The 144179-nt window shown below is 37.2% G+C and overlaps 2 protein-coding genes across 4 annotated transcripts; one reads left to right on the forward strand and one right to left on the reverse strand.

Moving 5' to 3' along the window:
• Nucleotides 1–31917: 31917 nt before the first annotated feature.
• On the forward strand, nt 31918–70330 carry LOC145979817 (divergent protein kinase domain 2A). Of its 3 annotated transcripts, none has more exons than XM_083112839.1 (6): nt 31918–32118; nt 44184–44277; nt 52815–53412; nt 56905–57205; nt 59697–59824; nt 69059–70330. In XM_083112839.1, the coding sequence occupies exons 2-6, from the start codon at nt 44258–44260 to the stop codon at nt 69296–69298; spliced, it is 1287 nt and encodes a 428-aa protein (XP_082968965.1). In that variant the 5' UTR covers nt 31918–32118; nt 44184–44257; the 3' UTR covers nt 69299–70330. The 3 variants fall into 3 exon arrangements, with proteins under 3 accessions (XP_082968965.1, XP_082968964.1, XP_082968966.1); XM_083112840.1 differs by lacking the exon at nt 31918–32118 and adding an exon at nt 34586–34697; XM_083112838.1 differs by lacking the exon at nt 44184–44277.
• A 14605-nt stretch (nt 70331–84935) lies between these two features.
• LOC145979719 (C-type lectin mosGCTL-7) lies at nt 84936–120260 on the reverse strand. The gene is made up of 5 exons (XM_083112692.1): nt 120165–120260; nt 91341–91442; nt 89216–89410; nt 86720–86925; nt 84936–85307 (listed from the first exon to the last, which is right to left on the reverse strand). Exons 2-5 carry the CDS (start codon nt 91432–91434, stop codon nt 85149–85151), a joined length of 654 nt encoding a protein of 217 aa, XP_082968818.1. The 5' UTR covers nt 91435–91442; nt 120165–120260; the 3' UTR covers nt 84936–85148.
• Between the last annotated feature and the right edge of the window lie 23919 nt (nt 120261–144179).

A 144179-nucleotide genomic window follows, 5' to 3' on the forward strand; every position in this document is an offset into this window, starting at 1 on the left:
GTGCACCCCGTATAAGTACCGGGTGTCCCAGAAGTCTTTCCCTGATTACAAACTTTATTCATATCCGCTATATGCAATGTAGAGATGTGAAAGTGGTGCCAAAATATTGGTAAACTAACCAAGTTTATTTGTTGCAGGTTTCAGTAATGTGGCTGTAGTGTAGCAGTCAGTGCCAAGGATTCCGGAATTAATGCTCTTGACATCGGGTGGCATCTTTCCCTACAATGTTTCTTGCACTTGACAGGATTTGGGAATGAAGATAAATTCCATTTTTTTTAATACCAACTTATTGATGGCAGATATTCTAGACGAAATAATTCTGTACATTTGAAAGTTCCTCTGCACTGTTATTGGTGACCGGGTCTCGTGATACCAGAGGACATGCTGAGCTTTCTCCTGATTTGTGAACATTTCCGGTTTTCTGGGCACTGACACTGCTACACTACAGCCACGTTTCTCAAACCTGCAACAAAAAAAACTTGGTTAGTTTTCCAAACATTTTGGCACCACTTTCACATCTCTACCTTGCATATAGCGGATATGAATAAAGTTTGTAATCAGGGAAAGACTTCTGGGACACCCGTACCTATAACACTGCCACTTCCAGCTACACACACATGTTTACAGGTATAAATGAAAACAACATTGCTACGTAATCTTGATTAAATAACAACAGTGGCATATTTCAGCAGAACATATACTTTCAACTTCTACTCGACTTTTCCGAATGAGGATATTCTTCAATCACAATTTTCAGTGCAATCTTCCATTACTTCTTTAGTGCCAAATATATCCAGATTTTCCTTATGCAGTTGAAACAGTGCTACAGAGATAATACGCTTTGGGTCACCGTACTTCATTAGTAGTTCTTGAAGCGATGCAAAGGATTGAAGCTAATTGAAGCCTCGGAAGAAGTTTTTCTTTTAATTTTTCGACATAAAATCTTATCTGCTCTGTCACGTAACCATTTTCAAATTGATAGTACGTGTAATATATCCCACTAGAGTAAGCTATTTTGCAGTACATAAATAAAAATTAACAAATAGCTCCTTTTAGACCCTGCAGTCAGGGTCTTTTACAATCTCTTTTTCGTTATTACATGCAGGAGTGGATAATGAATTTTCCATCTGGAGGAGTGTAAGTTCATATTTCGGGGGTGTAAGAGTAAGTTTTGAATCAAGGTTACTCATAAATTTAGCGCTGGTGAAACCTTATAGGGGATGTTGAGGAACTTCTTGAGGGCGTGATGTTTGATAAATTTTAATTTTGTGGGTGGAGGGGATACCAATAAATTCTTGTGAAGCATGGAGATGTAAATGAGAGGTACACGTTGATCCTTTTTCTATGGTTGAAAGTTTTGCACAGAAGTGGAATGCATTTGTTCTGTGATCATGCAAGCATGGTGCGAAATCCTGTGAGGGATTTCCCCTCACCAATAATTTTGTCCTAAGATATTTCCAAGAATTTCGTGGGGGAGAATTTTTCTTACAACAACAAAAGATAAGCAATTAGTCTTCATTTCAAATACTTTACTAAGAATAATATTGATAACGCACACAAAGTAGTGTGTTTGGAAGAATGACACAATGTTTGCTACATTCCAACTGCAAATTATTTATCAGTATCTGCAAAAATAAAATGCGGATAAGGATTACGTGAAATGGGTGAAAGGACAATCACAAACACAAATAGACAACCCAAGATGAGTCCCACGGAGGATTATCCTGGCTACAAGTCTAGGTGCCAGAGCCTCGTTAGTCAGCAAATGCAGTCCAGGGTGTAGTGGAGAACAGGGCCAATTGTAACACAGAGCAAATGCAGCATTCGTTACTGTGCTCCTGTCGTGAGGCATCTGCAGAAAGAAAAACTCAGTCGTGAGTGTCTCATGTGGCGGCGTTGCCTATGTCATGATTACTGCAGCTGTTACTCGCATTTTCTCCCAATTTAAACATGTAAGTAAAAACGTAAAGCACTCCTTTATTGTTTAATAGTACTTTCTCGATGTCGTCTGATCAAGGTTTGTCTATACCATTGCAATACGCCTTATTTTATGTATTTGTTAATATAGATATGAATTTCTGGTGTCGTGGTCGTGGTTAGTAGCTGCAAGCCCGCAAACAATATGGCGTCAAGCCGGCCCCCGTGACTGAGTGGTTAGCATATCGCGCTACGAAAGCCAGGGGTCCCGGGTTCGAATCCCGGCCTGAGCAGGATGTTTGTAAATTGATTGATTGATTGATTGATTTATTATTTTAAGTCTACTTTATGCACAGTAAGGCTAATCAGGACTGGACCTACAGTTTAAAGTGGGATCCGAACCACTTGTGCCTCCACCGGGTATCGAACCCGGGACCCCTTGATTACAAGGCGACGACGCTGCCACTGCGCCATTCATGAATTTCATCATATCATCGCTCATCCCCATCTTCGCAAATTAGCCAAAGTGGCGCAAAAGGAGAAGCAAAATAAAGCAAATCAATCAATATGGCGTCAGGTGGGGCAAAGGTAACATTTAATTGTGACAGTTGTAACACTGTTACAATTGCCCCTTGTCCTGTCCATTTCCCATTTAAAATATTCGCTTGTTTTGTAATATGAAACATAGCTAGTACAAAATTTTGAAATATTACATTCTATTTGATTGAGAATGGTAAGAGGTAGAAAAATAAAGGACGAGGTCCTTCACAAAATAACATAAAATAACAATGAAAAAGCTGTAAAGTTAGTTCTGGAACACAATGTTTCAATCACACACTATTTGCCATGTGACATTGACCCGTTTTAGTAAGAAGAAAAAGGGACAAAAATGGAGTTTACACCTTTGAGTTTACGTGGACTCTTGTAGCCAGAGTATCATGTATGTGTATTGCATAAGGCAATAATGAGAAAAGGAGAGACTGAGAGAAAGATACCGTGATAGAAAGTTAAAGAGCAAGAGCATAATGAAAATGGGGGGAGAAAGTGAGAGAAAGATGACGAAACAGAAAAAGATAGGGAGGTAGAAGGAACAAACTCATATATACATACATACATACATACATATATATATAAACACACACACACACACGTACATACATATATGTATGTATATGTGTGTGTGTGTAAAAATAGAAATATGCTGTTTATAATGATGCAGATTCCTCATGAATTTCTTATCATTGTCGGAAATAATTTTAAATGTATTTGTCATAAGACGTAGGTAAGGTAACCCATTAACATTAGACCATTGCAACTATCATTTCTGGATCCGCTACTACTGCTACTGTTACGTTGGCAACGCACATTCCAGGAAAAAGTAAAGTGCTGTTTTGAAGGGAAAATGTCGGTTTGAACAATGTCATCTCCTATTCAGATGAGTGCAAAGTCAAAATTCTTAATAGTGCACAGCTGTTAGAAGAGGAAGTTAGTAAAAAGGGGAATAATAATGGGGATGAGTGATGATATGATGAAGGGACACCCACAAAGAAAACCTATGTCCAGGCCGGGATTCGAACTCGGGACCCCTAGCGTCGTAACGTGCTGTGCTAATCACGCTACCATGGTGCACACAGGTGACGTCGGCAACCGGTTGGAGACACAAGAAAAACTTTCAATATTAATTTTCAATATTTTAGCTTGTATAAAAATACATGTTAATTTTTAAACACGTTTGATTAATTTCAAACGAGGGAAACTTTTTCATCATTCACGAGTGTTATTGGAACTGTTAGCATTATCCTGTTATAGCTATTAGGGAACGGGTTTTTTAGTACATAATAAGTATAAACTGTAATACCTGGATGGAAGCTGCACGCAATACTCTTTCAAACGATAATGACTTATGGCCAGGCATGGATTCACGGGGAGGGCGATAGGGGCTTTTAGATATATTATTATGCCCAATATTTTTGAAGATTCAAATGATTACCAGGTTTAACATATCTGGTCGTTCAGTTTACTGTAGCAGGAATTATGATAACGACAATAAAAAACATCTATTCCAGCCTTGGAATCCTATTTTTGCAAAACAATAAGTCTAGTCTCTAGAACTTGGTTCCTATTTATAGTATGATATCTCGCTTATATAATACAGAGCAAGTGTAGGTTAGAATTGATTCTGGGTGAGGTGAGATACCCGACTGAAATTCGCACCTCCCAACTGTAACTTCTGGATCTGGATCCGCCACTGCTTGTGACTTGAAACTTTTTGGAACATTGAACAAGCAAGCGTCCTTTCTCTGGGATGTGTTTTCTTTCAGGAAGTAAAAATAGAAGTATCTCCAGATCTTTATGAGGACATGTTTGTTACAAAGGGAAGAACAACATACCCAATGTGGTGAAGTTTCCAAGGACACGAGGGACGGCATGTCCTCAAATTTGGAGACCATATTACGGTACCTGCACCCTCGCGAGCAGTGGTTTATGACGGGCAACCAGTAGAAAGCGGCAGGGTCACAAACAACAGAAGTGTCGCTTATTGCTCCTTACCGGCGAACTTGAGCTAACTGGTAGTGGTAGCATGAGAGTGACAAATACTTGCCAAAAATGAACACCGTTTTCCGAATCAAGAAATTCAACTGTGTTGCGGATAAAATTTTAATTTCGCATGTTTTTATAGCAATAATGTTGATTTTTGGCTGTTGCCATATCTTGCTGTACCCGTTTGAAATCACTTCTACATGGCGGAGTGGTTAGTAGAGCGCGCTACAACGCCAGGGGTCAAGTTAAAATCCAGGCCGTCAGGACATGTGTGTTCTTTATGAGTGTCGTTTCATAATTTCACCATCCTCATCTTCGCGATTAGCCAAAGGTGGCAGAAAAGCGAAGTAATCAATCAATCGTTTTATGTAGTAGTAGGGTTGCTAACATATGTATGTTGTTGGTTTTTTTTCCTCGTTCTATTTGAATGGGATCACGCTTTCACAATAAATGAATGAATGAATGAACAATTCGATAGAATTGTACTTTGGGAGCGCGAGGCCCTGTGTTGTGACACGCGTCGCACATCTAGTGGCGGCGCTGAGTGTTGGACAGAAGTTGAACTACGCCATCATTCGAGCATCGCTGCTTTATAAATAGAAATGTGCAGACTGCCAAGGAAATTATAACGGGTAATATGCATTATTTGGTTGTGGTGGTGGTGGCGACCTATTAAGTCTTAAATTGTCAGGCGAATTCCGGTGCGAGAGATTGAGTATTTTTTCGATGGAAAGAGGGGAATATCAATGTTAAATCTTACGTTATATCGGGAATTTTGGTAGGGCGACTGAACATCAAATTTGGAGCACTAACTAAAATTTAACCAACTCTCTAAGACTCTAACCTTCTTAAATTCGAAGGTTTATGGCTCCAACAACCAAAGCTTTCCATCTGTCCCTATCCTGGGCAAGATCAGTACAATCTTTTCCATCCCATACATATTTCCTTTACGTTCTTCTCAACGTTATGCCTCCATCTTCGTCTTGGTCTTCCTACAGGTCTCTTACCATCAGGTTTTCCCAACAAGAATTCTGTAAACTCTTCTTTCCTCTCCAATTCGTACCTGATCACGAATGTTTTATTGATTTAATTATTATAATAATGTGGACATGCATACAAATTATGCAGTTCTAAATTACCTTCTCCACTCAGCTGTCTCCCCTCCACTATGGAAAAATTGCTTTCAAAGAGGCCACACAACGAAGAAAAATGGATGATATTTGAACTCTCATGTAAAAATATGACTAACGATTTGATATAATTTACCTTAGAAGTAATAATTGACTGTAGGCAGTGCTCGAATTGAAAAAGACGAGGGAGGGGGTTGAGTCATGGAGTTTTGTCGTTCCCACATTTTATTTTCCAACCTCTGCAGGTTTAAATTAATTTCGAACGAGGGAATGACTTTTTCTCCATTCCGCCATTGTTGTTATTAATTTTATAAATTGAAGTAATAATTATCGTTTAATTTCAAGTCAATTCACAGTAATAAAACAGCCTACATTGTAACTTTTGTACTACATTTTACATTAAAAATCGATGATTGTAAAAGAAATCTATGTAATATTACCCTGGTCTGTAGGTGAAACATTTTTTTCTTCTAAAAGTTATATGAAAGTATTGACGCCATTAAATTACTATTTTTGATGGTTTACCATATGCATAAATAGCAAATATCTTACTGTGAAATTTATCTGATTAAACAAAAATTTCGATAGAAGTAATAGTTCACAGAAACCCTCGAGATATGGAAATAAGCAGGCCATAAAGTTTGAGATAAAGAATTCTTAACCCCTCCAACCTCCGAAAAAAATTCTTCCTGTACCTTTGGCTTCCGAAGAACTACATATTAGGCAACAATCTCAAAATGTAAAAATAGGAAGCTCTGAAAATTTACCCTCCTTCCACGTTTACTTCTAATCAAACACGGGGGAGTAGGGGAGGGGGGGAGGGCTCACGTTAGCCTCCACATAAATCTGGGCCTGGCAATGAGTGAGTTGAAGTGAAAACGTTAGGACTGTCTTCACAAATGCATCTTCATGATGGGCATCGCGAGTCATCTCATCTACAATCTATCCAGGGAATCTTCTGGAGCAAGGCCGCGCATAAGGGTAAAAAGCTAGTGCGAGGAGCGAAGCAGTACGCGCTGCTGCAGAGGCTGGTAACTGCAGTTGCTTCTCTGCCCTCCACGAAATCCCGTTCCCTGGCATGTTTTCACTGGTTGAGTCCTTTCACGTCATGACTTGTGCAGAGTTGCTTTCCTTCGCTCCTGAGATTCCCTGGACAGAGCATAATGCATAGGTTATGCGGCGGCATACGTTAGAACAATTATCACCAAATAACCTATGCCACCAAATTACGTTACTTTATCCTGTTATTGTATTATCGATTCCTGTAAAATGTAATAATTGTACTAAGTACACTACATAGTAGAGCCTTGTATATAAATTACTCCATAAGTCCATAAAATTAGAAAAATAAATAATATTTGTGCCTTCATGGCGTGTTGCTATGCACAGGGGAGCACTTTTACTTTTACTTTTTTTATTTATTTATTTGCATTTTCCTTGTGCGAGCTGTACGCTGTACGCACTACATAAATTTTACTTTACACACACTTTCTCTTCCCTTACAGTCATGTATTAATATTGTACCCTCTTTACGTTTATGTAAAAATACTCTTAGTAGTTGATCACATATAAGAAAATTAGACATAATAAGTATAGTTTAGCAATCCAAATCTTGTACATGCAAATAAAGTTGTATGTCTGGTTTCATTATGCAGAGTCCATTTCTAACTTCTTGTCGGGTTACACTTTTATTTCAGGAAGTGAATTTTTCGCTTGAAATAAAACACATGTAATTTTTTCTACAGATTACCATTACCAGAAGCAGAACGCGTGAATTTGTACAGGAGACACCAAATTCTATTCCATTTTTAGAAATCTGAGTACGGCACTATACTATATATAAGATGTATGAAACAATATTTGAATCAGTCACACAAGCAATCAATGTGCTAAAAATAAATTTTAACTCTGTTGCAAAATAATAATAATAATGATAATAATGATAAAAAATATCTGTGCACCCTATGTCTCCAACATTGCAGCATGTATATTTGTACCTACAAGTGAAAGTGAAGGAAATCCTGGCAGGGATTCTTCAGGTGCGTAACTAGTTTCCTTTAGATTAGTACAAAAGGTATACAGAATTCTTCTCACCATTCGTTCTTCCCTCTTTTATTCTCACGAGAGTTGAGGCTGCCTTCTACCACAACTGTCACGTCCTATTTCCGATGATATATCGAGCTAGGCGTGTAAAATGGCCACATGTGCCCACGCACCCACTAATTTTAAAACAATCAATCAATATCGAGCCAGACATTTACTAGATTCTCAAAATATACAGAGAATGAATAAACATAATGTCCATTATTTCCCACTTCAAAAAATATAGTTTTTGATTCTTCGGCAAACATCAAACGTACAATAATCGGTGCTGCTGATAGTTATCATATCCTAAGATGAAACCATAAATACACAACTGAAATAAAATAAAAAAATCAAGTAGCGAAATTCATGGAATTAATACTTGTTGCTTCTCTTAACTATCTTATTTAAAGTTTATGATATGGTAGTAGTCTGTGTAATTCATGGAATATTAGAGAGAAAACCAAAGCTTTGAAAAAATAAATTATAAAAATAATTTCTAACAATTTATCTCAATAGATAAGTTTCAAAATATGTTATTTTGCAGCACAATCTATGTTATTTTTCGCTGTTTAGTGTGAAAATAAGGGTTATTATTATTTTTAAGTGACCTTATTTTAGTGTTATTTCTATTATTATAAAACACTATGCTTTGAGTCTGGAACACTGAATCGCGAAAATGAGGAAGCAAAGGCTCTGAGGGCCAAAATTGAAAACATATGGTACGTTGTGGCTATACTACCCGTTCCAAAACCTTTTGGAATCATTTTCCCTCCTTCAGATAACAGGCTCAAAGATTCCTACAAAGACGCAGGACACAACTGATCATGTTTCCTGGGAGCTCTGTACCCGAAGCTTTCTAGAGAAATGGCTTTGAATTCACTTTAGAGGTCGTTTCCAAGTCATTAGCAAATCTGTTCCATTGAAACAGACAGTACGTGACAAGGAAGACATGTAAGAGATTTATTATTCTTGTCAACATCTATGTTATTCTTTTCCATTATTATTTCCAGCATCAGGCGTTGGAATGGTTCATTAGAGGGACCGGGACTTTTCTGCTGATCCCCCACTTCCTACAGGAAGTAGCCAACGTCCAGCATTTCCATCTCCGCAATGCACAATTGAAATCTGATGAGACAATCATTCCTTACTCACTGTTATTTTGTTTAATACGTATTAATTTTCTGTACGTAATTCCGTACTTATTACTGTAAAGCTGTGTCGGTCTCAGAGGAAAGTTGAAAATGACGACGATATCCAAAATGCGTCTCCGGCAAAAATAAAATAAATAAAATATAATTAAATTAAAAACAAACTAGGTAACAATGGCGACGAGACTCTATGCACCGTCCACGGTTTAACAAACAAACAAAAAACGTATCAATAGATACTGATTTTCAAAGGTGTTTTATCACTGAGTTAAATTTTGCGTTTCTGAGTTAAAAAACAAACAACCAACAAATGATAACGTAGATTTTTGCAGAATGTATTATTTCGTTCACTGACATGTGGTTTAAGGTTAAAATTTAATGTATGGGGAACTTGGCGAGGGAAAGGGTCATTTTCCTTCCCTGAAATTTTCAGGCCTAGTAAAATTTACAAGTTCAGGGCATTTTCTGATGAACAAAGAATGAAAGAGTAATTTTAAATACCAAATAGTAGTGGACGCTATTTCCACAGATAAACGTATATAGGTTTATGTCTCTAGGTTTATAAGTTTATCTGTGCTATTTCTATGGGGTAAACAACTTGTCGATTCTGCCCCTCCCCCTTTCCAAAGTTAATCCCAAAGTTCGATTTTGCCTCTCCCAACCAAGTTTCGCCATGCATTTCTGCCTAAGGCTAAAGCCGTACGGCCTCCCCTTTAGACAGAAATCTGTGACTTTGATGAATAATTCACATTCCTTCCATACTCGTATCTGCAACAATAGTTAACAGCTTCCAAGTTTGGTGAACGAAGGGGAGTTTCATTGCTTCGGCAGGAGTGTAATGTACAGTATGCACTAGAATTCAATACTGTACATTTTTCTTGTATGATATAGACATATAGATAACTGTATCATCAAAAGTGGTCTGGAGTGTGTAGTAAGGGATGATGTCAGTTGATTTTGCATTGCTTCTATTCATGTAAATATTAATTATTTTGTTGTAAATGCACTGAAAATAGTATCTGCTTGCCAATAATAAAATTAAGGAAGTTGAAAGTCTAAATTAATTCCATTTCACAGGTTTTAAGCTTCAGGATATTTGCAACGATTTTCGTAGCCTTTCTTAGTAAACTAATCCTGCATCAAAGAACAGCGAAGATGCCTGTTGTGAACATTTTTTGAATCGACAACATTCGCAAGGATATTACGCACGAAATCGAAACCAGATCACATCTTCCGAAAATAAGAATTCGTTTTGAGTAAGCAGTTGCCCACCCGCGTCCACACCTGACGCCGATATAACATGAACAGCGGTTTGTGGAGGCTGAGGTTGATCCTTTATGAAATGATAATAAGTTACACATTCGCTATATTTCTGAATGTTTGCACCTGTGTTCAACAGAGCCCATCGCTCTATCTCAAGCACAATAGAGCCTATCTTAAGACATGAAGGTGTGTTCTGTATGCAGGGATAATTCATTGGCTGAATCTAATGAATGTATGCCAGTGATCAGTGGCGTAGCGCAGTTCCCTGAAGCCCCCCTTTAAGTATAATATTGGGGCCCCTTAGTGAAAAAAAAAAAATAGACGTACAATAACAATAGTTAGGTACCCCTTCCCCCGCCGTTTAAATCAAATTAACTTTTACCGCAAATACCCTGCCTTCCCAATTTTTGTCATCGACATAGGCTATATATCAGTGTTTCTCGGAACTAAATCAAGATGGTCTAAATCTCTGATCAATAACTTTATAACGAATTTAGAAATATTTTATCTTGCAGTGGCACAGACAGGATCAATTTTCGGGAGACTTCACACAGCCAAATATTTTACTCGTGATCATTTGTATTTTTGGCTCGAAACATTTTTAAAAAGAAACAATTAGGTTACATATAATACACATGTATAAATACTGTTTGTGGAACGTGATTAATAGATAGTAAGCCCAGAAGCCCTCCTCTTTTGGACTTTGAGGTGGATGCGCCTTCAGCCCCCATACAAATAGTTATATACTCAAGAAAACTTATGATTTCAGTTTTGGGGGTTGAACCGGACCTCTAGATTGTCGATGGTGACCTAGCGCCACAAGGTCAATTGCAGTCTGCTACGAGAAAATAGCAACGGACTCCAGTCTTGAGAGATAGATAATAAAGCGGCGATGGGACTTTATTCACTGAAAATTTGTCACTCAATGAAATGCCGATTGGAAAGACTGGGCCACTCACAAAAAACAAGTTGTTGCCGCACGGGCAAGGTGTTTAATTTTGATGTTAATGGACATATATTATTATTCATAGTTTTAACGATGCCATTTCTTTCCGATAGACCACTCATATTTCTTTGAGACGTTTTCATGAAACAAGAACCATTTTGTTATTAGATCATCAGTGCTCGATGAGCGTGTGTAAGGGGGGAAGGAGTGTAAAAGACGCAAAAAATAATAATCATAAAGCATCCCCCAGCTAGGGTAATTTGCATAAGCATCCTCCTCCACCTTCTGCATTGTCTTCACGTTGATCCATGTGATGATCCTTCCTTCTATCTTCTAACTCGAACAAGAAAATTCGCAGCTAGGAATTTTCACCTTTGCGAAATAAGGGCAACTGGACCTCAGAGCAAAAGGGATAATTGCCCCCGGGCTCCACCTCCTGATTTTTTAGGCCCCTTTGAAGTAAAACATAAGGGGTGTGGACAATGTGGGATATTTATCTCTGATCTTATTGCAATTTCATATTGAGGCTACGTTTACGATAAACTTTGTAACTGTAAAGGTACGAGACGAGAGAATTTTCCTACCGATTGCCATATGTGAGTAAGTTCATTCTGTACTTCGGTAGAGACCAAGTTGTCAAGTTGCCCGGGTCCCTCAGGCTGAGACAATACCGCAGACGTCGTCATATCATATATTACTGGGAACCAGATTTCTGTTTCTTAAAACAATTTTTTATTTAAAATAAACGACACAACCTGCTGAATTTTTGGGATTATATAAAATTTCAGATGCACAGAGAGAGAACATAGCGGGCCCCTACAATTTAGCGCTACCGACATTGCGGGGGCAGCCGCTACGCCACAGTCAGTGATGAACAAGTTCAATCTGACATGTCGATAGTTCATTTGACATTGATTTTGGAAGATACTAATACGCTTATTTATGTATTTCTAATTTATTCCATTTGCGTTGACGTTCTTCACCATTTAGTTAACAGCGACGATGAGGATGAATGTTGATTAGACGGAACTGCTGAAGGGTCACTCACAATTCACAAAGAACAAATTACGCGAACCCGGAAACATCAGGAGATAGGTTCTGATTACCAGCGAACCAGTTATTGTGCTTGTCATAGCCCGGGTCGCCGATAGGGGTGTGCGACGCGTGCCACCGCGAAAAACATAATTGTTGTGAAAAGAAAAATTGCGTCATAACAAAGTTGTATTTCTGCTAACGGACAACTATGTCCCCTTTTGTCAAGCCACCAGTGAAAATTCACCGACCCATTTGTGACTCCAACTTTCCATGATTTCGTGCCTAATGTTCGACCCAGGACAGGCATCATAAAATGGTTATTTGTCTGCAAACTGAGGCCCAACAAAATTCAGGGTGTGCCGTTCTGCGAAAAGACGAAAACAAGAGTCGGCATCAAAGCCTTGAAGGTCCGCTGATCTCTTTACTACAACCTCTCCTGTTTACAACCGCAGCGGCAAGATGAAACCGTCTACCGAGTGTGTAATAAATACTCCATTAGTGCAAAGCACGTAACGCTTTTGTTTTCGAGAATAATGGGTAGGGGTGTGGATTTGTAGTCAGCGAAAACCTCTGAATCAAATAGGCAAATAGGCACCCAAAGGATAAAAATGCATTTCTCTTTCTGGCCTGATCGTGGCGACGATGATGAATGATGATTAAATGAAATTAGGATAACGTTATTTTATATTAAGGAAATAAATTTAAGCGTACCTATTACTGTGAAGAGGGCTCCCGCAAAGTCTACTGGTTAGCGCTCTAGATTTTGGTGCGAGTGGTCCCGGGTTCGATTCCCAGTACGAACACTCAAAATTTCGGTGTCAACCCAGCATCGTGAGAACAATTAAGGAGCTACTTGAAAAGAAACAGTAGCGGGCTCCAGTCTCGAAAGCCAGAAAATAGCGGCGATGGGATTCGATGCGCTCACCACGGGTCACCCAAAGAAAAGCTGAGTGGCAGGCTGTGCCCCTAAGACGGCTCTTGCGCCACGGACTTGTTTGTAGCAGCATTACTGTGAAGAATTTCTACATTAAAGATAAGTTCAGTTCGTTTGCTTCACTCATATCATCCCATTCTTTAATTCCTACTATTCAAATATCTAATTCTCAAGAAATGCACTCGCTCGAATCCTGACGTGGGCTTGGATGTTCCTTTGTGAGTGTCCCGTCTTCAATTCTATATATGCGTCATTCGTGCTCATCGTTACGATTTAACTGCGGCAGAAAAGTGGCGTAAAATAGAAAAGTAGCAATAAATATAGTTTGATTTGCTTTATTTTACTTCGCCTTTTGTGCCACTTTTGGCTAATCTGCGAAGATGGGGATGAGTGATGACATGATGAAATTGATGAATAAACACTCACAAACATCCATGTCCAGGCCAGGATTCGAACCCGGGACCCCTAGCGTCATAGCGCGATGTGCTAACCACTCCGCCACAGGGGCCGGCAATCAATATTTTGCCTGTGTGTTCGCGATATAGTCCAAGTCGTATGTATCAGTGGCGGCGGTAGCTCGTCTGTGAACCAGATGCCAAACTACTTGTACCCGAGGGGGGGGGGGGTGGGGGGGTATGCTTCATGTCATCTTTATTCAGGTGACAGATCGCCTCTGCTTTTAGATCAAGGTGAGTGGACCTCAGTTTTAAACAGTTCCGAATTTGACTCAATCATTCAAAACGACCCTGTTCGCATCATAAATCATGATTACCCAATTATTGGTGATAATTTACACTTTTCACCTGGACATTATAAGCGTGTTATGCAAAATGGGGAAACGGTCGACAGAAGGGTTGGTGTACTCGAAGAGGAAAGATAAAATTTTCTCTCCTTTTTGTTGTAAGCTGTTTGGGGAGAAAGGTGGGGGCATGCTGGCAAATGAAGGATGCGATGATTGAAGGAATTTAAGCTATCGACTACAAAACCATGAAATATCAGATAGTCAAATTCAATGCCTTAAAAAATGGACCGAATGTGAATTTAGAATGCAGAAAAATATAACTATTGATGAGCAACAGGGACTGTTGATTTCACAGGAAAAGCAGGACTAGTGTGAGATCTTCAAACGAATACTGTAGTATGTCCTTAAGTATTTGGCAGAACATAATCTTGCATTACGGGGCCTGGGGCATAAAATATTTGCGGGAAGTATAATTAATTTTTTTTTTTTTTCAATTTTTGTTCCTTAGTCTGAAGTACAGGCGTTGTCCTACAAATTCATAATGTAAACACTATTACATGTCCATTTCGTTTTCATTCTGATGTATGTCCTTATAAGCAAGGGGTCCCGGGTTTGATACCAGGTAGAGGCAAATGGCATAGTGATTAGGATCCCACCACTTTAAACTGTAGGTCCAGTCTCGATTAGCCTATCTGGGCAGAAAGTGAACTTAAAACAACAAATCGATCACTCAATCAATCTCATGTACCCCTAGTACATATTTAATTGCAAAACCGGGAAAGCTCAATATCATATTGTTACTTTAACTAAAAAAGTAGCAATATTTATTCCTATCCAATCACATAATTGTTTTCTTTACTCTTCATTGAATCCATAAAATAATACTTTCATATATTTAATTCTATAAGTAAACAAACAATATATGTTATGTATGTTTGATACAAACATTTGGAACACTATAATTATGTAGTAGCTAGTTTGTCAAAATAACATACGAATGCAGGCGATATCAGATTAGTTACTTAATTGGAAACACCAGCATCCTATAAACTCGTAAAAAACTCACATAAACTATTATTTTTAACTAGCGCGGTGTCCCCTGGAGGCCGGGGCTTCGGGTGAGCGCCCGAGTTGCCACACTCTGGGGCTGGCTCTTGCTGTCATGTTCCCCTTTCCGTACTTAGTGCGTTTTATGGCAGAAAAAATACATATCAACAACAAGAGTAAATTTACAATACATGGCTGCGAACACACAGGATAACATAATTTTTTTTCTAGGGCATGTATCGCTAAAACAAGGTCTCAATCAGCAGTCATTAAGAAAAGCTGGTTGCCAAATTTTAAATGTTATTACTGCTAAAAGGCGATACTGCGAACGGTAATAACCAGGTTGGCGCTAGAGAAGAATTTTACGAGAAACGGTTGTTATCGATATTTTAACATTACATAACACAAAGGCCTCGCGGATATAGTTCGCACAGGGCCTCGCGTTCCCTAATGGCGGCATAGCAGGTAATTGCCCCCCCCCCCCTAATCATGGACGTCCGCAGATTTTTTTTCCCATGGAGACAAGCAGGGTAATTTTCCATGGGGGCATATTACCCCGATAATAGTGTTGCCCCCTCAAAAGACACTACTTGAATTTGAAGCTATCGCATTAATGTATGTAAATTACTGTGACTGAAATCAAATTATAACTTGTGAAATATATACTTTTTAGGTTCACATTCGATTTCTAAGGGGGAGGTGTGGCCATCCTTGCCCCCCCCCCCCCCCCGCTTCCAGACATCCATGTTTCTACATTATTATACTTTCACCTAGAAATTTGCAATTTCCCACACCCGTACAAAATCCGCAGAAATGGCTCCCCTGCGAAGAATGTGTAGCTTGCATAATGAAAGGTTAGAGAGGGGCGTACACTTGGACATATTTGCTAAATTTTCTGAGTATAAACGCTATTTAATGGACAACACTCTTACTTAATTTTATCTTTTCCGTTTTCTTTCTTTACCTGCTTTATGTGTGTATACATACACACATACATATATGAATGTAATTGTGTAAGATTTGATTCATTTTTTATCCACGGTAATGTATAAGAATGATATATGTAACCTCTATATGTATTTCTTTTATATCTGAAAATGTGTATAAATATTATTTTAAGTGTATAAATCCTCAAATGTACTGTGCACTGTAAAAGGGCAGATGCCTGTTGTGCGCAGGATAATAATAAATAAATAAATAGTGTAGAGGAATCTTATTGCCTTTATTAAACGATATTATGCTCTTAAAGAAAATGAAGTATTTCCAAGCCGATTAAAGTTTAAAGCAACAACGGGGGGAATGGGTGCAATGGCGCAACTTCAAGGGGGCAATGGGCATTGCCCCTCCCCAACCTTGGATGGAAATCAATTCTAGAGGGGCAAGGGGGGGGGGCAAACATTGAGGTAAAAGTACGCAAGACTAGTAGAATCTAAGAGTAGAAGAACAAAAGAATACTCAAGATGGAATTAGTTTTCACGTTCTTCTTGCATTATTTCTTCCAGACGGCCAAGAGTACCTGCAGGGGGCAATTGTCCCTCTCGATATCAAATGTTATACAAATAAAAATAGATTTCGTAAAATTTTCTTGCTCGCAAGCAATATCTTCTTTTCTTGCAGTTTTGTCAAGTTCAGATTCGTAGCTAGGGGGCGGCGGGAGTTGGCCTTGGGCGACGAACGATCGAAATGAAAAAAATTGAAAAAAGAATGCCATGGCGCCCCATGATATTTGTTGTGCCATGTTAAATCAATATTGTTTTCAGTTTGCAAAAATTTGGATCTAAATTTCTTTTTGCTCGCTTTGCTAGCAATTTTATTGTTTTCTATAATGCATTGTAAATTACCAAAGAGGGAAGTTTACCTCAGACTCTTGCTACTAAACAGTTTTGTGTTAAATGCACGAAAACAATTGTTTGGAGGAAAATGAGCGCGGCACATTTCAGGGGCAATTTATTTATTCGTTACGGTGCGCCTAAGTTGCTGCATATATCTCGATGCAATGCAACTAATAACAGTGAGATAAAGTGAGGTCTTTTTTCCGACTGAACTTTTATCAGGCTTTTGGCCCCCCTAATCAGAGGGTATGCGCACGCCTATGGTGTGTGTGTATTTTAAAATAGAAGACAATTACAAAACGGTTTTAATAAATTGGTGTTATTTTATTTCGATTTTCTGCCACTTCGAGCTAAGCGCGATGATGCTGAATGTGCTCCACAGGGGGGCGTTGCCCCCAAACTTAGACGGAAGTCAATTAAAGGGGAGGTCAAACACTGACTTCCAAGGGCACCTGCAGAGGAGCAATCGCCCCTTTGATCTCAAATCTTATGCAAGTAAAAATAAATCTCGTAAAATTTTCTTGTTTGCTTCGTTCGCAATACCTGCTTTTCTTGATCTGATAAAGTTCAGACTGTAGTTAGGATGGCGACAGGAGTCGGCTCTTGACGGTGAACGATCTAAATGATAAAATTGTAAAAAAGAGAATGCCATGGTGTCCAGTGAAATTATTTGCGCTCTATTAAATCAGTATTGTTTCCTGTTTACTAAAAATTGGATCTAAAAATTTTTTGCTCGTTTCGCTCGCAGTGTCGTTTTCTGAAATGCATTTTAAGTTACCAGAGGGAGTAGCAAGATTTATCTTCATTGATTTTCTCTTAAATGCATGAATGATTATTTTGAGGAAAAGGAGCGTGCGCATCTCAGAGACAATTTGTATAATTTTTGGATGGATGAAATGATTATGTAATGTATTTTAAATAATATATGTGTGTATTAAAGAAACTTTGAATACGTACACGTAGTGTTAGCGAATATTTTTCTAATTTTTCGTCGCTTTATGTTGCATATGTGGCACATGAAAGTTATGCATGTTACTAGGCCCGTACCCAGGGAAGGGACCCCCTCGAGTCATGAAAGTTTAAAATGCGAACCAATAAAATGCTTCGAAAATAACATGGACGATTTTTTCAAACTTGTAAAAATTTCAATTTTGTCCTTGCATAAACGAGTGTGTTTGTTGTGTAGAGAGGCAGTCTCCAGAAGTCTGCAATCATTGATGCAAGGCTACCAGCAGTGGCTGCGATTGGATTGGCAGTGCCCCCTCCACACACACACACAGTGGCGCAACCATAGAGGACAGGGGGGCATTGCCCCCAACCTCAGACGGAAATGAGTTCTAGGGGGGCAAACATTGACGTCCAAGTGTACCTGCAGGGGGCATATCTCGTCCATGAAAGTTAGATGTTAATGTAAAAAAAAGAATAATATTTGGAATGCATTTATCAAGCATTTTGTGTCTTTAAAAATAGTTTGTGTACTTGTTTTCCGTTATTTATGTGAAATTGAACGTGTTGAAAAAATAATTGAAATAGTTTGTTCGAACACAAAATTGACATTTAATGCTATGGCACCAACTTCTACCCCCTTTTTGCATAATTTACGAGGGCAATAACGTCTTTGATACTACTACTACTACTAATAATAATAATGTTGGACCTGGGTTCGAATCCCGGCTTGGGCATGGATGTTTGTGAGTGTCCATCAATTTCATCATATCATCACTCCTTCCCATCTTCGCAAATTAGCCAAAGTGGTACAAAAGCAAAGTAAAATATAGCAAATCAATAATTACATTATTAAAATTATTAATATTGGTACGTTTATCCTGATACTTGCCCCCCCAGACAAAAAATCGTGGCCTCTGCCCACACACATACATACATACACACACCTATTTCCACTTTGCTCCTGCACTGTGGCCTCTTAATGCTATGCCTTGTCTACCCAGACCCGGTGGAGGCATATAATGGTTCGGATCCCACTTTAAACTGTAGGTCCAGTCCCAATTAGTCTATCTGTGCATAAAAGTGGACCTAGAACAAAAGCTCAAACTTGTTTAATAAGATAACGTAAATTGTCCTTGCTCCCCAGTTATGGCACCCAATCGCAGCTACTGGCTACCAGGTGATTATTTTTTTTTTTAACCTCACTACGATTCTTTGTAGCGAGGTTAAGCAATTGTAATGATAACTGCTAATGCGTATGATTTAATGATCTTGGCTATTCAATGGTTCTGGTTTAAGAAAATAAAGGAAATTTGAAAACATTCTTTATTTGTGGAACTCTCAATTATCTGAATAATTCTGATCAGTAGGTATCGGCGATTAGGAGTAGAGTAGAGTAGAGTAACTGCCTCCAGGTGCCTAGAAGGGACTTTTTTTGTCACATTGCCTTGATGGGAATATACAGGGTGATTCAAAAGTCCCAGGACACCCTTTTTCTTCTGAAACGGATGCGGTAATGGCAAATCTAACTTCACCTGGGTATATCAGGATAAGGGACCCATGTGAGGATGCTTCCAGGACATGGCCGCCATCTCTAAGTTGGCCATATTGGATCGAGGTCAATTTTTTTTCAAATGGCAAGGGGAGCATGTTGGGAATTAAAATACATTAGAATTTTCCAAGGAATGCAATGCTGTACTTAGTTTTGTGATAACTGTAAAGGTACAAGAGTTATTGACACTGAAAGCTAGCAACCACATGCTGCGGTACCCATCGGTATGTTCTAGAGGATGTGCTCAATGTGGTTTTCATTGTGCCAAACACAATCTTTCAGGCGTGAGATTCACTCTGCATGGACCCACATGAGCATCTGTGGAGGTATTTGATAACAGGCCCGCATGATAAGGTAGGGAAGGTGGTGTGCATGCATCACGGATTTTCTTGGCATACTCAAGCTGTTTCAAAGTAACCCCATACAAAAAAAGTCTAGGGGTGTGTGTTCGTCACAATGGAAACCACATTGAGCACATCCTCTTCAACATACCGGTGGGCATCGCAGCACTCGGTTGCAATTTTACAGTGTCAATAACTTCTGTACCGTTACAGCTATCACAAAACTAATTACAGCATTGCATTCCTTGGAAAATTCTAATGTGTTTTGATAATCCACATAATAATTTTGATAATGCCATTTGAAAAATTTGACTTCGATCCAATATGGCGGTCGTCCCAATAGTACCCTCACACATGGGCCTCTTACCCCAATGTACGCAGGTGAAGTTGAATTTGCCATTACTGCATCCGTTTGAGAGAAAAATGGGTGTCCTGGGACTTAAGATGTGTACATTATACTCCCAGTGTTATGTCTGCAACTCCCGGAAAAAAAATATCTACATCCACCTGTGCAAAATGGTACCTAAAGTTCAAATCACAAACCCTGACACCTTCTGTAAACAAAACCACCTGTATGCAGAAAGCATTGCAAACTCATAGAAGTAAAATAATCCACACGAAAATCCATCTGTGTTACAGGATTCATTACGTAAAGTAAAACAACAGCCAATTTGTAGTATGGGATACGCTGCCGCAAATGACGTCTCACTTTAAACCCAATGCTCTTTCTTTTTTTACTTATTGCTTCACCTTTATGGTTAACTCTTTGCACCAGTAATCATTTCCCATAAATTTGGCATTTCTTGCATGCGAATTGAATATATTTTACTTGCATTTTTTTAGACAAAATGATATAACATGGTAATGTATATTTTTAAGGATGATAGATAGGAGTGTTTTAGAAATTTGTTTGTAGATTTTATGTAAATTGTATCTTATGTAAATAAAATATATAATGGGCACAAACAGCCATATGCATTGCTGTAAGTCCAATAAATATATTGATGATGATGATCAAAACAAGACAAAAAGTTTGCAAATTTATTGCGGTTGGAAACTTTGACAAGCATCCTAATAACGATTTTTGTTCCACCAAATATAGTGCACTTCGTAAAATAACTTGGTGACATGGTAAGGCAAGGTAAGTGTGAACATTTTGTAGTAATATGCATTGTAACTTTCAATGAGCTTAGAGATTTGTGTACATAATGATATTTTATAACATTGGTTATTTTCTGAAAATAATGATGTGAACTGCAAGAAAGTAGTGCAACTTAGTAATATTGCCTGCCTTATCCTTAGAAAATAACATGCCGAGTTCTATGCATGCGGGAAAGTCTCCGTGTTCTCCGAGCTTGTTTTCAAAACACCAGCAAGGACAGCCTTTGAAAAGGGGTGAGAAACAGATTCTACTCAATATTTATGTAACGTTCTGTCAGTTGTATCCTGAGAAACCAGTAAATGAAGTGGTTAAGTTGGTATCCCAGTGCAGTGGTGTGTCAGTGTCTGCAGTTTTAAGGGTTATGAAAGAGAGAATGACCGGGAGAGTAACAATGTATGCGGCTGCATATTCGTCTGATGTTTTGAGAGCGGGTTCTCACATTCAGAGGCTCTTATATGAAATGAATAGGTGAAGCAAACTATGAGAGTAACAGCAGATGATTGCGGTCATGAATCAGCTGACATGGAGTGATACATCGAATCGGTGAGACCGTTTGTTTACAGAAGGTCTCAGGGTTGGTGATTTACACTTTAGTACCCTACCACTTTTCCCACTTGTTTCAATATTGTAGACTGAAAACATAATTTTATAAATAAATACTTTGTAGTTTCTTAATATTTAATATTCTCTTCTTTACCAGAAACACATATACAGTAGAGCGTCGATTATCCGAAGTAATTGGGGGACATGGGTGTTCGGAAAACTGGTTTGTTCGGATAATCGAACTGTACATGTTTGCACCGTGAGAAGCTCTTCTTGGGGGCGCGCAATCCTTCAAACTGTGCGGAGCGGCACGCCTCAACTCTAAGCTGGCGCAGCTTTTGCTGTGAACAGCTTTGATACTGCCGCTACTTCTACAGCCAGTGCCAAACTGACAGAAGTGTGCTGATTGTTGAAACACAGCGACTGGCGGCTTGGCCTGTCAGCAGCGCCTTATGAAGGCCCCATTAGAAGCAATGTTCCGCCAGCGGTGGCTCAGTGCGGCGACTACTGTGGGAAACTTGGTTTGGGAGTGAGGGGGATGATGGACGGTAGGGTGGGAGAGTAACAGGTGCGAGCGAGTACACAGTTCGGTTAAGCGGTCGTTCGGTTGACCGACGTTCGGATAATCGACGCTCTACTGTAATTAAATCTGACTGGTTACACATTAAATAACCCAGAAAAAAATTGAAAATGCTACCACCGATTCAGATTTTCATGAAACTTTGTGCTTTTTAATACTACCAAGGCATAAACACATGCAAACTTTTTCTTCTCTACACCTCATAGTTACTGAGTAACAGGAGGCTAAAGTTTCAGAATTTTGCACAGATCGATCATTGTCGAGGCCATGGCAGTGCCCTGCAGTGCTTAACAGAAAAAGTTAATCTGAGAGAGAAATCGATATATCACTTCGTTTTTTATTCTAAATTTCATAGATATATGTATCTACCATAAAACTTGTCACCAAGATTCCCTTGCACGGAGAGTCAGAAAAAGTTTTGTATTGTAAATAAAGCTGATTTTTTTGTATCAACATCTGGCGTTATTAAAATTGCATTATCACTAACAGGCACTGCAGTAATCATACCAATTGTTTTTTTTTTTTTCAAATTGAAGCTTCAAGTATGTTCTAAAAGGCTATAAAATAAAATTAGTGGCTTTTTAACTGCTTATATTAATAAATCTTCATTAAAACAAATTTTATGTACATTCATATTGGTTATTCCATGCCAAATTATCACACAAAAAATAATAATTAAGAATTACTGTATTAATGTACCCTGGATTTCATTTGGCAGACTAGAGGCTCTGACATCTGAACTCGCAGCCAGTATAACTATATGTGGAGCTCGTGTTGTCGTCCCCATCTTTTTGCGCAATATATAGAAAAATAAGTACACCAGGGTTCCCATGTGAACTTGAAATGTATTTTTCCGGAGTTTTCCAGAATCTTCAATTGTTTTCCAGAGTAGTCAATACACAGTGTAGTATTATTTTCTATTTTTACAATAGCCTCCATTTCCCCTTATAGCCATATCATCACCACCTTGTTCTTCTTATTATTATTAGAGACGAGTTTGACTAGCTGATTCATTGACTTAAAATTTTTGGGTGCATGGCACAATGGCACCATTGTTGTATGCAGGGGCAGTATAAGGCCTTCATGGCACAGTGCTATATACACAGGACAGGGTGCTATATACCTTTACCTATTATGAAACCCTATACTATTATTATTCAATCAGTCACTGTGATAGGAAAAAATTCTTGACCACAAGCATAATTTCTTGACTTTTTATTGACTTTCATGAATGGTAAGTTAATGTCTGGGCTCTTTTCTCTTCTTTATTAGTTCTAGGTCCTTTATAGAAAACTTAAAACTATAAAATAAGTTAATACTTAGAAGTTGTTGACAGTTTTTAGGTTTAGGACCTTTACATAAAATTAAAAACATAAAGTAAGTTGATAATTAGTAGTTGTTGATAGTTTCCTGATTACATGACTTTTGTTACCTACTGAGGAAAAAAGTTCACGATGAATAGTTGATAATCTTCTCTTCTGCAGCAACAGCCTCCTCTTCCTATATCTTGTGTAGTTATTGGAGACTCACAGGTGAAGTAGCCATGTGTCCCATGTGTTGGTTTCCTGGATACAAGTTACAAGATCTGGAAGAAGTATTTGTGGAGATAACTCCATTATTTTATGTTGTTGTCTCAACATGGGGACCAACAACATACCCTGCTATTCCTTGAGGAGAATTCTGGATATGTACAGGCAGTTGGTGGCAGCTGTTCTGATGTTTCCATTGTCGTCTCAGGGATTTAACCCCACCACAGCAATTTGTTTACTGCAGAAGGTGACTGGCACATAACTGTTCTCAATGAAACAGCACACATTTTCAATAAAGGTCTTTCACCGTTTGCCCAGGAGCTCTCTTGTCAATGGAAAACATTTCTGAGTTGCAGAAAAATTTCCCAGGATGGACTCAATCCTTCTTTTTCTAGATACAAGCTTCTGACAGATGCAGTTATGCATTCTGTTCAGAAGATAGATTCATCAGATAGGTTTCGTGCGTCAGACCTACAACAGTGTATCCTCAGCAAAGTATGCTGAACACCCCTGCTCATCACATCATCACTACAGATAGGTCTAGGTATACACACAGCCATCAATCATATAATAGAGAAAACAGAACACACATGCATCATCTGTTAGTTTGTAGACCAGATATTTGTATTGTGAGGATGACACTGCAGCGGTATGCTAAAGTGGGTTACCTTGCTATACCGCTGCTTTGACTCACGTAGCTGCCACGAATGGTGACATGTCTGGCAAGAATAGTATTAAGTACAGCTTCTGTCATTCTTCAAGAAGGATGCATAAAAATAACCAAAAAATACCAAGGAACATGTCAACGGATTGCCAGTCTTGATATATACACCAAAATTTTCAACAAAAATAAATCTTCCAGTTTAGAAAAAAATGCAAAAAAGAATTGCAACTCTCATCATAAGAAAATAAACCCAAACTCAGAAGCAACTTCCATAATTTGCCAGTCCTTCAAGTTGCCCCTCCCTGTTCACTTAACAGGGAACCACTAAAACAGACTATGAAGCACACCAAAAGAGTAAGTTATTGAATAAACATTTGAAACAAATAGCAACGAAGTAAGTAGAAATCGAAACTACAATGTCATAACTTTATGTAATTGTTACTGTTTACGGCATACTCATTTAATTTTTTTCAATTTTGAACTGTAATTTGATTTTAGAGCACATTACGGTTTTGAACATTTTGCCTCAAGGTCTCGTCTGAATTTTAAGTAAAAAAAAAGTGGCATCCTTCTTTCACCAATTATATTTACTGTTAACGCCAATAACCATTGTTTCGCGAGTGATTAAAAATGTCAAAATGTGATCCACCATGTGACTGCATGAATACAGGAATACTATGGAAGTTCATTGGGAAGAAATTTTACAGCAGTTAAGAAAAGTATTTCACAGAATCACTTTACCTTCTGTAATGTCACTTCAGCTTTTCACAGGTACAGCTGACAATAAAATCACTCCTTTCAGGCTCAACTTTCATTATTGGTTTCAGAAGTTCAGATTTGTTTTCTTTGCCCAAGTATGTGCGAAGGAAGTGTTCCTTAACGATTTTATTAATTGCGTGAATGGCTCTTGTAAATGGAAGACAGACAGGGGAATGAACAGAAAGAGGAAAGAGAAGGAGCTTCCTCCATCACACACACACACAATTCTCAAATTTTAGTGAATCTTACAATGTGGAGACAAAAATAATTATTTTTTCAAACTATCACACTTGGTGTTGCATAATGCCTTTGACGGCTCCATATGAATTTCACAGAATATCAGAGAAAATGTTTTCCTGGTACCCTGTCCAAAGTTACAGAAGGTGAAGAATATACACATGTAACAAGATCTAAATCTTCATTAGGAATTATTTTATATGTGTATTAGGGACCATACCAATCAATAGCCAAGAGAAATTAACAACTCCAATATTGAATGACGGTAACGGTTCTGAATGTTTTATGATTTCTCCTAGCACAAAGACTAATTATTATAGAATTCTGGAAATCATTGTCACATGAAATTTGAACCTTCCTTAAAGTAATGAGCACTGTTTGGACTCGAAAAAAAGTTATGTATGTTGAAAAAAAAAAAAACTTGAAAATTACCTTACGCACTTCTCATGGACAAAATAGTCTCAGTCGACAAGCGACAGTAAATATCGTAGAAGCATGGGAATGAATGTAGAAGTAAATCAGAACCTTAGTATAATGCATTTAGGGACTTTATGTTAATGCTAAGGGAACCAAACCTACCTGCCTAACCTAAACACGAAAGCATATATTGAACAAAATCTTAAGTAATTGCTAAAACTCCGCAGTATGTGTTAACAGATATACATCGAAATCGAACCATGTAAAAATTGCATTTGTAGCATGATGAAATCGCAATAAAACCAAATGAACTTGGGCCGCTCTAAGTCCCAAATTAGTAAATACGGAAACACAGTGTTCGAGTGCCAATTTAGAAACAGATCTGCTTTTAAAGAAAATAATATGCAGAGCTACAGAGCAATCCATTCAAGTGTAGACAACAAGGTGCTCGCAGCCGTATGTCGGCACTGTAGACTGTCTGTGAATCAAGTGCGCAAGTTTCTGTAACTAGTTTAAAGAGTAATTTATTTACTTATAATTTATGTAAGAAGGTGTTGAAACTGGGAGCCTTCCTTGCCCACACATTTTTGATGGCTTTTGATGAAGTTACCCAAAACTCGCTGCACTTTGCATTGATTAATGTTGGTAATTTCTTGTGAATGTCACGTTTCAGTTCTTTCAACATGCGCGGATATGACTTGTATACAGCATTTTTTTAATCTACTCCAGAGATAAAATACTCCTCCATGGCCGTGTGGCATAAAGGGCTGTGCTTTGGACTCCGACTGCGGGATGACATGGGTTCGAGTCCTCCTGGGTTCTCAACCTGTGTATAGGACCGGTGGCAAGTCACCTTTGTGAGGAAATTGGGGAGCTACAAGTGAGTAGCGTAACCCGGTCTCGGAAATCTACTATAACTGCTGAGGGTTCGACGTGCTGATCCCACATCATCCCATTACCAGTTGAAGATCTCCACACCTCCAGGTAGGATTGTGGGAGGGAGACTGGCAGTCAGGAGATAGGCCAAGGCCCTTTGAGGGCTGTTGAGTCATGGGGTGTAGAGATAAAACTCACAATATGTAACAAGTATCCAAAAACTTCACAGTCACCAGACTAATAAATAGGCACACAATAAAAAACTTCTGTAAAAACAAGTTTCTAACTCCCCTCACCAGCTTATTTAGTGGATGTCTTTATCAAGAATGTGTGCGCATCAAAGGTGACTAGACACGTACAACAGTTGTGTCGTACTGAAGACAAGAATTAATTCAGTATTTGAAAAATGTAAATGATTGTATTATGATATGGAATAAATGTATACATTTAATATATGTAGGAAAGATAAGCTTGTTTCACCAGAAAAGCAAATAATCTCACGAGATAATGCAATGGAGTGGAGAGACATTTTGGTACAATCACAAGTTTGCAATAGATACAGTGTGTGACATTTCACACATAAGATATAAGCTTCTAGACATGTAACTAAATTAAAACATACATAATAGAATTACTTTGTGGTGTTTGCTAACAAATGAAAACAACTTGTATATGACATAGCCTGAATGGATTAAGGAAAATGTATTATTTATTTATTTTTATTTATTTGAAAAGTGTTTTAAAACTGCCGAGAACAGCTTTTCAGCCTTAATACAGCAGAATTACATGTTACAAGGTATCCAAAACCACAGTATTGGACAAGAGAGCATTCCAAAATATTTAGCAAACATAACCTAAAACTACAAGAATTTTAAAAATGCATTAAAAAATATACAATATGTGTATGATCTTTACAAATGTAGTAAAATTTGGCTTCAATTATTTGTGAAGCATTTAGGCTATAGAATATACTTATTTTTGTTTGCAAAATGTACAAATTATAAACACTTGCAAACATTTAAACTTTAATGTAATTAAATACAACAATAATTTCCAGAATGATTTACTTTGGTTTGGTTTGAGTTGGTGTTTTAAGTCCACTTTATGCACAGTAAGGCTAATCGGGACTGGACCTACAGTTTAAAGTGGGATTCGAACCACTTGTGCCTCCACCGGGTATCGAACCCGGGACCCCTGGATTACAAGGCAATGACGCTACCACTGCGCCGCCCAGAATGATTTACTTTACATGAAGAAGCACATCTTTTCGTGAAATGTTCCAATATGGAAAACCAATAGATTGATTTGCTTTATTTTACTTCGCTTTTGTGCCACTTTTGGCTAATTTGCGAAGATGGGGATGGGTGGTGATATGATGAAACTGATGAATGGACACTCACAAACATTCATGCCCAGGCCGGTATTCGAACCCGGGACCCCTGGCATCGTAGCATGATGTGCTAACCACTCCGCCATGGAAAACCTATTTGGCCAATAGAAGTATCAATAGTTTCCAATTATGTAATATGGGAAAAATAAATTTGCTTCTATTTACATTCTTGAGACATTTATCACGGAACAATTACTTGCACCAAAAGTAGTAACAATCCTCATAAATTCTGTCAATATGCACTACATGAACCAATTTGCTTATTTTGTTTTATATTTTTCAAAATGCATAGAAACCGTCACTACTGACAAAATTCATGAATACATGGACAACATAAGATACCTATTTATTCTTTTACAGGAAAGGCACACGCTCATTTACATATCTGGTATAAGAAGAAACTAGGTTAGGTAGGAGAAAGAACTCACCCTGCAAAATGTTTATGCACAAAAAGCATTTAATTCTGTGTAGAAATGGGTGACTTACAATTATGAAACCGATTATTCTTAAAAAATCTTACTATCCAAATCACACTCATGGAGATCTGAGGGAAGCTAATTAAGCAGATGAAATAATTTTCTCTCATAACAGAATGTGAGTGGGTTAGGTAGGTTGTGTAAGATTGGTTTAGAATGTCTGAAGCTTTTATTGTAATTTATGTGTATAATATTTGTTAAAAGCATCACATATGTGCTTCTAGGTGCTAAAATTTACAAGCACGAAGTTCCCCAATGTATTTTTGGTGCAAAATTACTGTCAGATGTGACAATTAGAAAACATTTTTTTTTAGGTTTATTTATCTATTCCAAGTACATTATCACAACAAACACTTGGTCATAAGTGCAGAACATAAAAAAAAGAATTAAATTGAAGTTTGGCATTAAAATTACCCTGCACGCTGTTACTACTGTATGAAGACATTTTTTTATTATTTGGTTTATTTTACTTCACTTTCCTTCCATTTCTGGCTAATTGAAAGATGGGGATGAGTGATGATAGTGAGGCATTTCATGAAGTGCCCTTACTCCATGTAAATAACAACATGAACTAATCTGGAATAATTATTGTTTTTAATTGCATTATTGTTTGTGAATATGTATTTCACAAACAAAAAAATATTAGCTTCTGAAGTCAAACGTTGCTACATATCACATTTTCATGCATTCAGGCTAGATCATCAACTCCAGTATTTTTTAAAATTCGTTAGCAGACAGCAAAACGTACTTTATACTTCTATGTGAAATCAGTTCGTTATGAAATATTTTAATCCGATCACATTGCTAGAGCCTTATATTATACAAGTGTGAAATGTCACACAAGAACACTGTAATGCCCCTGTAAAATAAAATTGATGACAGGACACTCATAAACAACACACATGCCCAGGCCAAGATTCGAATCCAGAACCCAACACCGAATATTGTCAGTTTTCTAGTCAAGAGGGTTGAAGTGTCAATTATGACAACATTATAATAACCTAACCACTTAAATTACATTTTATGGGCACTTAAATACAAGGATGTAGCTACTTTTACTTGAAAATTAAGCACAAAAAAAGGGAACCAAACTGAAGTTTGAGATCGAAAAACAATAAACAATCCCAAGCTTGCAATGTAATTGCCAGCTTTGATTTAGAACTTAATAAAGTAAAAGAATTTCACCAGCAAACATTCTGGCCCAAGTTCCTTTTGTTTTGTTGCAATTTCATCATGCAATTTTTACATGGTTCGATTTTGATGTATGTCTGTTAACACATACTGCGGAGTTTTAGTGATTACTTAGGATTTTGTTCAATATATGCTTTTGTTGTTAGGTTAGGCAGGTTAGGTTTGGTTCCCTTAGCATTAACATAAAGTCCCTAAATGCATTATACTAAGGTTCCGATTTACTTCTACATTCATTCCCATGCTTCTACGTTATTTACTGTCGCTTGTCGACGGAGAATATCTTGTCCATGAGAAATGCGTAGTGTTTCACCCATACGATAATAGTACCCTACTTTACTATACCGGAGACACCTATCAATGATTTATTTCACAATTTTTTACGGTAAAAATTTACTATCCTTTGAACACCTCTAATTTTTTTGTTCCGTCAATTTTTGACATTCGTACTTACGTATCTGCTTCGCGGAACATTCCTGAAGGTGTATCAACGTTGTTTTGATCAAATTAATTGCAATTTCTCACATTACCAGTACGTCTTTCTGATAGGCCTTTTCGCTTGCCTGAGACGAACTAACCTAACCACGTGCCAATGGTTCGCAATTATTTCCAATTTCTGGATCCTGATACTAACACGACACCAAATTTTAACTATGTTTCCTAACCTAACAGAACTAACCTATCCACGTGCCAATGGTTCGTGGGGCTAGCTATTCTCCGTCGGAGAATTAATTTTCAACAAACAACATGAATTTCAGCTATGAAACATTCCCACATCACACAAAACACCTTCCCGATGTTCGACAATGCTACAGGAACTTATTACGGTAAGTAGTTTCTTCTGTAAAAATAAATAAATGTATCCAAAGGATAGTAAACAAGTACCCCAAAAACCATTGACGTTAGCCCAAAAATTCACGATAGCCCCAAGAAAAATCACGGGGACGAGGTATGCCTACTATGTTAGGTTAGGTTCCATTAGCACTCCTTTTGTTCAATTTAGCATACACGGACAACATCGGTTTTTCTCGATGAAAGAAAATAGCTACATGGAATTCTTTTAATTTTAACCTTCCACGTCCTGCACTCCACTTCTTTCTTCAAGATTCCATGTTGAATTACAAATTCTACAGCATCTTCCACACCCGGCAACAACTTCATGACGCATCCTAAAAAAAAAAAAAAAAATAGACACGTCATCTTGTAAAAGCAGCAATAGCGCGTATTGTGCTCTCGTGCAGAAAGCAAATGGCGGCAGCAGCAATAGCGTGTCGGAAATAGATTCTCGTAGAAAACCACATGCATTCGCATTAAAATTGTTCAAAACTACATTCCCGAACATCAACAACGCTACAGAAAATATTTTGCGTAAGTACTTTCTCCTGTAAATTTGAAGAAATCCGTCTCCGGTATAGTAAAGTGTTACCCGTACGGTAATTTTCAAGTTGTTTTTTTTCAACATAAATAACTTTTTTCGAGTCCAAACAGTGATCATTACTTTAAGGAAGGTTCAAATTTCGTGTGACAATGATTTCCAAAATTCTACAATAATTAGTATTTGTGCTAGGAGAAATCATAAAACAATCGGAACCGTTACCACGTTTGTTACCTTCCTGTGACGCAGAACAGTCTGAAGACTTCCGAAAGGGAACATAGCACCAAACATGATATTCTACAACAGCAACTATTATTTTACATCATTAAGTTTGGAGTTGCTAGCATTTGTCGACGTGTTCTTTCACTACTTTAGTGTGGATACAACGTTTTTTACAAATCAATTTATCTTTGTTTTATAGCGATTTCATCATGCTATGTATGCAATTACGTCTGTAACACATACTGTGAAGTTTTAGCGATTACTTAGACAAAAACGTTTTAAGATTTTGTTCAAAATCTAGTAGTTCTGTTACGCGAGTCAAGTTTAGGTCCCTAGTAGGTTACGATCTGTTAGAATTACCTAAAGTAATATCGCTAAATGCTTTCTAAAAAAAAGTTCTAAATTACCTGTACATTCATTCCAACTAGTCTACGATACTCCGTGTTCTAAATACATAATAAACTTGCATTTTTGGGGGCAAAATTTTCACTTCAATTAATGTAAGAAAACACACGTGTTAACTGTAACTCATTTTGGGCACAGGTTAGTATCGTATCGTCAATTTGTGACAGTTCGGTCACTCGTCTTCATTTGTTCTTAAGATTTGTAACATCCTCTGTCATTGGTTAGCATTGGTTAGCAGACGAATTACGTGGCAGCAGCAAATTTGAGCCTCATTCCTGCTGCTGCCACGCGCGTGGCAGCAGACTCTGCCTTACATTTTTAACACGGTCTATAGTGTATTTAGAACTATGCCATTTAAATACACCATAATAAACGTGTTTTGTTGCTATAAACGGAGTTTTAATGCACTTTCTACTGTTCTTTTAGGTTATTTAAGTTAATTCAGACTTTCGATAAACCGGTCAACTTATTCCCTCCATTAGTCTGGATTATCGAGGTTTTACTGTATTTATATATCATTGCATCAAACCAACCTTGTCTGTGCAACCAACCGTGAACGTAGCTTTTAGCTCCATTTTAAAGGTGATTTGGCTCTTTTTCCACGAAGTTAGTCTGGCAACACCGAAGGATGTAAAGGAGGACCCGCAAAAAGCATGATAAAAACTAAAAAGTGCAAATTAGAAAAATATGTCTTTATCAGCAGTATTTTTGAAATATACGTGCAACGTAGAGTGGATAACCTGTTAAGCAGGAAGACATCTTATAGAAAATCTTGTCATACCTTTTCGCAAACATGAATACTTGGAGGCAGTTATATTTACGCTACAAATATTTCTGGTTACTACTAACACATATTTTAGATATACAGTATATCTTTATCTAGCAAGTAAAGCTTATTCTAATATTTCTTGGGAAGCGTCTATTATTGCTATTTCTCTGTGTAGAAAATTCATTAGAAGAAACATTTTGGGTGGTGTTTTTGTAGCTGTAACCTGAACGGGGCCTGTACCATCGATATGCACACCCCCGGGAAATGATTTATTTTTGTAAAACACCAACAGTTTCTCGGTGTATTTCATATTATTGAAGTAATAATATTAAAATTACACAGTACTTTCGTAATATTTCATAATTTTAAACGGTTTTGTAAACTTAAGGTGTGAATGTTCGAGTGGTAGGAATGATCTGCATAATACATCTGTCCATCCTCTTATTTTCTCGAAATGAAATTTCACACTAAAGAATGGTACACCTGGAACTTATTGATGTCCAGAGAATAGACAGAAAGTGTTTTCGTGCTAGTTCATAGTGACGTGTTTTAGAATACTGAAAACGATTGTTTGAAGCTTGGAGAAAGTAATTAGCACAATTAAAAAACTTAACGAAGTATTATTTACTGGAGAAATTATAATTTGAAAAGTACCTTACGTGAGCAATGAGCAACTTTTGATTTATGGCCATCTCAGAGACAGTACCAGCAAATTTTCACATGATGTTGAAAGGCTGTTTTGTGCTCGAGACCTGATGTTGTGTGATCAGGTGTTGGAAGCATTTTATTAGTGCTAAGAGCTCTAAACATGACCTGCGTAACATGACAATGAAAGTATTAGGGACTTAATGCCCCTTGGCACCACACATCATATGAAGTAGTAGCAGCAACACTTATGGTGCATTTCGAAAGTCATAACGTTTGAATTTGAATTCAAAATGGTACTACTTTACTATACCGGAGACACCTTTCAATGATATATTTCACAATTTTTTACATTGCTAACGTACTATTCTGCAGTGCTGAACATTTCTTTAGGTGAAATAATGAATTTCTAACAAAAATAATGTCTATTTCTTACATTAACGAGTACTTACTGTTGTTCCTTATTTCCCACAAACCATCCACGGGTAGTCCCAAAAACCATTGACGTTAGCCCAAAAATTCACGATAGCCCCACGAACCATCACGGGGACGAGGTATGCCTTTGTTCAATTTAGCATATACGGACAACATCGGCTTGTAGCAGCAGCAATAGCGCGTATTGTGCTCTCGTGCAGAAAGCAAATGGCGGCAGCAATAATAGTGCGTCGGAAATAGATTTTCGTAGAAAACCACATGCATTCGCATTAAAATGGATCAAAACTACATTCCCGAACATCAACAATGCTACAGAAAATTATTTGCATAAGTACTTTCTCCTGTAAATTTTAAGAAATCCGTCTCGGGTATAGTAAAGTGTTACCTTTAAAATTTTGGGTGCGTCAGCACTAAGGCTATTTGGCACCCATCACATTATACGAGGTCCAGCCCCTTATCATTACAAATAACAACTCTAACGTTGCAAAACTAAAATCATAAAATATTCTGACTTTCGTTAAAAGCTGAGGCTGTAAATTAGCACTCAGCACAAATAAGGACAAAACACAGGACAACACAAACAAAATTATACTGGCCATGGGGCCAGTCGCCAGAGCCTCGTTAGTCTGCAGTCCAGGGTGTACTACGTGAGGTTGACTATTGGGTGCACTAGGTGGAAGGAGCACCCCTTACACCCCGAAAGTCATAACGTGAACGCATGAATCGAACGAAAGTAACTAGCCTCGTGAACCTGGTGAAAGTAGTTTGACTTTTGAACAACAATGGCTGTTTTTTTTAATATATACGAATTGCGGACCATGGAAGGGCTGCTATATAGGTGGCAATAGAATGTGCTAATACATGTCAGTTAATAAAAAACTACCAAAACAAATAAAACGGCAGCTGCATTGAAGTTTGCTTTTAAAATAAAACGCTCAAATCTACACCATGACGTATACCTCTACCACAATAATATATGAGTGGTTCATCTCTGTACACCCAGATTTCAACCAACTATTAATTAATTTTTTCTTAAAAAAAAAAATCTTAACAATTCTCATCATTAACTTGAATACTTGTGTGAATTTCAAATAAAGTGGTAGCTCTTTCTTTCCACGTGACCACATTTTCAGATCTTTTGCTTTGGCCCAACACCTGCATGCATAATTTCCTTTTTCTTTCAAATTACATTGCAATTTCCACACTTATACATCTCACATACTTCACTCATACTCTTCGTCCGAATAGTCCAGTGCTTTATGCAGTTTGCAGTTGCTTTTGGTCTGTCCTTTTTGGTTCAGAATATCCTTTCCCTCATTTCATCAACAGGCAGATGGTTTTAATGCAACTAACTTGCCTCAGAGCCCATGCTTTTGGTGAATCTTGTACTCGTACGAAAAGTGACTTTTGGAACGGCATCACGAAATGCATGAAAGTACTTAGGGAACAACCAGTTGCCATAACTCGTTTAATGCATTAACATCGTGCAACTTTCGGAACACGCTTAATATCCCAAGAAAACAGCAAATGAATAGCTTCTAACAAACAAATATGCACATGGTATATGGTAGGTAAAAAGTTGTTCTCTAGGAAGTGCTCTGCAAGTGATCACTAAGCCTCTGAATTATGTGTTTTCAGACATAAATATAAATCCAACTGTGTAAAAAAATTCACCATTATTAGTTCAGAATTAAGCAGTGAAACCTTCGCCAGTTATTGTTGTAGAACATACGAGGGACATTCCGAAAGTAAGTTTCGTCATTTTTTTCACAGGGAAGCTGTATTACAAAGTGAGAAAACACATTGCCATAACAAAAGACAATCTTTCCTGAATTCACGACGGAAGGAGCAAGAGCAGAGTGCCGAAGAATAGATATAAGTAGCAGATCGACGTGCCCAAGCTCATTCGAGTGCAAACCAGTATGGCAGAAAAATGTGTGCTGGAAACGTTGTCACAAATGGAAGTGCGTGCTGTCGTGCGCTATGAATGGGCATGTGAGACTATTGTTTCAGATAGTCATAGACGCTTACAGAAAGTCTATGGAGACGACGTCATGTCCCGCCGGTTGTTTGGACGCTGGTGTTCAATGTTCAATGAAGGAAGGCAGAGTGTGGAAGATGAGGACCAATCTGGGCGCCCCTCCACATCCACGACTACAACAAACGTCGACAGAGTATAGGAAATGGTGTTAGTCAACAGGCACGTAACTGTGACGTAACTGTGTCTGAAGTCGCATCCACATTGGGTGTTGGACATGCTGAAGCCCAACACATGATTCACAACTTGTTGGGCACCGATTTTTACCAGGAGGTTTCTTGAAATTGATTTCACAGTATGACAAATGTATCAATGTCGGTGGGTGGGGACTATGTGGAAAAATAGCCAAAAGATCGTATTTTTTTTGTGCCATTGTATTCTTCAGTTTGTAATAAAGCTTCCCTCTGAAAAAAAAATATGATGAAACTTACTTTCAGAACGTCCCTCGTATATTAAATTGATATTTCCTTGGCAGTGAGTCATAGAGACTTTCTTCTTAAGCAGCATTTGAAGGCTGGTGATGTAATGCAACACATGTAGCATAACAGCAACATAATTGCATACATTGTTCATGTGTGTTCTTTCTATAGGTGTAGTATTGCCCAAAAGTTTAGGGACACCAGTAAGTTTCAGACTTTCTGAATGTGCTCCTATACTTTGAAATATAAAAGTCATTTTAAGAATTATTCAACTATTATGTTTTTTTAAATTTCAGTGTTGTAGCTCGAATAACTCCTCCGATAAATGTTTGTCTTGTTTTCACAAAACAGTGTGTCTAGAATACTTTTTTAAATGTATATAAACTGAACTCCATGGTGCATTGAGTTCCATCTCTTCTGTTGTGTGGCTTTCGAGACCGGAGTCTGCTGCTATGTCTTTTAAGTAGCTTCCCAATTGTCCTCATGATACTATAGGTCTTTCAAGTTCTTACAGCGGGCACTCTAGAAGCTGGCAAGGGGAGTGGGGAAGCGACCAATCCAGCAAGGTAAGAAATGCAGCAGCCTGTAGAACGAGGTACACGCAGTACTTATTTCTGCCACGTCGTATCCCTCGGTGCCACCGCTCTTGTCTGGTGGATCTGCGGCGAATTCCCCGCTCCCCACTTTCCTTGCCAGATTCTAGAGTGCCCGTGGTAAGAACTAAAAAGATCTATAGGGGGTCAACTTTATCTCCATAAACATGGACTAACATGTCCCTGATTTCACTTCCACTCTTGCCAAGTTTAACAAGAAACTTAATGTTTGTTCGTTGCTCTAGTTCAAGCTCCAACATTCTCGCGACAACACGCAACAACACCAATGAATGCCACTCAGCAAGACACCACCATATGTCGACACGAACACAACTGTGAGACGCTGATGTATGAAGTTTATGAAATCTTACCAATGTGTATGTACAACTTAATTGTCAGACCACGCATATAAAATTTGCTTCAAAGTCTGTGGTGAATGGGGTTTCCTCCAAGAAATAATTATTTCTTCACGATTTTATTTTGTACGAGGGTCACTATTTATATTTTGAGCCTAACAATGAAAAAACAGGAATTTGCCATTGAAAACTGCTTTATTGTTTTTCGAAGTATTCTCCTTTATGGTCAATACACTTTTGCATTCGTTCGAACCATTTGTCAAAGCAGTTTTTCCAATCTTCTTGAGACACCTCCATAATATGGTTTTTGAACGCACCAACGGTGTCTTCCGCCGACGAAAATTGTTTTCCACGATTGTATTTATTGAGCATTTGTTTGCACCAATTGACGCAAGCGTCTTTTTGAGTTTTTGTCAAATTGTGTGGGATCCAACGAGAACATACCTTTCTCACAGCTAAATGATCATGTAATATTTTATATATGCTGGTGGAACTAATGCCTATGGTTGCCTCAATCTCACAGTATGTCACATGACGATCTTGCAGTTTTAGGTTTTGCACAGCATCAATGTTTTCTTGAACAACAACTGATTTTGGACGACCTTCGCGAATCTCGTCGGTGAGCGAATGGCGGCCACGATTAAATTCGTTATACCAGCGTTTCACAGTGGCAAAGGATGTGGCTTCATCACCAAATGTGAAAGTAAGTTGATCGATGCACTCTTGTCTTGATAATCCACATCGAAAATCGTAAAAATCATCGCACGAAAATGTTCACGAGTTAATTCCATTTTATTGTTGTCGCGCAATCTCCAAGGCAACATAAACAACACAAATGAAGCTATTGACAAAACATTTGAAGTACGTTATGGTCAATAATGCCAGCCGATTCCGTGCAAACGTCAAATCGTGCCTAACTTCAATCAGTGTTGCCAAGGCTCAAAATATAAATAGTGGCCCTCGTATACAGTGGTGATTAGTCAAGGGTTTAGACAAACAGATCCAGTTCCCATCCCAAAATAGGCCTTAACTTTACCATTTTAGTTTGAAAATTAGTTACTTGAAATAGGCCCAGGTTCTGATTGTGTAATTTCAACATCAGCATGATGTACATTCATTTCCTACACAAATGCAATTCTGTTTATGTCTATAATCACGTACTGAACCGGTTTGAATGATTTTTCCAATCTGGTTCTAATATTCTTATGCGAGTAGGTTGATAGGGTCAGGTTTGATGCTGTTAACATAATAATTATGTTCCAATGTGCATATAGTGTTACTATTTATGTGTTTGTAAATTGGTTAGGATTGTTGGGTACTGTTTTACACACTTTGTTTCATCTCCTAGACGTGTATAGTGTATTTTCATTGGATTATTTATGGGTGGCATCACTTGCACAAGCTACTTTTCACAACATAATTCCATAAATTAATACTTCCTGCATCTCTATAATGTTCAAATTAATTTCTCTGATACCCGGTTGAGGCATGTAGTGGTTCGGATTCCACTTTAAACTCGTCATCGCCTTGTAACCAAGGGGTCCCGGGTTCGATACCCGGTGGAGGCACATTGTGGTTCAGATCCCACTTTAAACTGTAGGTCCAGTCCCGATCAGCCTAACTGTGCATAAAGTGGACTTAAAACATCGAAAAAAACCATCCCTTCGAAAAAGCCAGCTTTTTTGCAACTCTACTTTAAGTTTTCACCGTATAGATCTGACAGCATCACCCACCTCAATAATCCACTGATGGTTGTATGAAATCGAAAATAAGGGATTACCAGATAACAATGTCCTCATCTTCACCTCAGCCAAAGCACTATATGAAACTAGCTGGGGAGGTAAGAGGGGCTGGGGTGATGCAGCCAATATAATAATATCATGTCACTTGTAAAATGTACACTCATGGCAAAAGTTGGACTGTGTGGGCCATGGCATCATAATGGGGCAGTGGGTGGGTGCCACAGTTCACAGCTAAAGGAGTGCACGGAAGACCCCGATTTGGGTCCAAAAGAGCTAAGTTGGCAACAGTGCTCCCCAGCTGCCTGAGAGAAAAGGACCTTGGGGGAATTGTCACTCCTCCCTTTAAGGCTCGACTAGACCTTTGGCATCTGTAAGGGTGATTTTTTTCAAATTTTCCTCTCCATTCGAAAGACAGCTGTGGTATTCCAAAATATGAAAATATTACATATACTTAGAATTTCATCTAGAGCATTGACGTGACTTTTCATGTAGTTTCCTTTCACTGTTTCCTAGATATCAATAACACAGGCGTGCATGGGTTCGAATGACTCACAGATGACTGTTGTGCCTGAATAATTTCAGTATGCTGATTCCAATAATGAAATCCATTTTTACCCATCATGTGTAGTTTTTTCAGAAAATAGCAATATATTAAGTGCCTTTATTTCAAAATAAAATGTGTAGTTCCATGATTTCCTCAATAGATGGCTCTGTTTAGATGATAAAATATTGGTTTTCTAGAATACTAATCCTCCAATTTTGAACTATAAATGCACAAAGAGTAGTAAGCATTTAATCCCCCTTCTATCTTCACAAGACACATTGGCATGAAGATTGTAAACTTCGATTACGTAAATTCCATCTCTCATAAAAATTTCCTTCACACAAAATGTCCAAAACTCAATGGTATAATGTAGTGGGTTGATCGAACTTAATAACGTGGAGAAAAGTCCTGATCTAGGGGAAAGTCCTGACGTGATGGGATGAATTTTATGTTATATCCATCATCATCATTCAAAACACTTCCAGAATCACCTCTTGGTTTGTAAACATACAAAATTTTGCTTGCTTAAATTTATTTTGTTGCGTTCTATAATAGGCGTAATGGATTGGCAAGTATGATAATTTTGATTGTGAAATTGTGAAAAATCCTGACGTAATGGGAAAAAAATGAATGTCATTTCCGTGATCAGCATTCAAAATACTACAGAATCAGCTATTGATTTGAAATCATCCGATTTTTTTTTTCAAAAATGCTGGGTGGTGTAATTTAATAGACTTACATAATAGAACTACATGAAAATTCACATCAATGCTCTAGATGGATGTAATTTTTCATATTTTGGAAAATCACAGCAGTTTTTCGAATGGAGAGGAAAATTTGAAAAAATCACCCTTACAGACGCCAAGGTACAGTCAAGCCTTAAGTAGATGAATTAAAAGTGCCAAAAAGGTCATGCAAAATATGAAAAATTGAAATACAAACATTCTTCATTTTCACCAAAGGTTACAGTTTTGAGTCCTGTACTGATTATGAACAAAACACTTTTTAAGCGTCCCTTTGTTTAATTTATGTAATTGTCATTCGTTTTCATTATAATGATTATCCTTCAGATTTAGAAAAGTGATCTTCCTTCTTCAGTATTGTTTTAAGTCCACTTTATGCACCGTAAGGCTAATCGGCACTGGACCTACAGTTGAAAGCAGTATACAAACCCCTATGTGCCTCCACCGGGTATCGAACCCTGGACCTCCAGATTACAAGGTGACAATGCAGCCACTGCACCACCGGGGAGGCCTGTAGAAATGTGATGTAATATTATGGAGCATGCAATACTATTAGTGTAAAAATATTGTACTCATTCTTCAATTAATATAAACTGAGAAACAGTAAGTGACTAATCTTGTGACTTGCATTGTTCAACTAGTCTTTGTTAATTTACTAACATTAGTGGACTAATACCAATTGTTACTAAACTTTCCTGTTTGACTGCTGCTGATAGAAGTTTTCTCGTAAAGATTACTGAACAAAATATTTGCTGTAGAGACATGCTTCAGTACTGCCAAGTATTGGCCATTTCCAGTGGTCAGAAGTAGCGAGCTACTTGTAGCGTCACTACTGTAGCTAGCTACAAAATTTGTAGCTGTAGCTGTAGCGACGCTACATTTTGAAAATTGTAGTTGTAGCGGTAGCGAAGCTACAAAATTCCTGTAGTTGTAGCGAAAATTTCGCTACAGCTACATTTTTCTCGGCATTTTGAGGTGAATTTTTGAATGTGGCAACAGCGTCAGAAAATGACAATAACCCTTAATTTTGCAGGAGGATAAAGACAGTCTATTACATGGAGATACAGATTATCTAGATTGTAGATTATAGATATCTGCGTAATTTAATTAGTATCTGAAGAATTCAGATATCCAGATAACTAACTGACATAAATTAATATATTCCTGCTAAGAGCTACGTTTTTTTAGCTGCATCGCTATTTTGCCTCTTTTGCTGCACCACTGGAAAAAAGTGCCTCGTTTGCGTCACCCCCCGAACAAATCCTGTGGATATTCATGGTGTAAGAGACACCAAAATGTCATTAATTGCTGTGTAAGACACAACTTACAGTGCAAAAATGAGCAATGGAATATCCACTGTACTGACAAGGGAATAGTGCCAGCAATAAATGGCTCAGTACGTTAACAGCATTGATCATCGTCAGTATATAGGATCTCACCAGCAAGAAATTATTGTTACAAGAATGATAGAGTTTCTGTAATTACAATTATTTTCGCGATAGTATTTGTTCACAAATTTTAAAATTACAATACGTTTAGAACACTCAGGTTTATACGACAGTTTCCTCAATAATTTTATCATATTGCAAAAAGTATGTACGAGTTATTGACTTTCCTGCAGAAACGACAATTTTCTTTAGTTAATATACATAGTTTTCAAATTTATGTATTTCTCCTACTTTTGCGTCACTTTTCTGTAACTTTTGCTAATCATGACATCATCATCCTTCGCCGTTTCCTGCCTCTGGCTGGGTCGGCATAGAAGTCAAGCCTCTCCATTTTTTCCTGGTCTTTCACAACTCCTCTCTTTCCAAGGTGTTCCAATCTTGTCTCCTAACACTCTCCAGTATCTGCTCTTTCCACCGACATCTTGGTCTCCCCCTTGGCCTTATTCCCACTCCTTGTGCATTGTAAGCTCTTACTGGTAGTCTTTCAGCATCCATCCTCCTCATGTGTCCGAACCATCTCACCTGTGCCTGATCTATTCTGTCCTGAAGCTTCACTACACCCACTGTCTGTCGGATCTCCTCATTTCTTATTCTATCCCTTCTAGTCTTCCTCAAAAGACTCCTTAGAAATTTAATCTCCACTACCTGCATCTTTTCTTTGTCTCTCTATGTCATTGTCCAAGTCTCTGCTCCATACGTAATTATTGGCACATAGTATGTTACATATTACATTCTTGCATTTCATAGGTACATCCCTATTCCATATTAATCTTCTAACGCTTTGATATAGTCCACCACCATTCATTTGTCCTCTTCTGTTTACCTCCTCATCTATTCTTCCACTTCTCTCAATCATGACAATGAGGATGAATATTTTATTTAATTATTCTCTAATCTATAGTCCCTTTCTGCCACTTTCGGCTAATTGTGAGAACGAGGAAGAATGATGAATGATGAGCAGTGTGGGGAATGGAGGAGCAGGTGGATCTCATCCTCCCAACTTGGCATCTTTCCTAGTTTTTGTTGTGAGTCCATTTTAAGCATAGATAATCTGATCGAGACTGGATCCTAACCACTATGTGCCTCTGCTGGGTATCGAACCTGGGGCCCTTTTGTAGTCAAAGGGCTCCAGGTTCTTTTAATTCAAAAGGCTGACTTCATATCAGTCCATAAAAAATGAAATATTTATTCTCAAGAAAAATATGTTGATGTGAACATAAATACGTAATCCTACCAAATTTTATTTGTGTATAGTTGTAATAATTAATTTGGGCAACACCCTAATTGCAATATTCATATATCAAATTTGAATTGGTATGCCACTTGCGTAGGTATGGTATTCTCAAAAACTATTTTAAAAATAAGTAACTGAAGTAACATTGCTATCAAAATTATCGAATGACTGGAATCATGATAAAAAAATAACAATCTATTTACCAATAGTAGGGGATTTTTTTAATACCCATATCATTGTTTTCATTTTTTTATGCAGAAGTAGCGCAAAAATTAGCGAAGTAGCGAGTAGCGAACAGGAGTAGCGTAGCGAGCTACTTTTTGGTAAATGTAGCTGTAGCTGTAGCGAAGCTACATTTTCGAAGAGTAGCTGTAGCTGTAGCGAAGCTACTTTTAAAATGTAGCGTTCCGATCACTGGCCATTTCAGTATTTCAGGTTATGATGATTCTGTTCCTAGAGACACTTAAATTAACTGATTTGGCTAAGTTGCTTAGTGAGATTTAGAATTCCTTTTACTGTTTCTCGCCCCCCCTCCCACTTCATTATCAGAAGCATGTGTGAGACACAAATGTGCCAAATTTGTTGTTTCTCTGTACTAAAATATTTTCCAGGGCTGAGCCGATACCTATGCCGATGTATAGTGGTATCGGTTTAAATTTATTTACTGATACCAGCCGATACTTTGCGGCATTTTGATTTTTCATGGGGTCCTCAATAACATGGGCGTAACTTGGGACCTAACTTTGAGAGGGCAGAATAAACTGGGCCTAATTTTGAGGGGGCAGAATTAAATTGGGCCTAATTTTGAGGGGGCAGAATTAAATTTGGCCTAATTTTGAGGGGGTAGAATTAAATTTGGCCTAATTTTGAGGGGGCAGAATTAAATTAGACCTAATTTTGAGGGGGCAGAATTAAATTAGGCCTAATTTTGAGGGGGCAGAATTAAAGCATGCCTATTTTTGAGGGGCCAGAATTAAATTAGGCCTAATTTTGAGGGGCAGAATTAAAGCAGGCCTAATTTTGAGGGGGCAGAATTAAAGTAGGCCTAATTTTGAGAGGGCAGAATTAAATTAGGCCTAATTTTGAGGGGGAAAGAATTAAATTAGGCCTAATTTTGAGGGAGCAGAATTAAAGCAGGCCTAATTTTGAGGGGGCAGAATTAAATTTGGCCTAATTTTGAGGGCAGAATTAAATTAGGCCTAATTTTGAGGGGGTAGAGTCAAACTAGGCCTAATTTTGGGGTAAGAGACTCAAAAAGTATTCCATCGGATAAAAACAACGTCCAGGATAATTTGCATAATAACTGTGACGTTCGCAAAATCACAAATAATATTCTTTATTACTTTGCTTTTTGGGTCTCCTAACTTGTAAATTTTAATAAACCCAAAATTTTGGGGAAGCAAGTGCTCCCCTTGCCCCTGCCAAGTTACACCTATGCTGAAAAATGCTTCGACACTTTCGTGGAGTCTAGGTATCCTGGAAATTATGCACAATTCGGACTTAGTTTTTATTTTGCTGTAAGAAAACTGGATTTTGTGATTACATAACATGTACTTTAATATCCTGATGTAATTTTCAAATATTTTGAAGCAAAATTCTTGGTACATTGATGCATACAATTGGAGTAAGATACCTACACTAATATTGATCAATTATTACAATTTCCAAGTATCGGTAACAGTATAAGTATCGGTTCAGAGTGGTATCGGCAGCCCTAATATTTTCTGCTCTTTATATGGTATCTTCAATTGGCCTTTATCTGTATTCTCAGCTGTATTGTGTTTAGCAGGATTGTCTGTTGTCTGGTATGCTGATTGTACAATGTTATAACAATAATATACGTGTGTATGCTTTGTTGCTTTCCTTAGTATTCTCATGTTAGTTCTATCATACTGAACTGTTGTACTATATATGTGGTTATTTCTGCATGTTTCAGATAGGTCCAATCCAGTATGCTGAAATTATGTTTGTGTGGATCTTTCGGGAAGTTGGAACAGAAAAGCTGGCGTGATGTCAAACTTTCTACCAAGGTTTATTTTTTTTTTACTTCCGCTATGCTTATGATGCTTATCCTTATGTCTTGCTCTTTGTGTATTTGTGCACTGCAGATTTTCATGTTTTGCCATAGATGTGCTGACGAAACAATTTTATGGGTATAATTGTTATTTGTGTGTTATGAGGGACAGTCAAAAAATAAGTTTCCTTTAGCCTTTTTTTTTCCAGAACCGGTAGGCTAATGAGTGAAGAACATCATGTGATACTACAAGCACCCTCGATCTTGCCATATGCCACGTCTGGTCTTAATTGTAAATAGGGTTTAAAAAAAATGTGGATGGTCTCCAGTCTTCGTGTTGAACAATTTGGAACAGTTCCCGAATTTTTCATCAGCGAATCCCAGGTTAAAATTTTTAAAAGGAAAATGATTTTTCTAAAAGGTTAACCCATAAGTACTATCACAAAACTACTATGGACGGGTCTATTAGACTGCTGTTTTGATTTTGAACTGTGAACTAGCGGCTATTTTCAATTTATTTATTGAGAAAATTCCAGATACAGCACAAGTGGCCATTTTACTCTGAACAATGAGATAGCAATAATAATAATAAAGAAAAAAATAAAAAAATAATTAAGAGTAACAAAACAACATAAAAGTGCATAGCAAATGAACAAAAAAATAAGTAAAAGATGGCACTATGTGATATTAATTACAAGCATTTCTTCTGATAGAAGACCAAAAGGTAAACTCGGAGGAAAATATATCAATACTTGAAGGGAGATCATTGTATTGTGCTGCAAGTCTGTAAAAGAGAGATCATTTTTGAATTTCTAGTCTAGGTTTTTTTGTATAAAATAATCTTGTGTTGCATGTTGTGCGCATAGGTACTTGAAAGTGGAATTCCTCAAGGAGTGTGTTGCAGCGGATTTTGCCATTCACAATTTTGTATAAATAACTGAAATCATTCTGCAAACGTCGCTGATAAGTTTGTAAGTTTAGAAAAGACAAGAGATGCTGAGATGAAAAATTGCATAATGAGGGGACCCTGTGACGGACTATAGCTAGAGAGATGAGTGGGACATGCCAATTTCATGGGGCTTGATATGGTTTTAGAAAACTATTGTAAAGTAGTAAGTCTTGAAGTTTTCCTGGCGACGAATGATGAAAAGATTCTCTCATCACTTATACCCTGAAGATGAGAGTGATGTTAGCTCTCGGAAGCTTGGAATCTTTTCCACAACTCACCTGGTCGATAGCCCGAGAGATTCTTTTTATATTGTAAAGCAGTTTTCAATTATTATTGTTTAGTTAAAGAAACGTAACACAATTTATACAAAGAGGAAGGAAATAAGTAAAAAATTGCAACAATGGCTTCTTTATTTTTTAAAAAATTACAAATTCTTAAAATTTCTGCATTTTAATGTCCGAAGAACAGGAGTTCAAAGTAATATGTAATATTTTGCTGAAAATGAGCAATGAGCCATTGGAAGGACAACTAACAAAAACTACTATTGTATGTCAGACTGCTCAGTGAAAATAGATTTCAATAAGATTTGATCAAAGACAAGACAAGACTTCGTGACCTTGACAGCATGTAACAAACACCTAGGGTGACGATACGTCCCATTTTGACCATCCATATTTCAAAAATCCTCAACATGTCCCGTTTTATAAAAAAGTTAGATCGAAAATTAAATCTAAATTTGAGACATTTCATGCCAAAAAAAATGATAAAATATTGGAACTAATGTCATAGAAACACTGTTTCAAGTTATTCACAGAAATTTGTTATTTTTTATATTTATTGTCGCTTTTCTGTCACGTTTTGCTAATTGCCCATAAGAATCCAAATGCTACAATTTCGTTGAGAAGATTTGAGCAGACAGCATTGTTTAAGTTTGTTCGCGTTGCGGTTTTTATTGTTTTGTGTGGTTTACGTTATTTCTAGAGCAATGAATAAATATGACCAAAAATCGTACATGTAATTTCAATGCGGGCCTGCACGAAGAATGAAAAGACTGGAAAGAAAATGAAAATAAGGTTTAATTGTCCGATAAATGGGTACATAATTTTTGCTAAGTTAGAAGTGGACCACGTAAAGTACGACATCCTTCTGAATGCGGTGGAAATTGTGCTACGCTTGCCTAGTACATCCACTCCGTTGAGCATGTTTGCTCAATCCTGAACAATAACTGAACAGATGAAAAATCTTGCTTCCATGTTTGAGAACAATAAGTCTATCGTGTTGGTATGACTTACCTTTACTGAGAGTTGAGAAGGAGGGGGGGGGGGGAGATTCTGAACAGTTCGGCGATTTTTCAGGAGGGGGAAAACAAAGTCCCGTTTTTGGATCAAAATACAAACAGGCTGTCACTCGTTGTTCCTTGTTGGCTGCCGACAATGTGAGGGGTACCCACTTGCTTAACTTGTATGACTTCCCTATCCCATGCAGGTGCAGTCTGAATGTTTCAGCGGAAACATGGAACCTTTCTGCAAGTTCATCACACGTTAGACCACTGTCCTCCTCGATGGCTGCTTTCAGGCCCTCGTCATCCAACACATGTGGTCGTCCACTGCGAGGTTCATCCAAAAGGCTCACATCTCCTGAATGGAATTTCTGGAACCAATGCCTGGCAGTGCATTCGTTCACGGCATTCTCCCCAAATGCCTGGCAAATGCAGTGACTTGATGCGGCAGCTGACAGGCCCACTTTAAAGTCATACAACAAACACACGCGAACAAGCTGCTTCGATACCTCCATTTCTCTTCGACACTGGATGAGCTATGACTGCTGTGTGTACGCAATGTGCCTGTATTACTGACAGTCGATGGTCAGACTAACTCCCGATCGCTTGGCAGGCACGTGCGTCATTTTGTTTTTGCTCTGTGAGCGCATGATTAATGGGACGTCAAAAACGGCAAGAACTTTTTTGGTTACCTTGTATTATGGTCACCCTACCAACACCCCAACTAACTAGCTGCTTGTAAGCACAAAAACTTTTTTCATGGTTTTCTAATAATATTTGTTTTTTCGGAGTACATGTTACGGTTGATGACAAACCCAGGAAATTTGTTTTTTTGAACGTTCCTTGTATGAATCATTGTTAATCTGTTACCATGAATATGGGAGCTGTGAGTTTGTAGAAAGCACTTGCACTGTAGTTGCATAGAATTCAACTGCATGCATGTTCTAAATTGTTTTGAATCTTGCTTTGAGATTTCTTCTAATGATTCACAACTGTGTGTGTGGAGTGACTCATATATGTATTGCAAGAAATATTTCTTGAAGTCTTTTTGACTGACACTTTCAGTATTGTACATTTCAGCAATACAGAATTATTCTGAATAACTATAAACATAGAACATAAATATTGCATTACAACACTGCTAATCTGAATTTTGCACTAAAATTTGCACATAATCCCAATATTAAACCTGAACACCAGTGGCGTAGCATGGGCATTTCGGGTGGGAACGCCAAGTCCGAAGGAAGGGTCGGGCCTTTTTTGCTTAATAATTTACTATGGAATTAGTTGCCACAGGTATTGTTTATTTGCCTGAAGTCAGCTGGGTTTTCAATAAAACATCACCCATGCATGTTTTAGCTAGAAAATGAGATGCCTCACTGAGGAACGAATTTTTTGAACTCTGGTGTTTTAAACCTTTGGTATGATGCAAGTCATTAGAAAACCTACCTGAATCACAAGCGCCTCTGAACAACAGTAGATGTCATTGTTGTGGATGATCCAACTACTGATTGATTTGGTTTATTTTACTTCGCTTTTCTACCACTTTTGGTTAATTGCGAATATGAATATGAGTGATGATATTTATGAAGTTGATAAAGGGACACTCATAAAGTGCCAATTAGTAATTCAGACCACTGTTTATTGCATCTTGAGAATGGTGATAAACATTTTAAAATAATTTTGTCCACAGACCATTCGATGTTAAGAGTTTTCAAATGAATGCTAAACATTTCCATTGACCCAATATTAACCTTTTGCCGCCCAAGCGTCTCGAACGAGATACCCAAATGTAACCCTCACTGTCCCAAGCATCTCGATCGAGACGCTGTATCATTTCCATGTGCATGTCGACACTGTCATGTACTTTTTGCTTGAGGGGAGGGTGGGGGAACAAAAGTTTTTCCCCCGAAATTTTGGAATTTTGAGAGTTAGCCCCCTCCCCCCGCCACATATACGCCTAATTTGCAAAAATTTCATATAGTCTGAATCTCTGGTTCATTCCGCGTACAACGGTATATCACTCATCTCTCTAGGGCAATTAGCCTCCGATCTACACTCATTTAATTGAAACTCTGCATTTTGCTCAAAATCGGCTCGGGACAGAGAAGCTTACATATGAAAAAGGCATTGGGCGGCAAAAGGTTAAGCAGTTAGATCCTAACGAAAAAATAATAATAATAAAAAATGAATAGTTTTGCAGGTTAAGTGGTAGAGCAGCCACAGGCTGAACTTCTACCACAAGGACTTCACCAACTTATTTGACAAAAACTGTGTTGATCTTTTAGTTTTTAATGCACATCGCTGTTCGTGCGATAAATTATACAATGCAGTGGTCATTAAGAAATGGTATGTTTGAGTTTGGTAAAGTTACGTCAGTCAATATTGCATATTGTAGCATCACATAGCACGAGTGGCATGAGCGCGAAGAACCAGGTAGAAATTCTACCGCTGTCGTCTGTTTCAGAAGGCAGGAAGGGTCACGTGAACCCTAGAACAATCACGTAGCTCTCTGCTCCGTACGCTGGCGTACGAGAGAGCATTCCTTGTGTGCTTAGAGATCCAAGCTTTCCCTCCAGATAGACAGCAAGAAATATAGAGTTCTTTACGCCGTACCTGCCGGGCATCCAGCCAGGAAAGGCATTGAAGAAAATGCTAGGATGGGTGTTGTTAGTGGAGCGTTGCAAGCGGATCACGAGAAATAGCTATTATAATGCCATGAAGGTCAAACATATATGAAATTAGTCAAGATTTACTTTTACAGCATTTACACATTTTTGAAATTTTAACCTGGGAACGCCGGGCATATGGGCGTACTATAATGCTACGCCACTGATGAACACCTCACAAAGTATTTGGACATGGAATAATGAAAAGCATGTGCAGAATCAATTAATTGTTGGTAGTGATTGGTGGTGTGATGTTATATCCATTGCATTGCAAATAATTTAGCTGTAATTTTTTTCTGTAACATTAGATCCCCAATTCTTCTTTTAATTTATTCAAGATTTTAGAATAGGTACGTTTACTTTCGTTATGTGTTTTCCATGCTCACTTTGTCAGTTATGATAACTAGACCTTGGATTTTTAGGTTCTAAAAAGTCTGCTTGTAGGTTCTTAAAATAGGTTCGAAAAATCCTAAAATAGGTCCTAAAAATCTTAAGTTAGGCTCTAAAAATCCTGAAGTAGGTTCAAAAAGACTTAAAATAGTTCAAAATTCCTAAAAAAAATACTGATTTGGTATAGTCACTGGCAATGAAAATGGGACACCTATATCCTGAAATACGCACTATATAATGTTTTGTGTGTTGCCTAACCCTATGGCGATGGCAGAACTTACCATTGGAAATTTGCTATTAAAATTTACTCTTCACCGTATAGTTAGGCAACAATCTTTTTTCATGTTATCCACAGTCAAACTCCGCAATTTTGTGTGTGAGGATCATCTTATATGCTGAAAATATTTTTTTCAACAAAAACATAGTCGGTGGTGCAAACTTCAATGCGGAAATGTTAATTTGAAAGGCGTGAATGCCACAATGCCTCAAAGTGAGCAAGACCACACAGATCAGACAACTTTGGATTGTACAGTTCATTGACTTAAAGCTTCCAGAATTGAAATAAAACTTTAATATGCAGAGGATAATTTATGCTCTACCATCATCCAAAACCAAGCTGGTACCGATATATATCGATATCAGAAAGTATTGGTTGAATTTCAATCACTGATACTGTTTCATACTTTCTGCACTCCAGATGTTTCACAGAATCCACACAAATGCCACATGAGACTTTACAGGCACATTCTACTCACCGGGAATTCCTTGAATTCCAGGAATTATGCGTGAATTATTGGATCTGGGAATTGTGTGTGAATTCTGAGTGAATTTTTATCCGTAGACGTGAAAACTTGCAACTTTTATTAATCAAAATACCATTGAATTAATACATATTTATAAATACCCTGAGGAAGGTTTTTCACAGTTTAGATTCTATTTTGATCTAGGAAGGAAAAGAAAGTTGTGTGGAAAATAGAACAGAATTCTCTCAATCCGTTTGTTTTGTTAGTGTCCTTTGCAGAACAGTCTATCTGACAGATGAAAGATTATTACAAGAAAACATATATTGAAGTTGATTAGTTAAAATTTGAGTTTGAAATTCTTATACAATTAACAGGTTTTCGTAGATTAGTATATCCCGTAACATTTGTGATTTGTGTTTATAGATGTATTTCTAGGCTGAGTATATGAAATGGCAAGTGTAAACTCCGCACCTTAAATTTAATATTTTAAATATATATACCGTTAAATTGTATTGAATTTACAATTTTTGGATTCATTGGAATCACACAGACCCTTTATATTAGTTTAGTTTATTTGCGTCCAAGGACTACCGGTGTGTACAGTGTAGTACATGGTAATATAGGACATGTCAATACTTACATTACATTACAATACAATACTACATTCATAGATTTTACAAATACAAAATATATAGCCAAAAATTGTAAAAAATTGGGTCTTACTCTGGTATTATATCAAAATCACAAAAAAATATAACGAGAAGATATACTAATTACCCACTTTCATTTGACATTTAATTTTACAAGAATAATATGTGATTATACTACATTATGTACATTTGTCTTATGTAAAAGTGGCTTCCATGTATTCAGCTATAGAATAAAAAACATGCTTCAGAAGCTTGATTTTATCTTGTGCTTGAATATCATCAATTTTGGTTCTTACCTCACATCTTGTGATAGTTTATTGTAGAGATGTATGGAAGAATTTAAGGGACCTTTCTTACATAAGTTAAGGCGGCAGTGTTTTATGTGAAGTTTGTCTTTATTTCTTGTTAATATATTTGCCTTTGTATGTGTGGTAAGAGGCGATATTACGTAAGGTTATGATAGAGAAAACACCTGCTTGTAGCCTTGAATTTTTGGAAAGTTCACCTTGAAAACTGGGAATTATACTTGAATTTTATCATGGTCTTACAGTAGCCACCCTGCTGTAAATTATGCAAAATATTTCATAATTTTTGCAACAATATTGTAGATACATGGATTTTATTTATTGTGTGTGAAATTATGAATATGTATTTTAAGGAAAACTGTTCATATTAAGAGATTATGAATATTGTTAACTACTTTCAGTTGTTACAATTTTCTAATGTTGGTATCCATGGGAATCTGTATTGATATTGGTTTCATAGTGCCATCAGCTTAGCCCTGCCAGAAACATAATTCTATTCCTTAATAAAATGTGCCATGTAGAATTATTTTCCTGTAGTTTACGGTTATTACAAGCATAAGAAAACAGTTTTTCATTGTGACGTTTCAGGAGAACACACGCTCTCTTCATCAGACATTTATTTTCATTTTGACTAAAGATACAGTTGTAACAATGGTTAGCAATTTTTTAAACAAAAATAATCCCTTATATAATGAATGTTGTCAATGTTACATTGTTGTAATATAGCAACTTAACTGTGAAAAGAAGCAGTCTGTTTTATTTTTATTTCAGATAAAAAAATTTTGATCACATTATTTTTTTATTTAAAATTATGAATCCCAAATATCATCAGGTAATTCAAAGTCTCTTGACGTTTTCTGTTACATTAAATTTTGAAGACGGTGGCTTACTCCATTTTTGAAAAAGAAAACTCCATACTGGATCTATGTTACCATTTTCATTATTTAATTTATTCCAGTGTTATTCTGCAATGAACGAAGCTACAACTCTATGTTTCCCGTCAATCTTTTTAAAACCCTTCTCCTTTTTAATCAAATGCTTCTCTTCGATGATGTGAGCTGACAAACCTGTTCTTGGGTTTAGATTTATAATGTCCAAATCGTGTTCATGCCATCTTATTGCCATTTTCCTTGCTGTTTGTCCTACATAATCCTTTGAACATGAACAACTTATATTATATATTCCTGTTGTTTCCACATCTGGTAGAGAGTTTCTCATTTTGAATTCATTAAATGTACATTCCAAACTTCTTGACAATTTTGAAATTTGTGTGCATTCCATTCCACAAGGGATTCTCACATAAAATTTCCAAAATTTTTAGAAGTTTTAATTTCAAAATTGTTTTTAGATCACCAAGAAGTTGTGAACGAAAAACTGTTTTCTTATGCTTGTAATAACCGTAAACTACAGGAAAACAATTCTACAATGCAAGCAATGCGTACATACAAGAAAAAGTGCCATGTAGAAGAATAGAGAATTAAACAGCCATGGGCAATTTACCTATGTTAGCCATACACACAAATCACAACTCAAACTACTAATACTTTGTTTTCTCACGTTTTGTCCAGGTGGCATCTTTTGATGAACAACTGGAGGAGAAAAAACAGGCTGTATTATTTGATTTCAATTCTCTTCCTTGGATTCCTATTATGGGCTATATACTCTCGAATGTTTACAATATCGAAGAAGAGGCTTGCGCAGCTCGACACGTGCCCAACATGTTTTGGAGTTACGATGTGCCCTGCACTCTTGGGGAACCAAATTGAGATCGACAGCTCGCTTGCAAACCTTTTTAAAGTGAAAAATGTTCTCTACGGCTCCTACAAAGGAAAGAAGGTTGTCTTGAAGAAGCTTGCACACGATTGGGAACTGGACGAATTGGACAATAGAGTGTGCTCGACTTTGCTGGGTAGAAAAGACTGCAAAGTGAACGAAGCTGGGTTTCAGGTTTCGAACATTTTTAACAAAATAGCAGAGTTGATGGAACATAATTCGTCTCTCCGCCAAGTCCAAAGTGGAAGCAGTATGGTGATGTGCCCGCTACATGTTGACGTGCCAAAGTTTTTCGAAAAAATTGTTCGGAAAAATAGGGGACCAGCAGAAGAGACACTTTACACCAACATTTGGACCACCGTGCAAGTTAACCCGGAACCTCTTTTCCTTCAGGTAAGTCACGTATCATCGTACCTTAAAAAGTATTAACATCTGACATTTCTGAAAACTTGTCAGGTTTATATCTGTGCTAGATCCAACATGAAAAAATTAAACAACTCGTCAGTAAAGTTCATGAAATATGGAACTTAGGTTATCTTATTTAAGGAAGATGTTACGCCCCCACATAATTTACAAAATTCAATTTTTGATATGTAAATTATTAAAAGAAATATGCTTGTGTCCTAGTATGACGTCGTAATTTGTTTGATGCAAATTTGTAGTCTGTTCCAATGGTTATTGATGAAGATTTCAGGTTTGGTTGCCAGTGATATGAATTATTGATTTTGATGGCTGATGTTAGTTAATTTAAAATCAATGATTTATTGTACTCAAGCAATATTTTCAAGATTAAGAATACACTTTTATCTCGGAAGAAAATTTTTATTTGTGGATGCAGTTATGTGAAATTAAGTTAAGCAGAAGTTTTATGGAATCCTGACTGTGTAACATTACGATATTGTTTATAAAAAAAACTGTAAGTGCTTCCCACGTCTGAGGTGGCAGCCTCATAGTAAGCTGAAACGTCTTGTGTTCTCCGAAAAGGAGTAATAGTAAGTATATTTAGTGATAAAGACGGGGAACGTGACAAAGAAACGCAAGAGGTTGCATATTACTCACTCGAAGGGGGAGAGGGGCCTCCCCGGTGGTGCAGTGGTAGCATCATCGCTTTGTAATCAAGGGGTCCCGGGTATGATACCCGGTGGAGGCCCAAGTGGTTCGGATCCAACTTTAAACTGTAGGTCCAGTCCCGATTACCCTTTCTGTCCACAAAGTTGACTTAAAACACCAAGTCGATCGAAGGGGAAGGGTGAAACAGTTGGTTGCTGTGGAGAAAGGCAATATGCTAGATGTTGGAGGGGAGAGGTACCTTGGTCGTTCGCATATGATCATGTGCTGTTTCCACCCTTGAAATTCTAAGAAAATTGCAGGCAAAGTGGTCAGTCCCTTAGACCAATGTTTTTCAACTGCCAGGCCTTAAGAGGTTCACACAAACATTTTGTAGTGGAAATGTTCTGATTAATTGGAATTTTTGGGTGTACAAAATGCAACATGTCAATTAAAATCAACCAAATTAATTTAAGGATGTTAACCTGTGGAAACTGCAAGATTTCAGTAGATCCAGTGGTTGCCAAATAAATTAAACCTACTTTTATATTTATCAATCAGTCTAGACATAAGCAAACTGTAAAACTAAGTTAATTATTACTATTTAATTTCAATATTTTTTCAAGGTGGCTAGAGATATAGGTTTAGAAGTTAGCAAAGAGAAAACTAAATATGTCCTTACAGTCCAAAACCAATAGGTAATAATCAAAATTTAATTATTGATAACAACTCGTTTGAACCATTTTTCAAATTCAAGTACTTAGGAGTAATACTAACAAATGAAAACGATATTAGAGGAAGTAAAAAGCAGGCTTAATTCAGGGAAATGCATGTTACTTTTCTCTTCGTATACTTTTATCTTGTCATATAATATCTAAGAAACTAAAACTTAAAATATACAAAACAGTAATTTTGCATGTAGTATTATATGGATGTAAAACTTTGTTCCTTACATTAAAAAAGGAACATAAGTTCAGAGTATTTGAAAATAAAATCCTTAGAAAAATATTGGGACCTAAAAGGGGATGAGGAGACCGGTGAGTGGAGAAGGTTATGTAATTTAGAACTACGTAATTTGTATTCATATCCCGATATTATTAGAATAATTAAATCAAGAAGAAATGGGCAGGAAATGTGGCATGAATGGGAGAGGAAAGAAGAGTTTACATGATTCTTGTTGGGAAACCTGATGGTAAGATACCTGTAGGAAGGCCAACACGAAAATGAAGGGATAACATTGAGATAGACGTAAGGGAAATTAGTAAGGATAAAAAAGATTGGATTAATCTTGTCCTGGATAGGTACAGATGGAAGACTTGTGTTACTTTTTAGAATGTTTGATATTTTTAAAGCCATTAAGTGGTGTCTGTGTCAAAAATCACAGAGTCTCATGGCCCCAGTCACCAAACTTTGAAATATGACGTGATAGTTCATTTTTCCTTTTCTCACCCAAATAAATAAGTAAATAAATAAACAAATTGAGCCATTAATTAATTTATGGGATTTCCTGTTTGGAATAAATTGCAATTAAAAGTATTTAAAAAAAACATCTCAATGAATGATAATTTATCATGCAGAAAACCCAGCAAGAATATCTTTCACACTTTTCATATTGCATAGTTAGGGTTGCATGACTTTTTAAAAAATCTAGTATCCACTATCATTAATAATAAGGCTGAGCTGATATCAATACTTTTGCATCAATATCATCAGATATCAGTGGTACTGGTATCAGAAAGTATCTTCAATTTTATTTACTGTAACCGGCTGATACCTTCTCCAAGTTGGTCTTTCACACGGTTGGCAAAAATGCCACGAGACAGTTTTGCAGAGTCTAATTTATGCAATATTTGAAGTATTCATTAATGTTTTGCCAATGTTATGTGAAAAACTGTATTTTGTGATTACATGCCAGGTATTTTAAGGCTTGGGTGGACCTTTGGAAGCCATAAGGGTGAATTTTTTTAATTTTTCCTCTTCATTCGAAAATCTGCTGTGATATTCCAAAATATGAAAAAAATGCATACGCTTAGAATTCCTTCTAGAGCATTGACGTGAATTTTCACGTAGTTTGCTTTTGCTGTTATCTAGATATTCTCAAAAGTTTCGCAATTACGTAAATCTATTAAATTATTCATAATATCTATATAACATGAAAATTCATGTCAATGCTCTAGAAAGAATTCTAGTGTATGTAATTTTTCATATTTTGGAATATCGAAGATGTTTTTCGAATGGAGAGGAAAATTTGAAAAGAATCGTCCTTATGGCTGGCTGCCAAACGTCCAGTCGACCCTCAACATTCTGATGCATTTCTTGAATATTTTGAAGCAAAAAAACTGGTAAATTTATGCTTATTATTGTGGTAAAATAATCACCCACTAACATTAATCATTATTTTGGACAACTTTCGTTACAATTTTTAAGCATCGATGGCATATTATTATTATTATTGGATACAAGATCCTTAAATATAACACTAGGCAAAATTCCTTAATCTTAGTAAATTGGAACAATGTTGCTGAACTAATAAAAACACTAAATACTTGATGATGCGTTATCATTAATTGTAGTAACTGGATGTTGTGGTGTATCGGACCATTCGTCTGCTGAGCATTATTCATTTATGAGAGGTATAGTAGAAAGTCTTTCCGAAGATGACAACTTGAAATGTAAATATTGTACTCACTTCTGCATCTTGCACATTTATCCCTACTATACTTTTTTGAGTTTTATGTAACTTAGTGCTGTATTAGGTTGTGTACTGTGCTCAGCACTTAAAAAAGACATTATTATTATTATTATTATTATTATTATTGTGTAATCCACTATTTTCAGTTGTTTCCAGCTGAAGAAGGTTGGCCAGTACCAAAATATTATGGAGCATGTGGGCGTGTGGTGGTTGTGCAGAATGCCGGTTCAACGATAGTTTCATTTTATAATGCACCGTGGAGAAAGAGAGCCAACATTGCCTACCAGATATTGTATGCAGTGAAGCAGTTTACGGATAAAGATATTTCCTATGGGATATACTTGACCGACCTTACACCGGACAATATTGCTGTTGATGACAACGGCAATGTCAAAATTATTGATTTGGAAAATGTGGTTATTGTGAATAAAAGCACAACTAATACAGGTTAGTTCTTAGTTAATGACCCTGTTAATGTTTTATTTTATAGAATTACTATTTGTGAGGAAAATGACAAATAGTACTTGTAGTTGTAAAAAATGTTTAAATTGCTTTTTTTTTCCCTTTGCTTGCTTGCATCTTGCAAATTTTTGTTCAAAACAAAACTATGCAAAACATCAGACAGCATATCTGCTGATCTCTGTGATCATTGCTGCAAAGTCAGAGATCTCCAGTTCAAACCTTGGATAAGTCTTTTATGAATCATTGCTTTTCATTATTTCTTTTCTGGTTTATGGTTGTCACAAGGATAGAAACACATCTGTGTGTTATGATGCTTCAGGAAAACACATGCTTCCTTCAGCAGACATTTATTCCTAGTTTAAATAAAGATACAGTTATAACCAGGGAACACATTTATATGTAGTAAAAATGTGCTAAATATGTAAGTACATATTTAGTTATTTTCACCAAAATATGGAGTTAAATATGGACTTAAAATTTACATTTTTAATAATATAAGACACTTCACGAGCTACATAAAATCAAATCTCGGAGTCGATGCTTGGACCCTTTTGCACTATTGTTAACAACAATTGTAAATAAACAGGAATTTCAAGTGTTTTACAATAGCAAAAGCGAACGGTTGGGAGGTGTAAAATTAAAATATTGTTCGGATGACAGAAATTGTAATTAACGCAATTGGAGGGTATAAAAAAGGTCTTAAACTTTCATTTGTTTAACGTCGATTCGGACTTCGTCAGCAATTCACAAGAAATTCTCCCAGCTCTTCGGTCTCACGGCAACATGTAGTTAATTCGCGAATATGGAGTATATGTTGAGAAAAATTCTGAAATATGGAAGTAATATGTAAAAATAACTAAAATATGTAAAATATGAGCCAAAACCTAATATATGTAAAAATATGGAAAATAAAAACTCAATTTTTCGAGTCTACATGCCATGATGCGCAAAGATAATACAAAATATAACCGATGGAAGCTTCACACATAAATATGGTTAACTTTTTTTTTTAACAAAAAGGAATCAGTACAATGGATTTTGTCATTGGTACATTGTTGTAACATAGCAACTTAACTGTGAAACAAGCAGTCTGTTTTTATTATTATTTCAGATGAAGATTTTCATCACATTCTTAAAATTATAGATCCCAAATATCATCAGGCAATTGAAAATCATCATCTCAGAAATTCTTGATAGTATCTTCCATTACATTAAAGGCGTACCCCACTTGTGGAAAAGAAAACTCCATTGTGGGTCTATGTTACCATTTTTTCATTATTAAATTTATTCCAGTGTTCTTCTGCAATGAATGAAGCTTTCCAGACATTGAAATCTATGTCTCCCGTCACTCTTTTAAAAACCGTTGTCTTTTTGGTCACATGCTTCATCTAAAATAATAATAAAAACAGATTGCTTCTTTCACAGTTAAGTTGCTATGGTACAACAATGTAACACTGACCAAATCCTTTGTATAACTGATTCATTTTTATTGAAAAAAAATTAACCATTGTTATGACTGTTACCTTTATTCAAACTATGAATAAATGTCTGATGAAGGGAGCGTGTGTTCTCCTGAAACGTCACAACAAAAGCTGTGTCTTTATGCTTATAACAACCATAGACAACGAAATAAATAATTGTACAATGCAAGCAATGTGTACATGCAAGAAAAATTATACATTGTTTTTGTCCCATCCAATTTATAATTCATCCTTGTAGCCACAATCCAAAACAGATAAGTAGCATAAAGTAACCAAAATAGAAATATAATTTTTGCTAGAACTTTTTCAGTGTTCTGAAGTTAGAATCACAGATTTAAAATATATTTTTTTTAAATTTCTTTTTACAGGACATACTACAGAGCATTCCCTGACATTCGCTATGAGACTCGGCGGCAAGCATCCTGGCATCGGCACTTGTCTTTCCCGGAGAATGGGTCATCGACAGTTGCTTATATTAAACCTCGTAAAAAAGTTTAGAGTAACAGGGTCTGTTCTGAATGAAAGTGGAAAGAAAAATGGTGAAATAAAGTATACAAAGACAATCTGCACACCATCCGTGAGTTACAAGAGAGTATTGTACGAAAAAATTGGGAGAATTACAGTAGACGAACTTGCACATGTAAAAGCCAATTTCCTTCAAAGATGCCAGGAATGTGTTGCAGCAGAGGGACATCATTTTCAACACCTTCTGTAGTCAAGGTTAGTACACAATATGAAAACTGTAATTTTAATAGCTGACTCTAGCGACTGTCGCGGACCCGTTCACTGGGAAAGACAAGCGCTGCCGAGTCTCGTAGCGAATGTCAGGGAATGCTCTGTAGAACAAGATGCCAAAATATTTACAAAATACTTTTTTTAAAAATTTATTTATTTATTTTTTTTGATTACATTAATGTGTGTGTGTGTTGTAAAATGGACCATAAGAACTTGCCAATATATTTCAATGAATAAAGTAATTTTTTATGTTTTTTCAGGTGATCTAGAATTTTGGAGGGAGCCGCATCAGAGCAATCATATCCCATGTGAGAATTGCTTTTCATTTTCAGTGGATGATATATGCAGTCATTATATCAGCGATCACAATTACTATTCTGTGTGTCAAGTACGTATTTTTTTTTCTTCCTTCAATATTTAAATCTAGTGTTTTACCATAATTTTCAACAAATGTTGCTTTATTGGAAAGTAACTTACAGTTGTTACACAATTTCATTAAATAATTGTACATGCTTAAAATTAGTGGGAGAATCAAATAATATAACAGTAATTGCAATTTTTATTAATATATAATTAATGGATCCACAGTGGTCTATTCGGTAGGACTTCTGACTGCCACAAGGGAGACCCAGGCTTGATTCGCAGGGTGGGTGATCAAAGGTTGGAATTTTTCTGGCCTTGTCCCCACATAAAGCAGCTCTTGGGCTCACCCAGCCTCAAATCAATGGGTACCTGTGGGTAAAGGCAGCCAGAACAAAATGGCCAAGATCGAGAATGTGTGGGGTACTACCCCCACATCCCCTAAATATGCCTTTATGACATGGTGCTATATGCACGTGGATCTTTACCTTTGCCTAATGATGATAATCACAGTATGACAACCCAGTGCATCACTGTGTCAAAATAGGAGAGACAAAATTACAAAATTGAATATAAAATTATACAATAGATCGCACAAAATTGTACATCATTTAAGTTCATATTGTAGCTTTCCACAAGTTCAGCTATTAAACCTCGGGCCTTTTTGTGAGATGCTAGAATTGAAATATTCCTCATGTTCCACTTCGGAATTTTACAAGATATATTATTCAAAACACATTCACTATATGTACAAAGCTGTTCCTTTTTAATTCTCTTCTTTCTTCTAATGTATACATATTTAACTGTGTTAGCCATTTGGAATAATGCTGTTTAGCAATTCTTTCCAAACTTCATTCATAGTAATCTGATAAAAAGTTTTTGAACTGATTCTACTTTTTGAAGTTAATTCTTGAGTCTAGTAATATTCCCAAATCTTTATAGTTAGAGCACATTTGCACTTTATATTGATTAATGTAATAGATACTGTAAAATGAACTTTCCTAGTACATCTTAAAGCTTTACACTTATTAAATTTATTTTCATTCTATTCAATTTGTCGTTCTATCAAGGCAGCCTGTAGTTGAACTACTATATTATTTGATGTTTATTTTCTGAGGAAACTGTTTCACCAATCTTAGCAGAAAAAGTTCTGTTTTTTAGAAAGTTTGTAAACCATTTGAAACATTTGGTTAAGTTTATAAAGTTGTTTCACACAATCAAAGGCTTTAGCCAAGACATTAAATACGTGGTCTGTTAGGAAAGTAATGAGACTGGTAACACTGTGCACGAACCGGCAACGCTGCTGCCCCCACCTTCACATGGCAGGTAGGTGAATATTTGCCATTGACTCAGTACAAGTTTCAACTTGCTACAGTTGCTACACGATTGTTGAGAGCGTCTGACGTGAAGTTGTGTTTGTGAGGTGCGTTACGAAAATGGACTGGCAAAAGTTTGAACAACGTTGTGCCATCAAATATTGTGTTAAGCTTGGCGAATCCGCCACTGTGACTTATGAAAAGTTACAAAGGGCTTATGGAGAACATGCACTATCTAGGGCACAAGTGTTCAGATGGCAGAAGTCCTTTGTAGAAGGCCGAGAACAAGTGGAAGACGAACCTCGTGCGGGAAGACCTTCAACCTCAAAAACGGATGACAATGTGGAAAGAGTGAGGTCTCTTGTGAGGTCAGATCGTCGATTGACGGTGAGAATGATCAGTAGTGAGTTAAATTTGAACGTGTGTACCGAATGAAGTCCTTGCAAGACCCAGGAAAGGGTGACCAGACATTGCACGCACTTGGATGCTGCACCACGACAATGCAGCATGTCACACGGCAGTCTCCATCAATGAATTTTTGGCCAAAAAAAAGATTTCCGTGGTTCCTCAGCCCCCTTATTCGCCGGATCTCAGTCCCTGTGACTTTTTTTTATTCCCCTTGCTCAAAAACCACTTGAAAGGACGCCATTTTGATACTTTGGATAATATCCAGAAGAGCGTAACCGACGAGCTGAAAGGTATTCCAGCAGAAGCCTTCCAGCACTGCTACGAACAGTGGAAACAACGCCTCCATCGCTGTGTAGCTGCCCAAGGGAACTATTTTGAAGAGGATAACCTTGATTTGTAAAAATAATAAAATTCATCGTTTACAGAAAATCAGTCTCATTACTTTCCTAACAGACCACGTATAATGTCAGTCTGAGATTGCTTCCACATGTTAGATTTAAGTGAGTCTATCAACACCAATAAATTAGTAATAGTAGACCTTTGTTACAAAAAAAAAAACAAGAAAAAACAACAACGTTGATTTCCATCTATATATTGTTTGAAAGAGAAAGACAAATAGTCAGCAATTATGTGTTCAAAAACCTTTGCCATACCATTTAATATACAGTGAGTCTCACGGTCAACTTGCCTGTGTAGCTGCAGCTAGTGTGCCGGGCAACGAGAGCTCATCTGCCGTCAAACTGGATGCAACATCCGTGTAACTGGAGACGCTAGCTATGGAATGAAATAAGCTCTTATAATTAAAATGAGCACTTACCTTGTTACAAGAGGTAATCACGCATTTACGGCATCTTTTTAGGAAATGTTCGCTAACATGTATCAGTTCCTCTTCCGAAATTGCTTCAATTTCTCTACTGATATTTTCTTTCAATTCTTCTAATGTATGGGGATTTTTGGCATACACCTTATTTTTCAACTTGCTCCAGAGGTAAATCACACAAAGTAAGATCAGGGGATCTTGGGGGCCATATTCCTGCACAAAAATCTCCTGAATGAAGCTAAAGGAATCGTGAGCTGTATTTGCGGTTGCATAGTCTTGTTGAAAATATCCAGACTGACATTCAATGTCGGTTAACTGGTCAAAGATTGGTGTTAGTATGTCGTACCTATACCTCTGTGCATTAATTCGTCCTTCAAAAAAGATAGGCCCTATGATTCGGTATGGATTTACTGCACACCACACTCCAATTTTCTCATCGTGTAGTGGAGATTTGTACACAAAATTGAGTTTATCTGTGCTGCAATATCTGTTATTCTGCAACGAAACATGAAAACATGATTCATCAGAAACAAAATATGAAATGTGGATCAATTACTGTATCAGCAACAATCTGCAACATCCAATTGCAGAAATTCACTTGACTCTCATGATCCCATGGTAGCAACTACTGGACTACAGTGACCTTGTATGGCTTCAGGCTTAAAAGCTTCGTAACTTGCCACGCAGACAACTTGTAAATGTCTGCTTCTTGTGCAAAGCGCTGGGGGTATTTTTGACGAGTATGTTTCAATCATGCTCCAACATCGTCCAATTTCTCCTCAGTAATCACACACTGTTTTACACTTCACTTCTTACCAAGAACAGACCCTGTTTCCATAAATTTGTTCACAAGTTTTCGAACACTGCCTCTGTGTGGAACAGGAACATCTAGGAATTCTGGTGCAAAACATCTTTTAACTTCTCTACAAGAATTTCATAATGATGTACATAAAAAATTGTTGTTTTAAATTGTTTGTATAGCGTGGCATTATTAGACTGCAGAATAGCACCACTAAAACAAAACAATCTAAAACACTTGATAACACCTTAACACGTCACAAACGTGCAAACTGAACACCAGCTATCTGGATAATGAAGCACTGACACGTCCAGTGGCAGGTCAGTGTACAGCTGTGGGTCTGAACGTCGGCAGATGTGCTCTCAGCACCCAGCATGCTGACTGCTGCTACGTGGCCGTAAGACTCACTGTAGTTATTGGTCTATAATTATTAATATCATTGACTTTTCCGTGTTTGTTTTTTGTACTGGTATAATAATCACATTCTTCCTGATACCTGGAAATATTCCAGAAGTAGAAACTTATTGTAAATTTTTGTTAACAATGGTATAAAAACATCTTTGTTGGCTTTCAAAATGAAGTTAGGTATATCTTCAGGACCTATAGAAGACTTACCTCTTGGTTTGTTAATTGTGTCACAGGCATCCTTTTCCAAGATAACTGGTGTATCTATCAAGTTGTTGCATGAATGAACATTAAAATGTTTTGTGTTTACATGACTTCTTGAGAAAGTTTTATGAAAAATCTCACTAAAAGCATAAGCCAAGTACGGGAAATCAATTCATCAATTCTCTGGTTCTCGTAGATCCTGTACAGTCGGGAAATTTTGAGTGCTTTTGTATATAAAAAAATATTCATTGGGAAATATATGATTATAATTTCATGTCCTGTTTCTCTCCTGTGTTTAAATATCGCATTTCTCTCTCTCTTAAGTCGTACATCATCTCTATGTTGTTTCAACCTGTCTTTCAACCTCTTTTTTGTTTCTCCTATGTACACACTCTGACATTCTTTACGTTTCACTTTGTAGATAATCCCTTCCTCTTCCTCATTTTCCTTTTTCTTGTTTGCATTCTTTGCTATTCTTAAGATGCTTCTCCCTCCCTTCCTGTAAGTTTTAATGCATGCTTTCCTAAGCACTTTGCATATCTTTTCTGTGATCTTCCCCATTCTCCTTATTCCAAACCTCCTCTCTTTTTCTTTCTCTTCCTCTTTCCCTTCCAATTCTCCCCTGCCACTTTTCTTCCTTCTTCTGTTTATGTCCAGTCTATCCTCCTTCTCATAGCCATTCTTTTCCAGCTGTTTCCATAGGCTATTTATTTTCCTTCTTTTTCACATTCTTTCGTGCATATTTTCTTGTTTCTGTCCTCCATATTCTTTATAAAATTTCTTCTTGTCATCTCACTTACATCACTTCTTTTGTGGCAGAATACCCTGCTGCACACTTCTTCTGATGCCAAGCGGTTTCAATTTCTTGTCCTCTCTTCCTTTTCATCAATACATCTAGGTAGCTTAACGTGTCTTCTTCTTCTATTTCGAGTTCCAATAATATCCCTCTTTCTTCATCTTGTATTTCTTTGGCAAAAATGTCGAGCTGCCTCTTCGTTCCCTTCCATATGCCAAAACAATCGTCCACATATCTGCAAAACAGAATTATTTTGTCACCTCCTTTTTCTATCACTTTCTTTTCCCATTCATTCATAACCAATTCAGCCAATGCTGGGCTTAGGCTAGAACCTATATTCAGTCCTTCACTCATTAACATTATTTTATCCCCCATTATACTGTAACCGTTATTCCAAATGGTTTCCAGCACCTTCACTACCCTTTCACTATCCCATTCTCCTATAATTTCTTGTCCCATTCTCTTTTTAATAATGTCCAAAACGTGTCCCCTCTTGATGCTCGGGAACATACTTTTCATGTCTAAGCTAAACATTGTCGTCTTCATCTCATTTAACTTAAGTCCTTTTATGAGGTCTACTACTTGTTGACTGTTCTTAACTGCTCTGCTTTCTTACCTGCACTGGGATTTGATAAAATTGAATATTTGTACAAATCTTTTATAAAATTCCAATACAGGTGTTGCGACTGTCTTCTACATTCACAAATAACTAATATTTACTTTATTTCTATTGCGTACAAGTTTATAAAATTAACAGGGAACTATTGAGATTAAGAACGCTGTATCAATTATATTATAATTTTTAGACTTATTAGTGTTCCTTCCTTTGTGTACTTCATATTTTCATTCTGTTGTCGTGAATACAAATTAGTGCAATGACAACGAAGAATGTTCCTATTGTGCCATTACCTACGGGTACTTCAGATTTTAATGCTCAATTATTGGTCGGGAATTGAAGGAATTGAATGACAGCATAAGGCAAAAGTTGTCTGAGCTTGAAAAATCTCAGAAAGAGCAGTTGTCAGAGCTGGAGAAATCTCAGTGAGAAGCAGTTGAGAGAGCAGTTGTCAGAGCTTGAAAAATCTCAGAAAGAGCAGTTGTCAGAGCATGAGAAATCTCAGAGAGAGCAATTGTCAGAGCATGAGAAATCTCGGAAAGAGCAGTTTGCAGAACTTGAAGACAGAATGGTGAAGTGGATGGAAAATATGAACAACACTGTTAAGGAGTTGGGCAACTCACTCCGGATGGAGATTGGGCAGGTTGCTGAAGCTTGCAAAACAGCAAATGATCACATAAAGGGACACGTTAAAGTGTTGGATGAAAATTTCCAACAGTTGAATATATCTGGTGAAGCGAATACCAACAGCATTCGTAAGTTAGAAGATAGTGTTGCTGGATTGGGTTTGCAGGTAAACGAGCAGTGGAATGTTATCAGCCAGATTAGGGAAAGTAATAATGAAGGTTTAATTCAACGTGTCGAGATCTGTGAAGCACGATTAAGTGATGTAACAGCTAAACTGCTGATGACTAATACTTCAACAATCCATAGAGCTGCAGGGAACAATGGCAACATTACTGAAATTTCACGTAATCCAGAGCATCCTGTATCTTTATCCTTGTCATCTTCCAGTGCTTCAGAAGATGAATCTTTTCCATTGCATATGTCAGGAAAACGCAAATTTACAGGAAATCCTAAATCTAATTTGTCAGCTCCTACTTCACCAGTTAATGTGCGAAATTCTTGATTAAAGAAGCCTCATAAAACTTCACATGTTAGTTATGTTGATCCAGCAAATAATGCTTCACAATCTAGCAATATAGACTCTGATATGTCTGAAGTAAACAAAACTAGATATAATTCGCAAGCAACTTCTGGCAAACGATTTAAACCTAATTACAACACCAAGCACCATAGGCACGCTACTATCATTGATTCTGATACAAATAAACCATCTACTTCTAAGGAACAACCACGGTTGAATGAGTTGAATATGTTGCCTAAATTTTCTGGAAATCCAGAGAAATCTAGCCCAAGGAAGTTTATTAAAACCTTAACTTCACATTTGGATTTGCTTCAGATTCCAAACGTTCAGAGATTGGAATGGATTCGGAATTGTTTTCAAGGACCAGCCGAGGGATGGTACAATACGCACATGGATTCCTTTATGACATACAAACATTTTGTACATGAGTTTCTGAACCAGTACACTTCATACTCATTGACACAGGATCAGTTGTCAGAATTGCAGTTGTCAGATGCAGAAGTCATAGACATTTTGATTAATCAGTTTGCATCGATTACGGCACTGACAATATTAGGTGCTGGCCTAACGAAGGTTGACAATGTTATTAATTTACTGAAGAGACTTGATTTGATAAAGACCAGGTCTGGTAAGAAGTGTGATTTGCCTAGTGATTTTGAAGTGAGAACATCCAGGTTTACTAAGGATTCAAATGCATCAGATTTCAGAGATAAGCAAAAGTACAAAGTTCAGACAGTTAAAACGCAATCAAGGAACAGCGAGCAAAATCCTAATCAAAGGAATGATGGACAGTTTTCTCGCAACAATAGAGATTCTAATTTTGGTTCTACATCCGGTGGTAACTCGTATAATAGAGGGCAAGATGTGAATGACAATTCTGATCGGCGTCAGGACTTTACATTCAGAAGAAGGAATCAAAATAATTATGGCAATCAACAGTTCTTTAGAAGAAACTTAAATGCAAATAACAGAAGTTATAACAGTACCCAATTTCGACGAGACAGTGCGACACCACAGAATGATAGACGTTCTAATACAAGGCAAGGATATCTACAAACGAGGTCAAATTCAGATCCTAATGTGGCTTGTTTTCCTAATTCACCGAACAATAGTACAGTTTTTGACAGTAATGTAAATTTATGTTCTAATTGTCGTCAGCCCTGTGAACAACCATTCGTTTCCCCTAACAGTAATGTCACTTTAAGTAATGGGCCGAATGAAAATGCAGTGTCATTTGATCCAAGGGAGAGACAATTAAAGCAAAGTATGTTGTCAGGAATGGAAGCATAATTAAAAACTGCTGTGAATAATCTCAATTAAATTTATAAGTTACTATGTAATGTTTTGTATATGGCATTATGCAAATTATGAATCGTTCCAGTTAAGTGTTAAGAAAATTTTGCCCTTGTACATGAAAGGTGATACATTACAGAATGTCTAAAGTTTGAAATGTTTTAACTGTTATGAGGGAAAGAAATGATAGTTATTGCCAGCGTTTGAAATTAGTTGAAGTTAATAATGTTATTGTAGAAATGAAAGGTGAATTAATTTCACTGTGATCTGTAGAATGATGTGTGAAGTCAGTCATTATAGTTGTGAAATGTGTTACTTTGAGGAGAATGTTTATTAGTAAACGTTGCATATTGTTGTATGTTTAAATATTATGCAGGGATCAGGCATGTTTTAACAAAATCAAGGTTAATGAAAATATATATAGGGATCAAATAATGATAATTGGAGGCAAGTTTTTTTATTGGATGTGTAATAATTCAATAATTAATGTACTGAAGAGTCGTGTTATGACTGTACATATTGTATTTTATTTATATTAAGTAGTTTAGCCAACAAGGAGATTGGGTTCTGCAAGGCTACTACTAAGTATTGTTTCACGTGTGTTTGAATTATGTATGCCTCATAATTTGACCCATAATTGTTATGTCTTGAGAAAACTCCTTGTGATCTGCACACTTTAGATAACATACAGGGTGATCATAAAATGTTTGATCCCTTGAGTAGTTTTCTATACAGAGTGGGGGACTATGTGACTGTCTTCTACATTCACAAATAACTAATATTTACTTTATTTCTATTGCGTACGAGTTTATAAAATTAACAGGGAACTATTGAGATTAAGAACGCTGTATCAATGTCGATATTTGTTTTAGGTTGTTGATTTCGATTCGTTTTTGTTATATATGTAAGAAGATTGACTTAAAATGTCTTGTGTTAAAAATCGAAAATGAGTTTATATCAAATGTTATAAAGTGAAATAATATTTTGGAAGTTGAGTTGTGTTGCTTAATTCTTGCAATGTAAGTATAATAACATTATGAAAACCAGTTGAGCGCTGAGGGCTTGCAATTTAATTTTAAAATTGTGTTAGTCTGCTCATCCTTCGCGTACAATATATATTCAGTGTGAAGTATCGTTGCAGTGTACCTAAGTAGGGGACAATTATATAAATGTTAAAAAAACTGAAAAAGGAAAGAAAGTTGAAGAAATAGTCGTGAAAATGACAAGAATTTTGGATTTGTTATTTTGGTAAACACTCTGTAAGCAGCAGATGTAGGAAGTATTTACAGCAAGGTGATTGAGAGATGGAATTGCTCGGCTTCGAAAGAAAAAAATCATATTATGAGTGATGCATATTGTGCATCAGTGGCCCGAACTGTGAAAATTTCCTGAATAATCAATAAAGAGAGAAAGTTTTATGATAAATTTGAACTTACATTTCTGTTGTTGCTGTTGCAGGAGCTGCTGTCCCTTGAGTCAACGTCCACTATCCTTCCTGGTGGATTGTTGCACAACATACCGGAGGACGTTGTGGTCCAGTATCCTGAACTCCCTGACCTACTAAAAGAGTGTGTGGAGCCCATCTCTTCCGGAGGGAGGTACGAAGCGGTGGACAGGATAATGACCATATTGTCAAAGGTCATGCATGATATCGTGGGCGAAGACAAGTATTTGAATATGAGGGACAGGGCAGCATAGTTGGCATGCTGCGACATTGTGTAGTGCCTTATAAGGTTTGTTACAAGGAGATGATGTAGTTGTAGATCTGGAACATGTATTGTTGTTATCGTAGTATTGAATAGTTGTTATATCTGCGTCAAATTGCTAGAGCCTAATAATGTAAGACTGAGTAAGTAAACAAAGACCAGTGGCCTTAGACTAAGACTGAAATATGCCAGAAGACTAAGTATTGTTTTAAAATACTACTTTACTTCTCATTATAAGGTATGAAGAGAAATATTGTGACTTCCTTTGTAATGGTTCTTTACATAGATCGGAAGACATGTTACATGTAGCCCTGGTTTTACATTTTCCCACATTATACATTCAGCGTTCATGGTTCCAATGGAGGAAAATGCTATCATTTTCCCACATTTTTTATCCTTTCAACTTGGTTCCCTGAAAAATGTAAAATTAAGGTCTCACTGTACATATAAACACACGAGTTATTAAAAAAGAAAGGCTTGTAGCAAGATTGGTAAAAATGGTAACTAACCATGTGTAGAAAGAAATGAGGAAGAAAGCCCTGAATTCTTGTCTACATGTGTGCACAGGCAGTGCCAGAGTAGCCGGAAGGACTGGTCCTCTACAAAGTTGGTCCTGAACCAATTTGGCCCAGTGAACTTACCACATACACACAAAAATGACTGTATTTTCTATGTATTTCATTCAAACACTGCCCATAAACTGAAAGTAACTATTTTTGATAAAGTGGGCTCATACAACATCCCTCAGTCTATCACAGGATTGACAATGAATTAGCATCAGGGAATTCCAGGAATTCTGCATGAATTATTGACTCCCAAGAATTACGCGCGAATTCTGTGTGAATTTTTCTCCGTAGACGTGAAAAATTGCAACCAAATCCCATTGAATTTATACATACTTATAAATGTCCTGAGTCAAGTTTTTCACAGTTTAGTTTTTATTTTTATCGAGGAAGGAAAAGAAAGCAGAATTCTCTCAATGCGTTTACTTTGTCAGTGCCCTTTGGAAAACAATCAATCTGACAGGTGGAAGATTGTTGCAAATTAAGATATCTCAAAGTTAAGTACCAGGTGGTTATAATTAAAGTGACAGTGTTCAGAGTGGTACAGCATGGGCTGTAATGAGAGTAGCAGTCTGAAACTTCGTAGATATGCTAATGAAGCAATGCGCTCGCGAATTATGCAAAAAAAAAAAAAAAGTTCCAATTCTCGCCACCAGGGTAAAAAATGGCACTGTAAGCAGTCAAAACTTGGTAAAGTTAGAGGATAAACACTATAAATTGCAAGAAAACAATACTCTTTGTAATAAAATATCGCTACAATTTCACTATTTGAATTACATGAACATTACTAAAGGAAATGTCCCCAACCACAACCAGGGAGCTCACACAATGGTTAGGCAATGTCACCGACTTTGACGTCAGAGTTACGGAAAATTCCACGTTTTGACTGCTGTAATTGTTCGTCCTGGTTCCAAGAATTCCACAAAAATCACATCCTTTTGTTCCCAAAACACGGTTGCCATGATTTTGTGAACTGATGGTGTTTGTTTGAATTTCTTCGCTTTAGAACCAGAGTGCTGCCATTGCATTGACTGCTGCTTCGACTCCCCAGTGGCGTACGATATCCACGTTTCATCCCCCATCACTATGTGCGAAAAGAGGTCATCCCCATCCTCCCCCCAGCAGGCCAAAAGATCACGTGCAGCTGTCCTTCTTTGCTCTTTGTGAGCGAGCGTCTGTCAGCATTTTTGGTACCCACTTCGCACACAGTTTGTGATACCCCAGGTTGTAAGTCACAATTCGATGCACTGTTTTCGCAGACATTTCTGGATACTCTTTGACAAGTTCAGATATTGTGACCCGGCGATTGGAACGCACTTTCTCGTTAACGCGTTCCACCAGATCGTCCGTCTGAACATTAGGCCTTCCGCCATGCTCACAGTCATAGGGGGAGGGGGGGGGGGGATATCACAGTATGTTATTTCACATTTCCGGTTTCCGTCAAAAACGAAATGTGCATGCCTCTATATATCTAAACATAGTTTATAAATTAGTGTCAAATTCTGCCATCTTGTTATTACTTTCATGAATATAAATATTAATTTTCATGCCCAGGTTTTGTAGTGTCTTTTTCATAACAAAGCCTTTTTTCAGTTGCGTGGTTGTATAAATTAATTAAGAAGGTTAATGAACCATTCAGGTTCTTACTGGAACATTTGTAATTTTATATTGGATCTGTAGAATATCAGTGTAAGTAAATTTTTTATCAATATTTATTAGTGTTCGTAAAATTTCATATTTGGGTCGGTTTATTATTAGCACCATTGGAAGATATATTTTATTCCATTTGCATCTGTAAAAGTTTCAATATTGTTACATCCTTAGTACACAACAAATATATAATTGGGCATTTATTATATGAAATCTGACAAAGTTAAAATATAAGTATCAGTGGAGGGAAAATTTGTTGCACAACAAATAGTGTTATAACTGGCTACAATGGATTTTATAGTGCATGGGACCAACAATGCTGCAAAAATTACAATGTTCCTCACAGGTAACAATATCTCCATGGAAATTTACATAGGAAGCTCTTACGTTATGTTACTTGCAGTTTTGTATTGCATAATATGTTAAGTTCTTTTATAAATGGATCACACATGTTACAGTGAGTGGTGTACCTGATAAGCTAGTTTGGTGAAGATGTTGAATCACCCCTTCATAATAGAAATATGGGATCAGCTATTTTTACACAGTATTGGAAATTACAGTGGAACCTTGGTTTTACATTCTTCAGTGGACCAAGCTGAAGAAGAAAAAAGAATTTAAAATGAGAAAATTTTATAACATTTTGCTATGCTGGAACCATCAAGATTGAGTGCATGCATAATGCAAGAACATGTAATTAGGGTTCCATTGTAGTTTCTATGTCTATTGTCAAGCAACTGACATAGAAATGTTATAGTATCTCTTTTTAATAATTAAAGGCAAGGTTATATTATAAAGATAAGAGAGAGGATGCATTAATGTCCAAAATATTATTAGAATAATTAAATTAAGAAAACATGAATAATTTTAAATGCCTTCACTGTAAAATTCAGGAACTTATAACGAGTGTCTCAGAAATATTTTCGTTGTTAAAATTAGTTTCATGTCTTTATTGTGGATATATTGATCTGTTGAAATACTTTCTCTGTACCGTGCCTTCAAGTGTGTGTAATATATATTAAGAAGATATTGTGTTTAACTGAGAACAAAGCTTACAGCAGAAGCCTTTTTACATGCGCAAAGATAAGTAAAATAATTATGCAATACATGAACAAAACCAATTATATGTAAATAATTGCACTCTGAATAACCAGCAATGATATAAACGTGATATAATTTTATAGATGCATTATAATTTTTAGTGTTTAATATTTATTTGAATGTATTACATTTGTAGATGATGTATGCCTTAAGTAGTTTTACTTGAAATCTTTCGCGAGTTTTACATTAAAATAGCACAGAATATTTTTGAGCCTTAAAAAAATTGTGGTTCATATAAGGTAGGAGCAAGATTTCTTGTTGACCTCCCAGATGGTGCAGTGGTAGCGTCGTTGCCTTGTAATCAAGGGGTCCCGGGTTTGATACCTGGTGGAGGCACATAATAGTTCGGATCCCACTTTAAACTGTAGGTCCAGTTCCGATTAGCCTTACTGTGCATAAAGTGGACTTAAAACACCAAATCAATCAACGAACCAAGATTTCTCGCTGCAAGTATCTCTGTAGTTGCAGGCTGGGTGGCCCAAAGAGCTGATTGAACTAGACAATATGGGCTCATGTATTTTATTGTTGGTGGTGTAAACAATTTTTTAAATGGTTTCGGAGAGAGATTATTGCTTCGCTGATATTTTACCTATTTTTAAAACATCTGGCTTTTCACCACACTCACACTGGTATTCTCATTTTCAAAATACACCTGTACCTTTACTGATTAAATTGTGAAAAGTTGTGGAAAATTAGAATGGTACAGGCTAATTTATACTCTATCAGTAAAGTTATCTTATGATTTTACCGATCTGATATGTGCATAAATAGTCCATAATTATGTTGTTTTGTTCTTTGTATGCATTTAAATATAATTCATGCACTTACGTTTTCTTTAAATGTCTACACCTGCCGCAAAATGACTTCGGACCTAATAACAAAAGCACAAAAAATTACATCTTTATCACAGGCAGGAGGCTAAGTCCTGAATCATTGACTTGTTGATAAAAGCAAGAGACTTGGTAGGATTAATTCTTCTATCATGAAAGATATTTTCAGTCAAGTAGAAAAACGATATCTGCACTCCAACGGCCGCCATCTTGAAAATAATCAGCCATATTTGATATGTCTCGGGAACGGTGTCTCCTATCAACATCCATTTTTCTCAGAAATGTTCCAAATAGTGTAAACTTTCATAATAAATCAATTTTTGAAAAATAAGAAATATAAGTTTTTCAGAAATATTACAAAACATTTTATGCAAATAACTGCGAGTTGAAAGTCTTAACAATGATTCTTTTTTCAAAAATTATGTTGACTTGTTTGTAAATTGTATTTATCTTAAAATGTTATTTAAGGTAAATTTATAAATCTAGAAAAAATAGGGGTTCAGTTCGTCTAAAGACTTCTAACAAATACTAAGTAATCTGACAAAATAGAAAATGCCATTGTTTGGTTCGAGAATTATTAATTAAGACTTTCTGAAAAACTTCTATTTCTTATTTTCCAAAAATTGATTTATTATAAAAGTTTACACTATTTGGAACATTTCTGAGAAAACCGGACGTTGATAGAAGACACCATTCCCGAGGATATATCAAATCAAAAAATATCAAATATGGCGTATTATTTTCTAGATGACTGCCATCGGAACACAGATATCGATTGACTACTCGACTGAAAATATATATTTAATGATAGAACGATTAATCCTACCAAGTGTCTTGCTTTTATCAACAAGTCAATGATTCGGGACTTAGCCTCCGGCCTGTGATAAAGATGTAAATTTTTGTGCTTTTGTTATGAGGTCCAAAGTCATTTTCCGGCAGGTGTAAATATGTAGTTTTTTCTCCAAGGAAAATTCATTAATTAAGGAAGAAGGGGTTGAATAAACCATTTAGGACCTTCAGAGAATATTGGCCATGCATATCAAATTGATTTTCTGTATTGGTTACCAACACTTTATCGGTGTGAGTTAAAATTGCATATTAAACCATCCTTGATGTGTGAATAGAGTCGATATTGCTTTTCCCTTATTATCAGATTTGTCAATTGTAATTAACCTTACGACAATATGAAGTTTTATAACATTAATATTACATTGTACTTTATGCTGTTTCAGCCTGTTTGTGTAATATTTTGCCATACGTTTCATAATCTTTTTCTATCAACATATTAGCAGTAGCAATATCGCAAAGAATCTGTTCGAAATTTTACCATTAATTGATATTGGTATAATTTCAGCATACTTTTCATGTATATGGATATTGACTTTCAAATTGTAATAGTCTTTTACTCAAAATTGAAACTCTTTGGTATAATAATAAACACTTTCAGATCTTGTTGTATGAGAACCACAGGAATGTAACTCCAAAAACAAAGTTTTCAATTTAGTTTAAATAAACTTTTTTGAAGATATCTTGTTTGTGGAATCAGATTGACATATCTTCAGTTCTAATACGTAGGAGTAAGGTAACTACGTATCTCCAATTTACTGACTTTACAAAATACATTACTTCATTTCTTCTGTAAATTTGATAAATTGGAGTTACGTCCATCTGGTTATCACATGACGATCTGTTGTTTAATTTTAATATTATGAAATAAAAGCAAATGTCTATTTTAGATACAAAACGTTCAAGGTAGGAAGGAATATTTTTACGTCCTTTCCGCCACTTTCGATAATTTCATTTTTCGATTTAGACATCAAATAATGTTGCTCTTTTTTTAATTCTTTTTTAAAATTTATTTTCTTATTTCAGAAATGCGTAAATTTTTCAGGAGCTACAACAGTAATACATAAACAAAATATTCCAAGCTTTAACCAATAGCTAGTGTGGTAGTATGGACCATTGTAAACAATGTTAACAATAAATTTGAAAGTGTTTGTATCTCCTCTGTTATGACATCATTTTCAGTTGCATGTGTGCAGCATTTTTCTACATAAGGAACTGTAAATATATTTGGAGGTTTCTTCATATTGTCATTTCTGGGAAAATTTATTAAGGCTATACTGTACCTGTTTGATGCCATTATTAATGTTCTGTTGTTAAAAATTTACAGTATTGTTAATGAACAAATATTTCTAGTAGTAAAAAGAAAATTAATGTTGACTGTAATTTTGATAGTAATATTTTATCATCAAACACCACCATTAAAAATTGTCCAATATTGTGAGATTATCAAAAGTTATAAACTTGTTGCAAACACGGTTGTTAATTGAATATATATGGAACACATTTTACAAGCAGTTTTTACTCTTATTTGTAAGTGCTTTTGTTAATATATATTAAGATACTCTATATTACAAAAACAGAATTAAGGTTTCTGTAGATTGTATGAGTGTTTAAGTGTAGAAGAATTTTAGATATTGTGTTATTCATTGTTAACATTTGATATAATACAATCCTATGAACAGTTTAGACCGTATATTTTTTATCCTTTAAATAAACAGCATGTACAATATATTGTGCATAGAATGTTTGCCTAGAAATTAAATGCACATGGTGTGAAAATATCAATCCCTACATCTGAATAATGCACATGGAAATAATATTCATTATGCATAATTATTTATATATTACAATAAATTGAATTCATGATTGTAGAATAAATACATGTACAGTAACATAATACGCGACTTATGTAAATTCGCAGTTACGTAATAACTGTACTAGCTGTCACAAGACTTTTTTATTTCAGTTTGTTTTTATATTCTTTTATATATTTTTTATACTTTTATAGTTTATATTCGAGTAAATACTGCTGCATGATGTTTCAAATCTAAAATAATACTGTGTAAATAATATACATATATACAGCATGTACATACATATAATAATAAATATTGCCGTTTCGTACGAAGTTACACTTAAGCAATTTACAAATTCGACTTAACGTAAAAATCAAGTTTCGTGAATGTTTACGGAATGCATTACTTAAGTAACTCGGGGGTCGGGGGAGGGGGTTTACTGTATACAAGTTACTAACTTTTTCCGTGAGACTTACTTTTAAAGTTAGTTATGTGAAATTTTGAAAATTTCGCACTTTCGCATTGCACAATTTAATGGTTAAATCCTATTAATTTCAAGATGCACTGTCTTCATTCACAAAAGGGTATACTTCAAACGCTGTACCCTTTTATGAATGAAGACAGTGGATCTTCGAAATTAATAGGATTTAACCATTAAATTGTGCAATGCGGAAGTGCGAAATTTTCAAAATTTCACGTAAGTAATTTTAAACCGCGTTTACTGCAACCATCATGAATTACTTTTAAAGGTTCTATTAATTTTGGTGGCCCCTGCCACCATCCACTGGGGATCTCGTTGCTTCACTGCTGGGCTGGTGTGCTGGTGTAGCCATTTCATCTTCTATGTTTGCTGCAGTGCGGTAGCCAAATGTACCTGACCACTGTCAATGTTTAGTTTATGCAGAGAGTGCATAATTGCATGTCTCTCTTTTATTTTGGTGTACTGCTTCCTTGTTCACACACGTGGTTGAGCTTATGAATTTCTGCATCTTTATTAGAAATCGTGGCTGAAAGAGCATTGTAAATGATGTTCCTATCCTTTTTTAAAAATAAATTTACGTTATTTGCAAAAGGTTTGCATGTTGATGAAAGTTGAAAATTGCCAGTTCGAATTCTTTTTCTTGGCCTGCAATGACATACTGCAGGTAATTGTTTTGGAATCTAAACATAATTTTGAACAATATAATAAGAATAAAAGCAGTGGCTTTGCAAGCATAAATGCATAAGATGATCTAATAACACTTACTTAATGCTTAAATATTAAAGTACACATTGAAATCTTCCTTTCGAAAATATTAAAATCAGGAAGATCCAAGAATTACAAACTCTGTGTCTATGGCATTTGAAACGTTTTATCATTTGTAACCCACGTGGAACATTTATTCCTTTCCTAGTCTCGGATGAAGAACCAAGGTACGTCTTTTACACTATTTATGATGCTATCGACATGTGATGTGAAGTCCAAGCTTTTTTACAGCGATAACATTACTTTTCCAGAAAAGCTTTTTCTTTACACTTTAAAAATAAACTTTCCAAAAATAGTACATGTATCTTTTGAATTTGACTACACTGCCCATCCTAAATGTATGAAAATATATTTTTTTTAAATGCCATTCCAGAAATGGTTGAACCATGTAGCAATTTAAAATTGAATGGATGAATGAATTACTTATTTTACTTCACGTTTCTGCCAATTTTTGGTTAATTGTGGAGATGAGAATAACTAGTGATACGATGACAATAAAAAATGCATATAGACAGTGCACAACACAAGTTCCATAGAGTATTATAGTAGCCATGAGTCCAGACATCAGAGCCTTGCTAGTGTGCAAAATTCAGTCTAGGGTGTACTATGTGGAAGTGAGATTGACATCTAGGTGCCTTGAGAAAGGATCACCCCTGACACCTCCAGTTTAAAATTGTTCAGAACATTGATAAACATTGGAAAATATCGATTTTGCATTCAAACACTGAGAGGTGATATTTTTCCCAATGTAGGACATCCTGTGGAGTATGCAAATTGCTGACCAACATTTTTGTGAACCCCAATCACCCTGGGAATTATGCAACATTTTCAATTCTCATTAATTTTGTTTTGTAATTGTACTGTTTCATAAGAGAATCCAATAATATTTTTAAAGGAAAATTCAGATATGGCACAATTGTACTGCAATACTTATATTACAACATTTATAATTAATCTGAACAATATTAGCCCTGGAAAGGTAATTTGGAACACACTGTGCCCTAGATATAAATGTTTTCTTTCCTCTGCAGCTGTAGCTCTGATAACATTCAATCCAGCTGACTTTTCTTGTATGACCAGATTCTTTCAGCAAGTCTTATAAAGTCGGACACTGGATTCGCTTTGTGCCTGGGGAGATACCCTGGAGAAGTGGGTGTCCTGTGTCATCCTTAAAGTAACATAGTATTACTGTATACAGCCAATACCGATGCCAATGTATATATATATTTTACAAAACATATATAGTTACAAAACTATATTTTGTAATTCATTAACATCTATTTTCATATTCTGATGTAATTCTTGAATATTCTAAAGCAAATTTCTTGGTAATTTGATGCATGCAATTGCAAAAGAATATTTATATACCAATATTGATCAATATTTTGAACAAATTTTTAATTATTGCAATTTTCAAGTATCGGTATCGGTGGGAATCGGTGAGAGTATCTGCATTGGTTCAATGTGGTATAGGCTCAGCCCTAGTATATTTTCAAGGTAAAGTGCAAAAGGTGGGTTTTTGAGGAGAAACTCATGTGACATTGCCTCGCATCACAAATAATTTATGAAGTTTTCCGATTTGTTAAATTAATTTCAACATGGCAGAGTGTAGTTGTATCTTAGCACATGGGATTTGCAGTAAACGTCTCATCCATCATACATTCACTGAGCAAAATAAATTTTATCACCTGAGATGAGAAAATAGGTGGTCCCTTGAAATGTGATGGTAGAATATACAGGGTGTATCAAAAGTGATAGCACAAACTGAAATGGTGAAAAGTACACAACAGTAGAAGCAAAAAACTCTCAGTAAACATGGGGTCGCAAACGAACTGTTTGCGAGATAATTGCAAATGCATGGTTACGATCCACCACAGACTTGATTGATTGTACGCATTGTATACTTGTCACTTTACAAGTGACGTGCCTGTAATGCCTTCTGTCCTGTGCATGACGTATGGCTTGTTTACAACTTCCTTTTTGTCAGCGTTGAGTTTTAAACAAAGAAACCTTGGAGTGTGCAAGGAGACAAGCGTACTATGTGCACAAAATAACCCAAGTCAGTGTCAGATCGTAACTATACATTCGCAATTATCTCGCAAACGGTTCGTTTGTGACCCAGTGTTTACTGAGACTTTTTTGCTTCTACAATTGTGTACTTTTCACCATTTCAGTTTGTGCTAACACTTCTGATACACCCTGTATAGTGGGCAAGATGATAGACTGTGGATAATGTCCAATTAGAATTGGGTGCTAAAAATAACCATTGCCACTAACATTCAGAGTGGCCGCGGTGGCTCAGTCGGTAACGCGTCTGACTACCATGCTCAAGGTCCCGGGTTCGATCCCCGGCCGGTTCAAATCCGGGAACTTTTCTAACGATGGAAGCGGCCCCGGCGCCCACCCAGCATCGAATAACATGGGTACCTGGGGGAAACCCTGGGGGGTAAAGGCGGTCAGGGGCGTGATGCTGATCACATCACCCCCACTCACGACCGGATCAAGAAAGTGTGGGGCGTTACCCCCACACCCACTATACGCCTTCATGGCATGGTGCTAAGCACAGGGGAGCACTTTACCTTTTTTTTTACTTTTTTTTTACTAACATTCAGACAAAATACCAGCTTCGTGCGAGATCTGGATTTCAAGAGGATCATGGCTGGACTTATTTTCTGCATATATTTGATTTTATCGCTGACATGAGTTATCTATAGGGTGACCATACATCCTGTTTTGACTGGGACAATGGCGCAGCGGTACCGTCGATGCCTTGTAATCAAGGGGTCCTGGGTTCGATACCGGGTGGAGGTACAAGTGGTTCAGATCCCACTTTAAACTGTAGGTCCTGTCCCAATTAGCCTTTCTGAGCATAAAGTGGACGTAAAACACCAAATCAATCAATCAATCAATTGACTGGGACAGTCCCATTTCATAGGTGTGTCCCAGTTCTCCCGTCAGTATTACTAAAAAAACACCATTTGTCCCATATAAAAGTCTAGGAGTTACCTTGAAAACCAAGTCTAAAGTTGGGAGACATTTCATGCTAAAAAAAGATATTGTATTGTTTTGAGTGTGTTCCGTTATTTGTAGAGCAGTGAAAAACCATGGCCAAGAAGCATACAAGTAGTTTCAATACGGAATTGCAACAAGGATGTAAAGTTCGTTTGTCTTGACACAAACTCTAAAGACAAATCTCGTCTTGTATGCCTGGTAGGTGGAGTAACGGTTTGGGGGAGATTTGTAAAACGTTTGGGAAGAATAAAGCTGTTCTCAAGAAGATTGGTTCTTCTGATAAATGCTTCTGGTGCTCCTCCTCAAATTCAGCATAGGACTAACATCAAAGGTCGTTCAGAAGGGACCAGATACCAGTCATTCTGAGATTGTAATAATTAATACCTTTTGATAACGGGAGATCATATTTCACTTATTGTTCATGATGTATAATTTATGTGATCCATCCTTTAATAAATAATAATGGGTTAATTGTAACAATAATTTCATAATTAGGCCTAACCAATTTTTCAGGAAGGAGGGTAAACAATGTTCCGTTTTGGGATCAAAATATTATGGTCACACTAGTTATCTATTAACAAATGTCTTTTATTAAATAGCCTTTTGTAATAAACAATTATTTTTATTTACAGAATGTATTTGGTGGGTTCATTACCAAGTTTTATGTTGTTGAACCACTTTTAACCTTTCCTACTGACTTTCATGACCTTTTAATACTTTTGGCTCCTCAAGCAAGGCTCATAGAATGGAGATAGTGATACAAGGTAAGTGCAACATTTTATATTCTGATTGTATAGTGTGGGATATTGAGAAGAATTTCAGTTGTCTTTAAACCACTAAAGTTGCATATTCATTTTATCATCATTGTTGTGTCAATGTGTACTTGTATTAATGACATACACCTTTTCATATCAATTTTGGAACTAGATTGTAAGTGAAATCAGTAGTTTTAAAGAAGATATAGTTTTTTATTCAACACAACAGCCCTTTTATGTCCATGCAAAATTTCATTGCTTTTACAAGGCTAAGCATTTTCACATAATATTAACTTGCCGGGCCTGTGGCGAGATCGTGCTACAATGCCAGGGGTCCTGGGTTCGAATCCTTGCCTGGGCATGGATGTTTGTGAGTGTCCATTCATCAATTTCATCATATCATCACTCATCCCCATCTTCGCAAATTAGCCAAAAGTGGCACAAAAAGCGACGTAAAATAAAGCAGTTCAATCAATCATAATATTAACTTTTTTTTGGCCCATGTCCGTTTCTATTTTAGTGAAAAAGTTTCCCTGATGTTGGCTTTCTGTAGATGGTGTTTGACTGAAATTTTCATTGCACTTTTTTGATTGTTAGGTCTACATATTTTAAAGAATTATTATTTTCTTTTGCAACTGTTAAGTTTGGTATGTGCCAAAAGTGAAGGGGAGGGGAAGGAAGTAGTAAATATCAGGTATTTGAGTTCATGAATTTGAACCAGACTGGTTATTTTGCCTCATGAAATATCCTGTAGAAGGTATAAATTATATTTGCTTCGGTTCAGATAAATATAATTTTGAAAGAAACCTCTGTAAAATATGCATAAACAATATGGAAAATTATTAACTGCAAATAAACATAGACACATTTGATAAGTGTGCTCTAGTGATCTATGGCCTCCCCAATGGCACAGTAGTAGCGTAGTCGCCTTGCAATCAAGGGGTCCCGGATTCGATACCCGGTGGAGGCACAAAGTGGTTCAGATCACACTTTAAACTGTACGTCCAGTCTCGATTAACCTTATTGTGCATAAAGTGGACTTTAAACACCAAATCAATCAATCTAGTGATTTAATTTTTGAAAAACACACCAAATGTGCCTTATGGTACCAACTAAGCGCAAATGTGAAATAATATCAGTGACTTCCGGTTACCTTGTATATCGATTCTTATTATATGTTGATTGATCATTTTCCTCCTCTGAATGGTCATTTAATACATCTTTATCGAACAATATAGTTCCATGTAATTGCAGTTTGCAGCACTGACTGAGTGGTTGCTCAATTTCTTTAATTCTGTTCCTTGAGATGTCCGTACTTCCACTGTAGCAGTTGAGATAGTAATTCTGAATAATTTCTCAAATAAAGCTACTTTCTTCCATTTTTTGTAATTATTTCAGAGGGGAATTGAATCCTCAAACAAACTCCTGTTCCATCAGCACACCTTGAATGAATAGGCCTAGAGCTAGTTTTCATCTATTATTTCTATTATGCTGGTAACCATTCAAACTGTTGGTATCTTTTTACTGAGATTTTCTCTCGTAATATCTTTCAGTGATATCCTTATGCACATAGCAGGGCCGCCGTTAGGAAGCGCGAGACCCTGTGCAAACTATACCCATGAGGCCCTTATACTATTTTGAAAAATGAAAATGTATACACCTTCAATTCCTCCTAAAATTCTACACTAAAACCAACATGGTCATTAATATCGCATAATTATTACTCCACCTTCAGCACAAGGATTTCCCTTGAGCTACCAATGAAATTCGGCAGCGTGTTGAGGACATCAAGTCAAATAACATTCTTTAATAACTTTTTGCACGAATGCTATTCTTTACACGTGTGTTGTGAAAGTATAAATATGTGGTATGGTATAGTTGAGGGAAATTCTTTTAGAGAGCACAATGTAGCTTGCCTCTCACATAAAATTTATCCCTCACATTTTTTTTTTTTTTTTGTAGCAGTCGTCTATCCCAGGGGTGACCATTCTCTCCTACCAAAGACCAATGGCGTTCACCCACATCATGCCATAATCCTCATAAAGCATTTAATTAAGACAGTGTAACTATTTCGTAACTGAAATAACTTTTATCAGCTTTACACTTTCATTGATCTGCCTTCTCCCGAAATTCTTCGTTCTCTTTACCTGACTGACTAAATATGGTGCACCTGGTGGTAAAAGTGACTTGAAACCAGCTAAAGTAAATGGATTACTAAGGATATACAATACTCTGATTTTCTTCCCCTTAACCAACCTCATTCCACATAATGCAGCATGGTGCTAATGTGTAAACTTTATTTTACATATTACATATATTTAAGAAAATGTATACTGTTTAATTTTATATTATTTTAAGAAAAAAAATTATCTCCAAATATTTTGATGATGCAGTGTGCACCATTATCTGCCCCCTCTGTGTGTGCCCTGGACAATATCATAATCGAAGTCAAATGTTGATGTCACATACGTTTCTGTCAATAATCTGGCAAGGGATAAGAGCCCATTGTGCTATTTGAAGATTTTCCAATGTGAGGAATTTCAGTTAACTGCTCCTGAAGCATCAGGACATAATTAAAAATTAGGACATGCATTTGCTCCCCTAAGAGCAAAACATTAGCAACCACAGGGCAAGGTTCTTTGGCCTCTACTTTCCCCCGAAACAGGCAGAAATCAGGTCAAGTTTGACCACATAGGGACGGAGAAACCCGAGGAGCAATTCACCCTCATCCACTCTTCGAATACCACCCTGGGGTTAGCCTTTTTTGGTTCACTGGCATAGTGGTAAAATGTGCAATATCCGTGCCCCTTCTCTGGGTTTCAAGGAAGTAGAAATAGAAATATCTCCAAATCTTTATTTCTATTTATCTGCAGATCCGTTTCACACCAAAGGCAACATGCCGACCGGGACAACTTTCCTTGCCACGATCTATCCTCTTCTTGACATTAGTTCTCAATTTATCTACATCGTAAATTTCTCATCCTCAAATCTGGGGCCTGGGTGCTCGGTTTCAAAGCAAAGAATCACATCGATGCCTGCACTCTATCGAACAATGGAGTTTATGACAGGGAATCTGTAGAAGGTTGGGACCACAAACAAGAAACTCAACTGTGTGTTAGTGCTGAAATTCTCTTTCCACAGCAGGCTCGCTGTCCCCTTTTTCGATTTTGGTTCCCTTTTCTATAGTACGTATGTATGCTGATTGCAAATGAATCTGTATTGCTAATGTAGGCTTCTTTTATTTTATTTTATCTATTCTAATGTGATCAATTTTTCACGAGAAATAAATGTGAATAGAAGAGTCAATAATATTAAATATCCTGAAGTGCGAGGCCCTGTGTGGTGGCACGCATCGCACACCCCTAACGGCAGCCCTGGTACATATATCCATCAAAGTTTAGAAGTTATTTCATGAAAGAGTTCATACATTCTATGTTATAATGAAGTGTTTTGATAATCACCTTTCAGTAATGAATGTGAAGCTTGTAATTTTAATGGTTTAAAATATAATTGCATCATATTGCAATGTCACAGGTCCCAGGTCCCTTTATCAATCTCATCATATCATCACTCATTGCCATCATCGTGTTTAGCCAAAGGTGTCAGAAAAGCGAAGTAATAAGTAAACAATAAAATATCATCACAATGAAAATATACAATGCTAATTACGATCTTTTTGTGTTGAAACTGTAGTTTTACAAGCACAAGAATCACTCATTTACTGTTCAGATTACTTCGTGATTATTTGTGCTTGTAAAGCCATGGTTTAAAAAAAATGTGATATTGTTGATGCCAAAATGTCAAGGTAAAGTTGTTTCATTAAAACTTCAGAATATTGGAAAGGTTTTAATTTAAAAATACAAAAGTACATGCTATGATCACATAAATTGGTAAGAGAATGTCCACAGATTGAGATGGCATTGAAACTGTGAAACACCAGGACCAGCTGCCCGCAGCAGTGACCTTGCATCTAGATGAGCACTTCCTCAATAACTTATTTGTTAGGGACAATGGATGGAGAAAGAATCTGCTGCTGTTGTATTTTCTTAGAGACGGATTCCAGGGTTACGGGAACGTACAAAGTTGAGGAGTTCATCACTGTCTTCGCAAACGAAGGGCTTCAGGTGGTGGCATGCCACGTCGTGCCATTTGATACCATCATTGTAGAAGTTGTTCAAGATGGAGAGACAAGACTCGTCATTGCCCTGAAACAGCATCGAATATAATTATGAGTCATCAAAGTATTAAACTTCTGCAGTTTCTGCATGTAAGTTCATTTTTGTAATAAAATATGTGACCAATGAATGTACATATAGTAACAAAACACATTTTGTACACACGTGCATTTTTTTTTATTGAAAACTTTAATTTCTAAAATATGCAATTCAAAATGTCGATGATAAATTAAGATGGACAACTTTTATTTTTTAAAACTCCTAGTATAATATGATGTGTCCGAAATTAAAAAAAATCTCTACTATGGACTTGTATTTCCATACCTAGAATATTACATAATAGCTTGTGGAGGGGTTGCACAGGGATACACTCAAAGATTGCTTATTCTGCAGAAAAGATCAATATGGTGTATGTTTAAAATTAGAATCTCATGTAGAGAATCATTTCAAGAAAATAAAATTATGACTATATAATCCCTATATATTTATAAAGTAATTGCATACATACTAACACATGGTAAAATGAATAAAAAATCGATGATTCATTAGCACAACACACGTCAAAAAGATAACTTTCACATGCAAGCACATACACTTGTTCTTTCAAACAAAGCACCTTATGTTGCAGGAATAAAATATTATAACAAACTCCCCACACACATCAAACAAATTACTGATACAAGAGACTGAAAGCCATGAAACAGTACTCAACAGACATAGCACTATATAAACTTAATGAATTCAAGTAGTAAACTGGATTATTGAATTGCTGCATTTTAATATTGCATATATTTGTATTGTATTTTTCTTTTTATAAATTTAGCATTGTGATCTGGTGTTGTATAAATAATGTAACTGTTCTTAACAGACATACAACTGTACAACCCTAATGATTATTTGTATTTTTATTTTTTTATTTTCTGATTCTGTAATTTTAGCATTGTGTGACGTTTTCCATGCCCATGGACATGGGTCAACCGAAATAAATAATTTATTATTATTATACCTCTTTCTCAAGAGCTAAGGATACAATGAAATCTAATATCAGTTACAAAAGATATTAGCCAACAATCTTGTAACAATTAAATTCAGTGTTTTGAGCACTGAAGTTATGTAAAGACTTATATACATTGGTTTTAATTATGGTTAGATATTTCTTTTTAATATCATCTTTATTAATATTTATTAAATGTTCCCTTAAGTGGTGACAAACCTTCTTCCCGTAACTTTTCTTTTTCTATTATCTACTCTGGTCTTAAAATGCTTGTTTTTAATCATGTGACCTTCCTTCAGAGCATGCTCATTTATACCAGTTGATCCACTTTGTCAAATTAAGTGAATTTCGGAAGAAGTCATGTCCAATGTAATAACTTGCACCAGGAGATGAATTTGACTAATTTACTTTAATATCAAATGTTTTGGTTATGTACTAAAATTCTTACCTGAGGAGCTTCCCTGTTGTCAGGCTGCTGTTGTCCATGTCCACCAGTGTGACTCCAGTCCCCTGAGTTCCTCTGGTTTGTTGGGCCAATTCTTGCACCAGAGCCAGACCAGAACCATCCGTTTACGTTCTGCGGTTGCAAGTCAGGACGATTGCAGCCATCGAAGTTGCATTTCCTTCCTGATGTCCAGATGTATCTTACATTGCCTGAAGAATACAAAATTGTTAAATTGGTATTTATGTCAGAAAAACAGAATCCGTTAAAACTCATGGCTTGAGTGAAATTAGTAAAATTATGAAAAATAATGTGTGGTTATTTTAAATGGTTTTTATATTATTCTTCTGTGATATTTCTCCCTGGTTCCTACTTAAAATAACTTTAATAAATAAAAAGTGGTTATACAAACATTTAAGAACAACCATGATAATATAAAATTAGTAGTAATTAGAGACAGAACATATGTTACATGATGGTTATATCCAATTCTAATTATTTATGTTGATAATGTATTTCATGGCTGGATCAATCCTAAATATTACTTTGTGACGAAGTAAGTCCATGGCACAACAGGTGCCAGAGTGGCTTTACATTGGTTGACATGTGATGAGCATCGAATCCCATTGCTGCTGTTTTTTGGCTTTCACGACCGGAATCTCCCCTTTTTTTCAAGTAGCTCCCCAATTGTCTTCACAATGCTGAAATGTTCGGGACTCCACCAGAAACTGAACCGAGGATTGCTCGCACCAAAAGTGAGAGCACTAACCATTTAACTATGCGGAAGCTCCAATACTACTTTATGATGTACTGCACATGTTTCATTTGTGGATCAATACTACATTCTTTATAATAATGTAAAAAATTAGATTTCACTGGTGGATCGGTACTAAGCCTACTGATGTGCATATATTCACTGGTGGATCAGTGTTAAACTTTGCTAATGTGAATATATTTCACTGGTGGATCAGTCCTAAGGCTTGCTGATGTGCATGTATTTCACTTCTGGATTTATATTAAATTCTGTTTAATAATGTAGAAACTTATATTGTACTGGTGGTTCAGTACTAAACCTTGATAATATAAATATATATATATTTCACTGGTTGTTCTGAATATATTTCACTGGTGGATCAGTACTAAATCTTGCTGATCTGAACATATTTCACTGGTGGATCAGTACTAAATTTTGCTTATCTAAACACATTTCACTGATGGATCAGTACTAAATCTTGCTGATCTGAATATATTTCACTTGTGGATCAGTACTAAATCTTGCTTATCTGAACATATTTCACTGGTGGATCAGTACTAAATCTTGCTGATCTGAACATATTTCACTGGTGGATCAGTACCAAATCTTGCTTATCTAAACACATTTCACTGATGGATCAGTACTAAATCTTGCTGATCTGAATATATTTCACTTGTGGATCAGTACTAAATCTTGCTTATCTGAACATATTTCACTGGTGGATCAGTACTAAATCTTGCTGATCTGAACATATTTCACTGGTGGATCAGTACTAAATCTTGCTTATCTAAACACATTTCACTGATGGATCAGTACTAAATCTTGCTGATCTGAATATATTTCACTTGTGGATCAGAACTAAATCTTGCTTATCTGAACATATTTCACTGGTGGATCAGTACTAAATCTTGCTGATCTGAATATATTTCACTTGTGGATCAGTACTAAATCTTGCTTATCTGAATATATTTCAGTGGTGGATCAGTACTAAATCTAGCTGATCTGAACATATTTCACTGGTGGATCAGTACTAAATCTTGCTGATCTGAACATATTTCACTGGTGGATCAATACTAAATCTTGCTTATCTGAACATATTTCACTTGTGGATCAGTACTAAATCTTGCTGATCTGAATATATTTCACTTGTGGATCTGTACTAAATCTTGCTGATATGATTATAATTCACTGGTGGATCAGTACTCAATTGTACTTAATGCTATAAGATCATATTCTACTAGCAATTCAATGTAATCTTCTACTTAATGATAGAGAATGTACATAATAGATCATTTACTAAATTCTATGTAATGATGATGACTTGATAAGAGTACATATAAATGTACTTTAGTCTCATACACTCAGAGAATTAATTATTTGTAATGTGTAAGGTAAAAGTAAAGTTTCCTGTGTCATGAAGGCACATTTAGGGGATGTTGGGGTAGTACCCATTCTTGAGCTCTTATTTTGGAGTTGATGTGATCAGCACCATGCTCTGACAGTCATTAACCCCCAGATACCCATTGATTTGAAGCTGGATTAGACCCAGAGCCACTTTATGTGGGTACAAGGCTGGAAAAATTCCGACCTTAGATCACCCACCCTGGGGATTGAACCTGGGTCTCCCACATGGCAGTCAGACGCCCTACCGACCTGACCACTGCAGCTCAATGTGTTGAATGGTTTAACTGGTGGGTTAAATATTGAATGTTTTTCATCAAGATAAATAATGTACTATTGGTTCATACCTCTTGCAAGTCTTTGCTTGACAAATTCATTTTCTTGTGGTGTTTCTAAGCTGACAGCATCCATACAGTGCCGACGGCAGATATTCCTTGCATCCAACCAGTCCACCTCAAGATTTCTGGTTGGTCCATGTTCCCAGCTGAAAAAGTAGTTGTGGAAGACACCTCGTGCATCACGGAATGTAGCATGCCTGACTCCTGCAAAAAGATGAATAATATATTTTACATACATGCTTATATGATGAAAAAATATATATTATTGTATAATTATAATATACTGTAATAATATCAAAATAATATAAAAACATCAAATTGCGAAGAAATTGAAACATTTCTGCAAGTATTAAAATGTGAATTGTTACTACGAAGGTGCACCTAGTTATGTGAACAAATCAAATGAAAATATACATAGGTGAGAAAATAGAAAAGATACAGAAATAGGTCGAATGAATATTCATTAACAACTTACATGAGGAATAGAATGACTACTGCTTTGTGTTCTAGGTAGGTGGTTGTGCCCATTTATGTACATAAGGTGTGTTGAACTGAAATCCACCCAAGGAGCTTCTTCGTACATGGAGCTAAGGCAAGCCTAGACATGCAAATCAACCCAAGAGAGCTGAAGGTCAGACATAAGCTAGTGCAGATCATAGCACATGACTTTCTTGGTGTGTTGATTGATTGAATCGCCTTTATGGATTACAGTAATCCATGTTTTCATATGTACTAAGATTTTGCTGATCTGAATATATTTCACTGGTGGATCAATGCTAAATCTTGCTCATGTGAATATATTTCAATGGTACATCAATTTTGACATTTTTGTAAGTGCTGCAGTATTGTTTTCTCATAATTAAAATTGTTATCAGGTTATAAAAAAAGGTAAAGTGCTTCCCTGTGCTATGCACCATGCCATGAAGGCATGTGGGGGTGGGGTTAGGACCCCACACTTTCTTGATCACAGCCGAAGGTGGGGGTGAAGTGATCAGCACCTTGCCCCTGGTCGCCTTTACCCCCCAGAGTTTCCTCCAGGTACCCACTTTATACGATGCTGGGTGGGTGCCGGAGCCACTTGAACAGGTGGAAAAATTCCCGGTTCTCCCCCACTGGGAATCGAACCCGAGTCTCTCACATGGTAGTCAGATGCGCTAACGACTGGCTACCGTGGCTTCAGTTATCAGGCTATGTGGCCTGGAATTATGGACACACACACATATACAGAGAGAGATATGTAGGGTCCTCCAAAAAGAGGATATGTTCTGAAGGGGTTCGACATTTGAGCTGGATGTAGTGTAGATTTGTATCGCTCAGCATGTGAAACAATGGGACTCCTGCCCAGGCACGTCGCCTGATAATGTTTGCATGAGCACGTGAACACTCATGTGTATGTCTTAAATCACATACATATTAAATGCACACACACTATTTATTCAAAAAAATACTATGTTTGATGTACGAGTGTATAAACACAATTTACTCTGACACGACTTCTTTCACGTCTGATAACTTTTCTAGATAGTTGATAACACTGACTCTCACGGTGTTCCACGGAGGACATTGAACACAATTGATGTGCGTGTTGCATAGAGCTGACAGATAAGGGGCTGTTGGCTACTATACCCAGAAGATGTTCACTGATGCGAGCGGAAATATTTTTTACATTCAGCACCAGAGTGCAGCATATACATGGCATGTCTAGGGGGACTCGAAAAGGTCTGTGCTACATAGTTGCAAACTTTACCGAGAACTCGGTAAAGGGGGAGAGGGACAATTTCCTAGGTCCTTCTTGTATTACTTCAAATATAGAGTGATTTTTGAGGGAAATGGTTGAAAATAAATCGAAATATTATTCTCACTTTTCCAATTGAAGATGAAGTTACAAGGGAGAGGAGTAAATCTATTGTGAACACTCGTATGCGAACCGCACGCGACGCCACTGCTGCCTCAAAACTGATGGAAATTACTTATTGACTATTGTCTGTATACAGTACAACCAATCTAGTTTCAGGTGAACACATATTACGGTGATAACCAAATTTCTTCACAAGTTTGTGTGTGTGTGTGTGTGTGTGTGTGATATCTTGATATATGTGTCTGTTTTAACTAGTCTACTCTGGGTGATACTTACTGTTGGAGCAGCTTCTTGGATCTGGAAGGGCAAGGCGCCGCTGTCCAAGAACAACCACGGCGCCGATGACTAGTAAAGCCACCTGGCGGATCATTTTGGAATCTGCAAGCAGAAGAATACAACATTCAGAATATGATTAACAATATTTGTTAAATTATTTTTGACATCAGTTGGTAATATGTAAGAAACTACGGATGTGAAAATGGTACACCATCAGGTATCGCATTATTAGAACTTGGATGTGCAAAAATCAATTAGGATAGAAGCGGTAGAGTGGCGGAAAGGCGGTGGTCTTTTGTTGAGACAAACGCAAAGCCTTGCTTTACTCTTTTGTCTAGCAGCCAAAGTCATTCGATGAGAGAGAGAGAACTTATAGCTGCGTAAACAGATGGCTTGGTTCACGCACCCCTCAGACAGAAAACCGCTCTGGCTAGAACTTCCACCATATTGCCAACAATATTTCTCAGTTGATGTCATCGCCAGGGTATGTTACAATTTCAAGACACTCCCCAAGTATTTAAAATACTCAGGGGTGTATGCTTTTTTCCTTAAGATTCATCGATTTTCTTCATAATCACACATAGAGAGATGCACTAGGATACGACGTTTTGCGATTGTCTATATCATAAGCCTCTATGACATGCCAGGGCGCCTGCAGGATTTTTTCTCATGGGCAGAGTGATAGAAACGTTTTATTATTATTATTGGTATTGTTGTTGTTATTAGTTGTTACTACTTTACAAATCATAAAATTCAAATTGAATTGAAAATGCTTTGGCGTTGTACACAAGTTCAGACTCGAGTCGACTATTTAGATAGAAAGTGGATTCGCCTTTCTTCCCTTCAATAAACATCTATTTAGGCTATCACTTTGTTGATGAACAGTTCTTTTTCTATTTTTACTTTTTCACAATGCACAGATATCAGAGTCAGAGACTAATTAGTCTACCGTCCTTCATGGATAATAAGGTGCGTTGCAAAATGATAAGAACGGTATGGAATTTGAACATATCCTGGGAACGAAAAGGAAACAGAAAACGAAAGTGATGCAAACTGAGAGAGAGAGGAAAAAGTGTTATGAGAAACGTGGTACTGTTCAGGGAGACACGTATGTGTAACAGCAGGCAAGGTCGAAGTCAAAAGAGCGTTGCAAAATGATAAGAACGGGAGTGTGGTTATCCCAGTAAACCTTCGTTGCCAGTGGCTACAGAGGGCGCTGTTGCAGCTAGCGTGCAGATCGCGAAGTATTCATGCCCTGTTGAGGAGTACAGCATTGATGAAGGTGCAGAATGGGCCGTCGAGCAGGATTGTCGGAACGTGAAAAGGGGCAGATATTGGCATATGAGGAAGGAGGAGTGTCTTCGAATGAGATTGCAGGCCAAATTTGTCGCAGCGCCTCTGTGGTGAACAAATTTCCTAAAACTTGGAGACAGGTGTGGAATGAAGAAAGCACCGGGAAGGCCACGGAAATTGACGTACTGAGGAAGCTGGCTGCTGGTGAAACATCCCTCAGACAGTTGGCTCGTGATCCTCATATTCATGTGCATCAATCAGCGCTATCACGGGCTGTGAAACGCAGCAATTGTCTCCGATATCGCAAGGCCAAACGACAGCCACGACTCACGGTACAACACAAGGAGCGTCGCGTGTCCTGGGCCAAGATGCACATGGCGTTGAAGGAGGGACGGCGGCGGGTAATTTTCAGTGATGAAAAGAAATTCAATTTGGATGGTCCCGATGGCTGGAGATACTATTGGCATGATCTCCGCAAAGGGGAAAAGATCTTCTCCAAGAGACAACAAGGAGGACAGTCTGTAATGGTGTGGGGTGGGTTTGGTTATCATGGGAAACGAATCTCGCCTTTCCCCCAGGCCGTATGAATGCTCTCGGATACCAAAACGTCCCAACGCACAATCTATTGCCTTTTGCCAATGGCATTGGTGGCGATCAGTGGCGTTTTCAGCAAGACAACGCCACTATACACACTGCTGAGTCCACTCTCTTCTGGTTTCTGGACAGGAATGTGCATGTCATTGATTGGCCTGCGATTTCCCCTGATATTAACCCCATGGAAAACCTGTGACGTCTTCTGTGCCGTTCAGTGTACGCCAATGAAACCCAGCACAACAACGTTCATGACCTGAGGAATGCTATCGTTGCTGCATGGGATGCCCTTGATGCTAATCTATTGAAAACGCTGGTGGACAGCATGTGTGATCGGGTCTTCAAAAGGGTGTACTGGCATGATTCGTGTATTGGCTATTAAAGCAGGTCTGGGATGCCGTTCTTATCATTTTGCAACAGTAAACATGGTTAATTTTAAGGTTCGTTGCTTTGTACCTTCTCCTTGCCTGCACATGACTTCTGGTAAACACGTTTTCTCTTTCTGTACATTAGGTGAGCATTGTAATGTGCTGTGTGCCTGTACCTGTAACTTAGTAAACGTGTCACACTTACTTTTTGATTCGTTCTTATCATTTTGCAACGCACCTTAACAATAATGATGATAATAATAATAATAGTTGCTGTAACTTACGGTCTATAATTTCACCATTCGAATTACATTAACTCTTTTCAGAAATCTCATGGGGGGCATTGCCCCATCTCGACCCCTCCCTACGGGCGCCCTTGATTACATCAGCTTGCAGCGCAAAAAGTCGAGTTCAACTTGCAGCGCGGTAAATAATCGTGCCAGAACCTATTTACACGCGCTGCTTTCTGAGCAGAAAGTTTTGGTCATCCCGCACGAATTCTGCACTGACCTCATGCTTTTACTCCAGAAGACGATCAAGACATTCGGTACTCTTCAACACCCAAAAACATGATACCGTTTGATCAAGTTCAGTTAAGATCTGTCTTGCATCTGTCTCTCTCTCGTTCATTGTGTTCGTGTAACAAGCACCTACACGCAAGAAACAGTAACTATAGTGGTACGTATTTTTAGCAAAGGAAATGGGGTTGTATGAATGATAGGTTGGCATATACAACTCCAGTTCAACAAATTGACAGCAGAAATCACAACGTGCTCGTATTACACAAATCAGCTTGCAGCGTTGCCACCAAAAATTGCAAATAAGATAGTCTGTTTTAACTTCGAGCTGCAAGCTGTATGCTGATACATGTAAAACTGCTTTTAATGCATTGTTCTTCCTTGATAGGTTACTGTCTCTCTTTTCACTTTGTTCAAATAGCTTCCGAACGTAGCTCGTTTGTTCGCGACTGTTACGCCCTCTTTTGGGCTATTGCTTGTTCACGTCAGCTTACGATTGAAGCTTCGGCGAGCGTGTTGGTTGGCATTTATCTTGTGCCGATTGTGATGTGTAAGTGGGGCATGTTTCGGAAAACGTGCGACATTTTCAAGAAAGAGTACGCACGATCGTACGATGTTCCACTTTTAGACATGTAAGTACACACGAAAAGGCTTAGTAAGTTAGATAGATGGTTTAGGAATACGTGCCGGTACAATTGACTGGCTAAGTTTTCGTCCAACCTGCACACCTACGGTCAAATGCTAGATATGGTTTGTTTAGATTTGTACCAGAACATGGACGTCCGCAGGATTTTTTCCAGGGAGGGGCAAGGAAGGTATTTTTTCCAGGGGGGGCAAACAAGGCACATTTTCTCCAAAAATAGTGTTGTTCCCTAAAAAAAAATATTGCTTAAATTTGAATTTATGATGTTCATGCAATAATTAACACATATTATTGTGGCTAAAATGAAATTATATGTGTGAAATACATAATTTTCGGTTGACTTTTATTTTCCGGGGAGCACGCCCCCTTTGCCCCCCCCCCCCTCTTCCGGACGCCCAGAAGCAGCGTGAAGCCCAAGTTAACTTTTATTATTTGGTACAAACCAGTTTGACCATCTTAAGTCAATTGAACACAAACTGTAGTATTTACGCCGGACCCTGTGGCCGAGTGGTTAGCACATCGCGCTGCGACGTCAAGGGTCCCGGGTTCGAATCCCGCTCGGGCTTGGTTGTTTGTGAATGTCCATTCATCAATTTCATCACTCATCCCCATCTTCGCAAATTAGCCAAAAGGCACACAACGCGAAGTAAAATAAACTAAATCAGTCAGTCTAGTATTTACACACGTACTTGTCCCAGAAAGCACAAATATTCAGATCAAGTTAGAAAAAATACAAGGTTTGCAAAATATTTTTGAATAGGATCGAAAACAAGAAAATATATAGACAATCCGGGGTCGATTCTTGGGTGGGTGCATGGCTGTACATAAGAGGCGTTAATTGGTCCGAACCCCTCTCTTTGGTTTAATGATTGAATAATCACATCAACATTTGATCAAATCATTACAATATTTGAAATCATTTTAAATAAAACTATGAGTTTGGAAGTGGTCCACAGACATATGGTCTTATATTTTTCATGTGAAATAACTTTCTCAGTATTTGTTATGTTAAAAACTGTAAAATGGCAAGATCTCGTATAAACGAAATGTTGTTTCGCTGTTACGAAATCTTGAGTAGGTTTGTTTGTGTGTGCATTCATTTTTGTTATATTACATCGCTTTTTTGATTTTTTTTTGGATAAGCGCAACGGTGTAGATCAGTGGCGGCGATTGGGTTCCAAAACTAGGAGGGAAAGGTGCCAAAACTGGAGGGGGGACAAGGACAGTTTACATTCCCTTGCTAGATAAGGTTTAGTATAGTGCGGGGGTAAAAGTGGCAAAAAGTGGGGGCGCAACTGCACCCCCTCGACTGGTGTAGATACATTATGATTAAAGGACTCTTGCAAAGGAACACATGCTCAGAGCAGAACTCGAACGTGGAATCTTCAGTGACAAGGGCGTATGTAGGAGGTGTCCAGGGTATCCGGACCCCCTGCACAAACGAAAGACTTATCAGGTACTAAAATTAAATAATGAAATATACTTTTTTAGCATTAGTTGTATGATCGAGAGTTGTTTATTTCCGCTGAACTTACACGAAGGCAAGAATTTGATTGAGACCACACGGCTTTGTTTGACAGTACCAAATAAGATTTGTATAAACTACTAATTATAATAATATGCATAAAATATTAGTCAGGAGCTTTCCTTTATGTCAACTTGATTTAATATTATTTTACGTTATTCAATAAATATTCAATTCTTTATCTTTTTGACTTTAAAATCCCTCACCAGGACGGTTGTTTTTATATGAAATTTTAACGATCCTAACTACACGTAAGCTAGATAATGAATACGTGCTGTTATAATTTTATTTTTACCTATTCCTGTAATAATAAGAATAACAATTTACATATTCTGAATAGACCTATACATTATGTTAACTTATTTATTAATTTTAACACATTATTATTTCCGTGTCACTTGGTTCGGATTTTCCCCCGACATATTTCTATAATGGAACCACAAGCAAAATAGCCTGAGCAGCCCGGCGACTCCTGAGCATCTGGGAGGGGCAGGTGGCCCGGGTTGAACCGATGGAGGGGACGGTGAGCAGATACTTTTGGTCGAAGCTTCTTTTCCCTGCAGTCGCTCTACAGTACGTATCTGTTAGGTGGAGAGATTGTGGGGTCGAATGTTGAACTCATTCTGCAACCAAGGTGACTGGCCTTGAGCCATTGCGGAATTGTAATGGGAAAACAGCATCGGGTTGGATAAAATGCAAGACACCGTGACGGATATCTTTCCCGGAGATAACACGGATCCAGCACCTTTATCAAGTACTGTAGATTATAAATCAGTTAACACGCACTGGGAGAAAGCTTATGAGTCGCGAAAGACACGTTAATAGCCGAGCCGTGTTACAGTTACACAAGTAAGTTCTCGCACGGTGCCCGAGTGCGATGCAATCTCGCCACCAACGATTTCAAAATCGATACCTGGGGCCTACCCGATGTCGTCGCTTTGTAATCAAGGAGTCCCGGGTTCGATACCTGGTGGAGGAACATTTCACGGTGGTTGTAATTCAACTTTAAACTGTGGGCTCAGTCCCGATTAGCCTCTTTCTGCATAAAGTGGACTTAAAACAACAATTTAAACAAACAAACAAGTTCGATACCTGGTTTGGGTGTTTCTTTGTGACCCTTCAACAATTTTTGATCATCGCGATGTTAGCTCAAAGTGACATGAAAGCTACGTAAAATAGAAAAATACAAATATTGTAATATTCTTCGCGAGAAAACGTAATTTCACAATCACGCACCCCATGTACACTCGACTCACCTACTAGTGCTGCGATTCGTTTCTTTGTACAGCACTTTTGTCCAAGAATCAGTGGGACTGACATTTTTCGAATATTTTAAAGTAAAATTTTATCTTACCTTGTGTATTCAATGTTTAATTCCTTTTAGTAAAAGTAAAACTTTTCTAATTAATTTTACACAACGTTAATATGAGTGGATCACAATTGAGAAAAATTATTTGTAAAATTTAATTACGATTTTCTTGTTAAAATCTGCGTTTTATGTACTTGTAAGCAAATATTAAGAAATATGTATTTACATATAAAAATTGGCAAATATGTATTTTATGTGAAATAAAAATAGCTATTTAGGGTGTGGTTACCATGATCGGACTTTGTAAGTGGTTTGTGAGTTCATATTTTCATGCAGAAAAATATGTATTTACCTAAAAATCCGAGCCATGTTAGATATTAAAATCACCCTAGGTTAGCAACACTTGTATGAAGTACTTTAGAATGTCCGCCTGCAGCATATTCCCTGTTCATCAATGAAGGCGGACAGAGTGGAAAGTAATAGTTTGCTTGACATGACAGCCTTTCAAAAGACTTTGACCCGCAAAGAAAGTCGTGACAGTGCACTTGTATTTTCTTCCCTGCCAGCAACAATCCTCTGAGCCTAATTTCTTTCTAACGAATCCAATTTAAAAGAAAAAAAAGACTAATCTTTTTACATCCAAGATGAAAGTCAAGATGAAGATTCCTTGTCTTGCACTGATGTGTCACGCGAATACCTTTCCGCACAGTGAAAAGAAATGCGCATCCAAGTAGATGGCAAAAGGAAACGAATCATTATTAAGTCGAGCAAGTGAGTGAGTAACCCAACAACTGAAAGGAATACCAGGTCGCCAAATCAAGGCTCCAATAGGAGCAAGTTTCTCTCCACATTCACACCCGTTCTCAATATCTCGTGGCAATAATTCTAAGCTCAAAATGAAAGTAGGATTTGCCTGTGTCTAGTCGGAAAGGAAAGATGAAAACTCGCGACCGAACAATTATTTCGTTCCTAAATGAATTTAACAATACTATCAATGAGCTCAGCCAGTGGCGGCGAATGAGTTCCAAACTAGGAGGGGCCAAAGACAGTTTATTTCCCTTTGTATATAAGGTTTAGTAGTGCGGGGACAAAAGTGGCGAAAAGTGGGGGGCAACTGCCCTACTAATCACCGCTACTGAGCTCAGACATTACTTAAGCTATATTGTTATCTCAGGACAAATAGGACAAAACATTTTTGTGCAAAATTCAAAGTTTCTAATTCCCAACAATTTGCTTAAAAAATTTCAATAAAACTGCCACTAGTATTTTGTTATTCAAAATTTGCAGCCCATTTTATCTTGTTTTCTTTAAAATACTGAAAATGAGAATCATATTTCCTTACTTCTTGGTGTTTTCACAAATTCCATTTTAATGAGAACCGATATAGGAAAGTCACACATCTATTATGACAAAATTCTTATTATTTCTACAGGCTCGAATCCTGGTCTGGATATAGGCGTCTCTTTGTGGTTTAATTATCACTGATCCTCATTGTCGTGATTAGCCTAAAAGGCAGGAAACAAATAGACTTAAATTAACTAACCTTAACTCTGCCGAGGGGTTTCGCCGAGGCCTTTGGCGCGAATTTTAAATTCGTACACTTATTTGACAAAAAAATGTATAACTCGTAGACTATTTGACTTCGGGTAACTTTTGTTTTGCAGCTAAAACATCAGGGCATGCAAACGTGCAGAAATCAAAACGCCAAAGCCAATAAGAGGGGTTGGGTGGGCCGCGGCCCCCAACTTTCAATGAAAAAAATCATAAATATGGGGAGTTTGTTTCACATATTCGATAATATAATGCACCCAGGAACATGAAATGACTTTCATTCGGTTGAAAAAGGACCATTATTTGAAAATAAGGCTAAATTTGCGTGCTCTTCCCAAAAAAGCGGAGGTATACATTTTAAAAATTACAAAAATACAAAACTACAGAATAACAATATTATAAAATACAAAGAAGAAGATAAAAAAAGATAAAAATGGCAGTAGGTATGTTACACAAAGTAACAGAACAAAATACAAACACAATATAGTACAATCACAACAGAGTACTGCTAAGTACTTTCAGATACAAACATATTATACATCGCACAATAGTCGATGAACACTAAGATTAATTACACAATTTGTACAAATATCAAATCCATATGAGAGTGAGGCATGACTTTAAATACATAGTATCGACAAAAATAATATAATACAAACACAGCTTCAATCAAATTTACTGTGAATTTAAATGATTAGCAATGACAATATATGTATTTTTATTATTGAGCTATATGTTATAAAAGGAAGCGCGAAGTCTACTTTAATTCCCTTTTGAACAAGGTTGTTATAATTTGTGCATAGTCTGATAACAACTGAAGATTTATGTATATTGTTTCTCGATTTATCAATAAAAAAAGAAAGCAAACACCTACAATTTATTGGCTTAACATTAAGTTTATTTATTCAGGTTGTTATGACGTTCATACTTCAGTCGCGTATGCTGAGTACCAGATCTCGGCTATTTCACTATGTCACGTGGTCGTATGCTATGGAGGAGGGGAGAAGACTATGCTCACGTGAACGCCGCGTGTAAGTGGTTAGACACAACCATTTGGTCGTTTTCAAGAAACCACGTTGCCATGCCAGCGGCAGCCAGGTTGCAAACTCATAAGAAATCAGGTTGCCAACTTCAGAATCAACGTTACCATCTCACTGAAATTAATAATTATATTTACAATTTCTGATCGATTTCTCTTATATATTTTATTCTCTAGGCTTCAGGCTTCGCAGCTAGGTTATACTTATCGTAAAGGTTCGTTTTGATTTTTGTTATTTAGCGTTGCCACTTTTAGCTAATCGCGACGATGGGGATGGGTGATGATATTACGAAATTGATGAAGAAACACTGACAAGGAACACCCGTACCCGGGACAACTGGCGCCGTAGCGCGCTGTGCTAACCACTCCGCCACGGGCAGAGATTCGAAGAAAATACTGTTCACTTGTTAAATAAACCCTTCTATGGTTTACCAGATGTAAAAACATGTCAGTATGTTGATTTTTTTTTTTTTTCAAATCGAAACTTGTTTATGATACAAAACTTCTAAATATAAAATTCACCACGATACAATACATATTTCCGGGTCAGAAGTAAGTATGTAAAGTAGGGCTGAGCCGATGCCGATACTCTCACCGATACCCACCGATACCGATGCTCGAAAATTGTAATAATTAAAAGTTGTTCAAAATATTGAATAATATTAATGTGTAAGTATTCCACTTTCATTATATGAATTAATTTACCAAGATTTTTACTTTAAAATATTCAAGAATTACGTGAGAATATTGTTTGTTTGAACTGAATTGTTGTTTTGCTAATCGGGACTGGACCTACAGTGTAAAGTGGGATCCGAACCACTGTGAAATGCGCCTGCACCGGGTATTCAACTAGGGACTTCTTGATTTCAAGGCGACGACGTTACCACGACACAATTAAATTACACGTTACGTTATCACAAAATTCAGTCTTTTTTCACAGAAAACCCGGAAAAGTATCGGCCGGTATCGGTTAATAAATTCCAACCGATACTTTCTGATACCGATATCAGTTGTATCGGCCGATACCGATAGATCGGTATCGGCTCAGCCCTAATGTAAAGGCATCCCTGCGCATGTGCATACATGCCTTGAAGGCATATGGGGTGATACGAAGCCCCACATATTCTTGATCTCGGCCATAGTTGCCGGCCTCCCTGGCGGAGTGGTTAGCACATCGCGCTACGACGCCAGGAGTCCCGGGTTCGAATCCCGGTCTGGGCATTCATCAATTTCATCATGTCATCACTCATCCCCATCTTCGCAAATTAGCCAAGAGTGGCACACAAAGCGAAGTAAAATAATGCCAATCAATCAAATCGGTCATAGTTGGGATGATGTGATAAGCATCACGCCCGGCCGCCTTTACCCCCCATGGATGCCCCCAGGTACCAAATTGAGGCTGGGTGAGGCCCAGAACCGCTTTATGCAGGGGACAAGGCCGGAAAAATTCCGACCTTAGGTCACCCACCCTTGGAATCGAACCCGGGTCTCCCACGTGGCAGTCCGGAATTATCTCAGAGGGCTCTGGTGGTATGGATGATTTTCCTAACGACATATTTGTGTAAAAAATATTCTCTGCTTTCATTAATCTTAAAATTAAACGTAGTAAACGTTCTGTAAAATACACAGAACTCAAGACAGATTACAAATTTCAGCTGTTTAGCTGAAGACTTGACAAGACTTGCAAGTGAAATGCATCAACATCCTTTTCATTAAAGAAATATATTTATAATATGAATGTTGCATTTTATTGCAAGGAAATATGAGTATTATAACAAATTGTATTGTGTAATTGTAAAAAGTACCCTTGAGGACTTGGAAAGATTTTTCAAACGGGATCTGTAGTAAATGAAAGGCTAAGGAAACACTTGTCCTATTCCACGTATCCGCAGACGCACATGAACACATTTTCTCGCCAAAAGGATGCGTAAATTTAACGCACACGCAGGGGTCAAGGTGGAAAGGCAAGAAAGCTCTCGGGAGAAAGTTTGTGGACCGCCTAAGTCACGACACACGCTTTCTTCACCGCATAAAGCGCCTCACACCTGCAGCGGCTTTATTGTTCGAGAGCATTATTCAAGAAGTTCTTTGCCCTCTAAGCGGAACCGTGAGAAAGCTTAAAGCCTTTTGTTGTGTTCACGATAAACACTTCCTAATTTCAACAGATTTCTCCCTCTTTCTACTTCGCCTTATCTCCCCTTTCGCTCGTCGAAGCGTTTAGCCTTCCCTCGTTCTTTTTCTTCTGCATAACAGTGCATGTTATGTTATTGGCACGCCTCTATACATAGCGTGGGAGTATGGCTTTATGCTTTGTGTCTGAACAATTTTTCTTAGATGCGTCATGGTTGAAAGTTACGACATTCTGCTACTGGATGTTAAACTACCAGTTAAACATGAAGGGTTTCGATAAAGTAACGTTTCGTTAATCTGTAGTTAAGCAAAGTGCGTTTCGAAATAAGGCTTCCCTGCTTGCTGGACCGAGACTACAGTCTCAAAATCAAGGATCAAACCCTACCACAACCCTTAAGCCAAGATCATCATGAATCAATGAGACCTTACACCGAATAGGTGTTCCATTTCCGGTTTCAATTCCAATCTTGATAAGTAGAGGTGTGCGGGATCCCGAACAGTCGGGAAATTCCAATCGATCATGTGTCAAAATGGTTAATTCGCCATGTTTTCTGTAGTGTAAGTTCCGGAAACTTCTCGTGAATTGTGTTTTTATTCCAGAAATGCAAAAAGAATCACTTAAGGGGAATATGGCTTGTAGAATTCAAGATTTCGACAGTGTCGGGAAATTTCGAACATTTGCCGTCCAGGAATTTTCCAATCCCTACCAAAAAAAATCTGTCCCGCACACCCGCTGATGAGCAACCCCCCAACAACCACTATATGGGCACTGTACAGGTTCGTTCGGAAACACATTTCCACATAAACAACAAACGAAGAGAAAGACCACAAGTGTAACGTTCGCACTAGGATACAATTCACACAGCGCAACTCACGAATGAAAGTGAAAGTTCGTCGACAAGTGCCGAAAGTACAAGAGGTCAGAGACAAGATTATACAGAGAACTGGGATCAAAAATAGCAGTAACGATGGCTAGAAACCGAAAAGATAAGCGGTGCGAGCCAGAAGGAATCAACAACAATCTACCACGGCTCTAGTTGGTGACTCTGGAAAATTAAATCTTCTCGGACAAGTTTTAGTACTCCACAGACTATTGTAATTTTCTCCCCTGACATTGTTTCGGCACATATATTATAGTTATTCGGGCAGTATTAATAGTACTATAATTGCCATTACAAATACATAGTTTTATTTCACTCTGCCTCCACACTCGAGTGACTATGTTTTTATTTTCCAACACACTTTTGTCCACTACTCAATTCACGAAAATGAGCGGCATATCTTGATACACATTTCATTTACAAAATATTCGACCGAGACTAAGACATACTGTACGGGAGTCTCGTGCTGTTCAAGAATTTAGAATATAACAGGTAGGCCATACATGAAAACTACTAATTAAATATTGTTTATAATGTGTCTTATTCAGACAGGTCAAGTGTGTGGCCATCTGATAGATAGGGCATACGTGTTGTTTAAGACTAGAGACAGGCTTCCTCTTGTCGCGGTCATCCCATCCATATTTGTTATGCTACCTATTGATTTTCTCTGATCTTTTAATTTAAACTTAGAAATTGTTGATGTTGATAGTATTGATCTATAGGCTATCATTTGTACTTACAGATCACCGCTGATGTTATCTTTCCCACGATTGTCTTTGCAGATCGGCGAGTACCGCAAAAATATATCCATTGATGCTAGACACATTTACTTGCGTTCAGTTTCAAATTATGTACTACATCTTTGAGATCAAAATAGTTACGCAGCAACGTTAACAATTGCAGGACAGCTAAACATTATTAGCAACAAAACACTAACAATATTTAGGTCTACAACGAATTGCAATGCATGATATTCAACTTGACGTCATCACGCAGTGTACTCTGGGAAGAAATCCGGCCAACAGATTCGTGTGTGTTAAGGAAGGCGTATATCTTACAGCGAGAAAATGTGCATTTCACCATTTTACACGCTTTTCACGGTTTCTGTAGGACTTCGTAAGGGGTAAAAAGTACACATTCCAGAGAACATTAGTTCTCTTTGATTGCCCAGGGATGTTGGTGATTGTTGTAAGATCCCTGAAGACACTGGGAGGATAAACGTACAACTTGTAGAGTCTATATCTTGCAAATGTTAAATCTTAATATAACTAGTATGTATAGGCACTTAGAATGTATATAAATGAATATATGTAAAGTTTCCTATCTTTTCTCGCGATCAAAACTTCAATGTTTATTTTAAAACAGCGCCAGGGGTGTTTTATTGAACATAAGGAAAGAAGCTGTTTAGTGAACTCATTTAACAAGATTGAGATGTACAACTTGTGAAAACTGAAGTAGATAGAGGTGGGATCCATCTGAGACAATCAACAAACACAGCTGTAATGCGGGGAAAGAAAAGAAATATGCGTGAACATTAAAGTGAATACTAAACGACAGTGTTGCAATATACAGGTAAATGCCTGAAAACATAAGAAAAACTGTTGGATCGAACCTCTCACATAATAATTCTTGAAGATTGACATGTCCTTCCCGGACGTATGAACAGGCTGTTGAAGTACACCACCCCGCCTGATAGATATGAATCTTGTGCTGGGAGTTACGAGATTAATGGAAGTGCATGAGAGAAAAATTGTGCTGTTACTGTGATTTTTTTGTGAGTTTTGTTATGATGTATAACATTAGTTCTTTTTAAATTCCATAATCAAGATAAATAGATTCTGAATTCATATGTTAAAACATAAGTTCTGTGTTTTTGTTTCTATTTACTGCAAATCTTAACCTTTTCCCCGTGCCCTGGGAGGTATCACGTGTATACCAATATACAGTCTCATGTTGCTCATTCTCAATTTGTATTGAGATAAATATATTCTTATGACTATTAATGTCCTATGGTTGAATCTGGCACGACCGTGTCAAGCTTTCGTGGCGGCGAATATTGAAGAGGTTGTTCGGGCAATCAGCAAGGTGATTTCCGGATAGGCTTCCGATTCACTGAAGATGAGAGTGATGTTAGTTCTCGAAAGCTCGGAAGCCTCTCACATAATGTCCAACACACAAAATATGAGTACAAGTGAGTCGCTGTAAACGAGTTTGTTACTTGTAACGAAGAAAATAACTGGCATTATGAAATGAGCATTTCTGCACACGATTTTGTGTTGTTAGTTGACATATTTGATATCTGCATAGTGCAACACTGCCTTATAGATTATAGTACAGTGGGATCCATGAGTATTATCGGGCAAATTGTCCATCACCACGTTTACTCCCTTTGTTTTATGCAATGAGAGCTTCAAGAACTGACACAAAATACCAAACAATCTGGTTACAACCTCTGAACCAGTATACGTAAAAATACGCTGCTTAAGAATACGTAGGATGAAGATAAAAAGCAACGAAAATAGTCATGGGCAATTTGCTGAGCAATACTTATGGATCCCACTGTACCAGTTTTTAAGGCTAACTTTACTTTTTACCCAGGCTACGTCATCAGAACACAACACGCAATTGCTCTAACGGTCAAGACTTCCTTTCGCCTACTTTCATAAAATGTACAGCGTTTTCAGTTCTCATACTTGGAAAGATATTCTTGGAAAGATATTCTTGTTAAATAAGTTTCAAGCTCCTTCATCAACTACACCTTTGGGAAAAGCAGAACAGAAAGTGTTGCCATTTAATTTTTACGTAGTTAATTACAGTACTTAGCCACACATGTAGTACGCACGATTTTCCCAAGGAAAACTGCCCATCTTCTGCAGAAATTAGAAAATGAGCACAATTCTGGTTTTCTTGGAAAGAATGATGCCACAAGACTTAGTTTTTAGACAACAATTTCACGTTATTACCTCAATTTTATGCTCTTGTATAGTCGTTAAATATAAGTGACATAGTTGAATGGTCAGATATACAGTAAAACCTCGTTAATCCAGGCCCCGATAAGCCGGACTTCGCTTAATCCAGACAGGCAGAAAAAAAAACCAGAATGCAAGGTTTTAAATGTGGCTAGAAGTCAACAAGACAACTTCCCAAAGAAAAGGCAGTCATATACTGATGAAATTCTGTTTCCCGCAGACTTTGTACTGCACTGTATAATGTATTTAGGCCTATGCCCTTTAAATACACCATAATAAACATGTTTTGTTTGCTATGAACGGAGTTGTAATGCATTTTCTACTGTTCTTTTGGGTTATTTCAGTTAATCCGGACTTTCGTTAAACCGGTCAACTTATCCCCCCTATTAGTCCGGATTAACGAGGTTTTACTGTATTTTTTAAAAAAATATTTCTTCTTTTGTATTACGTCGTACTCTCTCTTTTACATAGCCTGTATCGACAATGTGGTAGACAAACTGAGTGATACAGTAACCAATAGATAATGGAGGCAGGCTAGTTTGAAGTGTTAGGGAAAATGATCAAGAGTTCGTAGACTCCAACCTTAAATAGGCTTCCCCGTAGTGGTAGCGTCGTCGCCTTGTAACGAAGGGTTCCCAGGTTCGATACCCGGTGGAGGCGCATAGTGGTTTGGGTCCCACTTTAAACTGTAGGTCCAGTCCCTATGAGCCTTACTGTGCATAAAGCGGACTTAAAACGCCAACTCAATCAATCAATCCAACGTTAAATAGTAATGGAGTGTTTTTTTTTCTCGTTAGTTTACCCAATGATAAAAGTACGTCAACTCACAATTATAGTTCGTTCAGTCATTATAACAAATATTGTGAATCATGAACACCTGCAAGATTATTTCCAAGGCTTTTTCCACAAAATAGTGCTGCTCAAAAAAAAGTTTCACTTTAAAACTATCGCGTTTCCGCTATAACCTTCACTCAGAGAACTAAATGCATCATATCGATTGATGCACTAGAATGCATCGATTGATGCACTAAAGTGTGTTTTATGGCTTCTTCAAAGAATCAGATTCTCATTTGATGCATTTGGGTGCATTTTTGTATGTCGTGAAAGAAACACCAAAGTGCATAATTTGATTCAAGTCAGGATTCCTTAGAATCGAGATGCACTTCAATGCATCGGTTGATGCGTTTCGATGCATCCTCCTGCATCTTTTTTGATGATGCACTTAAACCTTTCGTCTCTGTAGCTCAGACCAAACGTTTAAGTGCATCATCTAAAAAGTTGCAGGGAGGTGCATCAAGGAACATCAACTGATGCATTGAAATCCTCACTTGAAGCAAATGATGCACTTTGGTGTTTCTTTCACGACATACAAAAATGCACCCAAATGCATCAAATGAGAGTGTGATTCTTTGAAGAAGCCATAAAACACACTTTAGTGCATCAATCGATGCATTCTAGTGCATCAGTCGCTATGATGCATTTAGTTTTCTGTGTGTGTGCTAGTCTAACTCGTAATTATCATTCGCCTATAATAATTAATGCAAATAATCGTGACTGAAATGATTTTGATTGATTGATTGAGTTAAAATTTCTGGGCCCGTCAGCATGTATGGCCATTTTACACCCTTCAATATATACGGGGAAAGGCGCCTTAATTAAAATTCTTACCTAAGAGTTAAAAAGGGGTGTAAAATGCCCTTTGGAAAAAAATAAATGTGCAAGATTGTAAAGAGAACTACACAGGACAAACACAACACATTATAAACGTAAGAATGCACTAAAATTTTCTCACAGACAGCAGAAGAGACCAGCTCTTCTCAAAAAGCTAAAAACATTTGTTAAAGCATTGTTGTCTTCTCCCAACAGGGACGATAAACAGCTGGGAAGATTAGAAGTCTGCCCTAGGAAAGCGAAACCGGCACATTCAATAAGATTATGCCGAACACTTAAAATTACATTACAAACACGACTCATTGTAGGGTCCAGCCCTTGCAGCAAGTGACCATGTGTGAGATGACTGTGACCGATTCGAAGCCGAGTTAAGATGACTTCTTCTCGGCGGGAGGTATGGGACGAGGAACGCCAAGCACCGGTGATGTGCTTGATTTGTGAAATATATAATTTAAGACTGACACTTATTTTCCAGAAGAGGGGTGTCTTCTCACTTACCCCCTTCCCCCCCACTTCAAGGCGTCCATGTTGTGATGGTTGTTTAATAACAAAATTTTAAGGTTTGATCCAAATCTGCTAAGAAATTGGAAGAACTAGTTTCATGTTCATATCAATCAGGAGTGGATGTAAGGATAAATTTGGAGCCAAAATGACTAGAAATTGGACCTTTTTGAATAATATTAGGGTTTCTTGAATAAATTTTGGGACGTGTTCTGCGGATGTTATATATGTGTGAATAAATTGCTGATATCAGTTATTTCTGAGCATTGCTAATAATTTTCCCAGACCAAATTGCACTATCGTAATCCAAAGTTGGTATAATAATACTAATAAAATGGGTGTGAAGATAAACATTTGCTCCTTTCAGACTGAAATTTTGAATACGCCTATGCACAAATAATATTTTTTACACTGTGTATATGAAAAAAAAGCATTGATTAGTAACACGACAACCCATGCAATGATTTGTTATTCTAGTTACTTCGTGAGTAATCCTACGGAATACGAAAGGGAGCCGATTGAACTGACCCGGAATTGTGATATTTTGGAGCAGTACCAAATCGATGAGCATAGCGTCAGGCACTTCCTGGCTCAGTTTTTGGCGTAACTGCGGGATTATGTGGGACAAGCCGAGACGTGTTGTGAAACACATTGTGATGCGCGGCTCACGTGAATCGGGGACGGGGAATGTGGGACGGTACAAGTGGGCTACTGGACCAGGTGAGCTTCTTGGAGAAAGCAGGGGTCTTCTTCCCTTCCCGTCCGCTTTTTAACCTCTCTTTCTCCCCCCTGAAGCACTTTCGACACCGCAGCATTCGCAACGCCACACAGCGGTCGAACATGACAACAAAGCAAAACGATAAATCCCTTTGTGTTTTTGGTTTTACAATCTTTTATATTTCTAGCCCCTTTCGTTTTCTTTAGCAGATACTCGTCCGTCATTGTTTTCCCGCTTAATTGCTTCAACCTTATCAAAACACGTAACGCTGGATTACGTAACTCAAACATTCATCTTCGTTCCTCGTGCAAACGTGATCGAGGAAGGGGAATGACCAGCTGAACTGAATATGCAGGCGAACATTCAGTGGATGGTGGTTCTGGATGACGACATTTCTGCACAATTTCCTCCTATTTGTATGTCTTCAAATTTAACGTTTAAGCAACAGAACTAAAAATGAAGCAAATAAAGTACAGATAGCAAATTAATCCACTCGAGATTAAACTGAATGAAATATTTCTTATGGAAGAGACAACATCACTCACTCACACACTTCATTCTGTTACGTAAGTACAACAGCGGACTCTAGCGGTTGGTCTCAGTTATTTACCCTCCAATCTTTTCCACATCTACTGTTAACCATAACAGTAAAAATTCACTACATTTAATAATCACACAAACAAAATATACTTGACTGAATATCGAATCCTCATTCTATAGCATCTAGAATTAATTTGAACACTATTTTGGTTAAGTGTTTATATTTCAGTCCCTTCGAAATAAAAAATAAATGGCTTACACGAACGAAAATAGTCTCAATTTTATCTGAAGATTTTCTTTAAGAAGTATTCAAAACACAATCTTAAAGTCATCGTAACGTAAGGTATCTTTGACGGAAAGGCATAACAAATATATCGGTGGGGATTATGAACACACCATGCACTCAAGATTAAAGGGTTTACAAGTAAACTTCTGTTTATCTGTTTTTACACCCTTTACCCCCATTAAAACAATTTTGAAAAGCTTGGAATCATTATATTAATATTATACAAGTGCTCATGTAGTCGTATAGTATATACTGTCTCGTACTATCGTACATGGTCAACGAAGTTAGTAATAAGTTGTGTTTTATACAGCATATATTGATACACTTGTATTTTGAATTGTATCTTCTGTAAATATGCTGTATAAAGAAACAAACTGCCGGAGTACTAATTGAGGCGAGTGAACAAGAACTGAATGGAACTGATTAAATTAGTTTAAGATGTGCCCGAAATATTAACACGAAAATTTGCTTGGAAATGCGTTCAAAACTGTAAACTTCAATGCTTCTAATGTTTCGTTTGACTTAATACAGCCTCTATAGATTGGATTTTCTAATTTTAATGTCAAATCCATTCAAAAATCGTGGCCTACAACTTGCACTGCTTCAACACTCGTCTGTCTTGAAAATCGAGTTCCGAGGATCCAGATTTTTTAAAATTCAAATGAAGTTTGCGCCATGCAACTGTCTGGGCGTGTTAGTGGAGATTAACATGCAACAAGGTTTCTCTGTGTTCGATACATTCATGTCAATTTTGTGCCATCTTTTTTGTGCACACGCTTGTACATTTCTAAGCAGAGTTCTGAATAAAGCACATGCTCAAAACGAATAAATATGCAATGGAGTTGAGTATAATGAGACTTTACGATTAAACACAGAAGAAAAAGAAGCGTAACAAGACGAGGAATATAAAATGAAAAGAGTGTAGATGCTCGTAAATCTGTCACCGTGTTCATTGCTTAAACCAGCAGCAAATTGTTAATAATATCGGTGTCGTTTCATTTCAGTCGGCACTCGGAAACGCCCACCAATCTCTTTTCAGAAGACGTAAATAGTTCTGGCGTGAATGGCTTTTGTGTAAACTGGACTACCGACGTGGGAATTGATTCTCAATTAAACGTTCATTATTCTGTGTCTGAATGGAAACGTAACCCATTCATCTTGGGTATTTAGTTAAATTAAAGTCCAAAACGGTTTCTTTTCGATAGCTTTACTCTTAACGATGAAACCATTTCATCAAAATTTAAGGCTGTGAATACTCATATACATTTGCTGGTGAAAGTAGTCAGACTTGCTTTTTACATTCTATAGCATGACAGAATTTGTGTAAGTAATTTTATCGCAAAGCTCGACTTATGTAAAGACAATTTTATGCACTGGAGGTAGTAAGTGCTACAATGATCTTTTATAAGGATGCTAACTTCACACCTTAGGACATCAACCTATCGTTCTGGCTTTCACTCCTATTGCTTTCAATGAGCTCTTCAGTGTCCTCACGGTGATGGATCTACACAGAAATTGTTTAGCTCTCACTGGGTATCGATCCTGAGACCGTTCACACCAAGGGTGAGAGGGTTAACCATTGTACTAAGCAGGTGTTCACCTTAGTGTTTACCTCTCGAATATATCCACAGGGTAATTTTAATCAAAATCGTGATTTGCTGTAAATCATTGATTTAGTGTCTAACGGTAGAAAGTTTTTAACAAAAATCTGACTTCATCAGAAATTAATGTATATTACAAAATAAATGTTGAAATCGAAACTGGAGGCGTGGCCAATAGTAAGTGATCAATCTACGACTAGGCCCTGTCTAACCCAACGGGATCCCGGGCAATATGTCGGTACGCCCTCTCATCCTTCCGAAACACACATTTGGCGTCTTTTAATCCCTACTGCGCACAATCGATCAGAATTGCGCAGTATTAAAACAAAAAACAAATTCTGACCCACGAAAAGCCGTATCCATGAGTGGGGCAAATGGGGAGTCAAGCCAGCAAAACGTCAAGAAATTTGATAAAGTAAATTTCTCCAAGCGATGTGAAAATATTATTTCTCTTGTAGTCTTCGATTACACTGATAAACAATGAAATACTCCTTTAAATAAAACTAAGTGATCTTTATGTATTCAGATGTGCTGATAACGAATATCGCATCCGTTTTCCTGTATCACCTAAGTTTTTTGCAGAACACCCAAATTTTATAGTTTTATGGTTTCAGGTCTCCGCACCCTGCTCCGCTTCCGGTTTAACGTTTGGTTCCTAGCAAATGGATAAGAACTTTTCAGCGACCTTGTGTTTATGACTGGCACTTAATATATAGTGGAGGAAACATCTGGCAGTAGAGAAATTTCCTGTTTCTCTGTTAAAATTTGTTCTTTTGTGGGTTAGTCGAGTCTTAACTTCCTTTCCGATAACTTCGCAAGTAGCCTTCGCAAGTAGCCGTATTTCATGTTTGTGTATGTTCGTGAAATTGTGAATGTAATATTGTATAGTGAAGTGAAGTGTAAGTTGTATTTTAACAAGACGATAAGAGCATTCACAATTGTTTTTTTTAAAGAAATATATTATAAGTCAATTAATGAGTTCGCCATGTCACGCAAATGTGTGAATAGAATAACCCGAACTTGTTTTGTGGACACTATATTTAGATTCATCTAAGAATAGTTTAAAAGTAGTATTGTTGCATAATGTGAATATATACCCATCAGTACCCCTTGCCTATTCTTCCACCATGAAGGAAACATATGAAAGTATGGATACAATATTAAAAGTGATAAATTATGAAAAATATGGTTGGCAGATATGCGGAGACCTCAAAATGATTGGTATACTGTTAGGCATGCAATCTGGGTTTACAAAATTTTGTTGCTTTGTTTGCGAATGGGACAGCCGGGCAGAAGATAAACATTACACTGTGGATTGGCCCATACGAAAAAACTTAAGTCCTAGAGAGAAGAGTGTTAGGAATCACCCTCTACTTGAGAAAGACCAGATTTTGTTACCACCGTTGCATATAAAGTTAGGGCTGATGAAAAATGTTGTTAAGGCTTTGGATAAACACTGTGAGGGTTTTGGGTACTTGAGAAAAACATTTCCTAAACTCAGTGATAGTAAGTTAAAAGAAGGCATATTTATTGGGCCGCAAATCCGTGAGATAATTCATGATGACAACTTTGTGGAATTGAGAAAAAGAGAAATGCGCATGGTTAGCTTTCAGACAAGTATGCTGTAATTTTCTTGGAAATGTGAAAGCTGACAACTACAAGGAACTTGTTATGAACTTGTTGAAGTGTTATCAGCACATGGGGTGCAATATGTCCTTGAAAATTCACTTTTTACATTCGCATTTAGACATTTTCCCCCTTAACTTGGGCGCGGTTAGTGACGAATGCGGCGAGAGATTTCACCCGGATATTTCTGTCATTGAGAAACGATATGCAGGAAAATCGGTACAGACCATATTAGCAGACTATAGTTGGAACCTCAAGGAAGAGGTTTCTGGTGGCAGTTACAAACGGCAGAGTTCAAGAAAGAAATTTTGAAAATGCGAGTAAAAATGTGTTTTTTTCCTTTTTTTTGCATGAAATTTCTTCATTGAACAGTCAAAATCGGTCCTATATATATTTTTTAATTTTTTTATATTTCATAGTTATTCACTTCAATATTTAAATCTTATTTCATGAGCAAACAAACAAAAATAATTTCAAAATTCGATGTATTATTACAAAGGGAATTAAATTTTTATTAAAAACAAAAAATGAAAATCCAGGGAAAACGATACGTGATACAGCATTTCTACCTTCAGATTTGGATTCAGCGGGGTCGAATTATAAATAATCACCTATTTTCGTTCAAAGGAGCAAAAAAAAGTTTGAATTTGTTCATCAGTGTTATTACAAGCATATAAACACAGTTTTTTGTTGTGACATTTCAGCAGAACACACGCTCCCTTCCTCAGACATTTATTTTTAGTTTGACTAAAGATACAGTTATAACAATGGTTAAGAATTTATTAAACAAAAAAGAGAATCCGTTATACAATGGATGTTATCAATGTTACATTGTTGTAATATAACAACTTAACTGTGGAAAATAAGCAGTCTGTTTTTTTTTATTTCAGATAAAAAAATTTGATCACATTTTTTTATTTAAAAAAAATTATGAATCTCAAATATCATCAGGCAGTTCAAAATCATCATTGCTTTCACAGAGTTTCTTGATGTTTTCTGTTACTTTACATTAAATTTTAAAGATGGTGGCTTACTTCACTTGTGAATAAGAAAATTCCATAGTGGGTCTATGTTACCATTTTCATTATTTAATTTATTCCAGTGTTCTTCTGCAATGAACGAAGCTTCCCAGACATTCAAATCTATGTTTCCCGTCACTCCTTTTATAACCCTTCCCTTTTTAATCAAATGCTTCTCTTCGATGATGTGAGCTGACAAACCTGTTATTGGGTTTAGATTTATAATGTCTAAATCGTGTTCGTACCATCTTATTGCCATTTTCCTTGCTGTGTGTGCCACATCTCCTGAAAAGATCGTTTCTTCCTGAAACGTCACAACAAAAAACTGTGTTTTTATGCTTGTAATAACCGTAGACTGCAAGATAAATAATTCTACAAGCAATGCGAAAATACAAGAAAAACTATATATTAAATTGTTGTCGCCTTGTAAAGAAATAGATTTAGTAAATATTTTGTTGCTGGATTCGGTCGCAATAAAACAATTTCTGTAAGCCACATCTAGTTTGCAAGTTTTGTTAATGAAAATCGGATGTACACCCACCGGCAATAAAAATGGGACATTTAGATCCTTGAATGCTCGCTTCCAAGGCGTTATGTGTGTTGCCTAACTCTCCGGGGATAAGTGGATTTTAATAGCAAATTTTCAACGCCAACTTCTACCAGCGCCCTAGGGTTAGGCAACACACAGGACATGGGTGTCCTATTTTTATTGCCGTTGAGCGTACGTACAAGGTTTAAGAATGAACTGTTGAATACTAATGGATTGTCTCAAGTGTTTTTTTTTTTTAATACATCATCGTAGCGCCCTATTACATTTAAAGCACATGCATCGTCATTACAATGTTTTTCTATTAAAATATTGTATTAACTTTTTTTGTATGTTTGTAAGAATTAATGAAATTATACTCACTGTAAATTGGCCAATAAGTGCAGAAACAAATAATGCTAAAACATGTTATGTTGCCCGGTTTTTATCATAGTAAAAACTCGCTATCATTCCTTCGCGGAGAACGAAACGTTACCAGTCTTCTCTCAGACGTGGACCTTAGGACATTGGTCAGCATCCACACTAACTGTTAACACTAAATACGACTTCAGTTCCATATAATTTACACTTACTAAGAAAACATGGAATTGGAAAACAACCATATTATTCTCGAAAAGTATTTTTAAACTTCACTATAGAAACCATATATTTGAATCAGCTTACATCATCTTCATAAACAACTAATATCTCCCAGCAACCGGAGAGAAACGTACAGGTTAGTCCATAACCATTTGACAGAATTACAGAATTGCGTCATAGCATGAGAAAAGTTTTGCTTTCAAATTGAACATTTTAAATCTCGCATTATTGAATGACGTGCTGGCGTAACGTTTGTAACATCTTGTCGCAGGATTGTTTTGCTTCAATATAAGCGATACAAGGCCTCCCGATGGCGCAGTGGTAACGTCGTCGCCTTGTAATCAAGGGGTCCCGGTTTCGATCCCCGGATTCAACTTTAAACCTTAGGTCCAGTCCCGATTAGCCTTACTGTGCATAAAGTAAACTTAAAACACCAACTCAATTAATCAATCAATAATATAAGCGATACAGGTAAGATAGAAGAAAGTTTTCTACTTAAGCTCATTTTATGCTCAGGCAAACTTGGACTGGATCTACAGTTTAAATGGGATACGTGCCTCACCGGATATCGAACCCGGGACTCCATGATTACAAGGCGACGACGATACCATTACGCCATCGGGGAGGCTCGTGAATGTATTTGTCAAGTATTAGATCGAAACTTCAGAATCCCAGGTTCGTGTTTTCGTCGGGACGAATTTTCAGTCCTAAATTTCAACCGATTAACTCTTGCCTCGGACCAGTGTTCTATCCCCGGCACATTGCATAGTGCTTCGGATCCCACTTTAAATTGTAACCCCAGTCCCGATTAGCCTTAAGTGGGCTTAAAATAAAGTTTGACTAAACGAAGGGAAGTTAAGACGTTTGTTTCGAACTTTTGTGACTTCGCTGTGGTCGATCCCCCTATTCGAGTCTTTCAGAATTTGTAATAAGTCGTCAATTAACGCAGCGTAGAGAGTGATCACACCATCTCCTTTGATGTCTAAAATTAAGCGATCACCCTTAGAAACTACTTCTAAAAGTTAACCAGATCCCTGCGAGATGAGGTTGTTAAACCGCCACTGAACTTAGCGAACGTTCAGAACAATGTTACAAGGCCGTAACTAATATTACTGCTAAAGAAATGAAGTAGTCGGGACGAGATAGTGCCAAGCCACATTTTCGTACTGAAACAAATCTACAAGTATGCAGATAGATTCGAAATTCCTTCTACCACTAGCACTTTCCAGTCCAGCTCATCGAAAAATATGTCTTGAAAAAAGCTGTAAGTGACTTTCATGTAATTTCATTTGAAATGTTTCCCAAGTGCGATGCTTGGCACTATCTCGTATCGACCTCTTTAAATATGAACTTTCCTTATGCTGTAAACTTAATGTAAACAGCTCTATCAAAAGAATGTCTTGAAAGCGTACAAGCAAAGACGAACACTGAATTTGGTGGCGAACATATCTCGAGTGTCAACATTGATCCTTCCACCTCAAAATCTGATGGTTTCAGTTCCTTACCCTAGTTCTCCTCAGGCATATCAGGTTGGTACGCCTGATGTCATATACTCCCGAAGACTTGAAGATACATAGTGGGAAACATCTTTTAACAATATATTTAGACACCGAATTATCAACAATTAAATGTTCCCAACTTTCACATCTGAGTTTTCATTCTAGGTCCATTTTATGCCCACATAGGCTAATCGCGACTGGACCTACAATTTAAAGTAGGTCCTCCACGGATTATCGAACCCGGAACCAGTTGATTCCAAAGCGACGGCGTTACCTCTACGCCATCGGGGAAGCCTGTCTATTTTCACGTGTGAAAGCCCTTGCGATGTCTTTGGCCTTCTGAGTTTCCGGGTGAGGATGAACATTTCTTGGTTCATGGTTCACAAAAAGCTGCTGCTGATTAATCTATACTTATTTTATGTGGCATTTATTCCATATCTGGGTAATCGCGACGTTTACGCGAGTGATGTGCTAGTCACTCCGCAACAGAGCTCGGCACCGTGTCTGCATGTTCGCTACTGAAAGTTTAAGAATGGATTCCTTGTCAAGTACTTTGCGTTGTGTTCTTTTTTACCCTACTTCCTAATCTATCATTTTCATCTCGATTGCCATAACGAAGGTAGAAAACTAAACTATATGAGTGGTTCAGCCGGTGAGGCTTCTGAATTCTACACTAGTGACCACAGCTCTGGAACGTGGTGCTGATCACACCATCTCCACTATAGCCGACATATGTATGGAGCACTACGCATAACTTTACACAGAAGTTCCTTTATCAAGACACAAATCCAACTTGACTCTTTGGCGCCCATTCTAAGCAGTTCTATGCTAAAAAGATTGTTTGCATGTTACAATATTTCTATGAACTACAAGCTTCTACGTTTGACCGATAAGAAAAGCATACGATAGTATGTCTCGAATTGCTCGACATGAACTACCTTTTCCCCTCTGCGCTGACGTCCTATCGCTTGTTGAAATCTCCCTGCTTTAACAGCTGTAGCAAGATCCGTTATGTATCCTTGACTTACGAACAGTTTTCGCCACACGTGACGAGCGGAATTACGAATGGAAGTTGTTCCGAAACACAGCCTTTTCCATGGAATTCGCAGGAATCTAGAGATATATACTTTTCAATGTTGCTTTACGAGAGTAACCATGTCACATTCAGCTGCAAATGAGCGGAAAAGGACGATTATCTAGAAAATAGCAAGAAGTCTACATTCAGGCGAGTCCATCACAGGTAGAGAGGGTATTCATTGGCTGACAAGAAATTACGTCTAATGAAGTTGTTTGAACTTCCGAGTAAGACAATAGAATCATTACTTGATTTTCATCTATAATGTAGTACAAAGATTCTTAGTAGAAAAATGAATATTAACAATAAAAATAGAATAATCATGTTATAGCTTTAACAATATTATGCAATAAATTTACCTAGCATGGGTTAAATTCCTTTCAAGCCATTCTTTATATCTCTTAAGTAATAGAAAACTTCACAATGTTCCCTCTTGTTTATTGCAAAAGTATATCTGAAATCTTTGCTACACGTAATTGACGAAGTTGTATGTAAACACCTTGTGATACTACGAACAGTTGTCATCACTAGTTTCAATATATCTACCAGGGTTATTAATTGAGTGTTTTTGAGTACCAGTGACGTAAGGAATTTTCAAGATTATTTTAAGTTGTATTTGTTAATCTTTAGTTTACTTTTATGGATTTTTAAGTTGTTCTTTTCTCAATATTGAATCTGTTCCCATGCTTAGGAAGTATAATTGATGATTTCCAAAGAGGGGGAAAAACATATTCAATCATGTGGTTTAAAAAAGTCACCAGTGGTTACAGTAACTATCTTGAATCACATAGTGGAACAACAGTTACCCATCACCTAGGAACCTTAACTTTTTGCACTCTTGGTAATTATAAGTGGATAAAATGATATTCTAAGCACACATTGTGTATACAGTAAGTCGCGAAATAACGCGAATTTGCTCTTTTACATGATATTTACTGTTTGTCGCGAATTTCACCACTTTTTAAAAACGCATATAGTGAAAAAACTACTGCCTAAATCGACAAATCGCACGTTTTTTTTTCTCTAGTTTTCTAGTCCTGAACTCTCGGTTATCCTCACGATGCTGCGTCAACATCAACATTTGAACCTTATAGGGGATCGAACGGGACGACTCGCACCAAAACAAGAGCGTTAACCTTTCGGCTACGCGGAAGCTCTGATTTACATAAAAAAGGGTTGTAAATCTAATGTAACAATTTCAATAACCTGTCCTTTCATATACGGTAGGTATCAGTGGAAAGACGAAATGTTCTCGCCGAATGTTATGTAACATAAATCAGTTTTAAGTGGATCAAAGGTGCTTTCGATAATCTTTTTTGTTAACTAAGCTCTTTTTTTAGAGCTCCGGGTAGTTAAATGTTGATAAATGTAGAAATGCTGTTGTAGAAATTCTGTAGCGAGTTCAAAAATAGGCAAGTATTTTTATTTTTCATAACTTAATGCTGAATACAGATTGTTGTTTACAAACATAAATTTTTGGGGGAAAGGCGAAAAGTAAGAAAAATAACATTGTTTAGAAAAATTATCTCGAAAAATTCAAGCGCCCAACATCTGCATTGTATTGTGTATTATTTTTGTTTATGATAACAAAACAGTTCGTGTTCTAAAAGAAAATATCGATTGTATAGTTGCCCATAAAAAATAGGCAAATTGTCCATGGGTATGTTATTTCACTTCGTTTCAATAAATGTAAAGTTCATTGATTTAAACATATCGCCAACGAAGAAATTGACAACCTGTTCATCAGAATTAGTACAATTCAACTCCTTAAGAAGACGTACGATGTAAGAGAAAATGTGAATGGAAATAGCAATGGACAATTCACTATTATCTTTTGTGAGCGACTACATATTTGACGGGTCTTGGCACAATGGCTTTCTTCTTTGTGGCAAGAAACTATTGTCTTCTCGTATAATTTGTCAACTTCTTGCCTCGATTCCGACAGGACTAGTCAGACTTTCTTGTCGCGTATTATACAGCTACGAGATGTCTTGGAAGATGCTTATATTGTCCTTTCTTATATCTTTTTTTGCATTTTGGGTTGAGGAAAATCGTTGATAGAAGTGATCGAAACGAGAGCCTCGTCATTGCAGACACCTTCTAAACATTTATCCTAAAACCGTTCAGCACTGTTTTGCCCATTAATACCCTCAACTATATCCGCAGATAGCCATAGTCTCTCGCACTTTTACAAAAAATAGCCATTGTCAAGCTTCCACCAGTCGAAGGATTCACGGTCCATAGGCAAAACTAACTCGAGATGTCCGCAATCACCGAAAAGACATTGAGGGCACTTTTGACGTTTCGCGGGACACACAAACAAACACTCAGGAAACGACACTCACCTGCTGATCTTTGTCGTCGCTCCCGTCTAGAAGCTCACCAACAAATCACGCAGGTTCCTTCAAGAGCCCGTATATACCTGTGCCACCTCCGCCCCCGTAACCTACATTCGGCAGAGCACCACTCGCGTTGCTCGCTACGGGGCCAGAACCCTCCTCCGCAAGCGCATCTCTGCACGGTGTCATCACCCGGACGCGAGGATACATCGAGAGTTAATATTTGCAGTCCCTGAGAGAAGATGGCTTTGACGCAACGCTTCTTTCGACTGAAAGTGAAGTTGCACCAAAACACCTGATCGACAAGCCACAGCAACTTCGTCCAAAAAGATCACCGCAAAGCTTGCACAAACGCCATAGCTCGATTCCGATGCCGATATCGAGGCATCGGAAAACCAGTACCGAAAAAGAGGTACATCAACTTTCTACAGCAGTTTGACCACCACGGGAAAGGTAATGTTAAAAAAAAAAAATGCTGGGGAAACTCTAGCCATGCAAGCCTCAGGCTTCAGACCCATAACTTTCCGACCATGCGTGTGAGTTGGCCACCGCTATCGTTCCTGTTTCCAACGAAGACAAATACAAACATTCAACAACCGATAGGTTTTGCCTCCGAAGTGGCGCTAGGAAAGTTACTGCACTTCTGTTGTTTGCTGTACGTGCCCTTCTTGCTTTTTTTTTTAAATGTATGTACAATGAACCTTCTGGAATTTTGTGAAACCCCTTTGCAGCATCCTTGACTAGAATTGAACGTTTTTATGGAGGGAGAGGGGGTCGGGACAAACCATTACTGGAGTCAACAACGCTACTGTACAAGGAAAAACGTATACGACATACATCTGCAATAACGCGCACTTCTTATGTTACATTTTCCATTGCGTTTTTGGTTATTGAATATTGCTCTTCTCTCGTTTCGTTTAATCGCGATTATGAGGATGATGGGTGATTGAAGAACTTGGTCACTTAGCAGGAGATAAATAGTCGAATATTGCTAATAATATATTCATGGATATACGCTTTCAAGTAATAAATAACAGGAAACAGTAGGAATAGTTAGCACACAGAAAGACGAAACCAAGAACCGTACGTTCGAATCCTGGGTGAGGAATGGATATTTCGTTATGTTTGTTTATGTACTTCAACTCATCATTCGAAATCCATACTGGGCATAGGGTGATAAATATAAGGATCGTAGTGATGAAGACGTTGCTTTATAATCAAGATGTCCGGGGTTTCATATCCGACGAAAGCACATAGTGGTTAGGTTCTCACTTTAGACTGTAGGTCTAGTCCCTATTAGCACCCATTTCAATTTTGGTTTGCCTATTGTGTTTCGTCTTGCTTGTATGCATAACTGTATTCTGTCCATTGAACAATTATAATGTCCAGTGTGACGTAATTGATATGCATTATAATCTGGCCAAGAGCCTGAGTAAGAAATCCAGGGACGATTTCAGTTTAGGGGAGACAGAAGATTGTGAAAATATAGATAAAATGTATACGCTGATTGTAATACTTGTTTGAGAGATATTACAGTGACTAAATGTGTTGTTACTAGTGTAATATTACTTGTGCAACACAAGTTTATTAGAACACTATGAAGTGCAGTCGATTGTGCGTTATCCAAAATTATATCGTAACGATCCAAAAACAAATTAAATACAGTTGAGACTACTACATAAAAAACCCAGTTCTGTGTAATTCGGTTTTTTACGTAATTTGCTGTAGATCCCGGTAAAATATAATTTATTTGTACATAATGCATGTATACGTAATCGGTGTTATACATACTAATATTCATAAAATACAGTTGATTTGTACGTAACCAAGCTACAATACTGCCACGAAAATGTCAGATTTCAGTTGCTGCTGGTCTGCCATGGACAGTGGCGGCGATTGGGTTCCAAAACTCTTGGGGGGGGGGCAAGAACAGTTTACTTTCCCTTGATACATAAGGTGAGCAACTGACCCCCCCAATCGCCGACACTGGCAATGGACAACAGAAAGAGGAAAAGTTACACATTTGACCAGAAAGTACAATTTATACAGGAATTGTATGCTAATCACACATAATACTAACGTAAAATAGATGCAGATGTGGGCATCGCTTATACCACACTTTGCATAGTCATTAGTAAAAGAAATGCTACTTTAGAAGGTTTATTTAAAAATTGGGTAAAACTACAGTAACTACTACTGTAGTATTTCAGAATTAAAGTGTTCACTAATAAAGTGGCAACTTATTTAAAAATCAAACTTTTAGATTCGTTAATTTACCACTTCTTGTCAGAAATAACCTTTGTTTCGTATATCTTGTTTCTCAAAACATATACAGTATTTTAATAATGACATGACGTGGTATCTAAATCTGATTTGTAAGTAATTCTCAGTTTACACATTATTTTCTCTTCACCTTGACATACGTATAACTCAGGTTCAACTGTAGTTGTTTATCTTTTAAGTTTGATTCAATACATTTGGAAATTCTGTGTGTTTGGTTTGTTTTCTTTAGAAACTACATCCTATGTCATCACAAGGGAAGGTCACTAAAAGCTACCTAGCAACTTGGACATAGGTATTTCCTCCGTATCAGATTGTTGAAAGGAGAAAATCTGTGCAGCAGTTGAACCGCACGCATGCACAAGTTCTAACCCAGTGATTCTCACACTTTTTTCTCATCGTACAGTGGGATCCATGAGTATTATCGTGCAAATTGTCCATCATCATGTTCGTGCACTTTATTTGACCCAATAAGAGCTTCAAGATTTAAAAGAAAACTCAAAACAAGCTGTTGACAACTTCTGCACCAGCATACATAAAAGTCCACCGCTTAAAAACACATAGGATGTGAGAGAAAAATAATGAAAATGGTAATGGACAATTTGCACGGTAATACTCATGGATCCCACTGTACCCTTTAGTCGCAACTAGACGTCTAATGTATCCCCACCATAGGTTTTCTGCAATATTTTTGTGGCTGCTTGATTGATGGGGAGTTTTTGACAAAAATAAATTATAATCCTATGTTCATTATTCTATTGGGTGTTCCTACGTTTACAGTCTTTATGATTGGTTATAAGTAGGCTTCGGATTTTTATGTTCTAAAAAGTGTGCTTTTAGGTTCCCAAAATAGGCTCTAAAAATCCTAAAGTAGGTTCTAAAAATCCTAAAATAGGTTCGAAAGATACTAAAATAGGTTCTAAAAATCCTAAAATAGGCTCTAAAAATCCCAAAATAGGTTCTAAGAATCCTAAAATAGGTTCTAAAAATACTAAAATAGGTTCTAAAAATCCTAAAATAGGCTCTAAAAATCCTAAAATAGGTCCTAAACATCTTAAGTTAGGCTCGAATAATCCTGAAGTAGGTTCAAAAGTTCTTAAAATAGTTCAAAATTCGTGAATAATACTGTTAAAATAGGATTCCTATATCCTGAAATACGCACTATCTTGCATAACCTTATGTGTGTTGCTTAACCCTACAGCGATGGCAGAACTTTCCCTTGCAAATTTGCTATTAATTCCACTCTTCGACGTATAGTTAGGCAACAATCGTTTTTCATGTTATCCATAGTCAAACTCGGCAATTTTGTGTGTGAGAATCATTTTATATGCTGAAAATTATCTTTCAACAAAACCATAGTCAGTGCTGAAATGTTAGTTTGCAAGGCGTGGATGCCACAAAGCACCGAAGAGACGCAAAAGTGAGCGAGACCACGCGGATCAGAGGTTTGCACTTTGTATTGTACAGGGAACAGTGGCACCAGACATTTCGCTTTGTTTAGAGCTTTGAAAAATCACCATGGACTTGGAGGAAGGGAAATCGACAGAGAGTATGTTTCAAACAAGTTCGTCATTGAATTCTTTCGTGACCAAACAAAGCAATTGCCTCTGTGCGACATAAAAATCCTGTAAAACCTTTAAAAATATATAAAAAACCTTAAAAAAGGCTTTATTTAGGCACATAAACCTAAAATAGATTCTAACAAGCAAAATAGTTTTTTTAGGAACTATAAAACTTCATCAGTTGTAATTATTTCTTACATACCTCGAGGTCTAGTTGTAAGTATAAAAATGTGAAACACATGTATGCAAGGAAGTACTCGTATATTAAGAACCTTAATTTTCATATATTTTTTTCAGAGTTGTTGAAGATAAGTAAAGAACAAAAATAAGTTTGAAAACAAACTGTGAAGCAAAATTTTGGAGTTTTTATTGTAAATCCACAGTATCTTGCGAGAAGGATGTGCCTGCATAGCCTGACACAGTATGGTTCTGCACTTGAAACTTTCAAGCGAAGATTCGGCCCCAAATTAAGTCTCTTATAGATTTCGAACGAGAATTTTGTTTCAAAAAATATGAAACAAACATAAGCCTTATTTTCCTGTTGAGTGTTAAAGCTATGACGTCTGAAACAATGAAGTCTGCTCTACACACCTGCAGCAAAATTGTTGTCGTGTGATCATTCTTGATATTTCTCTTCCGAACTGATCGCGTACCCCTTTCAACGCGGGGTACGCGTAACACAGTTTGAGAACCACTGCTATCCGAAAGATTGGCGTATGGGAGTGTGCTATGTCTGATGCATAGGCAACCTGCGTAACAGCACTACTTGGGAGAAAGTTGAGAATTCTATCAGCAAGTTTATAAAACCTTGCAGAAATGCACAACGTGATGATAAATTACATATTCGATGATGGTTTTTATCGTGCAACTATTCTATGGTGTGATGATTCCATTTTTAACAGTCACGTGATTGGTTGATTTAGTTTTTATTAGGTATGCATTTATTTAATACCTACATAATGATATGAAAATAACAGGAGTCTTTTTCTTTGAAATGCTCGTGAATTTGCAATGTATGCATTATGTCATGCAGCAGTGAATTGGATAATTTTCTCCTTGCAGAGATGGTACGTTGGTACCAGGAAGGTTATATTGAGCTTTGCTTCTGGAGCTCCTTAATTTTTACTTCCTTCAATACTTCTCTATGCGTACCTAAGAATTCACTTAGGCTTGCACTTGTTGAATGATAAAAAACAGTTATGTTTTCCTTTCCATCCCTACCTTTTATACATTATTTATGTATTTTTTTTGGCAGGGGGGCACTAGGGCACAAGAGAAGGGAAAGATATTGATTGATTTGGTTTATTCTATTTCGTTTTCTGCCAGCTTTGGCTAGTCGCGAAGATGAGGATCATAGGCGTGCGTACGGTGTGAAGTTGTGTCTCCCAATAATCTCGCTTAGAAATTTAGTGTAGAGAAATCTTATTACCTTTATTAAACAATATTATTCTCTTTAAAAATATATGTTCAAGCCGAAGATAGTTCCAAGCAACCACGGCGGGTTTATTTTCTATGTAATTGGACTACCTCACTTTGTTCTCCAGTTATTAAGATTGATTGATTTATTTTACTTCGTTTTTTGTGCCACTTTTGACTAATTTGCGAAGATGGGGATGACTGATGATAGGATGAAATTGATGAGTGGACATTCACAAACATCCATGTCCAGATCGGGATTCGAACCCGGTACCCCTGGCGTCGTAGCACGATGTGCTAACCACTCCGCCACGGTACCGGCTCCAGTTATCAAGACTCAAGCATTTTATCCGTTACTGGCCACTTTTTCAACACCTATATGGTAGCAGAATAAATTGGTCACACATTGGAAGTATATAAATTTTTTGTAGTTGTTTTGATTCTGCTGTACGAAATCATGTTTATGTGTAAATTAGTCTGATCCACAGAAAAGGAAAGTAATGGGGGGGGGGGGGGATTAAAGAACTTTTGTGCCACGAAAGCTGGAATTCTTCTAATAGAGTGCTTTTCGGTGGGTTCGGACGCACACTGAATGAATGAATGAATTTTCTTTTTGTCTTCATGGTGAAGTTCCGTTTCCTTGACTTCCATCTAATTTGTTGGGGCCACTTCTGGTAGTGGCGTGTGGCTGTGGTTTTGTCCCTGTTCACTTCTGCAACTGTCGCTCAAAGTTCGGTCTGGATTGGTGGTTCTGTGCAGAACCGGTGTGTTGGTCCTTACAAGGGCCGACGTAGGTTTCTGGTCCTGTGAAGGGCCGTTTTGCTATGACAATTCTGTTATTTGGCTTTGTCTGTTTTGTTGTGTCATTTGTCTGTCTAGATTAGTCCTGCTTCGATGATCGTGAGGAGGGTCTCAACGAAGATGTCTATCTTGGCAGTACTGTCTTTTGAATGTTGAAATTTTTCTTTCGTTTTCTTGAAGATTGTCATGAGTCTTCTGTCTTGGAGTTCCTTCTTTATCCATTGGATTATTTGTGTTGCTTCTTCATTGTCTGTGTCTTTGTCTGGAGTTTGTAATAGCTGGCTGTAGGTCTTTGCTGTCTCTGACTTCTGGATTGGTTGTGTTGTTTCTGGTTGTTTTTCTATCTTCTCTTCTGCTCTGGAAGTGAAAGCTTGTCTTGGTTGTTTCGTCTGCTGGACTGACTGGAACTTTCTGCGCCCTATGTAGTTAGCTGGGTGATTTTCCCCGCAATTGCAGCATTTGGCAGGGAGTTGTCTGTCTTTTTTGGAGCAGTCTGCGGTGAGGTAGTTGGCTGCACACTTTACGCATCTCGGCTTGGCTCTGCATCTTCTCTGTGGATGTTCAATCCTCTGGCACCTGAAGCACTGTAGAACTCCCGGTGATCTATATGGCTCTACTTTTATCTTGTATCGCATTAGATATTCTTGATTGTAGATATCGCGCGTTTGCTCACTTCTTTTCAGTGACACCATGTAGAGTGGCATCGGTTTCTTGGCATGCGTCTTAGGATCTCTTTTCTTCATCTGACTGACTTGTTGGACTTCAAAGTCGTGAATTTGGGTAAGCTCTATCTGGGTTTCATCGGTGGTCATGTCTATTGGCAGCTTCCTCAGTAGCACCTTGATTGGCCGGTTTCTTCTTGGTCTCTCCGTAGCATAACTGACCGACTGATCTTTGCAATATTTGATCAGCTTGTCGTATGCTTGTCGGGTAATTGGCTGGATTTTCATCCCATCATGAAGCATTTGGATCTTGATGTCTTGATCTTCTATTGTCTTTGTCACTGATGTGGTCAGCTTGTGGCTTCTTTCTGTGTTGTAGATATAGACAATCGATGGTTTCTTTGTCTTCTTGTCTGAGGTATCTTCATTGTCAGTGTCAATGTCAGAAAGTGGATGGAATGTATTGGAAGTGTCAATAGGTTTGGCTGTCTTCGTTGTCTGTATACGTATTGGCTTATTTGGGTATGTGTAGGATTGGTCTTGCATGTCGTCTTCGTCGGAGGAGTTACGTGGAAGTTCTCTCTCCCTGCTCTCCAGCGAAGCATCTGGTTTGGGTGGTTCTTCATTGGGTTGCGAGTTGATCGTGGTGTTCTTGTCACATAATGGTAGGCTTGGTGATGTTTTTTCAGCCCTCTCCCGTAGTCGTTGTTGTCTCATTTCCTCTTTCTTCAGGTTGAAGACTTCTCTCTTTTTCGGGGTCTTCCCTCGTCGGCTCCCTTCCGCCTTGGCTGCTTGGCGTTGGTCGTAGACCGTTTGCTGTATCTTCATCTTTGCTAACCGCTTGGCAAACAATAAAACCCTCGCACATTACATACGACCCTGTTTATTACCCGTCCCATCGATACAATAAAACAGTGAGATGCAATGAGGTTTCCCTTTCTCCGATTGAACATTCATCTAGTCTTTTGCCCCCTTAATCAGAGGGTCTGCGCACGCCTGTTTTTTACAAATTTCTATCATATTTTTACTTTTACTAAATCTATAGCTACTTATCCTGCAACAATTTACGAGGGCAAATCAGTAAGTCGATTCCACGATTTTTTTTTTTTTGCAGAGGATTGGATAATCACAATAAGGTGAACCTTTGGGTACTGAAAATGTCATCCGACCAGAGGTCATAATGAGTGATTTTGTAATGTTCCTTTGTCTCTTCCACAGATGGCAGCAGTGACAAACATGGCTACCGGCCTGACATCGTCGACGGTCTAGGAGCAGCGTTCCGTGGTGCGGTTCTTCTGGGCTGAAGGCAAGACACCCGCGGAGATTCACGCGAGGATGAAGCTGGTGTATGGGGACGACGTTCTGTGCTGCAAAGCTATTTCGAATTGGTGTCAGCGGTTCAAGGCCGGTCGTACCAGTGTCACGGACGAGGAGCGGTCCTATCAGAATCCAAGATGGCGACGACGCAATCAGGAAGAACCTCTGATTATCACCTCTTCGGCCCTATGAAGAAGGCATTGTCTGACCAGCTCTTCTCGTCTGATCGTGAAGTGCAATATGCTGTGCGACAGTGGTTGCAGCAGCAGCCGACAACTTTCTATGCCACTGGCATATCCATATTGGTGTCACTGTGGGAACAATACATTGCCGTCGGTGGTGGATATGTAGGAAAACAAGTAACAAACTGCTACTCCTGCACACCTATTGTCGTCTTGTTTGACCAATAAATTGCTGTGAAAAAAAAAATTGTGGAACCGACTTATTGATTTGCCCTCGTATTTATATTATATCACCTTGTGCTGCCATCTATGCAGTGGCGAAGCGTGACATTTTTAAGTAGTCATCGTAAGATTTGCCAAACGTCAGGGTCGATCTTTCAACGGAGAGGCGGGGAGGGGGGGGGGGGTGGCACAATATTTCTTTGCGATAAATGCCAAGGTCACTGCCAATTCAATGTAAAAGCTCATACCATAGGCCTTACGACTACAAAATACACACAATTCTATCCGATACGACGAGAATTATTAAATATGATGAAAACTGAAATGCAAACACCTCAATTGTCGCGTTTAAAGATAAGAAGAACCTTTATGGTTCGCCTCCAATTGTTGTTTTGATAATGAAAAGCATATTCATATCGTTCAATGTGTGCTTTTCCTCTTAACAAGTGGAAATAGCAGACATTCGAGACTTCGAGTGGTGTGCCAGGATTTTCGAAGGAGGGAGTGGGGTTACGTGTACTTTTTAGTAGTCATTCCTGAAGTCCTCATTTTGCCATCTTTTTCTACCTTTGCTTTCTTATTTTTTTTCAAAGAATATTTAGCCTAAGCAGAATTATGATCCTCATCACCCCTCCTTGAGCACGCCACTGGACACTCGGAAGAATCTTGATGACTCCAGACAAACCCTGACGTGACTCTAAACATGGGGATGGGGGCTGAAAAAAGGGCCTGTTATGACCCAGACCTTCAAGAGTGGTGGAATGAACAGGTCGTTGGACCTGTCTGCCTGTTCGGAAGCATTCGGCTGTTCTCGGCACCGGCAGAGACCAGAGAGATTCGCACCATTCTGCGATGAGCTGGGCCGACGAACACCATTGCCTTCAATAGGAAGCTTGGCGGGAGGGTTCGGCGCTAGGGGTAGATTATCGAATCTCTCGCGTATTTCGAGCCGTTTCATGCTGTCGCTTGGCTTATTTCGCACAAATATGGGAGTATTCTGACGTATTATTTTTACTGCTTCTCTAAAATATATAAAATGCAATATTTTTATTATTTTGCTTGGTCATCGCCGCATTCCGAAACTCGTTACTTTCCATCTCGTGCTGTTGTTTGCGATGTGAAATACGTATCTGGTTTGTAAACCTTGGCCCAAGTTCCTTTTGTTTCATTGCGATTTCATCATGTTACTTATGCAATTTTTACCCGGTTGGATTTCAATTTATGTATGTTGACACACAACACATTAAAATTAAAATAATATCCCTAAATGCTTTCAAAAATATTTTTGCCGGTTCACTGCGGTGGTGGGAATCGAACCTACGACAGATCTGCAATTTTCCTACACATCAGGTGCGCTAACAAAGTATTTAATGCTATTTAATTGAGGAAAAGGCTCAGCCTGAGCAACACTTGCAGCTTGTCGTGTCAATTCGGTTAGAAAGGTCACATATTTCTGAAGGATAGTTTCGAAGTGACAGGTGTAAATGCAAGCTCGCAACCTTTTGGCCTTGCATATTTCAAAGCACTGCTAAATCTTTAATATGTTACTGTATAAAAGATTACATTGTGCACACTCGCTTAAAAAGAAAGGCAAAAACTGATCGCGAAAAGACACCAAGGGCAATAAATGTAAGGGGGGGGGGGGGAAGGAATTATGCAGGATGAGGCAATTACATCACACGTGTATCCCAATTTTCAATTTCGAACGTCGTGATCCTCGCCACCCTTTCATTACAGCTAAAGAAACGTCACAGCCTACTGAAGACGTACGATTCGCTTGACACAAACGAGTATTTATTGCCTTACGTCTTCGGTTGAAGTTCAAGGTCAAATATCGCTCAGCGGCGGTGTTAGCATCCGCGAAGTTTAGCAATTACACACGATTCCCCCAAAGTCGTGACGTCAGACTTACACGATTTTCAATAAATCGAGGGGGAAACATGATTGTTTAAACTGCACCGAACTGTGCCATTTCGCGGTGGTTGCGCACTTGATTGCCCATTCCACGTGTTGAAGAAGGTCACGATTGGGAAGCAAGTCAATTTCTGTTTGGAAGGATCAAGGAACTTAACAAGTGGCAGGATGTGGGATTGTCTGCTGTTTGGGGGGAGGGCCAAATGCCCGTGTACCGGATCCAATTAAGTCTTTATTCATCCGTTTCCATGAGAACTCTTTTTCTGTCTGGAAGAAGGTAAAAAAGGAAAAAGGTAAAGATTGGAAAAGAAGCAATGAAGGACACCACACAAGCGCACGTTTTCACGGTAATGATTTTGTGGACCAATAAGAAAACTTGTGTTCATCACAAGGTATTGTAAATGAAGTTTAACAGAAGATCACCATGCGGTGGGCATGTTACCGAGACGAGAACGAGAGATTCTTCGAGGCTTGTACAGTGGGATCCATGAGTATTACCGTGCAAATTGTCCATCACCATGTTCGTTCACTTTATTTGACACAATAGGAGCTTCAATAATGAAAAGAACACTCAAAACAAGCTGTTGACAACTTCTGCACTAGCATACATAAAAATCCATCGCTTAAAACACATATAATGTAAGAGAAAAATTAATGAAAATAGTCATGGACAATATGCACAGTAATACTAATGGATCCCACTGTACGTACAGACGATTGATTGATTGATTTGCTTTATTTTACATCGCCTTTTGTGCCACTGTTGGCTAGTACGCGAAGACGTAGGCTTACCATACGTCCGGGATTATCCCGGACAGTCCTGGTTTTTCAGTGCTGTCCGGGGCGATGTCCTTGATTGCAAAATGTCCGTGGTTTTGAGAATCTGAACTTGAAAATAACTACCGGTATTGAATATTCACGACCAGATTATGACCGGCAAGGATCGATCGATTATAAGGATCGATTATACCTTTTCTTTCTTCGAGATATCGACTTCCGAGCGGTTCCGTTTCAGTACTTCCGTGAGCTTCTTGGTGGTCTTGCAAGCGCGTGAAGTAACTCGTCTACACGTTTTTGATACAAGGAACATCTGCTCCAGTTGAGAGAGTATTTTTTAAATTATGGGGAATATTTGGTCTGCAGAAAGAGGTAGACTTCTAGTATCCACTGTTAAAGATCTGCTGAATGTCAAAATTAATTCAGAACTTTCATGTTGTGAATTTTATGATTATTAAAACAAACAAGCCATTTCTGAAAAAAAGTCATGTCTAGTGAAAAGTACAACTGAGTTAACTAACAGATAATGCTACCTAGAACAGAGAGGTTTCCTAAACATCAGAAAATGTATTATTCAATTAAACATTTGAAAATTAATTGATTTATTTTAGACAATAATGTTAACCCTAGCAGGACCAAGGTCTGATCTGTTACATGCTGGCCTAAGGGTGGCATTTTGTGCCACTTTACTATTCCGCTACATTTGTTAGTTATGTTGCACTACTAGTATGTTTTGTTTAATATAAGTCATAGTTTGTATAATTTTAATGTTTGTTAAATTTATTTTTTTACTTTGAAATGTAAGTAAGTCATATTTTGTATATTTTTAATGTATGTTAAATATTTTTTTTATTTGGAAATGTACATCTGCATATTTATTATTAACAATAATAGAATAATACATTATAACACATTTCAGTTCTACATTGTCAGTAAATTACAGTTCCTCAGTATTACTCACTATTATTAGAAATAACACAGTTGTCACAGATCTGAACTTTCATGCAGTGTCTTCCACAGACACATTTACCACAGTCATTGCATGAAATTGTAGTTCGTGAGAGTTTGTTTCTTCTTTCTCCATTAGAAATGCAAATGTAACACCTATTTCCTTTTCTCGAAGCAGTTGCATAAGTAGATATATCTATGGGATTGTGAACCATTGACCTAATTTTCCTTTGAAGCACGTTTTCCATTGCCGTAACTGTATTTGCATTCAATCCCTCAATGCTCTTTGCTCTATCTGCTACATGTGGCTCAATCAACTTCAGTTTAAAAATTAAAATGGAGATAAAATTTTCTCTTGAATTTTAGCAAATATGAAAAACACATCTGAATTGACAATAAACAGGATTTTTAATTCAATTGCTCAAGGCAGTTTCGATTACCAACACAAAAACTTCAAAAGTGGTACTTTATGCCACAACTTGGTCCTGCTAGGGTTAAATTTTTTCTTGTACAATTTATAGTTTAATATTCCAATAAAATGTTAAGGCTTTTAAGTAATTTCAATTTATTTTTGTAAAAAAAAAAAAAAAAATCAGCAGTAAGGAGTTGATCGCGAATATGTCTTGGGTTGGACCCAAAAAGATATGGTAAGCTTACGAAGACGGGGGATGAGTGATGATGTGAGGAAATTGATTCGAACCGGGGACCCCGCACATGAGAGTCTTGGACAATAAGTCTCGTCCTCGTCTCGATTCTTAAAAAGTGACCTCGGTAGATACACATATTATGTAACACAATGGTAAATAAATTGACCAATTATAGTAATGCCAGAATAATGATTATTATTAGTGTCGCAAGAGTCGAATGTCAGTTGTCAGGAAATTTTATATAAATACCAAAGCGAGAAATATTAACACACATACATACATACACACATACACACACACACACAAAGCACAGTGCTGAACCCAACTGATCCAGTATAAAGTTTTGAATTGAAACCCGGGAAATTGTATATAATAAACAACGGCAAAAATGCCAAATCAAAAATATTGCAATCAGTGCAATAAAAATATATTTAGCTCTAATTGGGCCAGACACCAAAAGATTTGTGACCCAGACAAATACAGAACTCCCACGAAAATTTGCCCCAAATGCAATAGAAAATACAGCATGCAATACTTCACATATACACATAAAAATACTTGTTCTGCACAGCCATCAACATTGCCCTCACAACCATCTACATCTGGTCTGAAAAGGAAGCATGAAGCACCTCTTAATGCCAGAGCAGCAAAGCAGCCACGCTATGAACCTATCCATAGCAGTTTTAATGGCCAATTAAGAGATTACCGGTTTGTATCAGAGCCAAGATGTGGCATTGAGAATTTTTTGAACAGTAAAAAACCTGATGTACAGGCAATTCTAAATGCACAAAATGGCTCTTATAAGCTGTCCCTCAAATTGTATACACAATATAAGAAGCCAAACGGCACAAAATTTACACAGCCCCACATAACAGAAACTGTACCTGTATATTCAAATGCAAATTCAGACACAATAATAAGCAGGTTGATAGATCAATTGAACATTAAACACTCTGAATTTGAGGCAAGAGAGTCTGGATGGAGCCTATGCGGCTCTTTACACAAGTTATATGTTAATATTTCTGAATTCAGCCCATTACAAGGTTCTACATATTTGCCATTACCTGCTAATATTAAAAACATAAAAGCTGTGGTCAATATTAAAAATAATGATGAGAAATGCTTTTTGTGGTGTATATTAGCTGCTTTGTTTCCAGTTGTAAGGCATCCTGAGAGAATAACTTATTACAAACACCATGAACATGATTTTGACGATGCAATGGAGGGTTTAGAATATCCAATGTCTGTACAGAATATTGATAAATTTGAAAAAAGAGCCAGGGATATGAACGGCAAACAATTATCTATTAATGTTTTTATTTGCTCCACTGGCCGTGATAATTGCTCAATAGAACCTCTCAGAATCAGTGCATTTGATGATGAATCTGCTATTCCGATTGATTTGCTCTTAATTGAAGGGGATGGCAAATATCATTACACTCTGATACATAATCTTGAAGCTTTAGTGAGAACACAACTAGACAAATCTAATAGAATATTCAAGTTGTGCAGAAGATGTTTACGTGTATTTGATGGTCAAAAAACAACAAAAAAAGTTCCTGAATGTAATACAGAAATTGCCAAAAACAAGTTAATTGAGCATCTGAAATACTGTGGCAATCATAAACCTGTTCATATGGTGATGCCCAATCCAAGTGAAAAAGCAACATTCAAAAAGTTTGAAGCCTTGTTGGAACACCCAGCATATATTCTCTGTGATTTTGAATCAATCCTCAAATCTCTTGCATCCTGCAATCCAGATCCTGAAGAATCTTCAATTACACCATACCAGCTACATGAACCTTCCAGTTTTTGTTATGTAATTGTACAGGATGGTGTTGTTAGTAAAGAATATTCATACATGGGACCAGATGCCATCAAAATATTTGCACATAAAATAGAAAATGAGTGCCGTGACATAGCATCTAATATTTTATTAAAATCAAAACCCATGTTGCCTTTAACAGAGGATCAGATTGAAGATTTCAACAATGCAGAAAAATGCCCGGCATGTGATTCTGAATTTTCAGATACAAATATCAAGGTGAAACACCATTCTCATACAGATGGTCGATATAAACAGGCCCTGTGTAATAGCTGTAATATTAAGATCAAGAGACCAAGATTTGTCCCCATATTTTGCCATGGAGCATCCAATTATGATTTCCATCATTTGATCAGGTACGAGGGGTTTGAGAAACAGAATTTAAATATTTTAGCTGAAAATGATGAAAAATATATATCTATTAGCAAAACAATTAAAGTTAATGGATTTTCTATTCAAATAAGATTTCTTGATTCTTACAGATTTTTATCTGAAAGCCTGGATACACTGGCCACTCAATTATCTGATGGTGAATTCAAAATCACACGTGCAGTGTTTCCAAATCAGGACCCGAAATTAATTAGGCGAAAGGGTGTATATCCATATGATTATGTTACAGATTTTTCTAAATTTAATGAGTGTTCCCTGCCTCCACAACATGAGTTTTACAGCAAAATCAGAGGATCTGGAATCACTGATGAGGATTATCACCGTGCCCAATTGGCGTGGGACAATTTCAAATGCCGGACATTTGGTGATTATCACATGGCATATTTGAAACTTGATGTGACCATCTCAGCAGATATAATGCAGGCATTCAGAAAATTTTGTATGCAAAATTATGGACTGGACCCAGTGTATTTTTTTAGTGCCCCGGGCCTAGCATGGTCTGCAATGTTTTTAAACACCAAAAAGCAATTGGATCTGATCCAAGATCAAGATATGTATCTGTTTATGGAGCAAGGTATAAGAGGAGGCATGGTGCAATGTTCTCAGAGATATGCCAGAGCAAATAACAAATATATGCCTGATTATAATCCAGCACGGCCATCAAATTATATATTGTATGTGGATGCAAACAGCCTGTATGGTCACGCAATGATGCAAAAACTGCCATATGCAGGGCTTGAATGGGTTGAAGATTTTAATATTGAAGATCTTCAGAACTATGATGACCGTGAACATGGCCTCTTCTTAGAGGTTGATCTGATATTTCCAGATCATTTACACAACAAATTTTCTGATCTGCCCCCAATTCCCGAGGTTCAGTGCTCACCTGGCTCTAAACAGAAGAAGCTCATGATGACACTGGAGGCAGAACAGGGCTATGTCACATATTACAAGAACCTCCAGTTCCTGATGAAACATGGTGTCCAAGTGACCAAAGTTGGAAAAGTTTTGAGGTTCAGGCACTCAAGATGGTTGAAACCATACATTGATACAAACACAAAGCTTCGAACATCTGCAAAGAGCGAATTTGATAAGACCTTGTTTAAATTGATGGTAAATTCTGTATATGGCAAAACAATTGAAAATGTCAGAAAACATACCAATGTTAAAATAATTACTGACCCCAGCCTGAGCAAAAAATTGGTTGCAAAGCCTAATTTCAATTACAGAAGAATTTATGATGAAGATATGGCACTTTTCAACATGAAAAAAACAAGAATTAAGTTTGATAAACCTATTTATGTAGGGGCTGCAATATTGGAATTGTCCAAATTACATATGTTAATGTTGTATTATGATGTGTTGAAACCTTTTTATGGTGATAATGTAAAACTGATGTACATGGATACGGATAGTTTTATTCTTGATATTCAAACAGAAGATGTTTATCAAGATATGTCACAGCCTGAATTGTTCAAATACTTTGATACCAGTGAATTGCCAGACCATTTGAATATTCAACCCCACAACAAAAAAGTGCCCGGCAAGTTAAAAGATGAGACACTTGGTGATGTTATTGTGGAATTTGCTGGGTTAAGTGCCAAGATGTACAGTTTTAAAACATGTAGTGCTGTTGTCAAAAAAGCCAAGGGCATTGGCAGAGTAACTGTGGAAAAAGAGCTCCAATTTGAAGATTATAAAAATTGCCTCAAATCCCAGAGCTTAATCAAAACATCAGAAAATAGAATTCAGAGTGTGGATCACTTATTGACTTCAAATGTTGTAAGAAAAGTGGCTCTGGACCTACATGATGATAAGAGATGCATTTTATCATGTGGCATACATACTTTACCATGGGGTCATTGTGATTTGAAAAATGGCAATCAATGCCCAATTACAGAGCATGATTTGAAATAAATAAACATGCCTATGAACTTATTTGGGTTTAAAAAACAAGGTATTATGGACCTGCCAACACCACAACCCTCTTCTGATATGCTGTCTAAACTGAGTGGCTTGTTAATTATTCATCTGAACAGCATACTTACAGATGTTGATGATGAAACAGGCAAAATATTGTACATATTTAACAATAATTTAAATCATTACCAATTACCTGTAGGTGGGCAATTGCAATTTATTACAACCCCTGAGGGTGATGTTAAAATTTCAGTAGGGAGAAATATTTACAGAATTAAGCACTCAAACATGATTTCTGGCACTGTTTATACTGTTTCTGCTGGTGACTGCTTATATATTGAGGTCCCTGGATCTTATGACAAGCTTATACCTTTTTTTATAGAATTAAGAATCAGATACTCTATAATAAATAACTACTAAACAAAATGCCTAATGATATTTTTGGCCATACAAGACATGAAGATCACAGTGATGAGATTCTGATGCTTGATGTCAGAGTCAAGAAATTAAGAAGTGATTTACAAGCTTTACAAACCACTCTCAATGCCAGTCTTCAATTAGAAATTACAAATTTGCAATCACAATGCATGGACCCTCTCCTTAAAATTGATTCTGAACTCAAGTTGCTGCTTCAGAAATATACTGACCTGGCGACATTAGATAATTTTCAAAGTTTAGAAGAAGCAGTTGCAGCTCTTCAAGCCAAATTTAAGACCCAGGCCACCAATTCTGAGCAAATGAAACAGCAATTGGAAGGGCAAATAAATAATGTCCAGACACAGCTCCAAACAATTGTCAAAAGCATAAAATCACAAGAAGATTTTGATCTTGTGATTTCCACTCTAAAGGAACAGATTCAGTCACTCCAAATACCTAATCTGGACCCTCTGAACAATGCCATAGCCGAGGTTAAAGAAAAAATTGAGACACTTGAAAATTTTATGAACAACTTGCCATCTTCTGATGCTTTAAATGCAATAACTCGGAGTGTAGCAAATATTAAGCTGCAACTTGAAACATATGAAGATTTTGGAAAAATTCAAAGTTCCATAACCCATCTTGAAGGTACAATAGCAGCAGTGCAAAGTGATTTGGCAAATGTACTAGAATCCAGATTGCCCGGGATTGTAGATACCCTTGTTAGTGTCCAGCAACAAATCACAAAGCTTGAAAACCTCAACACTGAATCTGAACTATCTCATTTTCATCACTTGATAGATGATATTCAAACAAAACTTGAAATTTTACAACAATCCACACCCTCTCAGGCAGATATAGCCCTGCTCCAAAATGCTATGCAAAATGTGGCTGATGCTTCTGAATTACACAATGTGAAATTGGCACTTGAATTTTTACAAAATACAGTGTCAAATTTGCCTACATCACAGGAACTTAAAAATATTAAGAGAGCAGTGAATCGCATATTAAAATCAGAAGATATCAAGAATATCCAGGCAGAGATCAAACATCTCACACAGACAGTGGCCACTCTTCCAACCAATCAACATATTAATGAACTGCATGCCCTGTTTGAGGATATCAGAATGCAGGTCCATGATCTTACAGCTCAAAATTCAAAATTGGCAATTGTTGAAAATTTGCAACAAATTGTAGCTAATATCAAGCAGCAGCTAGGGACCATGGAATCCAATCAAGCAAATGCTCTGTCTGTTTTTGCCACCCAGCTACAAGAAATTGTGCAACAATACAAAAAACTTGCTGTTGACATAAGAATCAAGCCGGGGCACGATGAGATTGTTAGGACCATCAATGAGCACCTTGAATCTGTAACAAGCAGATTGCTCACAGCAGAAAAAGAAATAACAGGCATAATCGAAAATCCTAAACATTCAGTAATTCTTGAATTGTACAGCATCCCCAACAAAGAATATGATTCTCCATTTACACCAGGTGGGAAAATATATATGCTGTCCCCTGCACAATTTTATTACCAATTTTTTGTTGGGGGCACATTGAGACCAATCAAGATCAAATATTGGCTACAGCCACAGGCACACCACTACCCCACCTTATCAATAACAAATGCTGATAACAAAGTGAAAATCACCAGTGTAGAGCTACAGGATTTTACAGACCCCAATACATTAGAAACAGCCTATGTAGAAGATGATGGCACTCTGGAATTTAAAATACAGATAGGGGACAAATTATATTTAGAAAATCCTGCAGTATCAGCTGCTGAACACCCTATAGTTGCAATATTCTTGTTTACATATTATGTCTAGACAAATTATTGTTGATGAATTACACAGACAAGCCCGACATAATTATAAGAGACTCCCAGTAGTCACAAAAGGCATAGATGATTTATGGCAAAGCGACTTGATTGAGTTAGCAAGTGGACAGTTGAAAAACTTAGACAAAATCAACAAGGGCTACAAGTATCTACTCACTGTCATAGATACATTTTCAAAATTTGCCTGGGCTGTGCCACTCAAATCCAAGACTGGAACATGTGTTACAGAAGCCATCAGAACAATCATCAATCAGAGTGGAAGATCCCCGCGCTATTTGCAAACAGATAATGGCAAAGAATTTTATAATTCAGTGTTTCAACAATTTATTAAAAGCCAGGCAATAAAACATTATTCGAGTTACAGTGATCTCAAAGCCTCAATTGTAGAGAGATTCAACAGAACCTTAAAAAATCTTATGTATAAACAATTTACACTGCAGGGTAATTATAAATTTGTTAATATTCTTCCAGAACTTCTACATAAATATAACAACTCGGTCCATTCCACAATCAACATGAAACCCTCTGAAGTAATAAGCTCATCTGATGAGCAAAAATTGATCAGCACTGTTTATTATCCTAGATACCAGCCAACAACAAGAAAGGCCAAATACAGGGTGGGGGATCAAGTAAGAATTAGTAAATATAAGCACTTATTCAAGAGAGGCTTTACAAGAAATTGGAGCACAGAATTATTTACAGTGGTTCAGGTTAAACCCGGGACCCTTAACACATATATAATAAAGGATCACAGAGGAGAAATTCTCAAAGGCAGGTTCTATGAACAAGAGCTCAGCAAAACTAAACAGCCTGACACATATCTCATAGAAAAAATCATCCGCAGAAAAGGCAAAAAGTTACTTGTCAAATGGCTGGGTCATCCGGAAAACAGCTGGATCGATGCAAACAAAGTGATAATATGAACACCTGGGATGTTATAAAAAGGCTGCCAGAACCTGAACAACAGAATAAGAGAAATGGCAAATTGCTGCCTGAAAATATTAGGTGTCTTATTGTTGGGCCATCTGCTTGTGGTAAAACTACACTAATGGTTGATAATTTTTTATTGGCACCCAACTGGTTAGACTGGGAAAACAGGCACTTGTATATCTTCTCTAAGAGCTTGGAACAATTAAAATATCAGCAGCTGATGAAGCTATATGATGGATTGGATATTGCCACTTTTGAACCAGATGTTAAGCCACTTGATGAATGTCTCGATAATTCTGTTGTTGTGTTTGATGACATTATATTGGATAATCAAAACAAGGTTAGAAATTTCTTTACACAGGGCCGGCACAAAAACATTGATTGCTTCTACCTGGCACAGACTTTTTCTAAAATACCGAAGCAACTGATCCGGGACAATAGCAATTTTATATGTGTGTTTCATCAAGACCATACCAACCTCAAACACATACATGATGAATATGTAGGTGGGGACCTGAGCTACAATGATTTTTCCAAGTTTTGCAGCAGGTGCTGGAACCAGGACAGTTATGGGTTTGTCACAATTGATATGACAAGAACACCCAACAGTGGCAAATACAGAAATAAAATTAACAATTTTCTAGACGTGGAGACGTATATAAATAAACATGAAAAGGCCAATCATTGATGATCTTAAGTTAAGAGATTATCTTGTAAAAAGATTTAAGGGATGGAAATCAGAGAACCGTGGAATTTATGAAAAACACAAACAAACAGAACAGCCTGTAATTGATGCTATTAATAATTTAGGTAAAAATATCAAAACTGTTACAGAGCAAAATCAAAATTTGCTCACAGAGCTTGTACCTGTAGCTGCTAGGAACATATTAGATTATCCATTCACTCCACTTTCAAGTATTCATACACCTAGTCCTATTGCTCCTAGAAGAATTGAGGCTAGTCAGGATCCTATTGAATTGGGTCTTCTTGCTCAAAAATATTTAACCACACCTAAAGACAATAAAGATGAGGTTTTTGGCTTATATGCTGACACAGAGCTTGATGGCAGCATCATACATAGAATTGGCAATTTCAGAGTAACATTTATGGGAGATGATATAATTGTATATTCAGAATCTCGACTTGGAGAAAAAGGTGCTTTTGTTAAGTACTCCGGAACACCTGGATTGTGGGAACTGATGACTAGGAAAAGACCTGGCAGCTATACAGATCAAGATTATGAGGATTACAAAGAAATATTAATAAAATCAGATGCTCTATACCAGAACAATGATCCCACACAAAAAAGAGTCAAGTCGAGCAGTGGAGCAAAATACAACAATTTAATCAAGCCCATATGGTCACAGATCAAGACTGGCAGTGGAATCAAACAATACAACACCCTGCCTAAAGAATTTGTGTGGGTTGATGATGTCAGGAAACTTGTAGATAGGTTGTTGGTGATAGCTGGGGAGGAAAATGCTGGGAACAACAATTTTTACAATGAAAAGGTTGGAATTATGGACATGATAAGCACAAAATTGTCTAATTTTATAGTGAATGACACTAAGGGGATTGGATATCTCATAAAAATTATTAATACTCTACCACCTAAATTTTGGAATATTTCTGAGGGTCGGGGCTTGGTTAATGACATTATAAACAAGCTGCCATTTGAACTACATATTCCAGGCTATCAGTATTGTGGTCCAGGCACAAAACTGGATCATAGATTAAACAGAGGGGATCCTGGTGTTAATCCTTTAGATGCTGCTTGTAGAGACCATGATATTGCATACAACACACATTCTGATCTTGACAAGAGACATGTTGCAGATAAGAAATTAGAAGAGGCTGCATTTGGCAGATTTGTAAGCAAAGATGCTTCTTTGAGTGAAAAAATAGCAGCATTGGGAACCACCATAGCTATGAGCACCAAACAAAAACTGGGGTGGGGGTTGTGAATATGTATATAATAAACCTACAATGAAGGCCAAGGGTGTTATGTATCAAATACCTTATGCAGGTCTCAAATCTCTTAAAACTATTGACAGTCTCTTAACAAAAAAGCAGCGCAAGAAAAAAAATTCTTGTATTGCAAAAGGCCATGGTATGAAATTGTTGCTTAGTACCCCCCAATTAAAAAAATTACAGCAATCAAGAAAAAAATCACATGTGGGGGGATTTATATTTACCATCCCTGCCATCTTAGCTGCTCTCGGGGCTGTTGGGAGCTTGGCTGGGGGATCAGCTGCCATAGCAAAAACAGTAATAGATGCCAAGAAGAATAGGGCAGAATTAGATGAGCAGAAGCGCCATAACCTGGCCATGGAGAAAAAAGGCAAGGGTGTTAAAAGAGCCATGAATAAGTTTAAAAAAAACAAGAGCCGCTTACAAACCAAGATATTGAAGCTTTAATCAGGCCCCTGGGCATCAAACATTTTAGAGGTGTGTACATGTCTGATTCTTTACCAGAACAACCACTCAACAAAGAGTGTGGCATTGTTAATTTGGATGAGTTCAAAAATCAGGGCACTCACTGGATCTGTTATCTTAAATATTTAAAAAATGAGGCATTTGTGTTTGATTCATTTGGAGGCGTTCCACCTGAAAATTTAATAAAATATCTAAATTCAGCTAATCTTTATTACAATAATGCCCGTGTTCAAAATTTCAAAGATGTTAATTGCGGACATTTGTGTTTATCTGTTCTTAGATACATGTCCCAAATAAATAAACCATCAATTGAAGATTTTCAAAAAGCCTTGTGGTATTTGAAACATCATGGGGGTATTCCATCTCACCAGCCAAAATTCAATATTGAAACTCAAATTACATGATGACATTGTGTATCCCAAAACAATAGCTCTCAGGGCATTTTATGGCATGTACCTAATTCCCAATATTACACACCACAACAACAAAATTGCAGTTGGGGATGAAAAAATTGTCATCACTCCAGGGCAGTATAATCTGTCCACTCTAAATGCTCAATTACCCAGAGGTGTAGTGTTAAGTCAAAATTCTGTCACTCACAGAGTAGAGATTGTATCTGCCACAGAAACAGTGGATCTGGCTACAATAGGAGAGCTGTTGGGATTTGAGAACAACACAAAACTTGAACCAGGCATCAAACACACTGCTATGAATATACCTAAATTCTTAGCCATAGAGACTCTAAATATTCACTGTAATGTGGCTGAGGGTATGATCACCAAATCAAATGGCATAGGCACTCACAAACAAACAGGCATCATTGCAACATTCAAACCTAATTCTGAATTTATGGAGCCCATCATCTACAATCCATCCCCAACATTATATTTTCCTGTGTGCCATAATAGAATAGATTATATTGAATTGATGGTCACTAATGAAAAAGAAGAATTAGTTGATTTTGCTGGAGCCACAACAACTGCTATCATAGAGATTAATATTTAAATAAAAATACATACAATGGAAAATATTGAGAGTTATGAGCTACAATCATTCCCTCCAAATAGGAGGACATTTGCAAATTTAAATCAACCCAACACAGAAATTGAGGTTGATCTTGATGTAGGGGATGGATTTATACACCCCCACAGAGCAGATCTATACATCAAATTTGATGTTGTAAAGCTCGATGGAACAGATTATCCGGCAAATTCTAATATAAGACTTGTAGACAATTTTGTGCCGCATCTATTCTCTGAAATTGAGGTCAGAAAGCATGGCGTTGTTATAAACAGAGTGGATTATCCCGGCATTACCTCCACAGCTTTGGCCACATTAAAATTATCCAAAACCGAGGCTTCTTACTACAAAATAGGAGGATTCGAGGCTGGTGATAAGATATTATCTAAAAACCACACAGTGCTGTTCCCGATGCGCCTTTTGCCAGGATTCTTCTCAGATTACAAAGATATTATGTGGAAGGGTGGGTTAAGAATCACATTTAGAAGAGCTGCAAATGATAACAATGCCTTGAT

The sequence above is a fragment of the Lepisma saccharinum genome, chromosome 26, assembly GCF_977018435.1.
Source record: "Lepisma saccharinum chromosome 26, izLepSacc3.1, whole genome shotgun sequence".
Lineage (NCBI taxonomy): Eukaryota > Metazoa > Arthropoda > Insecta > Zygentoma > Lepismatidae > Lepisma > Lepisma saccharinum.

Coding starts and splice junctions, on each gene's coding strand:
- LOC145979719 (XM_083112692.1), bottom strand. CDS start 91,434: ATGATCCGCCAGGTGGCTTTACTAGTCATCGGCGCCGTGGTTGTTCTT. Junction 89,411..91,340: donor TCCAAGAAGCTGCTCCAACA/GTAAGTATCACC, acceptor ATCTTTTTGCAG/GAGTCAGGCATGCTACATTC. Junction 85,308..86,719: donor ACAACAGGGAAGCTCCTCAG/GTAAGAATTTTA, acceptor ATGCTGTTTCAG/GGCAATGACGAGTCTTGTCT.
- LOC145979817 (XM_083112838.1), top strand. CDS start 32,075: ATGAATACTTGGAGGCAGTTATATTTACGCTACAAATATTTCTG. Junction 57,206..59,696: donor TAAAAGCACAACTAATACAG/GTTAGTTCTTAG, acceptor ATGTTTTTTCAG/GTGATCTAGAATTTTGGAGG. Junction 59,825..69,058: donor ATTACTATTCTGTGTGTCAA/GTACGTATTTTT, acceptor TTGCTGTTGCAG/GAGCTGCTGTCCCTTGAGTC.